Source organism: Heterocephalus glaber, unplaced genomic scaffold (assembly GCF_053883595.1).
Source record: "Heterocephalus glaber isolate CG9 unplaced genomic scaffold, H.glaber_assembly_v1.0 deba00001497, whole genome shotgun sequence".
Lineage (NCBI taxonomy): Eukaryota > Metazoa > Chordata > Mammalia > Rodentia > Bathyergidae > Heterocephalus > Heterocephalus glaber.
The window spans coordinates 18,089,891-18,229,262 of record NW_028258320.1 but is presented as its reverse complement, the minus strand read 5'-3'; the positions used below and the strand labels follow the sequence as shown (position 1 = coordinate 18,229,262).

The following is a 139,372-nucleotide window of genomic DNA, read 5'->3' as shown; positions in this document are numbered from 1 at the left end:
GCACTGGACAGCACTGTGGTCACCTGGTCACCAGGAGCGGTGCCAGGCAATGATGAATTTCACCTGGACCAGGTGACAGGAGGACAAAAAGGACAATGTTGTGAGGTTTTATTCAGCTCTTTGAATCTGGTTTAAAGAATCATCCTTCATGCTGAGACCATGCCCTTCCGGTGTTTTTGGTTAAAAATGTCTTTTCTTTCATTTGATAATAGTGATAGCATGTAAGGAACCAGAAAAGGGGATGTAACCAGAACTCCTGCATGGGTCCTGGTCTCCTGTGAGCCACAACAGCATGAGGTGAATTAAAGAATAACGACAGGAAATGAGATTTAGAGAAGCTGGGTTCTAGGCCAGATCAATGCTGCTCTGGGCAGCAAAGATGAAGGCACCCTGAGCTTGCCACTATTTATTGGGTTCATGGGGAGCAACAGATGACTCAGAAGGCAATGATAATCCTAAATTTACGGGCTGGGGATTTAGCTCAGTGGTTCCATCGAATGCCTTGCAAGTGCAAGGACTGAGTTCCATCCCCAGTACAAAAAAAAAAAAAAAAAGGCAGCCTAAATTTACAAGGATCTTACAATTGGAGGAAGTATCAGATGTCTTGGTGGGTGGTGGTAATCTTATGAACATGAGGATCTTATGCTGATCAGGATCTTAGGTTGTTGAGAAGCTTATGTTGATTAGGACTGTAAGATGAGCAAAGACTTCTTAGAACAGTAGGAGGGATGAGTTAAGCTGATAAGGAATCTGTCCCTCCCCAGGTGAAACCTTTCTCTCTTATTTATTTATTTATTTATTTATTTTTGAGTCAGAGTCTTGTTAAACCTTTCTCTTAATATTCACTTCTCAAGGAACCTAGATGTCTTCAGCTGATGTAATCTTGCCCTTGAGTGTCACAGCATCACAGGACCATTGAGGTCTCAGCTATGACTGGAGGCAAAAATGGAGTTATGTTTTCACATGGCATAGTTGGCCTATAGGCAAAAAGGCAAGACCTAATCATAATTTAATTGTGAAATGAATTTTCCCCAAAATTATGTAGAATGGCTTCTGAAAATGACAGATAGTGGATGTGACCTTGGTTTTGCTTTTTCTCTCAAATCTTTATTCAGTGGGATAAAAGTTGATCTACATGCTTCCCTCAATTAGGGTTTTTTGTTTGTTTGTTTGTTTTTGTTTTTGGTACCGGGATTGAACTAGGGTCCTTGCATTTTCGAGGTAGCAGGTGGAACCACTGAGCTAAATCCCTGGCCCAAATTATTATTATCACTTTTTTTAGTGGGGATCGAACTTGGGACCTTGTGCTTGTAAGGCAGGCACCAGAGCCACTGAGCTAAATCCCCAGCTCCCCCAATTAGGTTTTGATACCTTGTTGGGTTCATGGAATTCTAAGACCTGGAGCCCTGGTCTGGTCTTCATTTAGAGCAGAGTTTCAAGTGTCCCTGGAGGGGCAGAGCTTTTCAGGGTCCCATATCCAGTGAGGTGGAGCCCCCATCTCTGATCACGTTCCTCTGTCCTCTGCTGGTCTGTCGGACTGCTCCCCTTGGAAGCCCACCAAGGCCACCTCTGTGGTCACTTCCCTGTCACACGGAAGAGGGACTCCTCAGGGCCCAGACTGTCTTGTATCTAGTGTCTATGAGGGTGATTCACAAAATGTGTTGTCCATAAGTGTTGATTGAATAACATTAATGAGTAACATTTAAAATATGACTCAAGGGTGATGGGTGAGGAATTGTAGGTATATAATATATATTATTTATCTATATCTAGATAACATAGATTTGGAGGTGGTTATATGTTTGACAGTCTTAAACTACCAGGAATAGCACTAATGGTGGAATCTTAGGTAAATTTGGGCAGGGCACTATGTATAATGCTTGGCACATTGGCACATAGTAGATAATCAGTAAATGTCAGGTAAATAAATGAATAACAAATGATGAGTAAAGTTTAAAATATTGCCATGGGTGTGTGTGGGGGGTTCAAAGGAATGTTGTTCTCACCCTCATAGGATCTGTGCAAGCCCGACAGGTGCTAGAAGAGGATGTCGAGGCCCCCTAGCATTCCTGGAATTACACTCACTGGTAGCCCCCTTTGTCTATAAACCACAGGCTCCCTTGGAAGGGTCGAGCTCTGTGCCCCTGGCCCAGGCATCAGTGGCCCAGGTTTTGGGCTTTAGCTGGGAGATGGAGAGCCAGCCTCTGCCAAGAGCACAGGCTGCTGTTGACATCTTCTTTAAACACCGGGAGTGTGCTGGGCAGTGCCTTGCCCTGAAAGCCTAAGGTTTATTGAGCTGGGAAAGAGAGGCTCGAGTGTTTATATCTGCTGTGGTCCTGTGTACACAGAGCTCAGAGGCTCTTAACACGAAGCGTGCCTTTCTCAACAGCAGACTCCAGCAAATCTGCCCATCTATGGCCTGCGGGGGAGGAAGTGGGTAAAGCACCATGGCACCACTTTGCTGGGTGAGTCATAGGGGGTCTTTCGGGAGCCAGTCTGGATACCACAGAGAGGGGGCCCTGGCATCACAGTCAGAGTGTCAGCCAATTTGGCATCAAGCGCTGTGGCCTTGCTGGGGAGAGAAAAAGGGGTTGCCAGAGTCACTCCTCTTCCAAGCACCTCCAGCCCTGGGCGTTGTGGCAGGTCACTCATTGACCAGGTTCGGGGATGAGCAGCACAGAGCTAGGAGAAAGGGTCACATCTCTATTTTCATGAAGCCCCCAACCAGGAAGGGAAACCAAGTCCCAGCACCATAGAGAGCAATTTCCACATCCTCCTGTCCAGTGGGCCGCACCATGAGGAGGGCAGAGGAGGCCTCTGAGGTGGTGGGACTAAGGTGGGGGCTGGCACAGAGTGGGCCCTGGAGGTAATAGAGGAGGGGACATGGGGACAAGCCCTGGCCCTGGGACAGATCGGAGTAGCCTACTGGAGCATAGTTCCTACCCTTGGGGTGCAACAAAGGTCCCATGCCCCGTGCTCTAAAAGTTGACTTCATCCTGACTCTGAGTGCCCACCTTGTTAAACCTGCAGGGAATCCAACCTCATTACCCCTGGGCTCCCACTGCCCCCTCCTGGGGCTGCCTGCAGTGTTAAGGCTTCTGGGGTGGGGCCTTTTTGGTCTTTGAGGAGATCCCTTGTCTCTCTGTTCCTGCAGGTTCTAGAGGTCTAGGGAGAGTTGCTTCTGACACACACTTGGGGTTTGGGAACTTGGGGTTCAGAGGGAGCGTGGATCCTGGGTGCCTACCTTTCCAGAACCCTGGCCCCTGCCTGACTGTGGCCATTGCTTCCAGAGCCCTGGAGGGAGAGGGGACTGAATGCTCACTTCTGGCCCCACATCCTCTCTCTTTCTCGTCCTCTCAAAAAGTCTTGCTTGCCTGGAAATCCCAGCCTTCCTCCCAACTCATCATCCTTCCTACTTTTTTATGGTATTCTAATAAGACCCAGAACACAGACAACTAAAAAAAAAAAGTCTGCTTTCTTCAAGGGCATGGAGATCTTTAATCTTCAGAACTTCTTAGGAAGTTAAAAAAAAGTTTGCATTCCATCCTTTGAGTGTGTCACAGAAAAGCAGCAAAAACTAAATCTAAGTTTCCATATTAAAGCAATCAGAATATCCATCTTCTCCCCAGAGATTTGGTGTGTGTGAGTGGATGGGAGAACTTCAAATAATTTTTCTGCAACGTTTTATTTTTTTGGTACTGGGGATCGAACTTGGGACCTTGCACTTGCTAGGCAGGTGATGGAACCACTGAGCTAAATCTGGCCCCTGCAATGTTTTATTTGAAGTCACCCTACTGGTCCTTCAAGGACCCTCAAATGCCACCTCCTGCAGGATACGCCAGCGTATGACCTTGGACCAAATGGCCTTCTTGACCACTAAGAGTGACCTTAGGGTAGTCTATTCAATGTTATTTCTAAACTCATTTTCCCTACTCATGTCATAGTAGGAGTGCAGAGTCTGACCTCATTATAGGGTGGGCCCCACTGGAAATTGTAGTGGGTCTGGCTCTCACAATATATATTTGGGTTACATAAGTTTAGTTCCCGTAAAATGACATCATGAAGCTGGGAGATTCAGAAGAAATCCTGACCAGTGGAAAACAGGGATGAATGAAGGTGTTATGTGTCTTCAACTCATGCTGGAATCCTATCTGGTCCTTGTTGTAAGTTCTCACTTGGCAAAACAAACAAACAAACAAACAAACACCAACCAAACAAAAAAAACCCCACCTGGATATGTGGGCCCTTCTAGCTGTTCCCACCCAGTCCTAATCTCCATTATCAGTAGATTTGCCAAATAGTCTCCTCACCTCCTCTTATATTATTTCCTCCGCAGTACTCCCTCCTACACAGCTATCACAGTGATCTTTTTTTTTTTTGGTACTGGGGATTGAACTTGGGTCCTTGCACTTGTACAGGAGGCAGCAAAACCACTGAGCTAAATCCCCAGTCCCACAGTGATCATTTTTAAAGTACAAATCTGACTGGTACTTCCTGCTTAAATCCTTTCAGTGACTCCTCATTGCTCTCAGGGTTAAGAGGAAAATATTCCCAATCTTTTACCAATTGCAACTGCTACTGTCTCTCAGGAAACCACTTTCCTCTTAGAAATAGAACTTCTCCGAGTGTCAGCTGTCCCCTGGCTGACCAGCTAAAAATTGCATTCCCAAGACTCTTCCAAACTAGATAAGGTCACATGACTAAGATCTGCCCAATAAGATATGGGCAAATGTGTACATTCAATATCTCATCTGAAAGAGGGAAATACTGTCCATCTCTTCCACCCACTCCACTTTCTCCACAGCTGGTCAATGGTGACAACAGGAGCTGCCATCTTGAATCTACAGAGGAAGCCATTTTGAGGGTGGCAGAGCCTGGGCAGAATATGAAAAAGGGGGCTGGTCCTGCCGGGCATTTAGCTCAGTGGTTCTACCGCCTGCCCTGCAAGCTCAGGGACCTGAGTTTGATCCCTGGTACCAAAAAAAAGAAAAAGGGGGCTGTTACGTGAAAAAAAGAAACAAAACTTCTCTTACTTATTTGAGCTACTGTATTCTGAGGTCTCTTTATTATTACATCTAACCATAAATAATCATCACCCTTCAAGAACTTCTCAGATGTTTACCAAGGTTAACTACCCATTCTGCATTCAAGTAGCATTCCTGTGCTTTCCTTCTGCTTAACATCTTGATCCATCATACCTATTCAAAGCGTGTTTCCCCTATCAAACAGAAATCTACAGAGCCAGAATTATGTCTCTCTAGATTGTGGTCATTTCCTGCATCATCCCTTATTCCACTGTGATTGGCATGTAGTCTGTATTCAGTGATATTTGCTCATTAAATAAATGAATTTTGGGGCAAATGAATAAACACACTGAAACATGTGTGTGATATTAGGAATACTTTTTCTGTAATAATTATGTACCAATAAATGTTGTGCTATTAAAAAATCTAAAAACAAAGCAAAACAAATAGGAGCATATTGTTCTCACATAACGAAGTCTGGAAGTAGGTGATTCCATGTGACACATGGGTCAGCTCAATATTATCAAAAGATCTTTGGGAACTTGGATGTTTCTTGGTCTTCCTCTCATGGCTGCAAAGTGGTTGTAACAACTCCAATTATCATGTCCTGTATGTCAGCATTCCTATCCAGGAAGGAAAAGACTCTATTTCCAGGCCTTCCTCTATCCTTAGGGAAGAAACCTTCAAGGATCCTCCCAGTACATGCTCCTTGCATCTCATTGGCCAGAACTAGGTCACATGACTCCCTAGCTTCAGGGGAAGTTGGGAAAGAGAACTTCTTACTTCATCCTTCTTCAGGATCCAATTGGATTGTTTTTTTTGGTTTTTTTTTTGGTACCGGGGATTGAAATTGGGACCTTGCGCTTGCAAGGCAGGCACCAGAAGCAGTGAGCTAAATCCCCAGCCAACGCCAACTGGGTTTTGTCAGTGAGGATGGTGGGAAGAAACTACTTCTAAGAGCCTTTGCCCCTCCTTGCCCAGATGATTCCATTTGGTAAGCACCAGGAATAATGAGGTGTATGATGTGGTCACAAACAAATGGTCCTCAGTCGTGCTTGATGTGTTCTGGAGAATGTCACTTTCCATCTCTTGAAATGTTCTCCCTGACTGCCCATGAGCTCACCTGTTTCAGCACAGTCAGTGACTGCCATCTCTGTGGTCACAGCAGCAGCCACTATTTGCTGAATGTCGGCCATGTTCCTGGTGACTGGATAAGTTACACAACCTCCCCGTGCTTCCTTTTCCTTATCTGTAAAGTGGAACCATTTATTCTACAGCATAGGATGGCTGTGAGGATTAAATTAGTTAATGCAAAGTGCTCAGGGCAGTATGTGGCAGACGTACGTGCTGTTGCTGCTGTAACATAGCCACATTTCACAGATGGGAACACAAGTTTAGAAGAGTTAAATACATTGTCCAAGTCACCAATTGGAGCCAAAGTCTGGTCTGTGACTCAAATCCCCTTTCTGCTCTTCCCGCTGGCTTCTCTGTGACTGTAAATTCTCTTGATTATCCTGAGGGTGGAAGGTCTTGCCACACACACTAATTTATTAAGTCAGGAATCCTCTTGGGCCCTGGTGGATCCCCGCCTCCTCCTGGAGGCCTCCCAGGCCGCTTGCTCTCTGCCACTCACTGGCACTTGCAGACCCCTCTGGAGAACGCAGAGCTGCCTCTGTCTATTCTGTGTGGGCGACAGGATGTCAGAGAGATGCCCTCGGTCGCAGTCATCTGCAAAGATGCAAAGTCCGGAGACTCCCAAGCTGGGGAAGACACGCGGCCGGAGAGCGCAGAGTACACAGAGACGACGCTAGAGGGCAGCCTCACTGCTTACAGCAAAGCCGCTTCGTGCTAAGCAGAGGCGTCATCTCCAATCCCTGCATTCCGCATTCTCTGGCAGGGCTCGAAATCTCCGAAAATGGGCCACACCCACCCGCTGCCCAAGCTCGACACCGGGCACCGCCACTATCGCCTTCCTCCCGCCCTCTACACACCATCACCCACTTGTGTCCCGTTCACAGCCTACATCAGTGATGGGGAACCTTTTAGAGACCTAGGGCCCAAACTGCAACCCCAAATCACTTCCAGTGTTTATCACAAAGTGCCCGCACTGTGCTGTTATTCGATGCTTTGCTGCTGGGGCGATGCTGGGGCCACTTGGCGCGCGTGCCCGCTGTGGCACCCATGGCGTAGGTTCGCCACCCCTGGCCCACCTCTTGGCCCACCGTCTTCTCCCTTCCCACTGTTGGCCCTGTCGCTGTCTCCCCACTCTGTTTCCCAGGAGCCACAGTGGTTTCTGAACTTTGCTGGGCAAGAGAATGACCTGGAAACTATGACAGCTCCAGATGCCCATGCCACACTTCAGACTCACGAAGTCTGGGAGTCTGGGGTGGGAGCTGGGCACCGGGACTTTTTATTTTTAGTACCCCCAAGTGTGGGACTGTATGATTCAAAATTCAATTATTCCCCTAGTCTCTCTTGTGTTTAAAATTTAATGGTTAGAATGTGCTTGTTAGTCTTGAGATAGTAGATAAAATCTGTAACAAAGCAAAGTTCCTAAGTAAATCATTCAACCCCTTGTTTGTCCGGAGAACGAAAATTCCCAGACCCACTATCGGTAGAACAATCCATCACTGTGTCTGCTGATCATCAGTACGTGACGGTCGTGACCATATGGTCGTGACCATTACTGTGTGTCTGCTGACCGTTAGTACGTGACAGTTGACCACCAACCTTTGTTCCTTTTTTTCCGTAAATCTACATGTTAACCTCCCCCTCAACCCCCTATAAAAACAGCCTCGGACTCTGAGCCAGTTGCCTCTCTTAGCCACTTTGCTTTGGGAGTGCCGTCTGGCCAGACTAATAAAGGTCTGCTTTATTTTCCAACTTGTCCGGTGTGTTCCTTCCCGGATGTTCGTCGCTGCAGTCAGCTCCTTGGAGCATTTGGTAAGGCCCTCGGTCTTACACAAGCGGTTCTGGTTTGCAGCTAAGTTTAGGCACCGCTTAGCCCCTGATCCCAGACCCTCTTCCATGCCCTTTCTCCTGGGCCACTCTCCCTACTCCAGCCAGACTTTAATACCCCTGCCTTTGCCGGACCCCACAGAGCCCATTGCCACTCCTAACCCACCCCACGGTACTGTTGCTGCTGTGGTCTGCCTCCCTCCTTTACTATTTGGGTGTGAAAATAGGCACCTGCAAGTTTTACAACCCTAAGGGAACTTTTCTTTTTCCTAACAATGTTGGTATTTCCTCCAGGTTTTTATTTCCGAAGTTCATCTGTTCACAGGGTTTAATGCATGAGAGACCCGCTTTCTCTCCCCAGACGGATCTAGACACAAAGGCACTGTTTTTAATACTCTCAAAGCCAGTTCCTTCTGTTTGCTACTTAAAATTCCCAAGCCGTGGCTCACACCAGTACAGGAACCTTGAGACTATGGAAAATACCCTAACTGCTTATGGTTTGTGGAAAAACAAAAACAAAACAAATCTTAACCAGGAAGTGAGAGCAGCGAGGAGAGGGGGAGAACAGGCCTGAGTTAATCTCCAAGTGTCAGTGGGGCTGGGGAGATGGGGGTCCAGCCTGTGGGGGCTGGGGGTGCTGAGCTGGCACCTGGCTTGTCTCAGAGCCTGGAGCCTGGTCCCCTCCTGGTGATGGTTAAGTGAGTTTACAAAGGAAGGAGCCCAGACATGGATACGAAATGAATCGCTGGAAATCCTATCACTGACAAGCAGTGGAGGGAAAATTTAAACACTTAGACTTCTCTGACTAGCTGTATTTTGGCCTCTGTATCAAGATGAGTCAAGGTTCCCTAGGTACGTTCTCTTCACTCTTTAAAAAAAAAAAGTAAATGTAGCTTGGCACAGTGGCTCACACTTGTAATGCCAGTTACTCAGGAGGCTGAAGCAGGAAGATCACGAGTTTGAGGCCAGGCAGTGTCAAAATTTAAAAAGCTGTGACGTAGCTCAGTGATGGAATGTTTGCCTAGCATGTGCAAGGCCCTGGATTCAATCCTCAGTACTGAAAACAACAACAGCAGCAACAACAACAACAACAACAACAAAAGTTATAGTACTATGTAGTTTAAGAAGTCAGATTAAAAAAAAAAAAAGAAGTCAGATAATACCGTAAGACTAATAATGTTAAAAAGGGGTTCCCTATAGTAGTTCCCTAATCTTAATTCCAGTCCTCCAGAGGCAACTGATTTCAATTCTTTTAGTTATTATTTTCTGGAAATTATGTTCATGTGCCCAACAATACACTAGAATGTCTTGATTGGTAAGTTTAAATTGTTACCTTCTTACATATTTTGGATGAGGGATATAGTTGGATTATCTTTTTATCAATTTCTACAATTGAATGAAATCATACATGTTTGGTCTTCTGTTGTAAATAAAAAATGTAAGACCATTACATCTCCTTTGAGAACAGCTATACATTTTAGCTATATTCTTTTTTTTTTTTTTTTGGTACCGGGAATCGAACTCGGGTCCTTGCACTTGCACAGCAGGCCACGAAACCACTGAGCTAAATCCTCAGCCCTTAGCTATATTTTTTACTTCAATCCTTTCTAGAAAATCTGTTATTTTACTTGCAATTTTTCCATTGCTGTGGCAATTATTTTAAAAGAAGATTTCATCATTTTCAAACAGTTGAAGAAGTTTGTGGTCTAAGTTTTCCTTGTTGATTGCTAGTTATATTAGCTTATGACCAGCTAATCCTGCTGGTGAAATCTCTACTTTTCAGAATTTATTAAAGTTTCCACTATGGCCAAGTACATGACACTTTTGGCAATCTTTTTCTGGACATAAGAAAAGGTTGTATATATATATATATTTGTGGTGTTAAAAATTCTAAACGTATCTATTAAATTGAGCTTTATGCTTATATTACTCAATCATCTATATATGATTACTTACTTTCCCATCAAGTTTTGAAACAAGATATTAAAATGTCAAACTATATCTTTTAATTAACATGTAAGTACATCTAAGAAATTTTATCTTACATATTTGGCTACTATATTATCTGGTACACAAAAGTTTGAAGCTTCTTCATAGTTTTTTTTTTTTTGGTACTGGGGATTGGACTTGGGACCTTGAAGTTGCGAGGCAGGTAGTGGAACCACTGAGCTAAATCCCCAGCCCTTCTCCATAGATTTTTAAGTAACAATGTATTTTGTACTGTTTCATGCTTTCAGTTCTATGTGTTACCTTGATATTAATATGTTTCGAATTTCTTTTTGTTTGCATTTGCTTTGGATATATATATATATATATATATATATATATTTTTTTTTTTTTTTTTTTTTTTTTTTTTTTGGTACTGGAGATCGAACTTGGGACTTGGCCCTTGCGCAGCAGGTGCCAGAACCACTGAGCTAAATCCCAGGCTGCTTAGTATCTTTTTGTCCATTTCTTTATTTCCAACTTTTCTTTCTCACTTTATCTTTGGTATGTTTCACATTAAAAACACATAGCTTGAGGTGTGTCTGACCTATGCCTGGCCTTGCCCCTCCCATTTTTTTACAGTATAATAAAAATATTTTAAAAAGGAAATTCTGTTACTTTATATACATTAACTGTGTTTCATACTTTATATGCAGCAAGATGATTCTTTGTTACTCAAAAAAGAGGATGAAAAAATAAAATAAATGTGGACCAATGCAACTGATCTGCTTTTTGAGAGCAGTATAAAGCTATTGACATTTGATTTGTAACTGAAGTGTTTTATTCCATTATATTTCACACTTTCACTTTTATTTTGTGCAATGTGGTCCTTTCCTCCCTCCTTCCTTCCTTCTTTCTGTTTCTCTTCTTTGTCAAATTCTAGAATACTTGGTATAGGGTTTCCTTTTTGTGTTTTTGAGGCAGGCTGGTCCTTAACTCATTCTGCAGCCATGCTAGCCTTGAACTTGTGGCAATTTTCTTGCCTCAGCCTCCTGAATGCTGGAATTTCAGCACTCCTGGTGCTTGCCATGGGGTTTCTAACCATCTTAATTAAACCTTTAGTTTTCTATTAATACATTAAAATTAAAAACTACATTTCCCCCAATAAGGATTTTTACTTATCCTTCTTCATTTTCTTCTCTACTGGGTTTTGCTGATATCACTTAACTTCTTTAGTCCTGGGTTAATTCTATTTAAGTATGAATCTTTTCTTCCAAGTGCGTGTGTGTGAAATGTATAAAATTTTATATACGCATATATAGCTACATATTATGTTCCTAAATACATATGTGTATATATCCATATATATCATACCCAATCAGAGTTTTTAAAATAAATTTTGTTGTGTATATTTAGGATATGTACCAAGATATTATGGGATACATACATGAATGGTAAAAGGTTAATATAGCCGGGCATGATGGTGCATGCCTGGGATCCCAGCACTTGGGAGGCTGAGGCAGGAGGGTTGCCATGAGTTTGAGGCCAGCCTGAACTACACTGTGAGATCCTGTCTCAAAAAACAAAAGTTAATATAGTGAATCAAACTTACATATCCAATATTCTCATAGATACCTTTTTGGTTTTTTGGTCAAAAGCAGATAAAATCTCCTTTGGCATGAATACTACATATGATACTTTTATTACCCATAGTCCTCATGTTGTACTTCGATCTCTAGTCTTTATTCATCCTATGTACCTGCTGCTTTGTGTCCTGTGACCAATATCTCCTCATTTCCTCTTCTCCGTCATGATTTTGTTCTCTATCTCTGCATATCTGAATTTTACTTTAAGAGCCCATAGATGTTTTAAGAGTGAGATCATGTAATGTTCTTCTTTTTGTGTCTGGCTTATTTTACTTAGCATAATGTTCTTGGGGCAGACTTATCCATGTTGTGGCAAATGATAAGATCTCATTTTTAAGGGCTGAATAATATTCCATAGTGTATATCTACCTCCGTTTATTTATCTGCTCATCTTTTGACAGACATACAAGTTGTTTTCAGATCTTGGCTATTGTGGATAATGCTGTAATGAACATGGGAGTGGAGCTGTATTTATGAGAAGATTATTTCATTTCCTTTGGTTAGATGCCCAGAAGAGGGATTGCTGGGTCATAAAGTAGCATCAATTTAGGTTTACTTATATAAATTATACTGTTTTCTCTTTGCCTTCCCCCATATTAAGATCCTGCTCTGATTTAAATTGCCTTGTGGTTAGAGTATTTTTTGAGGTGCTTTATTTAGGTATAATAGGTACTTGTTTAGTATTCACTCTGAGATCTGCTGTGCCCAAAATATAGTATACTTTTTGGTCCTTCAAATGAATGGAATCTTGGCAAGAGGTAGATTCTTAGATCATTCTTATTTCTTCTCAAAAATCCATTGATGTTATTTCCTGTCTTCAAGAGTCAAGAGTTAAAAAATGAAAAATCTAAGCTTGTCTGGTGCTCCTTTTTTAGGAAATCTGTTCTTTCTGCTGGAAGACTGCAGGTTTTTCTCTTTTATGTCTTTCATCTTGAGAATTCAGGGATGTACCGATTTCTACCGTGGGTGTAAGAAAGTTATGTTTTATTTAAATATGCCTGGTACTCAGTGAGTTCTTTTCTTTTTTCAAAAGGCAAATTTTATTTGTACTTAAAAATAATATTGCTCCTTTTCACAGAGCTCTTGCGTCTCTCAGGCCACTGAGATCTTGCGAGACTTGCTAGTCTACTCCTCTATCCCTCCCCTGCGCTCCTGCAGAGATCTCTTCAAAGCAGAAGGCTGAGCTTGGAGGAAGTGGCTGCGTGGGTCCCGTGACCTAGGCTCCCAAGTTCTTTCAATTTGAAAACTTAAGCTTTTCTTTACCATAGAGAATCTTTTATCACTTCTTTAATTATTACTTCTCATTTAGTTGAAAATACTTGCAGATACAAGTGATACAAAATTTGAGTGAAGAATGACTTGAACAAATAGGTGCTTATTTTCTTTACTTAACAAAAACCAGAGAAGTAGGCAGTTGTTGGCTTTGGTTCAGTTGTTTGTTCTACAATGGTAGTGTTTGGATTGGCATCTTCTTTATTTCTTGGTGTCTCCCTTGTGGTCATGGGATGACTACATTCAAGTCAGGAAGAAAGGAGGAAAAAGTACTGCAATTGTATATGCATCTTATACCAGAATAAACAACAATCTTTCTGGCTAGAAATTGTGTCATAAGCAAGGGAAGCTGGTAATAAGTGTATTTCACTCTTCTAGACTTTATCATGGAGTCAGAAATGGGAGAAGGCAGTGTAAAGGAGTTGACAGCATCCATTACATTTCTTTAACTTGGGTTTGACATCAACAACTCTTATCGTTCCCTTCTGATTTTCACCTCTTTGCGCTTTTACTTGTATTGTGAGAGCATCTCTCTTACTAGACCACAGACTGAATTCTCAGCATTAACTGTCCTATATTGAATGTTGTCTTGGAAGCCATGCTTTTTAGTTTGCAAAGATCTTTTTGTGTGTGTTTTCTTATTGAATCTTCAGAGTTCCCATAGCTGCCCCTGCCGCTTTGAATTCCTCTTCTCATTCCTGCTAGTTCCCCTAGGCTTCCTCCTTCCTGTTACTTAGTTCTCCTAATCAGGTAGGGCTTTGCTTTACTTGTTCATGGTTTCCCTCAGGCTCCCATGGAGACCAGGCTGCTGGTGCTTCTAGAGCAGAGCCAAGCTAGGCAGTGCTGGGAGAGCCTTTACTCTCTTTGCTCTTGGGCTGGTGGCAAGGGGCCTGGCAATAACTCTTGCTTCTCTCTGTATCCCAAATGTGCCAGTTGCTGGCTGGCCAGTGAGGGCCACTAACCCTCAAGGGCAGTTCCACTGTGGTCCAGGTGGTCATGGGGGGGGGGCAGGACCCAGGGACCACGCAGCCCTGCAGCCAGGAACAGCTAGGGTTCCTTCCACTGATGGATCACCTCCAGAAATCCCCTTCTCGATGCCTTTTTTTCTTCCCACTGGTCCTTTGGTTCTGGCTCTGGAAACTGGACCCAAACCTGCTGTTGGCCTTGGAGGGGAAGGGGCTCTCCTCAGCCTCCTGTACTTCCTATCCATGTTCCCCAGAGAGTTAGTGAACTGGCAGGGGATACAGGAAAGGGGTACAAGCAATACATGTTCATTCATGGAAACTTCCAGGTTTATTTAAGCCAAATATATAAAGGTTTTATTTTTATCATTTTACCTAGATATTTTCTGTACAAACAGACACTGTAAATCCAAGTGTGATGTCCATGTGTGCTAAAATTGGCCCAGTAAGACTTTTGGGGGGGGGTCCCTCAACAGTTTGAATTAGATATGGTTTCAAACAGCAAGTTGTGACCGGAGTTAAAAGCAAAGGGAGAAGGTGGGAATGGTGGGGCACACATGCAACCCCAGCACTCAGGAGGCTGAGGCAGGAGGATCACCACAAGTTTGAGACCAGCCTGGGGTACATAGTGAGTTCAAAGCTAGCCTGGACTACATAGTGAGACCTTGTCTCAAAAAACAAACAAAAACCCTAAGAAGATTACTAAAGATCTAAAAATGTATCTCATGGTAAGGGTAAGTTTGTTTCATGCGAATTTTGCTCAGTTGTGTTTTGTTACAGTCATGCACCATGTAATGACATTGAGTCAGTGATAAGCCATGTGCACAAAGGCGGTCCCAAATGATTACATCGCCTGTGATGCTGAGCCATCTCACTTTGCATAAGTACACTGGGTGATCTTTGCACAGAGACAAAAATTACCTAATACCACCTTTCTCAGAATATATCACCATCAGTGACAAATGAGCGAACATTGGGCAGTAGCACGTCATGCTTTCCTGAGCAATGTTAAAGATGCATGAGCAATGCTAAATTAGAGGACATTCTTGATTTGGCCTTAGAAGAGAGTAAAAATGGAAGAAGTTTAGGTCCTTTACTAAAGGAATTCCAGGATGCCCTCCACCCCCAGATGACTTTATTTTTTTTATTTTTATTTTTAAATTTTTTTTAGTACCGGGAATCGAACTCTGGTCCTTGCGCTTTCAAGGCAGGCAGTGGCACCACTGAGCTAAATCTCCAGCCCTCCAGATGACTTTAATTAGCAGATACCCCATGGCAGTCTCTGTGCACTATAACAACTGCTAAATGGCAGGCTAACTGCACACTCACCTGCACGCTTTCCCAGCTGCTACTGTCACTCTCCAGGACTTGGCTGGTCCTCAGAGTCCTCCCAAAATGCTCAGGGCCATCTACTTGGCAAAGACACTGCTCTGGAGCTTGGAGGGAACATTGAGGAGGCTATGGGTTCCTAAAGAGCTGTGGCTTTGGGCGCACATTCTGAGTAAAACAGGGAGAATCCTCCCTGTCTTGATGATGACCAGGAGAAAGAAAACCAACAGTTGAACCAATACCTGTTGGGAGCATAAATTTCTATTTTGCCCACAGAGGGCACTTGGTTTTTCCGAGCCAGGAGGGATTTGGGTATGTGAGGCAGAGCCTAGTAGCTGCACTGGAGGAAAGAGGAAGCTGAAATGCGCCAAGGGAGAACAGGAAGTAGCAGAACAGAGCCAGGACGTCTGGGAGCAGGGGACTGACCCCCCCCCCCCCCCGCCCAGGGGTCATTTTCATCATATGCACAGGGGCCTGGATTTCTGCTGGAAGCCCAGGGAGGGATACAGCCATGCAGTCTGTGTGGGACTGCAGCAGAATCAGCCCACATGGTCCAGAGGTGGCTCATGGGAACCATTCACATTTAATGAGCGTCTACCTGTGCCCAGCACCCCACCAGGAGTACAGACCTCATGGTGCATCTGGTGGTAAGATGATCTTTCCCACCTCATCATTCCCCAGCCCAACAGGAAAGGGAACACTGTACAGTACAAGCAAATGTAGGAATGGCCAGTGCCCTAATATGTGGAAGGAAAGTGCTTTGTCAACTGTCAACGGTGAGGCCCACCCTTAAGGGTTGCTGGGGCACCACAGTACCCAGCACACAGCAGCACTCTGGCTTGTTACCTTCCTGGCCTGGGGCCAGCAGACTCCTGTGCTTCCTGTGTGAAAGGCTCCTGTTGCTTCTACCTGCTGTCCTCTGTAGCACAGGAGAAAGTCCTGGTCTTCTGTGTCCTCAGTCTTGGCACCTGCTACTGTTTGACTGTTTCCCAGAATTTATGCTTTGGAAATTTACTCCTCACACTCTTAGGTTACTGGTATTTGAAGTCTGGCCTTTTGGGGATAATTAAGATTAGATGAGGTCATGAAGGTGGAGCTCTCATCATGGCATTAGTGCTTTATAAGAAGTCTCAGAATGTGATGCTGTCTGCTGTGTTTGCTGCAACACAAAGGCTCTCTCCGGATGTGGCACCATGCTCCTGGACTCCCAGCCTCCAGATCTGTGAGCTAAATTAACTTCAGGTCTTTATAAATTAGCAGGTCTCAGGCATTTTGTTAGAGCAACGGAAAACAGACTAAGCAAGACCTCCAACTGCTCTGGGAGCCCAGCCAGCTTGTCTAATAATGTTCCCCTTCCTCAGCAGCACCCAGCCTGTCCCAAAGCAGCTGTCCTGCCCTCCAGAGTGACAGGTGGAGCTTCCTCAGCACCCAGTCACTCCCAGTGTGAGTCACACAGCCTGGCCCAACATCCATGCTGTCAGTCAGGGCCACCAGGCCTGCTTTCCCAGAATTCCTGGCGGAACCCTGACAAGGCCAACTTCGCTGGCAGCTGATGGTGAGACTGTCTTCTGCCAGAGACCAGCTGGTGTCTCCTCAGCTGAATGGTCCCTCTCCTGGGGCATGAGAGGGGCAAACGGCATTTCTCAGCCTGTCAGCCTTTCAAAGCCTCTGTTACTTAATTGGAAAACATGCAAAGGACAGAAACAGGAAATTTATAGACGTATAAATGGCTAATCAACAAGTTAATATAATGCAACCTCACTAATTATCAGGGAAGTGAAAATGAAAATAAGTATATTTTTCTTTAAAAAAAAATTTGAAAGTCTGGCATGGTGATGCATGCTTGTAATTCTAGCATGTAGGATACTGAAGCAGGAGGATCACCATGAGTTCAAGGCCAGCTGGGATGGCAGAGTGAGATCCTGTTTTAAAAACAAAAATGTATAAAACATTTTATTGTAAAATATAACCCCTATATAGAAAAACTCACAACAACTGGGTGCAACAGTACATGCCTAAGATCTCAGCTACACAGGAGGCTGATGCAGGAGGATTCTGACTTCAAGGCTAGCCTGGGTGATATAGTGAGACCCAATCTCAAAATAAAATTTAAAAAAGAGCTTGGAGTGTGACTTGGTGGTAGAATGTTCATCTAACATGCACAAGGCCCTGGGCTCAATCTCCAGTACTGCAGGTTGGGAGGGGGAGCATATACACACAATGTGAGCAAGAGGCCACCTCTCTTTTATTTTGTTTATTGTTGGCTTTTTGAGACAAGGTCTTTCCATATAGTTCAGGTTGGCTTTGAACACACTATGTAGCCCAGGCTGGCCTCAAACTCAAAGCAATCCTCCTGCCTCAGCCTCCTGAGTGCTGGGATTACAGGACGTATATTCCTCTTTCAGCTGGAGTCTCTGTCCTTTCACATGAGTGTTGGACACAGTGATGTCTATAGACTGCTCAGCTCTGGGACTTGAGGAAACACCTCTGAAGGTAGCCTTGGTTTACTGCTGGTTTCCTTGGTGACCTGGGGCATCACCTAGCCTCTGCTTTCCCATTTATTGGCCTTTAGTTCCTTCTAGCCTGCCTCACAGTGGTGATCCGGGGAGCAGTCACCCAGCCAGAGGACAGGCACCAAGTGCAGGGCTGGCACCTGAGCCAGCAAGGAGGCGGGGTCTGATGGACTCTGGCTCAGCCCCACTTCAGGTGCAGGGTTCCTGGTGCTGGCGCCATGGAGGCTGTTGGAAGATGTGACTCACTGCTATTATTTAGTGCCTGCTTTGTCCCAGGCACTGTGCTTGATTTCAAGTGTCTCCCTTTCCTTCTTTCTTTCTTTCTTTCTTTCTTTCTTTCTTTCTTTCTTTCTTTCTTTCTTTCTTTCTTTCTTTCTTTCTTTCTTTCTTCCTTCCTTCCTTCCTTCCTTCCTTTCTTTCTTCTTCCTTCCTTCCTTCCTTCCTTCTTCCTTCCTTCCTTCTTCCTTTCTTTCTTTCTTTCTTTCCTTCCTTCCTTCAGATGTGGTCTCACTAAATTGCCCAGGTTGATTTTTAACCTGCCTCAGCCTTCTTAGTAGCTAGGGATTATGGATGCCCATTTAGTCGCTGAAAGCCTCCATTTCATGGATGATACTGGTGTCCCAGAAAGGTAAATGGCATTCAACTGTCCTTTCTCAGCTTGTATGCATTGGAGCTGTTACATGACCCCCTCTTCCGCCTCTGAATGGAATGTTTGGCAGCGCTGTCCTGGTTCTGGGGGCTCCATTCTAGGCCTGTCCTAAGGGATCCCGAAATGAGTGTCTCCTCTTCCACACAAACCCTGTCCTGGATCTCCCTTCCTGTGTCTGTATTCTCCTTCCTATTACTAGGGTTCTGGGGTGCTGTGGGTTCCTTCCAGAGATTCTTTCCAGGTTCTTGTCCTGAACAAAGAACTGGACAAGACACACGCAAAAGGTAGTGAGGGTTTGCATTTATTAAAGTTAGGAAAAGAAGTACACCCTGCAGAGTGGGAGCAGCTGCTAAGAAAGTCACAGGGACCATGAAGTTAATGGCAGATGTCTTTTGTATCCTTTATCCCTCAGGCTGAAGTCAGATCTAGGCAGTCCCATGAAAAACTTGCTTGATCTCAGGCCAGAGGAATTGAAGATAGCATTTTCTGATTGGTCCCAGGTGCAGGGCTTGGCCTCATGTATCCTGGATCTCTGTGATTGACAGGTCACATCCACTTGCCTAGCTGCTTTGCTACACCCTAATTTCCTGCCTCACAGTGAGGGTATAGGCCTGAGCCCCTCACCATGGGCTACTTGTTCTGAGAGGCTGGAAGGATGCAATGGACCAAGGTGACCAAATTGTCCTGCTTTTGCTCCTGGTGTGGGCCTCCAAAGTCCTGTGGCCAGGAACCCCTCAGTCCCAGGCAAACTGTCACGGTGTGCTTGAGATTGTATGGTTTCAGAAATGGGAACTCCCAAGGCCCTAGAACCAGCCCTGTCCTGGGTGAACCAGTGTTGGGAGCTATGCTACATAATTTTAGGGAAGAATCCTTTGATTAGGCCTAGTTCTTCAGCCTACAGGTCAGCTATGGCATTCCAGACAGAATTCCATTTTGGCCTCCCATCACTATTGAGACCTCAGTGATCCCATGATGCTGTAATCTCCAGGACAAGACCACACCTTTGGGAGATGCCAGGGAGGAACCGAATTTTCATCTGCATAGTTCCTCATTGTTCTTAGATTTCCACTGCCTCCTAGTCTTTTTACACTTTGTTTATCCCAATGTAAAGTACTGAACTCTGCGTTTTATTTGTTACATTTGTTTCTCCTGATGTACGCGATAAAAGGTGCGGCAAGCTAGGGGGTCTTTGCCTCCCAGAGCAGCACTGATCAGACCCAAAGCTCAGCTTCTTCTCAGTCTCATTTTTCTACCTTTCTTGTAATTCGCCGTGTGCTGCCGTGGCTCACAGGAGACCAGGACTTAATGCAGAGGTTCTAGTAAAGTCCCCTTTCCCTGTTCCCCACAAACCAGGATGGTTGATCAGCCTAGAAAGAAGGGACAAAAAGAGAGGAAATAGATTTTTTTTGTTGTTTGTCTTTTGAGACAGGGTCTTGCTATGTAGTCCAGGCTGGCCTCAACCTCATGGCAATCCTCTTGCCTCAGCCTCCCTGGCGCTGGGATTACAGTAGTATGCCACCAAGCTTGGCTGAGGAAACAGAGCTTGCTGGGGCATCCACTGTTCCCCCAAGGAATCCCGAAGGTGAGTGGTCAAGGAAAAGAGAGCCCCACATTGTCAGGGTCCCAGGGAGGACAGGAGGATTCTCTCCCCGGCTGCCCTGTGGAAGGCCTGGCTGGTGGGTCGGGAGACGGTGCTTACAGTCACAGGCACCAGGGCCTCTGGGGAGCTCCCAGCACTGTGGCCGAGCTGGCCAAGCCTCACCATCTTCAGGACCAGTTGTTTGACTGCAGAGACTTGCTGAGGGGTGAAAAAGTCCCAAAGGGTGTGCAGGTGCACCTAGACCTCAGGTTGGGAGACTGAGTCTTGTAGGACAGGACTGGATTTCCTTTTTGTTGGGTTTTTAATTGAGGAGACCCCCTCTACCTTCTCAAAGCAGTCCCCCTTGCAGATAGGTGTGCCCGCAGCTCTCCACACAGAACTTACGGTTGGTTATCCTGTTCCATCTCCCCTCGCCCCAGCATGGAGGGACCCCCTAGGGTGCCCCCACCTCATGCAGTCACCCATTGCCAGGGGACTGTGGACATCCAGAGCCTGTCCCCTCCCCACAGGGCTGACAGGGCACAGCAGACAGGACTCCAGGAGGCTCAGCCACCTCTCAACCCCAGGCCTGATGCTAGGACACCTGCCTGGCGCAACCCTCTCGTGTGATTCTCTGCACTCTGGCCTGGACCCCTCTCTCCAGGTCTCCCTGATCTCTCTCTCCAAAGTTCCTCTCTAGGCACCTCTGCTCCTCCACTCATCCTGGGGATGGAGCCCCAGAAAGCCTTGCAGAAGTCTCAGAACCAGGAGAGCATGACCTAAGTCCCACCTCTACCCCAAACACACAGACAGAGCTCAATGCACAAAGAGCAGTTCCCAGGACACACAGGACCTCCCCATATTGCTCTCAATGGCTGCAGACACCATTCAATAATAGCCCCCCGGGTTGGTCAGTTAGGTTATACTCAGAGCTCCCCACTTTCCCACACCCCACAGCTGTGCCCAAGACCATCCACTGCCCTGTTGTCAGAGGACAATGGGAAGGAAGGCCTGGGCAATCTCGAAGGGCCGGAAGCATTTGTGCCGCTGGCCAGGATGATGTCCCAAGCAGGAGGCAGCAGGGACAGAACAGTGGGCCTCTAGGACAGGAAGCTCCCTGGGGCTCTTGAAGGCCAGAAACAGTCTGGGGTGGGGTGAAGAAGGGGCAGGAAGGCAGCTTGGGACGCAGGGGGAAGGGTCCCAGCAGGTAATCTTCAGTGGGCGAAGCCCCCAGGGCAGTTCTGGGACAGGACCGGAGAAGCAGGCTGCTAGCTGTGGCCCTTACGGGGTTTGCAAGGCTACAGAGTGAAGACTGGTTTGGTCCTCTGGGCAATGAGCTTCTTGCATTTCTTTGGCGTTCTTGTTCTGAATCCCAAAGTCACCAATATGTGCCCCTTGCTGTGCTATGCACTGAGGACCACTGAGATGAAGTGAGGTCTCAGATGAGTCTGGTTGTTTTGTTTAATAATCACAGGAGAAAAAGTTGTACCCTCTGGGCTAGGGCAAGCACAAAATTTAAATAATCACTGTTGTCTTTAATTTTGCTCTGAAGTACAGAGCACATAACTTTGAGGAAGTCACTTTCAACTCCAAAAGAACTAAAAACCAGTCTCATGGGGCAGCATTTCCCAAACTGCAGTTCGAGGGATGCTAGTTCCTTGAGATGTTAATAGCTGGTATCTGGGGAAATAAGGTTGTGTCCTCAAATATAGTTCAGAGAGGCCGTGCAGCCCTCTTCCCGCTTAGAGAGACAATATCTGCTTTCACTCTAACGACTATGAAAGAGAAGTTTCCAGACTTACTGAAGGATTCGTCTTTACAAATCTCTTAAAATCTCATGGAACTACTGTTCTGTGGTAATCTACAATAACTCTGTTCCTGGGCATGGTGGTGGATGCCTGTAATCCCAGCACTTGGGAGGCTGAGGCAGGAGGATCACTTGTTCAAGGTCAGCATGGGCCACAGAGTGAGACCCTGTCTCAAAAAACCAAAAGAAAAATACTACCAAATCTTCCCCCCTCCAAAACTCTATGTAAAGTTTCAACTAACCAGTATTAAACACTCAATATTTGAACTGAGTATATTGTTCCAATTTTCTTTTTAAGCCACATAGTTAAACCATTTCATTCAAATGTAGCTGGGGCAACAATCAGGTCAGAGTAAAAAGCACATTATAGGGCCTGGGATTTAGTTCAGTGGTTCCGGTGCCTGCTGCAAAAGGTCCCCAGTTCAATCCCTGGTACCCCACCCCCACCCCCAAAAGCACATTGTTTTCGGGGCCAAGGCGCACTTTAAGTTCCTCACTGAGAAAACTCAGTTTACTTCTCTGACCCTCAGTCCTGTCATTTGCAAGATGAGTTTAATAACAGCAAATTTCTTTTTTTGGTACTGGGGATCGAACTCTGGTCCTTGCGCTGGTGAGGCAGGTGGTGGAGCCACTGAGCTAAATCCCTGGCCCAATAACAACATATTTCATGGCTTGTAAGAATTAAGAAGTAACTATGTGAAAGCCCAGCTCAATGCCTGATGCTAAATAAATAACTCTTAGAGATAACATAGATCCTGGAGAGCAGAAACAGGATGGGGGGGAAGAAATGGCCAAAAATCAGAGCCAGGAAAAGCACCTTCAGGAGGCAAGGACAGCTTGGAGTGCTACTAAAGTCCCTGCTCCTGAATAAGTACACAGGCTCAAAAGGATCGTGTTTTGGGGGAAGAATTAGAGGAAGAGGAAAGAAGAGGGTATTTGATTTTTTTAAGGATCTAAGATTTTGCTGTAAGAGCAATCACCCCAGAGTTTAGTGTCTTAAAACAACAGTCAGGAGGGCTGGGGATTTAGCTCAGTGGTTTCGCCTGCCTCTCAAATGCAAGGTCCTGAGTTCGATCCCTGGTACCAAAAAACCCAAAAAACAACAGTCATGAATTAGCCCATGAGCCTCTGAATTTGCTCAGCTGGATTAACCAGAGGGTGTAGGTAGCTCTTGGGTTAAAGGCTGGTTGGGGGACAATGGCTTCACTAGTGTCTGGTACTTGGCTCTTGGAGTGGAAGCTTGGCTCCTCTGTAGGTGGTCTCTCCAGCAGACGGGCTCCCCGCGTCGTCATGGCAGCAACAGTGCAAGGGGCCCAAGCAGAAGCCCAAGGCATCCTGGTTCCAAGGCTGAGAACTCAAATAACCTCACTTGCCTCACTTGCTCTGGACAAAAGCAAGTCGGAAGGCCAGCACAGTGTGCAGCTGTGGGGAAAGCAGCCCTCCACATTGTTGGTGGGAGTTAAAGTAGTACCACCACTGCATAAATCAGTATGGACACTCCTCACAAAACCAAAATTAGAAATTCCATTCGACCCAGCTGTTCCCCTTCTAGACTCATTTATAATTCATACACACCTTGTATGCATTGCCTGGAGGTAATTTTACGTAACAATTTCAGTGTACCTGTGTTTTGACCATTACCTATCACATGAGACCAGGTGTGGAATTTTCTACTTGTGATGTCATACTGGTGATGAGAATTTTGGATTTTTGATTTTTGGATTAGGGATATTGAAAGTGGACTTCCCTATGTTATTTGTACCTGTCTCCTCCATTTCTCAGCTTTCCTTTCCACAAGCTTTTTTTTTGAGACAGGGTCTCGAAATGTATTTTAGGTTGACTTTGAACTCACTAGTCCAGGCTGGCCTCGAACTCATGGTGACCTTCCTGCCTCAGCTTTCTAAGAGCCTCCCACCTCTCATCACTGATTCTAATAAGTCTGCATCCCCCAATACTCCATCAGAAGAGCTCTTATGAAGTCACTGAAGCCCCACATCTTGCAAAGCCAGTGACTGATTCTCTCTCCTCCTGTACCCGATCTCTCAGGAGCCAGTAGAAGCCTTTGAATGCAAAGGGGAGTTCTCAGGACACTAAATCCTCTTCCACTTCTCTTCCAGCTTCTGCAAGTGTGCCTGTCACCTTGCTGGCTGAGTCTTTTCCGTCTTCTTTGCTGGCCCCTCTTCCTCTTGATGTGGGATAAGAAGGCTGCAGGCTCTGTCTGTGGCTCTTGGCTTGCTATACTTTCTCTCGAGATGATCTCACAGAGCCTGAGGCTCACAGTGATCTGATGACTCTCAAATTTATACCATCCAACCAAAGCTCATCGCTGAGGTCCCTACACAACTCCACCTAAGTTCCCCCCAAAATCTCAAAAAATAAAATAGGGTTGGGCAAGTACCTCAGTGGTAGAGCTCTTGCCTAGCATGTATGGGCCCCTGCCTGGCTTCAAGCCTCAACACCACAAAAATAAATAAATAGACAAATGCCCAAAATAATTGATTTTTTATCCTCCCCCTTCCTCCACCTCATCTTCTTCACCTTTGTAAATGACAGAAATATCTACCTATTTGTCCAATGCAAAAAAAGCTATGACCTGCACAGATTTCTCTTTTCCCATGTTTCATATCCAGTCCATCAGGAAGTCTTATTAGCTGTGCCTCTAGTCTGTACCCCAATTTAACCACCTGGCCCATTTCCAGGGCTGTACCCTTGTGCAAGCCCAAACCTCCTTGCACTGGGATGGGTGCCCCAGCCTCGTAACCAGACTTCCTCCTTTCAGCCTCAGCCCTGCTGCTCCTTCTGGGGCACAAATCAGATTCACTTCCCTGCTTAAACCCTAGCACTGAAACTGGAAATAAGCTGAACTTCTTTGTTGAAGCTACAAGGCTTCTCCCTCTGTCTGCTGGCTGCCTCCTTCTGTGGTCCCCTTGGTGCCTCCAAGGAGCCACAGGAACTTTTCCCAGGCTTTCCTGTCACATGGCCTTTGCACTTGCTGTTTCTTCCACCTAACAGCTCTTCTCTCTGGTGGTTAGCCTGCTCCAGGATCTGCAGTCACCCACGCGCGCGCGCATGCGTGTGTGTGTGTGTGTGTGTGTGTGCATCCTGTGTTGCATGTCCCTTAGTCCTGATGCCCTAATAGAATAGAACAGGAGCTCCTATCTACCTTGTTTGAAGCTGTATCCCTGAGCCTGGGCAGGACTTGACTCAGAGTAGAAGTGCAGTGTATTCTGCCGACTGACCTACTGACTGTAAGGATGACAGCTAAGATGCTCAGAGCTGGAGTAGAATCAGTCCAACCCCATTGTTTACAGATGGGGAAACAGAGGCACAGAGAGAGCCAGGTGCTTGACTGCAGGAATGAAAATGTACCCAAGTGAGCTGCCATGCATGATCCTTAGATTGTCATCAACCATGGTAGCCAGTAAAGGCAAGAGTTATTTTTCCCTAAATATCATAAGAACAGATCTCAGAACACATTCTGCTGCTCATAAAAATGTCTAGAAAACAAACTTTTATTAGCAAGCAGCCACAAAACTGGTTTGTGTTTGGTTTTATTCTGTAAAATCAATGAAGGCCTAGTTCTCTGACCTGTTAGGAGCCCTACCACCCAAAGGAAGGGTCTGCTCAAAGAAAACACAATGTTCTACAGGCAGGACTCAGCGAGACTGTTGGTCACATCTGAAGGACAGAGGCCCTGTGTGGAATTAAACCCATGCACCATCTCCAAGTAGGAACCAGCTGTTTCCCAAGAGTCTTTTACTCTCAACAAGGAATAAGTGGTGTCTACACTGTATTTTAGCCAGTCTATATATCTTGAACACTATTAATTTCACCAAAGAAGATCTCATTACTAATACTTGTAATGCTAATTAATACACAACACTTCACCAGTGCACTCACTGTGCTAATCAGCAAAGTGTAGGGTGGACTGTGGTACAGTTAGGTGTGGGATACTGATCATGCAAGGCTGTGCATGTTTCTGCCAAATTCTCAGGTTGGCTGACATCAAGTTGGTAACTTAAAGTTAGGTGATGAAATATCCACACTATGGAAATCATTAATATCCTTTCCCCACCCCAGCCAATTTTACATTCTTCTTCTTCTTCTTTTTTTTTTTTTTTTTGGTACCAGGCATTGAACTCGGGTCCTTGCGCTTGCACAGCAGGCAGCGAAACCATTGAGCGAAAACCCGGCCCCCAAGTTTTAAAATTTTCAGCATACCGGTGGAGAGCTGAGTAAATGACGTCTCTGGGGTGTGGGTTTGTGATAAAATATTGACGGACTCCCTCAGCCTCATGACTAACTGTACACAGTGATGCTTAATCCTGGCTGCAGTTTAGAAATTACCTGGGAACATGAAATTAATACTGATTTCAGGTCTCTGTTGGTGAGATTCCAACTCGACTGGGATGGTGCTTGAATACCAGGGTATATCTATTTATTTATTCATTTATTTTGAGACAGGGTCTCACTATATATTCCAGGCTGGCCTTGAACTCACTATGTAGCCTAAACTGTCCTTGAACTCTTGGCATCCTTCTGCCTCAGCCTCTTGAGTGCTGGGATTATAGGTATGCACCACTATGCTTGGATTTTTTTTTTGCAGGGGGAGTACTAAGGATTGAACACAGGAACTTCACACTGAGCTACATCTCCAGTCCTTTTTAATTTTTTTTTTTGAGACAGGGTCTTGCTAAATTGCTCCAAGTGGGCTTAAACTTAATGATCCTTCTGCTTCAATCTCCTGGGTGCTGGGATTACAGGCCTGTGCCACACACTGCTCAGGGTACATTTAAAGTTCACCAGGTGATTCTGATCTGCCGTATGTCACATTATACCACATATTCTAAGGATCCCACGAAAAGGTAATGGATTAGCAGCCCAGAGCTCCTGGACAAAGAGGGGAAAAGTGGAAAACAGGTAACCATTTCTTCTGAGGTCTCTGTGTTTGCAAATATGGCTCAGGAGAGTGCCTTGTACTTGCAGTTGCAGAGTGTGGGTGCAGAGGTACAATGAAGGAGCCCTGTGCCATCTCCTACATCAGGGGCACCTCACCCTGAGCCCTTGGGGCGCCTTAGAAGAGAATCTCTGAGAGTGCCCCTTCAGAAGCTGTGTGCCGTGGGGGATGATGGGGAAGGTGAGAGAGGGCAACAGGAAGGAAAACCTCAATGGGGAGCAGGTGGGTAGCTGGGGCTGGAGCCTAATTCAGAGAGTGGGGAAGGAGGCTAGAAGGCCCCTCTGGGAGGATACAGGGAAAAACTAGCTCTCCAGGGGATGGAGAGGACTAGTAGGGATGGGGACAGAAACCAGCACCCCAAAGTGTGAGTAATGCTAGCTGGAGGGAGGGGAGGCTCTAGCCTCCAGAGAGAGTTGAATGTTAGTCCTCCTCCTTAAAGGACAGAAATGACAACTTTCAACATGGTGATAAGATGTCCTCCTAGCTCTGGTCATTCACTTGAAGGTAACTTGCATCAGTCCCTGGTTGCCCTAGGCTACCCCATCCTAGCAGGACTTACTCTTCCTTGTACCAGGAGAAGTTTCCTTTTTTGGCCTAACAGGCAAGGCATGGCCTCCTCCATATTTCTAGTCTCACTGTCTTCCTCCTGGGGCAGAGCCTGAGGCCTCACTAGCCTGTCTCAGTTTCTCTTCTTGTCTGTGTGTGCACATGCAGGACGGCTGGGAGCCCAGGGCAGGGCACTGGAGAAGCTGTCATTCCTAGAGTCACCAGCAGGGACCCCACCCTCCACTGTTTGAACTCCTGACCTCTGGGCCATGCATTTAATTATTGAATGCCACAAACGGATGGATTGCCTGCCTCCCAAACCGAGCTAGGCCTCAGGAACAGGAAAACAACAACGAGCGAAGCTGTGACGAGCTAGTGTGGAAGACAGATTCACAGCCACCTCTGATGGCAGGGAGAACTGAGGCCAGGCCGGAAGAGACCCGTTCACAACAAGCTAAGTGGAGAGCAGGGAGCTTCCCCAGGGACAGAGGATTCCCCAGTGGAAGAAGCCCTGGGGGCAGGGCTGGCCCAGGCGCTCAAGAGGGGGACTTCCAGGATCAGTAGGGGAAAGGCCTGGTGCAGACTTGTCCCAAGAGGAGACTGAGTCTCCCTGGGAACTGCTAGGCTCTAACCTGGACTGCTACACCTTCCTTGATGCAGCACCCGCCCCTCCTCGGCCTGGCAACTTCACTTTCTTATTCCATTTACGCCTTGCACACTCATTTGCACCTTTAGTATCTGGGCGGTTAATCCCTGCCCCTTTCCGATAGTCTTTTCTCTGGAAGAGTGTAAGGCCTGCTCCTTTTCCTTTTTTCTTTCTCCCCCCCCCCCCCACCCGCCCGGGTAGTGGGGGTGGAGCCCAGGGTCTTAGGCAAGAGCGGCACCACCGAGCTACAGCCCTAGTCCCCCCAAAGCCTGCTCTCCCAGAACCCCGATCAGGCACGCGCGCTCTCTCTTCCAGCCCAAGTCTGCTCCGCGTTCTTCCACGCCTCCCTCCGCGCCAGGAGCGCGGGAGGTTTCAGGGTTTCAGCGAGAGCTGGCTAGTAAAACTCGCCCCTTCCCCTGGCTCGGTCGACTCTTGGGTCCGAAACGGCAGCCCCGCCCCTCCCCGCCCCCTTTCAGAGACTGGGCCGCTGCCTCACTCCCATTGGCCGACAGGATGCGGGCTCGGGGGGCGGGGCCGTGATTGCTGCTCGCCGGGAACAGTCGGGGCGAGGGCTCTGGTGGCGGGGCGCGCCGCTGGCAGCCGCAGGTAGGACCTTGAGCCAGGATGCCCCGCGGGGACTCGGAGCAGGTGCGCTACTGCGCGCGCTTCTCCTACCTCTGGCTCAAGTTCTCGCTCATCATCTACTCCACAGTGTTCTGGGTGAGTGACCCCAGTGGGGCCTGAGAACAGGGGTGAGGAGTGGGATACGGTCGGATCGCTCCCACACCCGGACCGGGGCTGGTTCAGACGCTCTCTGGAGGACGCGGGGAGCGCGCCCTGCTCTCCCTGGGAAATCCTGGCGGTCCCAGCTCAGCTCGAATTCCACCTGTCTCGTCGGGAGGGCTGAGTCCAGTGCCGACCTAGGGCCACGTAGCTCACCTGTGTGGAGCTCGCGGGGTGCGGGGTGGTCCTTGCGCTTGGGCTGGCGGACTGGGCAGGAGGTGGTTACGGTGCTGGCCGCGCCCCAGCCCCTACAAGTTGTTGCTGTTTGCTTCCCTGCCAACCTGCAACGAAGCGGCCTGGCTTTGTGATGGGGACTGCCTGGTTCCGGGTCTGGTCCCGCTACTGGGCAAGATGCTCCCTCTGCGTCTTGGTTTCCTCTGTCGTGGTGGAAGAAGGATGCCTGTGCTTTCTCTGTAGGGTGGAGGACTCCACTAGACCATGTCTCTGGCCACTCCTAGGTGTCCAGTTACTATTTCCGCTGTTACTGGATTGTCCTCTCCTCCCACGTTGAGGAGTGAGTTGCTAGTAGTTGGACCTGGATGCACTAAGCTTTGAATCTTGCGGCTACCACTTTCTCACTGAGGGATCTTGGGGAAGGTCTTTCATGTTTCCTGGCTGTAGTTTCCTCAACTGAAAATGGAGACAAAAATTATTTTCACCTTTTAGGGCACAAGTGGAGATTAAATGATTAGGCCGAGTACAGTGCTTAGCATAGGGACCAGCGAAGACCTCGAGAAATTTGACCCAGTATTATGGGTGGGTAATCCAGAACCATGTAGGATAAGCTGCCCCAAGAGTCTCTGTTTCTATAAGGGCATTTTAGACTCTCTGGCCTTAGTCTAGGAATAAGGACATCTTTCTGCAGGCCAGCTCCACCCCGTCCCTACAGAATAGCCCTCTGTGCCGGTGTGCCACAAAGGTGGACTTTCAGAGGCTCCCAGGGTGTCACTGATACCCTGTGTCCCCTGAAACACACACTCCATCCCGGTTTCCTCCTCAGCCCCTCGATGGATCTCTTCTGGTGTCTGGAGCAGCTGCATTTCCCAAGGGACTGGCCTCAGACAATCCCTTTGTGGGTGTGACCCCAGCTGGTGGTCAGGAAATCCTGATTCGCTGGGTTACTGATCCACTGGGTTATCTTAGCCAAGTCACGCCTCTGTTTTGGGCCTCAGAACTGTTAAGTGACTTTTCCACCTAGAAGACTCTTAACAGGCTTCCAGTCCAACTCTCTGCCTCCAGGTAATGTGGAGTAAGAAATGAGCAAGCAGTCCATTTGGAGGCTGGAGGATGGCACAGGGACCCCTGGTGGAGGCTGCAGGAAGGCCAAAGGTTGTACTGTGTATGGGACTGGGATGGGTGCCGGGAGCTATAATTCAGTGCTTCTCATGGACAGTTGCATCAGAATCAGAGAGTTTTAAAAAACACTACACATTCCTGTACCCTGCCCTAAGTATTTATTCAAATTTACTTAAGCTTCCCAGGTAATTCTAGTGTGCAATCAGAATTGAAAACTGCTGCGCTAGATGGTCTCATTGGTCCTTTTAGTTCCCAGGGTTTCTTTGCCTGCCCTATCTAGCCTGTGATGACCTCTCTCAGATGTCAGAGTTGAAAGGAAAGGCCGAGGCTTCTGGGTGGGCAGCTGGGGGTTCCACTTCAGGCTTCACCTCTTCCCTTGGTGTGTAAGCACTGGCTGATCTCTACTTCCCCACACCTCCATTTCCTCATCTGCAAAAATGGTTACACTGCCCTGAACCTCACTAGAGTGTTTTTTAGGATTAATACCATGGCGAGAGAATGAATGAGAAGAGTTTTATACACAGGTTAATTATGCAGTTAAATAAAACCAAACTCAAATTTCCAAAGGCCTGTGCTGTCACTGTCTTTTGCAGGACCCAGAGAAGCCTGCCTCTTGGCCCTTGCTTTGCTTCTTTGAGGGCAGAGCAGGACTCAGAACTTGGAATCCTTCCTCTGATTTAGCCTTACTCCCATCCCTGGAAGCATTTCTGCTTAAACATCTCCCCACCCATGCCAAGAACTCAGCCAGTGCTGCCAGGGAAGCTCAGGTGCCAGAGTTTGGCTGCAGGGCAGAGGCTCTGTGTGAGTTAAGTAATTTGTTCTGGACCAGGTGTGCTGTTAACTGGAAACCGTTTACAGGAAAGCTCTTTATAAAAAGCCCTTTATACTCAGGCAAGAGGAGGGGTAGGGACAAGGGCTACTTGTTTTATAAGCCCAGAGTGCTAACACTTTCATCTCTGCCTCTGTGTTTGGAGGGGCTGGAAGATTTACCATACCCAGGTACCTTCTCTAAGGCTTTGCCTGCAAAATTGTTATTGATAGGAAATGGATGCACATAGCACATGATTTAGAAGTGGAAAAGGGTCAGAGATGACCCCTCACCTCCACTTGCCAAGCCCAGAGGGTCAGAGGACCCAGTTTCTTGTGATCCTTTCCTGAGATACCCTCGGCCAGGGATGCCCTAGGCACAAACATATATGTATGGTATATATATATTTTTTTCACTTAAAGTAGCACACTGTGCACACATATGTCTATCCCCATTTTCACTTAAATCCTTGTAAAATTTGGAAATGTGCCAGGGGATGCCTCATCTGGTTTGATGACTGCATAGACTTCATTCTAATTTTTTTTTTTTTTGGTACCGGGGATCAAATTCGGGACCTTCTGCTTTTGAGGCAGGCAGTGAAACCACTGAGCTAAATCCCCAGCCCTCCTTCTTTCTAGACTGTGTCAAAATTTATTTAATCTGGCTCCAGTTGGGGAATTCTGAGGTTGTTTCTGATCTTTTGCTACTGCAGGTGATGCAGTGGGTTTCTTTATGTCATTTTGCATATGTGTGTATGTCTGTAGGTAAGTTGTGGAGGTGGAATTGTTGGGTTAAAGGCTGTATGAATATATAACTAATACAGGAACACACCTAACAAAGGCATGTATGGCTCCGTGAGTTTTCAAAAAGGGAGTACAGTGCACAATCAGCCCCCAGGTCACACAGTGGAAACCAAAAATCTCCTCCTGCACTCTTTAGTCCTTTCCCCTTCCCAGTGGGGACAATGTCATGGGAACATCCAGCAGCATAGAATAGTGTTGCTTATTTTTGCATAGGCATTGTATTTTTTTTGTTACCGGGGATTGAACTCAGGTCCTTGCGCTTGCGAAGCAGATGGTGAAACCACTGAGCTAAACCCCTGGCCCGGCATTGTATTTTTTAATTTTATTATGTGGTGCCGGGGGTTGAACCCAGGGCCTCATGTATATTAGGCACATGTTCTGCCACTGAGCTACATCTCCAGTCCTAAAGTTTTGATGTTAAATCACTCTATATAGAGGTAATACCAATTTTAATGTTATTTGCTTTCTTTCTTTTTATTTTTGGCTGAGGTTGGCCTTGAACTATGTTACCCATACTGGCCTCAAACTTGCAGTGATCCTCCTGCCTCAGCCTCTTAAGTGCTGGGATTACAAGCATGCAGCACCATGCCTGGCCAATTTAATATATTTCTTAATCTGATATAATTCTCAAATTTAGGTTGATTTTTAAAAGGAGATGTTCTATCATTACTACCAATGGGAAGACAGTACCTCTAATCACAGACAGCAGATGACCGTTAAAGTAATATAGTACAGGGAAGATGAGACAACATTAGGATTCCTATTGAGGGCCAGGGATTTAGCTCAGCAGTTCCGCCACCTGCCTCAAAAGTGCAAGGTCCTGAGTTCAATCTCCGGTACCAAAAAACAAAACAAAACAATTTCTAACAAGATATGGGTGCAGGGTTTGTGACCCCAGTGCCCACCCTCTGCTTAAGAGTCAAACTGGCATGAAGACAGACTCTCTCCTTCATGCCATCAGAGAGTCAGAAGGGAATCGAACAAGGGAGTGAATAGGAATAATATGAATAAGACACTCAGGCCACTCAGCATCCTGGCCTGGGCACCCTGGTCTCCTTCTCCTCACTGCAGTACTCCTGGCTCCTGCCTGCACATCCTTGAGCTGTCTCCATGAGAACTCAGCCCCCCCCCCCCCCGTGGGTAAAACCTCTCACACGAGTGACCTCACCCTGCTGGGCACACACCTCTAATTTTAGCACTGCCCAGGGCATCCTAGAGATCCATTTACACAGCTACTTTTTCCTACTGGCCTGTGTGCTCCTGGAGGTCAGGGTGCAGCTCATTTGTGTTTTTCTGATTGCTGGGCTTGGGGCTGGGGACATAGATGCTTGGGGAGGACCTGTTTCAGGAGGGTGATCGAATCTTGGTGAGATCCAGCCCTGTGGTCAGGTTTGACGAGGCCTTGAATTTGCACAGTGATCTGGGCTGGTCTCGAGGCTAGTAACTCTTTAGAAAGCATGGAGTCCACATTGTGCCAAAGGGGAAGGGTTACCAGTTGGGTAAGGGAGTCACGGCTGGAGATACTGACTAATCAGGAGGAAAAGGACCTGCTTAGTTGGGGCGGGGGAGGTAACGAATGCCAGAGAAGTATGAACTCTTTCTTGTCTTCTCTGAGCAGGGACCTGGTTATCAGAGCTTGGCTTTTGCATCTTTGTATTTCCATGTAGCTTACTGGTTCGAATGTGGACTCTGTATCAAGCTGCCTGTGTTCAAATCCTGACTGTAGCACTCAGAGGCTAAGTGACTTAGCACTGACTTCCATGTGATGCCCTTGGCTTATCTTTGGAATGGATATTAGGGCCCGCCTGCCAGTTACTCAGAAGGTTAAGTGGATTAATAAGTAAAGGAGCTCAGTGAAGTGCCTGGCACTTACCAATACTTATGGCTCACAAACACTCCACTCCTTACAGCTCACCCATTCTTCTACCTTTCTCTCCACACCAGATGCTCAGGAGCCATAGATGGAGAATGAGAAGGGCCCTTAAAGATTTCTCAAGGAAGGCAAGCACTGGCACATCCCAGTACTCTGTGAGGCTGAGGCAGGAGGATTGCAAGTTCCAGTCCAGGCTGGGCAACTTATTGACTTAGTGAGATTTTGTCTCAAAATAAAAATATAAATAAAGGGCTGGGGATGTAGCTCAGTGCAAAGGCCCTGGGTTCCATGCCCAGGACTTGAGGCCTCTTTGTTTTACCAAGAAGCAAAGGGGAGGTGGTGGAAGCCGTCAGCTAGCCCCCAGCCAGTTAGCGACAGATGGAGACTGGGACTTAGGTGCCTGCCTGGTGACCTCCCAACCATCCAGCTCTTCCTCCCAGGCACAGATTGAGGGTGGGACGTGGCCTTTCTGGAAGGAGCCAGGTGCCCAGCCTCCCAGTGCAGCTAGGTCACCCCAGGCAGCAAAAAGAGTGGATTTGGTTTCTGGCAGACTTTTATTTTTGAAAAAGAGGCTTATTGTTTTATTGTGAAAATAATACGAGCAACTGGTTAAAAAAGAATTCAAGCAATTTAGGAAAGCATAGTAAAGACAATAAAAGAATCTTCAATTCTACCACTGGAAGGAACCACCGTTACTGGTTGGTAACATCCATCTGGACATCTCTTTGTACTTATATGGAGAGATTTTATTTCTTACAGGTGTTTTTTTTTTTTTTTTTTTTTTTGGCTTGGTCCATTGGGTTCTTGTGAGGCAGGCGCTTCAAAATGCAACTCAGAAGTGCTTTGGCCTTCATGTTGGAGAAGCCCAGGCTCAGCTCTGCGTACAGGGCTGGTGGAGATGGCCTACTGCCTGGGGCTTCGGCACAGAGACAGACAGTAGCCCTGGAGGGGGCTATAGACCCCTCCATGCCCCCATTTTACAGAAGAGCAAAAAAGGCCTGAGAAAGTCCCTCACTTGCAGTGGAGACTTCTGTGACTGATCCCTGTCCTTCCTGGAAGGGAGCAGGTGATCACCTTAACTTGCAGGATGGACCCCAAGGCTTGTGGATCTTGCTTCCAGGAGGAACAGGCATAGCCACCCACTTACCCTCTCCACCTCTTCCCTGTAAATGACTCATGGGGCCACTGTGGGGTGAGGCGCCCAGAGACCAGTTAAGGGACGGATCAGTGGTTTCTGTGCCAGCCAGCTCCGCCCACCGGGAGAGAAGTCACCTGGGTGAGGCAGGACAGAGGGCACTGGGGCAGCTTCTCCCAGGAACTCAGATGTGAGGGGGTTAGAACAGACATCTAACCCACAGGGGAGGCAGGAGGCCCCAGTCCAGACCTGCCATTCTTTTTGAGATGGGTAGGGTGATTCAGTTGCTTGTTCATTCAGTCAACAAATAGTTATTTCAGACCTTTTAGATGCCAGGCTCAGTGAAAGGTGGGGGTCACAACTGTGAACAAGACAGGCTTCCAGACAAACCAGAAAATAAAAACCCTTGCTTCAGAGGGAATAGGGAGTAGGTGGAGAGCTTGGAGTTCCTGCTTTAGATGGTGAGGTCAGGGAAGGGCTTCATTAGGAACCTGCTCTCTCTCCCTCTCTCTTTCTTTTCGTTTTTTTGAGCCAAGGTCTTGATTTGTAGTTTAGGCTGTCCTTGAACTCACTCTGTAGCCCGGGCTGGCCTTAATTCGTAGTGATCCTCTTGCCTCAGCCCAGGAGCTGATGTTTCAGCTAAAGCTCAGAGTGTGAAGGAGCTAGCCCTAGAAAAAGGCCTGTAGAGAACATCCCAGGAGGAGGGGGCAGTAAGTGCAAAGGCCCCGAGGCAGGTACACAAGCAAGGCTGGAGCAGATAAAAAAGCCTAAGAGGGGCCAGGATGTGGGTATAGAGGGTGGCAGGGGCCTGGTTGTATGAGGAGTTTGGGATCTGAGTGACGGGGAGGGTTGTTTTAATTGTCAAATCTGGTGACAGGGCCATCTGGAGATCTAGATCCTCTGTGTGACCCTGAGTAAGGGTTCACCACTCTGAGCCTCTTGGACCCCTTGAGTGTGGACAGCCTAGAAGCTGTGGGGGCGCTCCTGGCAGATGAGAGACAGGTGTGCTCTAGGCCCTGTACCTGGGGAGGATGGCGACATTCTTGGGGCACCTTGTGTCAGTCGGGGGAAGTAGACACATGAGATGAGGCTCCTTTCCGGGGTCCCCTCCCTGCCCGAGCAGATGGTGTGGCTGGGCCCTCGAGCTGAGAGGTCTGACCCCTTGGGCTGCACGTGGCCTTTTTCAGCCCTGGTGACCACGGTGTTCCAGCTGTGGCCATGGCCACACGCTGGGGATGCAGGCCTGGGCAGGTCCTCTGGGATGGATGTCTCAAAGCCCAGAAAGCTGGTCCTGGCACCCAGAGAAGCGGGGCAGGAGGAGCACTTCTGGGAGCCCAGGGGATGGCTGCCTCAGTGCGGGAGCCAGACAGGTGACCACCAATACCCCAGGCTAAGGCCTTGTCTGTTATAGGGGCAGACACTGTGCCCTAGCAGAGGGGCGGCAGGGTTGGAGGGATGCCTCCCGAGCTCTCGGCCAAGGGTCTCATGACCTGTCGCCCATCTTGTCCTACTTGCCTTCACCTCTTGGGATCCTTGAAGCAGCTCCGAGAGCTGGGCAATACAGTGGCTGCTGTCCCACATTACAGACATGGAAACTGAGGTACCGAGAGGGGAAATGACTTCTTCAAGGCCTTCATGTGCATCCGTCTCTGAGACAAGAGCCATTTCATTCCAAAGACAGCGCCTGTCTTATTCATTAAATTTTTTTCAAAAGAGACTTTCTTGCCAAGGGAGGCGTTTGCATCTTGCCCTGCAGGGAAGCAAATATTTGCCTGGAGAGGGGAAGGAAAACAGCTTTGGCTGAATCTGGGCTTGTTTTGTTGTTGTGCAGAGCCCTCTTGCTTGCTTCCTGCCTGGCCCAGCTACACCCCAGGGCAGCCGGAAGCCCCTCCCAGGGTGGCCGCACAGCCTCAGTAGGCTGTTCCCTGACCCCAACAGAGGTTCGTCTGTGCCCAGCCTCTCCTTCTGTGGCACCACTCTTGGCCATCATTGTTATTTCTAAATGTGCACTTGCTGGGAGCCGGTGCTGTCCAGGGCACTAGGGGCAGGGCTGCGAGCAGTGTCGCTGGCAGTGGGCAGAAGCCAGTCCCCAGCCTACCTTGTCATGGATGGAACAGTCTCCTAGGTGCTGGGGGTAAGTGGGGTGCTGGCTTCCTGTGCCGAGCCTGGCACAGGATCCCAAGGCAGGTCACTTCCCGAGGTCAGAAGACAGACCTTTGAGGCTGGTGGGACTAAAGTCCATGGCTGGAGGCTCCCTCTGCTGGGTGGGTCTCACAAGCACACAGGTCCACATCCAGCCCTCAGAGCAGCTGATGGGGCAGGTCTGGGTGCGGCAGCACCTGCTGTGGTTCAGCTCACCCAGGTGATGTTACTGTGCAGCTGGCGTGAAACCGCAGCTCCTGGCGCATGCATGGGGAAGCTTGGATGGGACTGGCCGCTGTCCAGGCTGGCTGTCTCTGTAGCCGTGTCCCGAGGGCTGTGCTGTGAGGAAGCTTTCTCATCCTCGATGGTCCAGGCCATCTCTCTGGGCTTTGGAGCGTTCACATACTTGGTTGGGAGAGGCCCAGAAAGGGAGAGGATCCAGCCAGGGGTGGAGAAGAGGGGTACAGGAGGGGTTGGGGGGCTCTGTCCAGACAAGGAAAGGCTGGGGAAGTGTGGAGACCCCCAGCCCGGGATGTGGGGGACTCTGGGACTCTGGGCTTCTTTTCCAAGGGACCTGGATGTGTCTCGGAGGAGGGAGGGGAGTCTGTGGGTTCTAGAATTTTGCTTTCCTTTGGTTATCCTTTTTCTGCTCTAATGGCAATATTTCTCTGCAGTTTGTAGCTGGAAAATTTTTCTTTGTTTTGGAAAATTTTTCAGTAGAATCAGATTTGAGTTAAAACTTTGGGGGTGATCTGTGATCATGTTTCTCCTTACACCTGCAAGTCTCACCCCCAGGAGAGGTGTGGCAGGGGGTGGTCTAACCCCACTTTCCAGACGAGGAGAGAGTGCTAGGCAGATGGGCTAAGTGGGTAATGTGTTGAGCTAGGGGCTGGTTAGTGGGAGGCTGAGGACTTGATTTCTGGCTGGCTGCTAAGCTCTCTAGTAGGTTAAATGGTGGCTCCACCAAAAAGTGTGCCCATGTCCCAGAACCTGTGAATGTGAACTTACTGGAAAAAGTGTCTTAAGCTGGGTGTGGTGGCACACATCTGTAATCTCACCACTCAGGAGGCTGAAGCAGGAGGATGGCTGTGAATTCTAGGCCACCTGGGCTACATGATTAGTTCAGGGCCAGCCTGCATTACATAGCAATACCTTGTTCCCAAAAAACCAAAAAAAAAGAAAGGAAGATAGAGTAAAGCTATTGTTTTAAACCACCCAGGCAACCCTAATATGAGCCCTTACCCTTCACCAGTTGCCTCACTGTGGGGAGGGGACAATGGAGCAGGGCTCTAAACATTCTTTTGCCTTCCTGGCCTGCCTTGAACACCGGAGTAGGGAGAGGGGCTGAGCTGAGAAGAGAAGAATTGGGAGAGGAGCAAGGCTGGCAGGAGTGAGCCCTGTAGCCCCACCCATGGCCCACAGTCCCACCCACACACATGTCTTAAGACCCCTTCCTAGGCCATGGAGTAGAACAGGTTTGTAGGGGCTTGCACTCTGCAAGGAGCATGAGGTGGAAAGAGGTACACATGGGAAGGAAATGTAGCTCCCAGGAAGGACTTCCTAAAAAGCAATTAAACCAAACTGCTTGCCACGCAGGGCTGTAAAGGATCAGGGATTCCGTTCACAGCAGCAGTGGTGCCCATCATGGGGCAGTTAGGATGTGGCCTGGACTCCCAGTGGGACTGAACAGCCGGCTGTGGTGGGCATCTGATCTGCCCCTGCTGCACAGAGAGCAGGACCCCAGGCCCCAGGCCACACAGCAAGTGCTCCTGGCCCTAGGACTGAGGCCAGTGGATACCCTCAGTGGTGCCCTCCAGTAGCTCCTCTCCAGCTGGGCTGTGGTGTCCACACTGTGTCTGGTGACAGAGGGCCGATGTGTGACTTCTCATGGAAGGGGAAGAATGTTACCCGCAGGGTCCAGGTAGTAGAACCCAGCTCACACCTCTGCTTAGTTCTGCTCAGCCTCTGACATGGGTAGCTACTATTGCTTGGCCCCGTGATGGACAGCTCCGTCCTTGTCCCTTGAGAAGCTGCCGTTCAGAGTCCCAGCAGCTGCAGACTTAGGTGACCTGGGCAGGGTGGGCAGATGGGCCTGGTGAGCAGCTACAGGGGGCCCTGGCGGGGATACTTAGCGTTTGGCTCAGGGTTCACACAGGGGTGGCAGTGGCCTCTTGACTCCACCCCGAGGCAAGGAGGGAGCTGGACTTACATTCAGAGTGGACAGAGATAGGGCAGGAGTTGTGTAGGGCCCCACAGACCCTGAGATGGGCTGGGGCCTGTCTGGTCTGTTGCTGTCTTCCTTCTCCACTCAGGCCTCTTGCATGCCGAGGCCTCACCTGGAATTGAATTTGAAATCCCTCCATGGTGCCCTCTATTTGCCTGTGCCTCGCACCTTCCCCTGTTGTCTTTGTAAAGCTGACAGTGAGTGAGTCCCTTCCTCTGGCTCTGGTGGGCTCTCGGCTGAGTTGTTTTCTGGCCATCCTAGCTGCCTTGCTCCTGTTTTTGTAAGGAAAGAAGCCCAGAGGGTGTGACTTGCTAGTGCATGCTGCAGGTGGAGGGGTTTGTTGCATGGGGGATCTCTCAGAGGCGGACTCTTTGGGGATGGGTTGTATGCTCATTGGTGTGGTTGTTTAGTCACTCATCAAACATTTCCTTGGCATCTAGGAGCCTGGAGAAGCAAGGGTGCTGGAGCGAGGCCAGCTCCAAGGGGCAGGGGCCAGGACTCTCCAGAAAAGAGGGCTGAGAGCTGCTCAGTGTAGGAAAGGAGGGAGCAGTGGACCAGAAGTGTCAGAAGTCTCCCAGTTCAGGTCCCATCTGGCTCTCTGAGCTGCCCCACTGTCCTTCTGAAAAAAAAAAGATTCTTTTTCTGTTTCTTAGAGAGGATGTGCCAGGGCGTGAGATCTCTTGTTCCCCATGAGGGAGTGCAGAGCATTGCCCTGGGAGCCCGGAGAACTGGGTCATAGCTGTGACTGATAGCTAATTTGCTGTGTGACCTGGTGGGAGTGACAGCCCCTCTCTGGGCCTCAGATTCCCTTCTGCAAAATAAGCAGGAGGCGAGAGTGTTTGGCCAGGCAAGCCTCGATCTGCTTGCTTCTGGTGATCCACAAGGGGATGTAGGTGACCCATAGGGGACCATTTATACATTTTAATATGCAAATGTTAAGTGTAATGTGTGTTAAAGAAAATAGTACCTCACATCTGTGCTTTTATAGACACTGATTGGGTTAGACTTTGTTATCAGAAGAAAAGTCACTTGGTTTAAAGAAAAAATCAGAGCCAGGAGAGATGGCGCAGGTCTGTAATCCCACCACTCAGGAGACTGAGGCAGGAGGATCACTGCAAGGTTGAGGCCAACCTGGGTTACATAATGAGACCCTGTCTCAAAAACCAAAATCAAAACATCAGTTCAATAATAGTGCAAGTCAGCAGCCAAGAGAAGGGCTGGAGCTTGGAAGACTTGGAAGTTTCCATGCTGCTCCCTGCTCCTTTCTGGGGACTTCAGCACTGTGCCACCTCTGCTCAGAGCACAGCCCATGCTCTGCTGATATTGAAAGGAGGAATCAGGCACTTCACAGTTTACAGAGGAGCTTGGCCACTGTGGGTTGTGTAAGTGACTGTTCCTTTCTGTTTGCAGTGGAGCAGAGCAGGGCTCAGAGAGGGGCGTGCAGTGTGTCCAGCTGGCTGGTCCAGCAGCCCGGCTGCAGGGAGGGCTCAGTGTCCTATAGGTCTGCTTGTCCTCCCTTTCTTAAAGCAGAGGAGAGAGATTGAAAGTGCCGAGCTGTGCTCTCCCTGGCCCTGCAGGACTCTTCTGCTGGCTGTTGAGGAGCAGGTTCAAAGCCCTCGGCGTCCTGTCTCCTGTAGGTTTGTCTGGGTGGCTAATAGGTGGGTTCTGGCTGTAGCCTGTATTTAGCTCTGGTTAGCAGTCAGTGAAATACCAGGTTTGGGCATTCATTCCGGGAGGAGGAGACCACCCCATCTCAGACGTCTCGCTGTGACCCCGAGGCTCCCCCGCCCGCTGCTGGTGTGTTCTGGGCACAGGCAAGGGGTGTCACAGGGCTGCAAGTAGAACTCCTCTCGGACAACATGGGCTTGGGGTTCTCTTGCTCAGCATTTTACTGTGAAGCAATTCAAACTCATGAAAAAGGTAAAATACGATGCAGTGAGCACATACTTGGCCATTACAGGGAAACATGTAGACTTCACAACAGTTCACCCCCAGTGGTTCAGTATGTGTTTCCTGAAAAAAAATTTGGGGGGGATATAACCACCCCATTTTCATGACTATGAAAATGCCAAGTTTAAGCAGGGCATGGTAGCACATATCTTTAATACCAGCACTCAGTAGGCTGAGGCAGGAGGATCGCAGTGAACTCAAGGTCAGCCTGAACTGCATACTGAGGCCCTGTCTCAAAAAAACAAAACAGTAGAAAATACCAAGTTCATGTAAAAAGTACTCCAACTGCCTCTAAGATATCTTTACATTAAAACAAAAATTAGTAGCCAGCATCCCCATCCATGCGATATGATGGCTTTCTTTTTGACAAAAGGCTCCCTGTGCCCCTAAAACAGAGGTCCCTGTGACCCCTGTGGCCCTGAATGTCACAGACTCTGATTTCTGGGAGGACTGTCACACGTTACTATGTTGTGCCAGATCTGCCAAGATCTGCTGGGCCCAGGCCTCTCCTTGCTCAGGGAAGATAGAGAAAGCATGTGAGAAGCTAGATATACGGTGGGCTATAATCCCAGCACTTGGGAGGCTGAGACAGGAGGATCACTGTAAGCTCGAGGTCAGTCTGGGCTACACAGTGAGTTCAAGACCAGCCTGAACTACATAGCCAGATCCCGTCTCAAAAAACAAAAACAAACAAAAGAAAGAGGCAAGGAAAGATTTACTTACTGGGTCTAGAAAGCTGTGTGGAAATTGGACCTCCCTGCAAATCTTTCCTTACGTAAATGACTGCCCCTGTTCTGTTAGAAGGGTCACTGCCGGGTGGCCGGAGGGCAGGCCTGTGGCTCCCTGGGTGCCCGTCTTTAATCACTCTTGCCAGGCGCTGGGAGAAGCCGTGACCAGAGGCCACCAGACCAGGACACTGCCCCGCAGGCCTGGGAACCCAGTAGCTGGAGTGCTCAGGTCCTGGCCTGGGGGGTCAGCGTGCCCCTGGTGTGCAGAGTGGTTGCTCTTTTTCCCTACTCTGACCTGGGGTGGCACTGGGGAGGCTTCTTCCTCTCAGACAGAGAGCTCCACCAGTCTGCCACAGACGCCCTCAAATGGTGCATCTTAAATTGAGTGCTTTCTCAATGAGGCTGTGATGGGGGAAACTTTGCCATTATTATTATTTTTTTGAAAATTAAACCCCAAGAAAAAACTTAAAAGAAGGGTTCAAAGAATACCGGGATGCCTTTGAGTTACCAGTTGTCTTGCCTTAACATCTCTCTAAATATACCATTCCTTTTCTGCCATTCCCATTAAAAGACAGCTACTGTCACCCTGGGCTCAGCTTTCCAAGTACTTCCTGAGTACACCACCATTGTCTGAAAAAAATCACCATGAAATGAAACATCATCTGATATTTAGCTCATATTCAAATTTTCCCATGTTATTATAAGAACTATATTGTCCCTCAGAATCTGAGGGGGCTGCTGTCAGTCCATCCCCCTATCAAGATCTGAGGTCACTCAAATCCCTCATATAAAGTGGTATAGTTTTGGCCAAGTGTGGCCAGAAGTGGCCAGGTTTTGGCACACTTCTAATCCCAGCGCTCAGGTGGCAGAGGCAAGAGGATCGCCACAAGTTCAAGGCCAGCCTGGGGTACCTAGTGAGTTCAAGTGCAGCCTGAACTCTACATAGGGAGACCCTGTCTCAGAAAACAAACAAAAACAAAATAAGACAAAAGAGGTGTTACTTTGTAGATAACCTACATACACATCCTCCCCTATATTCTGAATCATCTCTAGATTACTTATAATACCTAACACAGCACCAGCGCCACATAAATCATTGTTATACTGTGTTGTTTAGGGAACAATGACAAGAAAGCGAAGTCTTTATGCATTCCATATTGACATAAGTTTGGGGGAATATTTACAATCCACATAGCAATCCAAACCCAAAAGTCGCACCTTGGTTGGAGCTCACATTCTAGCTGCCTCTGTGTGTGTGTGTGTAAGAAAAATACAGTGTGTTATTATAAGTGCTCTGGAGAAAAATCAAACAGGAGAGAGGGCTCAGGAAGCTGGAAAAGGGTTTAGTGTGGCCCAGGAAGGTGACATTTGGCCAAGAGAGGGTCCAAGCCTCACTGCTAAGGTGGCTGCACTTACAGACCTTGGCAAGTGCTGTGAGTTCAAGGAACAGCAAGGGTGGGGCTGCTGGAGAGGGAGCGTGTGTGTGTGTGTGTGTGTGTGTGTGTGTGTGTGTGAGAGAGAGAGAGAGGGAGAGAGAGGGAGAGAGGCCAGTTGGAAGCTTCCTCCACAGTCACCCATTCACGAGGTGATGGTGGCCTGAGCTGTGGTGGGCACATGGAGATGGCAAGAAGCAGGCAGACCCAACAGAAAAAGGAAATCACTAAAATAAAGAAGTGGGGAGTCACATACTCAGATTAACTTTGAAGAATGCTGTTGCCTGCAGAATATTACACAGCCCCAGTGTCACCCAGAGCCAGGGTCCATTACTCTGGGGGAAGGTGCCATACACGGAGAGGACGGATGTTCAGGTTGCGATGGCTGGGCTGCACCTCCTGCCGCCGGCCTGGGAAACACTCCCGCTGGAAACATGCAGCCGGAGCCAAATTTCCAAGAAACCACGAAGCGAGTCCAGACGTTCTGTGGGTCAGCAGGCCTGGAGGCTTCTGAGGGCTCACAATCACTGTGCGGGTTCCTGATGTGGGAGATTCAAGACACACAGCAACCATCAGTATTGCCCAGGCCTCCAGCAGCCTGGGTCTGGCCAAGCATCAGCCTCGAAGGAGATGCAGGGAAGAGGTGCCTTCCAACACCACAGCTGTGTCTCAGCTGGGAGCTCAGTTCTGCACACACGGCTCTCACTGTGGGCCTAGGTAGCCTGGGGTCCCCTCTCAGGGGCCGCATGAAGCCCAAGCCACTTCCGTCAGGATCCTGAGACTCCTCACCCTCCTTCTTTCTAGGTACCTGGCGGAGCATTTCAGGGGCATGCAGATTGAGTGGGGAGCAATAGATGTGGCAGTAGATCGAATGGGGCGCAGGTCTGAGAATCGCCTCCCCTAGTCAGCTAGACGTGAGTGTTTGCAAAAATGCAAAGCCTGCACCATTCTTCTCACTGGCTTTTTTTTCCTGGAAAATTTTATTTACTGAAACATGCTATTTATGTTAATGGGTAAACTTATTATTTCTGAATGAATTAATAAGTATTTGAAATATGTTTCAAGTTTAATTTATGATAAATTGATGAATGGCATTCATGAAAATAAAAGCTCTAGAATCCTAGGGCTGAGGATTTAGCTCAGTGGTTCCAGCGCCTGCCTCGTAAGCTCAAGGTCCTGAGTTTGATCCCCGGTACCAAAAAAAAAAGCTTCAGAATCCTGAAGAATTTTTGAGTGAAAAGGAGTTTGGGAACCAAACACAGAACCACCAGCTTACAACCACGTGTAACGGGCACTCAGTAAACAGCTGTTGAATGTGTGAATTCACTTCTTGGCTTCACCCATGAGACCTGGCTTTGGTGTGAGCCTCCCTGGTCCCATCCTCTGTTGTCATCCTCTGCATGTCCTTCACATGCACTGGGAACTCCTTGTCCTTCTTGTCTACCTTAGAAATTCATGCTTGGCCAGTAAATTGACTCAGTCCAAACATCACCTCCTCCTGGGAGCTTTCCCTGATCCTGCCTGTCTGATTTACCTGCTGCTCTGCTCTGGTCCTCTGCACACTGAATCCCTTCTGCCCTAGAGGTTCCCCAGCTCTGCCACCTTTGTTGTGCTGGTGTGTTACCCACTAGATGGGCTGCATGCAAGCAGGAACCAGGCCCTACCTGTTCATTCCCACTGCCTGGTACCTACGTAGTCAGAGCATGATGAATCAGTGTGTTCTGCCTTGGAATTCGGAATAAGATTCTTTCCATTCCCTCCAATTAACCTTGAACCAAACTGGCTCTAAAGGGGAAATGGTTTCTGGCATCTGGTTCAGGTCTTGAAATATCTGAATTACAACAGCACAACCTGCTTATGGGGAAGAAATAACATTAACCGAGCACCTGCTGGGGGCCCGGAACGTCTGCACAGCATCTTGTTTCAGAGGCACTGTGGTTTCTTTGGTCAGTACAAACTAGCTGGGCTCGCTACTTTCTAGTTGGCTTCTGTGGCAAGACCATGGTCTGGAGCTAAGCCACCAAGTTCCTGTAAGCTCCTGGGACATCCTGATACACGCACAGTGTGTGCCAAGTGTGAAGTCGTTGAGGTCAGAGTTGGGCTGTGTGTTGCTGGACCCTGCTGTCACACTCTGCATGTAGTAGGTAACAAACACCTTGAACAATCTGTTCAGTGGCATAGTTAACACTGGAACTATCGCTACCAGAGAGGAGTTCCCATTACTGGTTTCATAGGGGTTGAGAAGCAGAGGGAGATCCATAATGCTGGGGTGATCCAGCAAGCCTTCCTGGGGTGGGGGAGAGGCTCTGGTTGAGCTTTGGAGGCTGGGTATTAGCCCTCTTTGTCTTTATTGTTTTCAAAAAACAGTCAATCTTTTTCCTGAGGCTGCTGTGGGAGGCAGTGCTGGGGGCTGAGGGAGCCTGAGCATCTCTGTCCCCCATAGGGCTTTGCCCGAGCACGAGTGTGACATCCCTGGGGGATGCTGAAGCAGGAGTGGACCCACAAAAGACTTGGCAGCCTGTGGACAATGAGAGGACTTTGCACTGCCATAGTGTGCTGATGTGCGGGACTCTGGGAGAAGCGGACTGGGCATGAGTTTCCATGGACTCCTGGGAGAGTAGAGGGGCTCCAGGGGGTGGTAATGGCCAATGGGGAAATGAGGCCCAGAGGGGGGAAGGGACTTGCCGAATGTTGCACAGGAACTGGTGGCAGAGCCAGGGTTAGGGTCTAGGACCTTCATGTTCCAGCATGGTGCTCCCTGTGCCCTTGACCTGTTTGGAGTCAGCAGCCCTTTACGGGCACTTTATAAAGTGGGCACTTTATAGTCTTTAAGGGCATGCCCATGCCAGGCACTGATACTTATGATCCAGTCACCTCTCCCACCTTCCAAATCAAGTGACAAAGAGGCGAAGGCCTGAAGGTGGTGTGGGATTTTGTGCCAAGCAGGGAGGAAAAAACCAAGGGCCACATCTATAACAAAGCTGTTTGCGTCATTTTTTCCCTAGATATAAAACTAAGCCTAACATTAAAAGCAACAACCATGAAGTGCCTAGTAAGCCCTGCAATTGCTGCAGTTGGGAGAGACAGCCCTTAGCTTAGAGGTGTCCTCTTCCTGGGCTGAGGCCACAGCCCTGGGCACTCTGCTGGAATTTCCATCTCTTCCGTCCTCCCCTCAACTCACCTGTCCCCCACACCTGCCTATACCTTCTCAGGTGGCTCCCTCTGCTTTTATGGCTTCTCTCCTCTCAGCAGCCCAGAGGGGTCGGGAGGCGAGCTCACAGGGGGCCCCTCCTTTTCTTCACTCCTTCACCCTCACTCTGGGTCCTGCAGAATGAACTCCCAGGCCAGCAGGAGAACAGGGGATGCCTGGAGCAGTTTCTGATGGCCAGCTGTGGGCCCTGAAAGGCTGCTGGGACCTGCACTGAGGCCACTGTACAGGACAAACATCACCTCATAACCTCTGTGAGCCGGTGTCTCCTTTTAAAGAGTCTGAGAGGAAGAGACCCAGGCCTACTTAGCCACCCCTGCCAGTGGCCTACTCCATTGAGTGGCAAGGCCTCAGCATACTGGCTTACTCAGCATATTCAGCTCAGTACTTTAGGGAAGGCAGGGCTGGAGGAAGAAGAGCCTGCAGAGGTTTGGCCCCGGGCACACCCCCGTGTACTCACCCCGGCAGGGAGCACCCCCACCCTCCATGGCTCTTCCTCCCTAGGGTCCCCAAGACCATCTCCCAGCCCCCAGCCCCCATTCCCATTCCTGTCCTCAGCTAGAGCTCTGCCCCTAGGCCTAGGGTGCTGCCTGAGCTGGGGGACTTTCTGTCCTCAAGGCCAGGACCAGAGATCCAGGGTGCACCTGGGGAACATTATCTTCAGCTCCAGTTGGGCTCAGTTAATGAGTCTGCCAGGCCTGGAGCCCACCAGGGCTGAGGTGGAGAGGACATGGCAGACACCATGACACCATTACCAGTGACTGTGGGGACACATCCCTGGGAGGCAAGCTCTAAGCCTCACAGCTCAGACTCATAGGTGGCAAGAGACATGTCAGAGAGGGAGGTGTGTGTGTGGGGAGGTGGATTTGTTCTTGACGCCCCTTCCTCCCATGGCTGTTTCCATGGTTTCTATACTCAACATGAATCACCCTTGTCCTTAAGCCTCCAGGGCTCTGTTTCAGACTGGGATCACCAGAGTTCCTTCTTTGGGCTTAGTGGCATCTGAAGCAATATCATTTCTCAGAATTTGTTCCTCCAGCAGATATATTAGGCATGGAGGGCCCAGGTGCATGTAGCCAAACTCCTGCATCCTTTAGGGCCGACTCAAAGGTCCCTCTGGTTTCCCAGGAGGAAGTAGCTACTCTTGTGTCCTCAGAATGTCCCGGTCCTATTCATCGCCTGCCCAGATGCCCTGCTCTAGAGGGGCCCGGCTGGGTCAGCATCCGGCTCCCACGCGTCCTATGTTGTTCCTGATTGGAAATTCCACTTTGCCTGGCTGGATTGGATAACTGGAGCTTGTGAACCTCCCAGCCTTGTTCCTTCACAGCCTGGAATGTGCTGAGTGTGTGTGGGAGTCTTTTAAATCAAGTATCTGCCGACAGGAGGGCAGCATAACAGACTGGCATGCCCATGCTGCCTCCTAGACAGGCTTGTTTTCCAAAGGTCATGGTTCCCATTGTGGGCCTGGCTGGATGGCCTTCCCAGGCATGCTGTGAAATACTGCCATGGTCTTCCCTGGCTCTGCCAGCCGGTGCAGGAAAGCTGGAAAGAGGTGGAGAGCAGTGTTGCTGAGAACAAACAATAAAGAGGAAAGATATAAGGAAGGGGGAAACCCGTGCTCATGGGCAGGGAGACCTGATAGAATAAAAATGACAGTTGTCCCCAAGGGGATCTGTTGATTCAGTGTGGTCCCAGTCAAATCTCAGTGTTTTTATTCTCCTCCCATGGAGGTGGATGATTCTAAAATGTATATGGAAAAATCCAGATCCATGAATATCCAGGGCACTTACTGAAGAAGATAAGAAAGAGGAACTTGGCCTACCAGATGCCAACATGTATTATAAAGCTATAGTCACTATAATAGGGAGGTGTTTAGGGACAGATAGAATGACCAGGGGAAGATAGGGAAAGCCATCAGTAGATCCAGGGTCATGTGTAACCTTGGGGTGTGACATGGGGGTCACAGCAGATTGGTGGGGACAGGAGGACTGGTTAATAATGGGTACCATGTGACTCTACCTCTGAGCCTGCTCTGAGGAGTGAGGTTGGTCTTGGTTATGGGAGGAGCTGTGGAGATGCAGGGAGATGACGTGGAGCAGCACTTGGCAGGCTAATGGCTCAGAATACTTGCTCTGTTGATGACAGAGCTTCACTATTTCACAGGTGAACAATGAGGCCCAGAGAGGGGACATGATATGGCCAGGGGCACTGAGCTAATGGGTGGAATCCAGAGTGCTAGCTCTCCCATCTTTTAGTTTGCCTCTTGCAGCACCCTGATCTGTGCAGAAGAGGCTGGGACAAAAGTGTGCTGAGCTAGGGTGGGCTTGGTCCAGGGTCAGGTGGGATTGGTCTCAGGGTTGATGAAGGGGAAGTTCGGGGTTTCACCTGGCCAGAACCAGGGCCATGCCAGCCCTGCTTTATTTTAAATCCCCCCCAGGGCTTGGGGATGGGCTGTTTATTCCCCATCTACTTGCAAGCTAGGAGCTCTGAAAAGTGCTTTGTTTGGGCCCAGCAGAGAGCTCTGAGGCCTGGAGTGCTCCGTGAGTGGTTCTAGAATGAAGCAGGTCCTAGGGCTTCCTAGGAGACCCATCCAGTTCTGACATCTTCCTCTCACTTTCGTTCCAATTCCAGAGCGCTGTGTACCTCTCCATGGCAGGAAATAAATCTTGCTTTTCACAGACCAGGAGTTTTTCACTTTTTGTACCAGAGGCCCCTTTGGCTCTCTGGGGGAGTCTGTGAACCCCTCTTCAGAACAAGATATTTAAATACATGAAAATAAATGTACAGGCTTACAAAAGAAACCAAACCAACTATATTGAAATAAAATTATTAAAATATAGTAAAACTGAATTTATGATACAGTAACAATGTGATTCTTTACCACTGCATTAAATCACAAGATCTAGCATTGAGTCTAGTACTGCTGTAATGCTGAATGAGGAATGTTAGTGACATTTTAAGGCTCATGCAATAACTGTAATGTGATTTCTATTGGAGACAAAGTCACAGGTACTGTTAACTACCTTGGTTTGTTCCCCACATTCAAAATGGAAGGAATGTTTCAGTTAAAGATTGTTAGTCAGCTTTCTGTTACTGTGAGAAATAGCCAAGATGATCAAATTAAGAAGAGAAAAAGTACAGGACACACATGTGTAAATACCAAATAGTTTCTCTAGTGTGAGAAACTGAAAGTGTAAATAAGGACTAAAAGGTATAATAGATAATGTGAAATAGGAAGAAAAGGGGCAAAGGGGAAGGGGAAGCGGGAGGGGTAGGGGAAAGGAAAGAAGGGAATGGAATTAATATGAGAAAATGAAAAAATGGAAACAAAGTCTTTGTAAATAGGGAGAGATGGAGGGGTTGAAGGGAGGGCAGGGGAAGGGGGAAAAAATAAGAACCAAGAGAGTATGTAAAGGTGCAAATTTCCAATGACAAATGTCATTATATTGTGTACTTAAAATGTACCAATAAAAGGATATACAAAAAAAATTTTAAAAAAAAGAAGAGAAAAGGTTTATCTTGGCTCACAGTTTTGGAGTTTTCAATTCATGCTCTATTGGTGATTTTGCTGACATTCCTTTACTCCCCAATTCATGATCTATTGCTTTTGGGCTGTGGCAAGGTAGCACCACGTAGGACAGCATGAAGCAGAGTGAAACTTCTCACCTTGTGGACAGGGAAGCAAAAAAGAGGAGGAAGGGGCTAGGGTCCCATCGTCCCCTTTAAGGGAAGCCTTGAAGACCTCTCACCAGGCCCCACCTTTAAATGCCTCCAGTGCCTCCCTACAGTGCCACCCAGGGGAGCAAACCTTTTACCACATGAGCCCTTGGGAGTCATTCAAGAGCCAGACAACAGCAGAGGTGAATGAAATGAAAGGGTTGACCTTTTCCTCCAGCCCAGTTCAAAGACTCCCTGAGTTCCGTCTATAAGACTATCATTTCTGGGCTCTCTCCCTCTCCCTCCCCCCATAGCTAGTCTTCTGATTCTCCCGATTTCTCTGGAGCCTGACACAGACCCTGGAACACAGTTGGAGCCCAGTTGATGGCTTTTGGGGTGAAAAGAGACCTTTAAGCATAATCTTGCCCCAGCCGGGGGTCAGCCACCCGAGACTGATGATCAGATGCTTCCTGAAGGTCACACAGGCGCCGGAGAGCTTCCCAGCAGCTGCACAGAGCTGGGCCTGCCCTGCACAGGAGGAAGCTGAGCTCCAGGCTGCTCGGCTCAGAAGGGACCCGAGACATCGTGAGTGACAGGCCTCCTCTGCAGCCTGTGGAGGGTGCTCCCTGATTACAAAGCCCTATGGGCTGCCAGCAACACGCTCTTTCTCTCTGTGGCCCCAAATGGGCATGCTATGCTCCCCCAGCCCTGGTCTTGTTTAGCTGAAACTGTCCTGCTTGACAAATAGGCCATTTGCTTCCTGCACCGGGGCTGGAGTGGCTGGCTGCCTGGAAAGGGCTATAATTAGTGGAGAGGAGGAGTTGGGATTGCATGCTGGCATTGACAGATACTTTTATACTCAGATGGATAAACTGATGTCATTAGAGATGTAAATATCATTTGGAAATTTCAAAGTTCCTGGGAAGGTTCATGCCAGCCTCTCCCCATTCCCAGTGCCCCTCGGAACACTTGGACAGGGAGCCCGGATGGGTCTGGGTTGTTTAGGGAGCCACACAAGCTTGGCCTGGCCTATCAGAAATGGGGCCTATGAGCACTCGGCGCATGGTGGCAGGGGAGTCGAGAGGCCCGTGTTTGCATTGGCCATGTGCTTTTCCCATGGCTTTTGTGGTCTGGAAATGTCACAAAGCCAACCAGCAAGGAAGTGGCAGTGCTTTCTAATAGGGGAATGAGATCAGACCCAGGGAAGTTTTGTTTTCTACCAGCAAAGCTTTTCTGGAGTGATGCTGGGGCTCTGGGGAGCCTGTAAAAATAGGAGCCACTGACTGCCTTTCTTCAGGAGGCTGAGGCCGGCCCTGCCCCAGAATTGGGGTCAATGACAGTTCTGGGATTTGGGGTACAGTTTCCAAAGCTGAGCACCTGAACACAGATGCACAGGCTGAGGCAGCAAGGAGGAACGGGGACAGGCTGGGGATGGGGGAGACGGCAGGGTCACCGTGCTCATCCTGCTGGAGAAGAGGAGCCTTCTGTACAACAAGAAACAGAACTCGAGAGTGTAGGGAATCAACGTGGAACATATTAGGATGGCATAGTCATGTGAGTTCAGTGAGAGTGAGGATTATACTTTTCATTACAGTAGAAGATAAAATCTTGCTGCCGCCCTCAAGAACACAGGGTCCTTGAATATTTGCTTTGTTCCATGCCGGGGCCCTGAATACTTCACTGTGCCTTGCGGTTCTTATTGAATCCTGATCCTCAGCTCCTGCGTGCAGAGGCTCCTGGGTCTTCGTCTCATTCAGGTCAGGGTGTAGTGAGGGATCCTCCCAGGGGGAGTCATGCAGAAGGTGGGAATTGGCTTGGTGTTATTCTCACAGGGCCCACAGGCTGAGGTTGGCGCTGAACAGTTATTTTACCATGTTTGGGGTTTGGGAGTGTGACTGACCTGAGAGCTTCTGGCTAATCTTTCTCAGTGGTAGATTCTAGATTCCATTTCTGTGTCACCGTTTGCCTGTGGAGTGTGCCTGGGTGATTTTGCTGGTATCCCTTCACTCCTAAATTTCCTGATGTGACCATGTTGTTAATAGGTGGCTGGAGGCCACTTCGTCCTGACATGTGTGTGTTAGAGACATTCCTTCCGCACTGAGGAAGTGGGTCCTGGTGCAGCTAGGGGAATTATCTCTTCAAACCAGGGCTCTTAGCCTTGGAATACAGGAGGGTGCTGGGCTCAGGAGAGCCGGTCCTGGTCATCCGCTGCCAAGGCTGCTTCTGTGTTGTAAGCTCTGTTTGTGTGACCTCTGGGATCCCCGTCACTTGTCAAAGCTGAGGAGGAAGCAGCCACTTCCCTTTACTCAGGATGGCCTTGGCACCCTGTAGAAGGCCAAGAGGATATCCTGGAAGGCATGATGAAGAAGGAGCCCGTTGTGGCCACTTGAAGCCTGGGGTAGATGTACGTAAGTGAAAGGTGGCCTCTCCACGTTCCGGATGGTGACTGGACGGCCATGCGCCAGGTGGATCCTGCTGCTACCCCCTTGACTGTATTTTTCTCCACTTCCTCTTGGGCCTGAGCTGACAGCACACAGCTTCCATTTGCTCTCCGAGATCTCTTGGACTCAGTGGGGAAGACCCAGTGACTTTGCCCAGCCTTCTGGAATGAGTGGCCCAGAAGGATGGTCAGGATCTTTGGACAGGCAGGAGGCTGGTAAATAGCGACTGACTCAGGATCAGGAGGTGGGGGTGAGGGGTCTGTGGGAAAGTCTGGCTCACGTTTGTTCATGCACATCGATTATAAACATCTGTTGTACTTCCCCAGTGTGGGTACTGTCAGTGGGCTGCAGATGCCCAAAACAATCCCAAAAAAATCCCTCCTGGCAAGGGGATTATGTTCCGGCAGAGAAGACAAACAATTAAAAAAGTAAAAGAAATGATGTAGTATGTTAAATGTTGGTGAATACAAAGGAGGAAAATAAAACAGGAAAAAGCTGTGAAGAATTTTATGGGGAGGGACTCTCCACTTTTAAATAAGGTAGCTCCCAGAAGGCTTCACTGAGCAGGTGACAATTGAACAAAGAAGGAAGCAGGGAGTGAGTTATGTATCAGGAGGATTTCCTTTCAAGTGGTGCAAAAAGCCTGTGCAAAGGCCCTGGGGTGAATGCATTGGGTATGTTTGACAGCAGTGAGGAGCCTGGGTTTTTCTGATGGAAAGTTAGTGTGTACAGTGTTTCCACTGTCAGAAATGTTGATAATGAGGAATTTTAATGAAAATCCTCTCAAAATTCCCCACTCCAACTTTTGACTTTCCTTATGGTCATCCTGAAAGTAAATTCCATATTTATGTTATTGTATGAAAAGTCTGCTCCCCTGAGCAGTCCCAAAATGTCCCTTGGGTCCCCTGTCTGTCTAATAGACATCTTGGTGGCTCTGTGCTCTCAGGTTTAGAGTGTCCACCTTTGTTATTTTGGCTACAGCCTTGCAAAGAGCCTTGGGTGAGCAGGGCCACAGTGAATGTGTTATACCTATTTTTCAGATGGGAACACAGACACAGTGGTCGATGTCTGGGATTAGTAATTGGCAGAACTGGACTTGAACTCATGTTCTCTGACCCCACCAGTGCCCCCACTGCAGCTCTCCTCTAAGGTAGCATCTCCATGCATGGTCCCTATTAGTCTCTGACGGCTGCCATCCAAGTGCCACAGACTGAGTGGCTTACACCCTAGACTCCAATGAGCTCACAGTTTTGGGTATTGGAAGCCCAAGAGTCAGGTGTGACCGGGTTGGTTTCTTCCTGGGCCTCTCTCGGGCTGGTAGATGGCCCTCTTTTCCTGGTCTTCATGTGGTCTTTCTCTGTGTCCTAATCTCTTCTTCTTAAAAGGACATTGGTCCTCTCGGATCAGGGCCACCCTGGTGACTTCATTTTAACTTAATTACCACTTTAAAGGCCCTATCTCCAAATATAGTCACGTCCTGAGGAACTGGGGTCTAGGATTTCAGCAGAGGGCTTTTTTGGGGAACAGTTCAGCCCATATCAGGGTCCCTCATGTGTGGTCCCTCTGCGGGACCCCCCCAATGCCAGGGTCACAGCCCTAGGCAGGCTCTTTGTTGGAAGCTCAGAGGCCACCTGGAGCCCTCCTGCTTCCTCACTGCCACCTCCTGCTGCAGCTGATCGGGGCCCTGGTGCTGTCCGTGGGGATCTATGCGGAGGTGGAGCGTCAGAAGTACAAAACCCTGGAAAGTGCCTTCCTGGCCCCGGCCATCATCCTCATCCTCCTGGGGGTCGTCATGTTCATCGTCTCCTTCATTGGTGTGCTGGCCTCCCTCCGGGACAACCTGTGCCTTCTTCAAGCAGTGAGTTGGCGCCCCCAACCCTCATCCCGGTGGTGGTGGTGGTGGTATGACCATGGGGGGCTCCTTGGGTCTCCACAAAAGTCCAGGACCCTGGCCCTGGGCCCCTGGGCAACTCAGTTTCTTTAGCTCCTCAGAGGGTTTCTGAGGTCTGCCCATGGACCGGGGCTCAGGAGGGACCCAGGCCACCCCACACCTGCATATAGAAGCAGACTTGAGTACTGTTGCTGCTTATGGAACTCTGTGTCCCTCCGGAGCCTCAGTTGCAATGGGAGAAGCCAAACTTGAATGAGAGCAAGCACAGATGGACAAAAGGAGGTGTGGTGAGTCATCAGCTCACCCGACAGCCTGGATAGTCACCTCCCAGGGAGACTGTTCCCATCTAGTGTCATCCTCAGGCCTCCTGTGTGGTGGGCACCAGCAGCCTCAGGCTGGCAGAGTTCTGATAGCTTCTGATCCCAGAGAATCCTTCCTGGTTACTCTGGCCAGAGTCTCAGGATCCTGGTGGGCCCAGCTGGGGTCATGTACCCATCCTGAGGTCACAGCTATTGTCAACCCTTCCTGCATCCCCAAACTGTGGTGAGGGTTGGCTCCCGAAAGCTGGGGTACCAGGGAGGCAGATCCATACACTCCACACTCACATGTGTGTCTCATCATCTTCCCGCCTACGGGAACCCTTGTGATCCCATAGAAACAGGATCTTGGTGTTGCCTGAGGCCGGAAGTTGCTGGAGTCTGTTGGGATCATGCCTGATTTCTAATAAAAGGATGGGGTGTGTATCTTCTAAACTTCAAGCACCTCTCTTCCCCACTTTTGAGAAGTAGTTGGTGGGGGCTAGAAGCAATGCCCCAGCCTTCCCTGTAAGCCAGGTCTGTCCTCTGGGGCTGGCTATACTGGGGTGAGGCGGAGCTCTTCCCTTGGGTGAATGGGATGGGGAAGCTTGTCCACCAAGACCCCATTAAGGACCCCTGGGACAAACATTGGTAATGATCATCCGCCTGGGGCAGCTTGGGTGCAGCTGTCCACATCCTATCCTCCCACATAGGTTGGGAGGACAGAAGGCCCAGGAGCTGAGAGCTGCTTACTGTGCTTGATCTCAGAGCAGATGACATTTCCTTTTGCCCTGTCTCCATCCTCTGCGCCCCCCCCCCCACCTCAGGTGAATCTCTGAATTTTGCTTTCCAGTTTATGTACATCCTTGGGATCTGCCTCATAATGGAGCTCATTGGTGGTGTGGTGGCCTTGATCTTCCGGAACCAGGTGGGCCTGAGGGTTCATTTATGGATGCTGTGCATACTGAGTGCCTGCTATGTGGGCCCTGGGCTGCAAAGTGGGGTGCTACAGTGAGCAGGGTGGACAAGTCCCAGAGAGTTTTCTCTGTGCTGCAGGAGGCAGTGGGCCTGGCCAAGATGGCAGGATTTGGTGTATGTTTTGGAGGCAGCACTGATGTGGCTCAAGAGTGAAGGAAGGAGACAGGTTTCCAGGGCAGCGTCTGGGCATCCCACTCCCAGCAGGGTTTGCAGAGTTAGGGGCTCACGGAGCTGGAAAGGTATTCATGGCTCCTGGCCTTCAAATCTTCATCCCAGTCTACACATGTGCCCTTCATACTAGCTATGTGACCTTGGGCATCACGTGACCTCTTGGATCCTTAGGGGGTCACGATTCTTAGCGCACAGAGTTTGCGGTGAGGATTGGAAGAAAGAAGGAGTATGAAGAACCCGACCTGTTTTAGGCACAGCTCCTCTTGTCCAAGACCCCGCAGGAAGTGAGTGGTGGGTAGGGCTCACTTCTAACCCAGAGCTCTATCTTTTCTCCCTGAGCCTCCTTCCTTTGTCCTCGTCCTGCTTTGGCATTGTGGTCAGGGCTCGAGGTGCAGGGCACATTTGTAGAAGCCCAGGTCTCTCTGTCCACTTCCTGCCTGCACCCCAGCCTGTAACACAGCTTGGCTCCTGGCGTTCCAGTTGCTGTTGGAAGGGTGGATTAGAGCTCCAGCTGAAGCATCATTCTCACCAGAAATTGAACCCAAGCCAGCAGACACTGTCCCAAAGCCAGAGCCTCAACCAGTGCAGTGTCTGACCCCTGCCACACTCTTCCTGGGTGTGGCTTGTGTCCCAGCCCTGTGGGAAAGGGACCATGTCTGCTCTGCCCAGGCCTCCTATAGTGGAACCTAACTCCAGGCAAGTCGACACCCCTGGAATCCAAGGGTGATCCCCAGAATAGAGGAAGGGCAGTTTTCATCATACCTGTAGAGTCATCAAGACTCAGAGAGGTTAAGGAGCCCTTCCAAGAGCACACAGCAAGGCGGAGACAGCTCAGAGCTGCTTTCCAATCCCGTCTCACTCTCTGCTCCTCTCTTTTCCTCTTTTCTACTTTGCTGGTCCTCTGCTCTGAGTCAGTAGATCCAGGATACTAGCTCATTTCCCAGCAGCTTGAGGGGAGGGAGATGTTTGTTCATTTGCACTTAAGGATGCTATTCTGTGCAGCGCTTAGGGCTCCTGGCCAGCCTGTGCCTTCCAGGGTTGGGGGTAGTGCTTTCCTGGCAGGAGCCCAGGGAGAGTTTGTGATTAGCAGCTTTCACAGCCTTAGTAAACAGCCTGCTCCTGATTGAGCAACAGGCCTAGTCCCAGCATGCTTTTGCCAAGGCTGTTGGATTTGCCGTTTTCCAGGCTCCATAGGTCAATGAGGGCCAAGACATGAAGGTCTTTCAAGTGAGGGAGTGGGCTGAGGCCTTGGAAGTCCCCTGGGCCTTTCAGTCCTTGTAGTTCAGGGAGCCGTGGGCCTGTGGTCAGGGGTGAGTTTCCATTTGTCTCCACACTCTGCAGGTGCCATGGCCTGTGAAGTGTGTCCCTCTCCCTTGGGTGGGGTGACCTTTGTGGCAGTCTTGGTGGGCAGCTGTGAGAGGGCTCTCAGCTCTGTGGAGTGGGCCATGGTGTTTGTTGAAAAGAACAAATGCAAACTCAGTTTCTCTTCCTGCATGCTGACGGCCCAGGTCACTTCTGTGGTCCCCGGATGTGGGACTTTTCTCATGTGCCGAGCTAGCCCTCAGTCCTACAGCAGATGCCAGCAAAGTGTCCTTTTAGTCAGCTCAGTGCTGATGCTGTCCACCTGGAGATGGCGTTGGGTCCATGGGCTGGGTGCTCAGACCCTAAGACTGTCCCCTTTGGTGCCACTTCCAAGCCCCAGGTGGCTTTACCTGTGCTTCTGACCACTAGGCTATAAATGGGGACTCCTATAACCCTCTTCTGGCGTTCAGTTAATTAGCTCATGCAGGCCTAAGAACTCGGGGAAGCACTGAGTCCTGTTTATTATGAAGGATTTTTATTACCCTTTTACTATCAGTTTATTAGAAAGGATATTTCAAAGGACACAGAAAGGCGAGGCTTGGGAGGAGGAGTGCAGAGCCTTTGCGTGTTGAGCTATCAGGAAGCTCCCCGAACCCTGTCCTTTGGGGTTTCTGCCCACTTCATTGCACAGGACAACCATGAATGGGCTGGGTGGGGATACCCAGCAAGGCCTTTCTGTTCAGGTTCTTCACTATTCTTCCCTCATGGGTGCTGGGCAGCATCTGTGCAGTGAGGAAGGTCTGTGAACAATTGTCACACAAGGGTACGTCAGAGCGTGTCTTTATGGTGACGATGAAGGCTGGAGTCTCTATGACCCACCTCTGAAAAACCTGGTGGCCTTTGATGTTTGCTTACTGTTGGCTTCGGTTAGCCATGCCCATGTGACACCAAGGCCCTGCTGGCACGTGATGAGAGGCCCTTTCTAGTCCTCGCTGGGGCTGCCCCTGCTGCCGTGACCTGGTATAGAGCTGGGCATGGGGACACTGGTGTCCCTGGCCTCTGAGAGCTGCAGTGGAAACCTCTTTCATGCCTGCTCCTGCAGGCCATGTCCTCTGACTGGCTTTGGAGTCCCTCAGAACACTACTGGAGCTGCCGACATTAGCAAGCACTTTACAGTTAACAAACTGCAACCTGTCCCCTTATGAGACTTCCTTGCCACCCTTCCGAGTGGCCACAGCCCAGGAAGCCCTTGGTGACCTGCCTGTCCTCCTGTGCTCACATGCACACACGTGCACACGCACACACCCACACACGCATATGCACAGAAGCACAGAAGCAGACACACTTGCAAAAGCCAGCATGACCCAAAGATCTCTCTCCCGTGGGAGCTGGGGCAGCGGCTGTCCGTGGGCCCAGGGCCTTCTGCTCTTCAGGCCCATTTCCCTCCCTTTCCTTTGCTTGACTCTCACCAAGGCCTGGCACAGAGTCTGCACCCTCAAATATGCTCATATGCTCATAGCCTCCCCCTGCCCTTTCTGCCTCCCTGGGCCAGGCCTTCCGCCCTCATTCCACTCTGTCACTAGCTCTGAGGGTGTCCATAGGGCACAGTGACCCAATGGGAGGCCGGGAGTGGGACAGACTTGGCACAGAGGGCCAGAGTGGGCCACGGCTATGGCTGCAGTGCCCTCAATGTGGAGGAAAGCAGCCCAACAAGGCGTGGCTCAAGGTGTGACTCTGAGACTGGTGCCACCCCAGTGCCCAGCAGCTGTGAGCTGTGAGCTCATTCCCTGGCCCACCTTGGGTGGCAGACTGACCCCACACACCTCCCGTGCCCCAGCCAGCTGGCCTGTCCCTTCTCCACCCAGAGGAGCAGGCATGGAAGGCCAGAGAGGCTCCCTGTCCTGGGCCTGAGGCCTGGCAGGTCCTTGCTGTGCCCAGGCCATGTGGCTGCAGGGAGCTGGTCCATCCAGTATACAGGTCAGACTGATGAGGGCTGTGGCCCATGAGTTTTGAGCCTCTTGCAGAGCCCGGTGCCCTCTTTCCTTCTGGGCTCCTTGTCACCTTGGCTCTGAGCAGTGTGGTCTCGGGGAGGAGGTGGCCCTGGCCTTTGTTCCTCTCTTCCGGTACTGGAGATGGTTTGGAGAGATGACCTCAAATCTGAACCATGAGGTCTTCACTTGGTACCCTAAAAGGTGTCAGGCTGGGAGTTTGGCACCCTGGTCTCAGCAGCTCTCTGCTAGTGGCCACTGGGTGATCTTGGGCAAGTGACATCACTCTCCGGGCTGCAGGATGTCTGTGAAGGTGGCCCCACCACCCTCACCCAGAGGCTGGCTATATTGCAGGAGGTCTTCGGATGAGAGTTGGGGACTCAGTTTCCCCTTGGAATCCCCATTTCCCACTCAGGACATGGTGGGGCTGAGGCGGTACCCTGAGGTGTCTGTCTTCTGGAAAACTAGTGGAAAGTTTATAATACCAGGACCTACTGTGTTCCTGGCATCCTGCTTAACACTTCCGTAGCTTTAGTACAGTTTAATCACAGCATCCCTGTGAGGTAGAGGTGGTTGCCTCCCAATTTTGCAGGTGAGAAAGGAAGGCTTGGAAGTTAACAGATGTGACTGCAGGGACCATATCTTTGACAGGGAGGCTGGACAGCCCCTCTCAGCTTCGTCTTTGGCCCTCAGATCTGGATCATGTCTTACAGAGAGGCATAGGGGCTTGGCTCACAGTGGGAAACTGAGGCCCAGAGAGGGGAAATGAACTGTGAGGGGGCCTGGAACCTGGCCCCTAATGTCTCTGTGTATCTCAGGATGCCACCCCCAGGAATTGTCTGGCTCCTCTTTGGCAATAGAGCCAAGAATGCTCCTTTGTCCCTGTCTCTGCTGATGTTCTGCCTCAGTGCTCTGAAAGCTCTGATTGTTGCAGCCTGCATGGAGCTGGGCAGCCCACACTCCGCCCCCACCCTTGCTTGATGTGGGCCCCTTTGTGCCCCGGATCTCGGCACAACAGCTGGGCTGTTGATCCAGAAAGCCCAGCGTGACTGGGAGAGGGCAATGTGCCAGCACTCTTCTCTGTGGGGCCTGTCCCTGCCCAGGCTGGGAGGGGACTGCTAGGTCTGTGGGCCCCAGCACCACAGTGATGGAGAGAGAGGCCCATGGAAGTCAGAAAACTCGAATTCCAGCCCCAACCAGGCCCAAACCAGCCTGCTCTGTGACCCCCCTCACTGGTCCCCTTCCCATGGGGCCTCAGTCTCCTCTTCTGTAAAGCTTGAGGCTGGATGGTGGAAGTGTGGAGAGGGGCTGTAGAGGTGATGTAGTAGAGGCCCTCAGGCATCTGGGGGCGGGGAGGGCATGTGGTAGGGAGTTATGGAATCTGGTGGGAAATGGAGGGGACCCTCCTTGCTGGTGCCACAGATGCTGCCGGGAATCAAATGGTGCCCTCACCAAGCCTGACTTCCAAAACTTCTAGGGTCAGTCTCTGCGCATGGTTCTTTTCCTTTGTGATGTCTCCTTCTCTATAATAGACCATTGACTTTCTGAATAACAACATTCGAAGAGGAATTGAGAACTACTATGACGACCTAGACTTCAAAAACATCATGGACTTTGTTCAGAAGCAGGTGAGCCCCCAGGGCTTTGTCCCCATCTGGGACCTTGTTCAGCAGTCAGTGCCAGCCCCTGTCCTTGGTGCTTTTCGGCATCCCTCTCCTTTAGTGCCGAGGCTCCAGTCCCTGCCCGTGGCATTGCTGTGAGGATGACCTTGACTTCTTGCAGAAGTGCTTAGAAGAAGCTGGATGTGGGGGTGCACGCCTATGACCCCAGCACTCTGCAAGGGTGAGGCAGGAGGAGAGAAAGTTCAAGCCTAGCCTGGGCAACTTGGTGACTTAGTAAGACCCTGGCTCAAAAAAATTGAAAAGGGTTTGGGATGTAGGTCTTTGTGCAGACCCTGGGCTCAATGCCCAGTACTGGAGAGAGGAAAAGAAAAAAGAAAAAGGAAGAAAGAGCTTAGAATAGGCCAGGCTCTCGGTGATAAGGCCCTGGTAAGCGTAGCCGCAGGGTCATCCTTATGCTCCTGGATGGGGACAGCCACTGGCACACTCTGCCAGGCATTTCCTCCTGGGACATGACCTTGGGAGCTCAGCTGCTCTGGTCACTGCACCAGCCCTTGGTTCAAACCAGCCTCTCACCACGCCCAGCGCCCTGGCTCCAAGCCCTCTGTAGTCAGAACAGGTGCAGCCTCCTCCGGGAGGCCTTTTCTGCCAGTGCTGTGCTGCCAGCTCGGGTGGGGACAGCCAAGTCACATGTACTCACACTCGGGTAGGGCGAGATGTTTCTATTGGAAGCAGCCTTCAGCTGGGTGGGGACTTCATGCCTCTGGGTGGGGTGGGAGTGACTAACGCCCACCAGGCACCTGCTTGGTGCTGCCCTGGCAGAGTGCTTTACGCACAGCCCCTTTGGTGGTCACACACTAGGATCTAAGGCCCCGAGAGGCTGATGAGCTTGCTTGCAGCCGCACCTGGGATGGTAGTGTGAGGATTTGAATGGAGGCTTTGTCTGGTTGCAAAGCAAATGCCCTTTGAACTCTACCTTAGACAGGCACTTCCAAACCTTGAAATCTGGTGGTCTAAAGGACACTGGGGACTCAGGAGAGTCTCTGGCTTGTGCTGCTTCCAGGACCTCCTAGCACAGCACTCCTTGCATGGCCTCGCACTGCTCCCAGCATACAATCCCAGCTTTGCACCATCTTCTCTGCCTCACCCTGCCTCTCTCGCTCACTCTGTTCCAGACCCATTGGCCTTTGTACCTGCCACTGAAACAGGCTCATTTCTGTGCGGGGCCTTTGCATGTGTTGACTGCCTTTTTTTTTCTTCATGGTTCAGATAAAATGACCTTTCCTCAGAGGGGCCTTTCCCGACACCCAACCTAAAGTCACCCCATCCTGCTCCTTACCCGTTTGTCCCCATGTCTGGGGACCATGGCTCTCATTCCTGCCCTGTGTAGCACTCACTCTGACTCCCTCCCCTGGTTTTGCTTGACCTGTCTGTCCAGAGTCCAGACTATGCCCAGCACATGCCAGTGCCTCCAGAGAGCTGCTGGCTGCTGCCCTTGGGAGTGGGTGCTGGTGCAGGGTGTAGTGGCCGGACAGCGAAATTCAGGGAAGAGCCTGAGGCTGCTGCCTGTGCTCTGAGGACAGCAGAGAAGGGACTGCCTCAGGACCATGGTCTCGGGGACCATAAAGGCCTTCTTCTCTACCCTGACACCAGGGACATGAAGATGAAGAAGGGGTAGTTCAATGTTCAAGGAGGGATTTTCCTTCCGGCATCCAGTCACCACCCTGATATCTACCCCAAGGCAGCCCTTGGCTTACCTGTCTTGACAGGATGGTGCTACTTCCTGGATGGCCATGCCACTCCTGGGTAGTTCTGACCTCACAGCATACAGCCTTGTCATGTACCTGCTGTCATTCTCCCACCAGGGTGACCCATGTAACAAACTGCACCGGCTCCTGGGGCCCCTTCCAGGCCTCTGACCGGAAACTCCTCTTTTCTGTTTGCCGTCTTTCTCAGTTCAAGTGCTGTGGCGGAGAAGACTACCAAGACTGGAGCAAAAACCAGTACCATGACTGCAGTGCCCCCGGGCCGCTGGCCTGTGGGGTGCCCTACACCTGCTGCCTCAGGAACAAGGTAGTGCTCTCTGACCCTGCGGGGTGGGTGGGGACACAAGGCCACCCTGCTGATCAGGTGCTGCTGAGGCTAGGGACCTGGGTGGTGAGGGTCAGGGACAGGCAGGCAGGAGGTAGCAGCCAGAGCTGAGGCTTCCTGAGCCTTGGGGGCTCTTTTGAGGAGGGCCCAAGGGGGTGGTGTGGAGGTCTTGTCTTTATGAGTGGGGCCAGTCAGCATCGATCGAGCTCCTGCGGGTCTGCTCCAGGCTTTTTGGTTTTAGTAACTAACTCAGACCCTACAGTGACATGGGAGGTAGCTGCTATTAATTCACCCACTTTACAGATTAGGAGATCGTGGAAATGTTAGGTGTCTCGCCTGAGGGTGGCAGGGCAGGGATGAAGCGCAGGTGGCTGTTGCAGCCCTGTGCTCCGCAGGAGAGGCAGGGAGCAGCAACCTCCAGGCCCGGAGCTCAGTGGGGTCCACTGCTCTGCAGTATTGCCTCAGGCAGAGCGGGGCCTGCACTTTAGGTGTCTCCTGTGACCCCCCCAGCAACACAGCACCCAGGAGGAGTTTGTGATGGAAATGTCAGCCTCTGCCTCCCACCAGCTTGGCTTTTGCTGTCGCCTGCTTAGTCACTTGGGCTGCTGCTGTCTTGTGCAGTCACTACTCCGTCAATCCTTGTGTATAACTCACAACCAGAAACTGCCTGGTTACTGGACTGGAATGAAGCAGAAAGCCATGCAGTTACTCACTCCCCAGCAGTCATGGAAAGTTTCTGTGCTGACATCTCTGCCACTTGGTGCCCACTGCCTGAGTCTGTAAACCCAGCAGCTGCAGTGGGGCCTCGCCCAGGAGGTGGGCGCAGTGCCAAGTGCACTCGCCCTAAAAAGGCTGGGCTGGAGCGAACTTGTCTGGAAGCTTGAGCTGCCATTTTAGGGTAGGTCTCTGGGCCAGAGTGCTGTGCAGGAGCTCGGGGTTTCAGGGGGCTGCAGCAGTTGTCCTGAACTTCCTCGCTCAGGGGAACAGCACTGAGTGTCAGGCTGAGATATGGAAGCCCAACTTGTAGTCATTCATTCATTCCTTAGATACTGGTGGAGGATCTATTATGTGCCAGGCACATTTCCAGGTTGCGGGGTACAGCAGGCACACAAAGTCTCTGCCCACATGGAAATGATATGGTGGGGAAAACTGGCAAAGAAGAAAAAGAGGGTACATAAGAAGTGGATAAATGCTAAGGAGAGAAAGCAGAGGCACAGAGCATTGCTATTTTCCATAGGAGGGTTCCGAAGGCAGTGAGGGAGGGAACCACTCAGGTGTCTGGGGCCAGGGTATTCCGGCAGAGAGAATGGCAAGTGCAAAGGACCTGGGGTGAGAATTGCCCTGGCCTGGTTGAGAAACAGCACAGCATCCAGTGTGGCTGAAGCAGACTGAGCTTGAGGAGGTCCATGGGCATCAGGGGGAGGTGTAGAGGGAGGTCATGGGTGTCCTGCAGGCCGTGGGTGAGACTCTTGTGTTCCCTTGAATGGCAGGGGGTGCTGACTCTGAGATGCTGGCTAGTGAGCAGAAGGGTTATTGGGCGGGCAGAGCTGGAAGCCAGGCAGCAGGGGGAAACGTTGAGCAACCAACAGTGCAGCTTCCACGAAGTTGGCTGGGGCCTCAGCTGAAGCGATGAGGTGATCCCTCCGCACTGTCCTGTACTGGGGTGAAGGAGCTGTGCCTTCGTGGTCCTGCATCCAGGGCTGCCTGGTGAAGCTGCTCTTACCATGTCTCTGTTCGGTGTCATTTACTTCTGTGTTATGTTCATGTCTCTTCTTCCAGACTGGGAGTTTCCCGAGGGCAGGGAATTTGTTCTTCTGTATTCCAAGTCCCTAGAAGTGTGGCTACCACACCATAGTTCAATGCACGGATGAATGAATGGAGGATGTGGAAGCCCTGTGCCCATCATTCCCTCCCGCACCTGCTCCCAGACCTGACCCTGTCCAGAGGGCCATGTTTATGGCCTGGAAGGGTCACAAACACCGATGGACCTGGTGCCCCCTGGACACTGGGTGTCGCTGAGTCTGAGGGCACCTGTGGGGAGGTCTTGGAGGAGGAACCATTTAGAGTGACCTGGATGGCATCTGAGGCCCAACTCCTCCTTGCCTTCCCAAGGACTGAGGTCATGAACAGTGTCACCCCAGCCAGTGCCTTTCCTTGCGCCTGGCCCTGAGAAAGTATGCTGCATGCACATCTCACTTGGTATCCCAAACAGCCCATGAGGTGGGTTCACTGACTGTCCCGGGACTCTAAGGAAGAGTCTGTTCACTCAGTCCCTCCACAGCTGCTTATCAGGGGTCCCTGTGTGTTGCTGCCTTGGTGGCTGACTGAGGTTAGTGCAGGGATCTTGAGTGGCAGAGCTGGACCTGGATGCAGGAGGTGTGATGCCAGAGGCCACAGTGGCCTCTCAGCTGTTGCTATCCTGTGCCATGAGAGATGCCTGTGGCCCCCAAGCCCCACAGAGCATTCACTTAGATGGGGAGGGACACGCTGGCAGGGTCATGGGTTGGACCCAGGGATGTACCTCTTTCACCTTATGGAGAGGGGTGGAGACCACCTGGGGATGGGCGGTGACACAGAGTGGCCCTGCCGGCCTGTGCCGCGGGGCCTGCCTGGGAAGGCATTTGACGGGGTTTGGGTCTGGGCCCCCAGCTTTCCCTGGTCCTAAATTAAACGGCAGCTGGGGGTCCTGGAAAGCAGTTCCCTTCCCAGGAAGGAACTTCCCACCTCTAGTGAGGCCAGTGTCTCAGGGGACAGGGAAGTGTGGCCAGCTCTGCCCTCAGCTGGCGGGGCTCTCGTCCCAGGTGTTCCTTCGTAAGATGCAATATTGTAGGAAGTGTGACCATGGGAGCAAAACAGTGGCTTGCGACTGGACCCCACTGGGGACCCAGGGCAGCTTGCTTTTCTCTGGGTTTCTGGGCTGCTGCTGGAGGAGGGGAAGCGAAGACACACGGTGTATTAGCTGTTATGTTTCTATTTCAGACAGATGTCATCAACACCATGTGTGGCTACAAAACTATCGACAAGGAGGTAATGCCTTTGAAATCCTCTCCCCCCAGAAACATTGGTGTTCCTGTCCCAACCCCCTGGAAGGGGCACGGGGGGCTTTTGAGGTGACTGCCCTGGGGGCAGGACTGCTGGCACAGGAGGGCTTGGGGAGCTTGGAGAGGCCACCTGCCATGCCCTGCTGAGTGCCTCCTCCGGGCTTGTCCATGTGAAGCCACTGTGGCCCCTGCCAGCATGCTGTGTGCCCGGCCTGACTCAGCCCCAGGTGGCCTCTGGTGACCTTGGGGTCACCACTTGGCAGACAGCTCACCTGCTTCCCTCCACCTGGGACCCAGGAGTTCCTGGGGAATGGCAGGCTCTCTGTGCAGCCAGCCTGGCTTAGGGGAGAAGCTGGGCCATGCTGGGAAAGGAGTAAAAATGAAGGTGGCCTGAGAGGCCTCAGCACTGGCTTACAAAGTGGGGTCCCTCCACCAGCCTTATAGCACCCACAGGAACACATTAGAAGTGCACACTAGCACACATTCAATTCGAGATCTGCGACCAGCAGTGTGCTCAGCCCTCCAGAGCTGATGGCTGGCTTGTATAACAGCGCTTCGTAATGCCCTATTTATTATTCCCAAATGAAACCTATAGACACTGTACTATAATCTGCCTACATATCCAGTTTCTAAAGGGTTAGCATCATGATCTAACCATGACAATGGAGAAATAAAATAATGCAATGTGCAGCTCCACGACAGATTTTATTTTATATTTATTTATTTATTTATTTATTTATTTTGGTACCGGGGATCGAACTCAGGTCCTTGCGCTTGTGCAGCAGGAGGCGAAACTACTGAGCTAAATCCCTGGCCCCTCCATGACAGATTTTAACACATAAGAGCTCAGGCTATTGTTAGATGCGGCAGAAGACAGTGAAACAGTTTGCGCAGAGCGGGAGATCCCCGAGACTGACACCACTGAGGCCCCGGATACAGGGGGGCTGTCTTGGTGACTATCTATCACAGGGATCCTTTTTGTCATTGACATGGTCTTTTTTTTTTCCCATTTAGTTTATTGGTACATTTTAGGTATACAACACAGTTCCATTCATCATTGGGATCTTGCACCTGTATCTTGGTTCTTATTTTGTCCCCATTCCCCTGCCCTCCCTTCACCCCTTCCACCCTTCCCTATTTGCAGACTTTGTTTTCATTTTTTTCCTTTTCTCATATTTTTTCCTTTCCCTTCTTTCCTTTCCCCTACCCCTCCCACTTCCCCTATTCCTTTAGACATTTTCTTCTTATTTCACAATATCAATTACACATTTTGATTATTTACACTTTTAGTTTTTCACACCAGAGAAACTATTCGGTATTTACACATGTGTGTCCTACTTAAGAGTATGGCCTCAATGTGCATCCACTTAGCTATAAATGTCTCTAGTTTCTCATTCTTTATGGCTGAGTAGTACTCCATTTTATAAAAAAAAAATCCATATCTTTATCCAGTCTCCAGTTGATGGGCACTTGGGCTGTTTCCAAGCTTTAGCTATTACAAACTGTGCCACTATAAACATGGGTGCGCATATATGGCTGTGGTATGATTCTTTTTTTTTTTTTTTTTTGGTACCAGGGATCGAACTAGTGTCCTTGAGCTTGTGAAGCAGGTGGCGGAACCACTGAGCTAAATAACCAGCCCCCAATTTATTTTTTGGTACCGGGGATAGAACTTGGGATCTTGCACTTGTGTAGCAGGCATCGGCACCACTGAGCTAAATCCTGGGCCCCTGATTCTTTAATTCTTTGGGAAGATACCCAGGAGGGGAATAGCTGGGTCAAATGGGACCTCTAGTCCTAGTTCTTTGAGGTATCTCCATACTGATTTCCACAGTGGTTGTACCAGTCTGCACTCCCACCAGCAGTGGAGAAGGGTTCCTTTCTCCCCACACCCCCACCAGCGTTTGTTATTGGTTGATTTCTTGATAGCAGCCATTCTTACTGGGGTGAGGTGGAATCTCAGTGTTGTTTTCATCTGCATCTCTCGAATGATCAGTGATGTTGAACATTTTTTCATATATTTATTTGCTGCTTTTACTTCTTTGAGAAATGTCTGTACATTTCAGATGCCCATATTTGGATTGGGTCTTTATATTTGGGAGGTCTGATTTTTTTGAGTTCTCTCTCTATTATATATATATATATATATATATATATATATATATATATATATTGTCTGAGGAACAGCTGGTAAAATTTTTTTCCCACATTGTAGGTTATTTTTTAGCTCTGTTGGTGGTTTCTCTTGAAGTGCAGAAGCTTTTTAATAAGATGAGATCCCAGTTGTTGATTCTTTGTGGAATAACTTTTGTTTGTTTTGGTTATTTTTGGTACTGGGGATTGAGCTCAGGTCCTTGCGCTTGTGGTGTTGATTCTTTGTGCTAGTTCCCGAGCTACTGAGGATTTGTTTATAAAGTCCTTTCCTATGCCAGTGTTTTTGAGCGTTCTGCCTAACTTGTCTTCCAGCAAGTTTAGTATTTCTGTTTTAATATTTAGATCTTTAATCCACTTCAATTTTAGTTTAGTGCATGGTGAAAGATAAGGGTCTAGTTTTAATCTTTGGCAAGTTGAAATCCAGTTTTTCCAACACCATTTATTAAAAAGGATATCTTTCCTCTAGTGAGGATGGTTGGCTCTTTTGTCAAAGTTGAGGTAGCTGAGTATGTCTGGAGTTGTTTCTGCATCTTCTAATCTATTCCACTGATCCTGAGGTCTGTTTCTTTGCCAGTACCACGCTGTTTTTATCACAGTAGCTTTGTAGTACAGTTTCAAGTTGGGAATTGTGATACCCCCTGCCATGACTCTGTTGCTTAGATTTTTTTGCTTTTGCTATTCTAGGTCTCTTCTGGTTCCAGATGAACTTTTGGATTGTTTTCTGTAGATCTGTGAAATACGCTGTTGGGATTTCAATCAGGATTGCACTGAATCTGTATAGCAGTTTTGGAAGTATGGCCATTTTCACTATATTGGTTCTTCCTACCCAGGAACAGGGGATGTCTTTCCATTTTCTTATATCCTCTTTGATCTCTTTTTGTTAGTGTGCTGTAGTTCTCAATGTAGAGGTCTTTTGCTTCCTTCGTTAGACTGATTCCTAGATATTTCATGTTTTTGTACGCTATTGTGAAAGGGATTGTTTCCCTAATTTCTCTTTCAGTGAGTTTGTTATTTGTGTATGAGAAGGCTATTGATTTTTGAGTGTTGACCTTGTATCCAGCTACTCTACTGAATCTGTCAATTAAGTGTAGAAGTCTTCTGGCAGAGTTTTTTGGGTCTTCTATGTAAAGTATCATATCGTCAGCAAATGACAGGTTAACTTCTTCCTTTCCTGTCTTTATTCCTTTTATTTCTTTCTCTTGTCTAATTATTGTGGCTGATGTTTCCAAAATTATATTGAACAGAAGTGGTTATAGTGGACATCCTTATCTTGCTCCTGATTTTAGTGTGAAGGTTTTCAGTTTTTGACCATTTAGTATGATGTTGGCTGTTGGTTTTTCATAGATAGCCTTTATCAAGTTGAGATAAAGACCCCGTATTCCAATTTTCTGCAGGGTTTTTATCATGAATGGGTGTTGAATTTTATCGAATGAATTTTCTGCATCTATTGAGATGATCATATGGTTTTTGTCCTTGACTCTGTTAATATAGTGTATTACATTTATTGATTTACATATGTTGAACCATCCTTGCATCCCTGGGATAAATCCAACTTGGTCAGAGTGTATGATCATCTTGATGACCCTCTGTATTCTGTTTGCCAGTATCTTATTGAGGATTTTTGCATCTATGTTCATTAGGGAGATTGGCCTGTAGTTCTCTTTTTGGGTTGGGTCTTTCCCTGGTTTTGGAATCAAAATAATACTTGCTTCCAGGAATGAATTTGGAAGTATTGCTTCCCTTTCAATTTCTTTGATGACTTTAAAGAGTAATGGCGACAGTTCTTCTCTAAATATCTTGTAGAATTCAGCAGTGAAGCCATCAGGACCTGGGCTTTTCTTTGTTGGTAAATTTTTAATTATGTTTTTAATTTCACTGACTGTAGTTGGGGTATTTAGTTTTGATGTGGTCTTTTTAAAGTGGTAAACAAGAGCCAAATATAGTCCCAACCACTTGGGAGGCTGAGGCAGGAGGATCACTTGAGCCCAGGAATGTGAGAGCCTGTATCAGTCAGTCAGCCAGTGAATAAAAAGTATGACCAATTCTTGATAAAGGTCTGAACAGAATACAGATTGCATCTCCCATACCTGAAATATATGGGACCAAAGAGTTTTGGATTTCAGATATTTTTTGGTGAGGATTCTAGAATATTTGCTCATTAATAATAAAATATCTTGGGAATAAGACCAAAGTCAGAACATAAAATTCATTTATGTTTCATATGCACCTTCTAATGCACGATTTTCATACACAATTTTTAATCATTTTGTGCATGAAACACATTTCATGATGTGGAATTTTCTACTTATAGCATCGCAGCAGGGCTGAAAAGCTTTCAGATTTTGAAGCATTTCAGATTTTGGGTTAGGGGTACTCAGCCTATATGATTATTCCTTCATTTACATAGTAGTGGGTCTGGAAAGTTTATTGTGTATTAAAGCAGTGTAGGGCCGGGTATTTAGCTCAGTGGTTTCGCCACCTGCTGCACATGCGCAAGGACCTGAGTTCGATCCCAGGTTCCAAAATAAATAAATAAATAAATAAATAAATAAAGCAATGTAGAAGACACTTAATTTTTACCTTGCCTGGAGATAGTTACACTTTCAGCTCAGGAGATTATGGACCAGTTTTTCACCCACACCAGTGCCTGTAGGCTAGACAGTTGTTTGTGGGCTGGCACTGCCTCGAGCCATTGCAGGTCCTCAGTACCTAGCGCCAATCATTCAGACACCCCAAGTGCCACCATAATGTTTCCAGCGCTCCCGATGCTGGACAATGAGCGGCTCGGGTCACCCTCCCATGTCGTGTGTGAGTGCGGCCCGAGTCCAGCTCCAGCTGACCCGCCCCTTCCGTGCAGCGCCTCAGCGTGCAGAACGTCATCTACGTCCGGGGCTGCACCAACGCCGTGCTCATCTGGTTTATGGACAACTACACCATCATGGCGGGGCTCCTGCTGGGCATTCTGCTCCCCCAGGTGGGCACCTGGCAAGGGTGGGTGGAGTCGGCTGGGGTGGGCACTGGAGGGAGGGGGTGAGTGACAGTAACCATGGTTACCGAGATCACCCCCGGTGCTCCCTGGGCACCGTCTCCTCTGACGCTGTGAGGGAGATGTGATTTTCATGCCCGTTTCCCAGAGGAGACTGAGCCTCGGCAGGGTGGAGCAGCTTGCCCTAGGTCCCTGTCATAAGGTGGCAGGGCTGGGGAGGAGGCTGGTGGAACCCGGGAGGTCCCCAGGATTTACAGGGAGGTGCAGGCTGGGCTGCCTGGGCAGTGGGGGTGCTGTGCTGTGGGGGTTTCCCAGGCCACCCCGTGCCAGGAGGGCTTCAGCCTGGCTGCTTGCATTTCTGGGGCCTGGGAACTTCAGGAGGGCTGCCCTGATGCACACAGGCACTCACCAGCGCTGCCCTGATTTTGCAGTTCTTGGGGGTGCTGCTAACGCTCCTGTATATCACCCGAGTGGAGGACATCATCACAGAGCATTCTGTCACCGACGGGCTCCTGGGACCTGGCACCCAGCCCAGAGTGGAGGCGGTGGGCACAGGGTGCTGCTTGTGCTACCCCAGTTAGGGCCCTGCCTGGGACAGTGGCTCCAACAGGACTGTGCCAGGTGGTAGCACTTGGTCTGCTCAGGCGGGACAGGGCTGCACTGTGGCCCCTCTGCCCTTGCGGCCGTGTGCCTGTGAGTGGCACCCGTGGTCACTGGCCCCAGGGGTGGCCTGAGCCTCTCCTAAGAGGCTTCTCCAGTGCTTCGTGCTCTGGATGCTGTCCCCACACTGCAGGGCCTGTGTACCCTGGCATCCACGCTCCAGGCCTGGGCTGTGGGGTGAAGGGGAGCTGAGTGCCTGTTCCAGCAGTGCCTTTGTCGTGGTCGTTGTGGCCCACTGGAGGGCAGTTTTGCAGTGATTTGTAAGCGGAGAGAGAAGAGTGTGACTCCATGGGGCAGGAGGAGCAGCGTGCAGCCCGGTCCCTGTGCCCTGGCCACGCCCCAGGCACCTGGGCGGGCCATTTCTCTTGTGCCTTGAGCCCCTTGCAAGGGCGCTGCTCTGCTGACCCATTTTATACATGACTTTTGTAACATTTGTGTTTTGTATATGGTTAACAGGAGTTTCTGACTACCCAAAGCCAGATGTTCCCCCACACGCCCCTCTTGCCCCACCAGTCAGTTCATTAATCAAACAATAAAGTCATGATTTTTTTTTTATTTTGGCTTTTTGAGTGCGCCATTTTGGTGAGGAGTGGGTGAGCAAGGCCTCCACGTGGACTTGGAAGCCCCTTGGTGCAAGGATTGAAGGAGGACCACTCTGAGGTGAAGGTTTGGGGCAGTTTGGAACACAGGGCCAGGGAACACCTCAGCAGGAGGCAGAGGGATAACCCCTCTTTCACAGACTGGGAAACTGAGGCTGAGTGTTGTATGGCCTGAGGCCCCATGATGGGGAAGCAGGACAGCCAAGGCTCTGGGAAGGAGCAGTGTCCCAAAACCCGCCTGCGTGACGGCAATGTAAGTCACTTGCAGGGCCCCCAGGACTGGCGCCAAGCAAAGCTTGGTGCTGATCGCCCCCTGCTGGAGGTGGCAGGACTTGCGTGGACCAGTCCTCCAAGCTGCATAGCCCCAGACATGGTTTATAGATTTTCTTAGAAGGTAGGATAATAGAAATAAAACAGCAAGAGTCCCAGACCTGAAGAACTCAACACTAGGATGGGAATAGCCCTGAACATCCAGAAATGAAGTGGTTGAGTGCTTGATCAGCCCAACTATTTTTGGTCATTCTTGTTATCTCCATTTTGCTGATGGGGAAACTGAGGCACGGGGTGGTTAAGTAACTCACTAAGGCATATGGCCAGTCATGCAGCCCCTTTGCTCCATGGCCTCTGTTGCCTCGTGTACATGTGCTACTAAGTGTGCAAAGCCTGGGGTGGTTGGTGCAGTGCTTCCCAAGGGACACCATCGAAGCCACTGATGCGACACCAGGTCAGGTTGGGCTGTGGACTCGTGGCCTCCTGGCTCTGGGGCTCTGACTGTTCTCTGAGGAATCTCTGTGTGCCCAGAGGGGAGAACACAGCTGCCTTTAGGAGCAGCAGAACAGCAGAAGGAGTGAGGGGGCCTGGGACGCTCAGACTCTGCTTGTAAAGGTCATGTTACTCTGGAATCTGGGGACCGGGTCACCTTGCCTTGCCCTCTTTCTGCTGCTGCTTGCTGACGCCCCTCCAGTGCTGCATCTGTGCGCCAGGGCTCAGTGGGTGCCCACTCCCGATGGCTGAGCAAATGCATCTCCTCTCTTCCTTCCAAACTGCAGTCACTCACCTCTCAGGGGCGAGAGACGGGGCCGGTGGGGAGGCTTTGCCAGCCCTGTGACTGTGGACTCCCCTGAGACTGTGCCCTTTTGTGCTCTGATGCCAGTGACAGCACGGTGCCATCTTGTCTTACGAGGATGGCAGCGTGGTCCTCAAATGAGTCCTTTTCCCACACCATAACACACTTATGAAATGGCAATATTTGTTCCACCCACAATATTTGTAAACCAGAGATTTGTGGGGTTCAGTTTTGAATTTTTTGTTGTATAATTATAAGGGAAAATACATTAAGGAAGGTTGGCTTTGTACATAAATTACAAAAATAATATGCTCAAAACTTATAACATTATTGGCATATACTCAATGGAAACCACACTTTTTTTGTATTAAATTCTTTTATTGGTACATTGTAGGTATACAACACAATTACATTTCTCATTGGGAATTGTACCTTTACATAATGCATCTTGGTTCTTATTTTTTCCCCATTCCTAGCCCTCCCTTCACACCCTCCACCCTTCCCTATTTACAAAGACTTTATTTCCATTTTTTCCATTTCTCATCATTTTTCCTTTCCCTTCTTTCCTTTCCCCTGCCCCTCCCACTACCCCTACCCCTTTGGACCTTTTCTTCCTATTTTACATTATCGCTTATTCATTCTAATCATTGAAACCACACATATTTAAACTGACAAATGTAGATGTCAGTGAAACCATCAACACAATCAAGAAGATGAAGGGGCCGGGGATTTAGCTTGGTGTCACCATGACTGCCTTGAAAGCACAAGGTCCTGAGTTCGATCCCCGGTACCGTGGGAAAAAAATGATGACCAGCCATCACCCTGAAAAATGTTGTCCTATACCTTTACAGTCTCTTCATTATAGCCCTCAGCCCAGCACTGTCTGCTCCACCCCCATTCATCTACCATCTGCCTTCTGTCGCCATGAGTTACTTTTATTCTCTGAAATTTTACAAAAATGAATTCATACAATACGGACTCCTTTTTTTTTTGAGGGGGGAGTCTGGCTTCTTTAATTTGACAAATATTTTGAGATTCATTCATTTTGTAGCACATATCAGTTAAATCCTTTTATGGCTGAGTAGTACTCCCTTGTATGGATATACTGTATCATGGTTAATTTATCCATTCACATGTTGATGGACATTTGTGTTGTTCAGAGTTTTATTATTATTATAAATAAAGCAGCTACAAACAGTTGTGTTTGTATCTTTATAAAAAACTTCTATTTCTGTTGGACATCTAGGAGTAGAATGGCTGGATCACATGGTAAGTGTATGTTTGTTTAAGAAACTGCTGAACTGTTTTCCAGTGTGGTCATACAATTTTATATTCCTACCAGCAATGTGCGAGAGTTCCAGCATTTGGTATGGTCAGTCACAACTGTGGTCATTCTACTGGGTGTGGCGCTATTTCAGTGGCTTTTTGAGTTGCATTTCCTTAATGATCATATTGAGTGTTGTTTCATGGGCTTATTTGCCATCCACATACTTTTTTGGTAAAGTATCAGTTGAAATCTTTTTTTATTGCCTTTTTTCATATTACCCAATTTGGAGTACTCTTTATATATTCTGGATAGAAGCTCCTTATCAGAAATTCATGATTTGCAAATATTTTCTCCCAGTTTCTCTGAGTGATTTAAAAAATAAAATCAAAAGTTTTAAACTTAAGTCCAATTTATCAAGGTTTTCTTTTGTGCATCTTGCTTTTGGTGTCATAGCTAGGAATCTTTGCCTAGCTCAAGGTCACAAAGGTTTTCTTCTACATTTTATTTATTTATTTTTCTATTAAGTTTATTGGTACATTTTAGGTATAAAATACAGTTACATTCACCATTGGGATCTTGTACCTTTACATGAGTATCTTGGTTATTTTTTTCCCCTTTCCCTGCCCACCCTTCCCTATTTGCAAAGACTTTGTTTCCATTTTTTTTCCTTTTCTCGTATTTTTTCTTTTTCCTTCTTTCCTTTCCCCTACCCCTCCAACTTCCCCTACTCCTTTAGACCTTCTCTTCCTATTACAGAATATCAATTATACATTTTTAAAAATTATAATATCAAGATCTAGAAGACAAGACCACAGATTTTACAGAATTTAAAAGGATGTAGAAAGCATATTACAAAAATCTTTTTTGAAATAAATTGGACAACTTCTAAGAAGTACCTTGGAAGATAAATTAATGAACCTGACTCTGGAGGAAATACAAAATTTGAATAGAACCTATTAAAATACATTCCTGGCTTGAAAACCTACCTATATGACAACAACAGGCCCATATACATTTTAACTGATAAATTATATCAAACATTTAAAGCAGGAAGAAAAAGCCATATGATCCTGTCAGTAGTTGGAGAAAAAGTATTGGACTAAATTCCACAGCTGTTCATGGTAAAAGCTATCAGGAGACTAGAAGTAGAACAGAACCTTCTCAACAGATAAAAGACATGTACTCCATACTTCCAGCAAAAACGCCTTATATGAATGGAGAAGATATAATGCTTTCTCCCTAAGGTGGGGAACAAGGGCAGCTATGCCTACTCTTCATCTGTCCATTAAACTTTGAAACATAGACCCAAACCAAAATAGTCTGGCAATAAAATGACACAATTAAGATAGGATTGGCAAGGTAGAAGTAAAATCTTTATATGTAGGTGAAATGATCACCTACAGAGAAAATACTAAGAAATCTCAGGGCCGGGGATTTAGCTCAGTGGTTTCACCGCCTGCTGTGAAAGCACAAGGACCCGAGTTCAATCCCCGGCACCAAAAAAAAAAAAAAAAAACCCAAAAAGAAATCTCTAGGAGCCCCTAGAACTTGTATTTGAATTTAGCAGGATTAGAAAACACAAGGTATATATAAAAATTCAGGTCTATGTATATGTGCTATAAATGAAGAATTGGATATTGAAATTTAAAAGCTATGTAGGAGTACAAAGGACCTAGAAAAGTAAAAAGAAAAAGAAAGCAGTGTTGGAAGACATTTAGTACCTAATTTTAAGACTTCCTCTGAAGCTACAGTAATCAAGGCAGTGTTGGTGTAGGGAAAGGCATACAGATCGTTGGAATAAAACAGAGAATCTAGAAATAGAACCACACATTTATGGTCCACTGAGTTTTGAAAGATTATTTAACATTAACTTTATAGAACATAAACTCAATTCAAGAGCAGAGGAAAAGATAGTGTTTTCAGCAAATGACACTAGAATACCTGGTATCCATATGTAAAAAATTAACCCCAACCCTTTATTTCCATACATAAAAATAACTTGAAAGGATCTATGAACCTAAATATGAAAGACTAAAACTATAAAACTTTAAGAAGAAATTATAAGGGAAGGGCTGGGGATTTAGCTCAGTGGTTTTGCTGCCTGCTGTGCAGGTGCAAGGATCCGAGTTCAATCCCTGGTACCAAAAAAAACCAAAAAAAAAAGGAGCAAAAAAGAAGAAGAAGAAGGAAGAAGAAGAAGAAGAAGAAGAAGAAGAAGAAGAAGAAGAAGAAGAAGAAGAAGAAGAAGAAGAAGAAGAAGAAGAAGAAATTATAAAGGAAAATGTTTATGAATTTAGGGTAGACAAGAATTTCCTAGGACATAAAAAACATGATGTATAAAAGAAAAAAATTGAAAAATGAGATTCCATCAAAATTTAGAACTTTAAATGACATCGTTAAGAAAATGAAAAGTAGTCCTTAAAGAGACCATATTTATAATGCATATAACCTATGACTAGAATATATAAAGAACTCTTACAGCTCATTAATAGACAACCCAATTAAAAAGTAGACACAAGAAGATGATAAATAGCCAGTACAGCACAAGGAAAGGTGTGCAACACTAGAATCAGAAAAATACTAATCAGTACAATAACAAGATTGAATTATACACTCATTAGGGAGCTGGAGTTCATGACTTTTTCTTTTTGTTGGATTCTCCTCCTTTGCAATTAATTTCTTGTTGTGCCTGATGGATTCATTCTGCTGTGCATCCTGGGGTTGTGATCCTCATTGTCTGTTCCTAGGATATTATCTAAACTTTTTGGAGTGCTGGTTTGGTATTCATGAAGTTCCTAAGGTGCTTTTTGTCATGAAAGTATCTTATTTCTCCATCAATTTGAAAGATAATTTTGCATGGTACATCAATATGGGTTGGAGGCTGTTTTCCTTTAGGGCTTGAAATAGGTCACTCCAAGCTCTTCTTGCCTTGAGGGTTTGCATTGAGAAGTCTGCTGTGATCCTGATGGGCTTTCCTTTGTATGTGATTTGTTTCTTTTCTCTAACTGCTTGTAGAACTTTGTTCTTTTGTTGGGTTTCTGGAATCTTAACAATTATATTCCTATGTGTAGGTTTTTTTTTTTATCAAGGCCATTTGGAGTCCTATATGCTTCACTTATCTGTATGTCAAGTTCTTTCCCCCTGCTTGGGAAGTTTTCTGCCATCACTTCTGTGAACGGTTTTTTTTTTTTTATATCTCATCTGCACTCTCTCTTGTTTCTTCGTTGACTCCAATCAGTCTTTTTTAAAAAAAAATTAATTAATTTATTTATTTTGACTCCAATCAGTCTTGTGTTATTCTTCTTTGCATCGTTTAGCAAATTGCTGGATTAATTTCTCATGGTTCCTTACAATTTTGAAGCAATTTTTCTTTTCCTGGCCACTAATTGCAATCTTATCTTCTATATCTGAAATTCTGTCCTCACATTGGCTTGTTCTGGTGTGTAGACTTTCAATGGGGTTTTTAATTTCCTGGAAATCTGTTTGTATCTGTTTTATGGATTCCATTTGTTTCCTATGCTGGGATTCCATCATGTTCCTCAGCTCCTCTTATTTTTTTATCTGTGTCCTCTCTAGATTTATTAATCATGCCTTGTACTATGGGCACAATCTCTGCTGTTATCAGAGAAATTATTTCTGATTTCATTTTTTCCAGATCCTCTTTTGTTGCTAGTTCATAGAGTCCAGATGGTTGAGTATCAGATTGTTCCATCTCATTTCCCTTTGGGTTTGCTGTAGGTGATCTGGAAGTCTGGTTTTGAGACTTATTTACATGTCTTCTCATTTTATGGTGGGGGAGGGGGTTGTGCTGTTGGTGCCCATGCGACTCACCTCCTCTGGGCTGGGAGCGGTGGAACAGTGGGCTGGAAGCCCCTTCCTCTGGGCTGCTTCTCCTACATTTTATTTTATTAATTTATTTATTTATTTTGGTACTGAGGATCGAACTTGGGTTCTTGTGCTTGCACAGCAGACAGCAAAACCACTGAGCTAAATCCCTGGCCCTTCTCCTACATTTTAAAAGAAGTTTTATCTGGGCTGGGGATTTAGCTCAGTGGTTTTGCTGCCTGCTGCGCAAGCGCAAGGACCCGAGTTCGATCCCCGGTACTAAAAAAAAAAAGTTTTATTATAATTATATAAATCCATTACATTTCAGTCAGTGGTCCATTTTGAGTTAATTTTTTCATATAATACGAAGTATAGACCCAAATTAATTTATTTTGTGTATGAGTAGCCAGTTGCTTCAGCAGCATCTATTAGAAGATCTTTCCCATTAACTTGCCTTTGTACCTTTGTTGAAAATCAATTGTTCATATGTGAGTGAGCTTATTTCTGGATTTTCCATCCTTTTTCATTCAATGTTGAATAGCAAGTGTGTGAGCAGACATCTTTGTCTTGTTTGTGATCTTAAGGGAAAGTGTTCCATCTTTCATCATGAAGTATAATGGTAGGTGTAGGATTTTAATTGATGCCTTTTATCAATCTCCTTGTATTTCTAGTTTATTGAGAATTTTTATTGACTGGATGTTGGATTTTGTCAGATATTTTTTCTGCATCTCTTAAAATATGTTAATAGGGTGAGTTGCGTTGATTGATTTTGAATGTTAAGTCAACCTTGTATTCCTGGGATGAGCTCCAGGGTGGAAGTCAGTGGTGGTGCGTTGCCCTGTTATGATACTGCTGGATTTGATTGATAAAATTTTGTATGCATTTTTTGCACCTATGTTCAGGAGGGTAGTTTTCTTGTCATATCTTGGTCTGTTGTTTTGCAGAGTATTGCTGGCTTCATAGAATTAGTTGGGAAGTTTTCCTTCCTTTTCAGTTTTCTGAGTTTGTATAGATTGGAGTTATTTCTTCCTTAAAAGTTTGACGAAATTCACTAATGAAACTACCTGGGCTGAAGTTTTCTTTGAAGAAAGATTTTAAAGTATTAATCCAATTTCTTTTCTTTTTTCTCTTTCCTTCCTACCTTTCTTCTTCCCTCCCTGTCCCTCCTTTCCACTCTCCTCCCTCCTCCCTCTACCCTGTCTTTGTGACCTTCTTCCTCTCTCTCTGCCTCTCCCTCTCCCTTGCCCTTTCTTCTGGGGATTGAACAAGACCATTGCACTGAGCTACATCCTCAGCATTTTTTTTTTGAGACAGGGTCTCACTAAGTTACCCAGGCTGGGCTTGTGATCCTCCTACCTCTGCTCCCCAGAGTGCTGGAATTACAGACATGCACTACTGTGTCTACTTAATCCAGTTCCTGTAATGGATATAATAAATTTATTAAAATTATTTATCTTTTTCTTGAGAGCTTCAGTGCTTTAGTCTTTTAAGGAATTTGTTCATTTCTAAATTGTCAAATTGAAGGGCATAAAGTTGTCCATAATTTTAAAAAAATCAAAAAAGTTGTTCATAACATTTCTTTTTTATTGTAGATACTGTGGTGATTTCATTTCACTTATTCCTTTTATTGGGAATTTGTCTTTTTTCCTCTTTTCTCCAATTAGTCTTGATAGCACTTTATCAATTTTATTGATCTTCTCAAAGAACCAGCTGACTGACTCTCATGAACATCTAAAGAAGCTGGCATTATTCCCACCTTAAAACAAGCAAAGATCTCTCAGTCTTCCCTCTCCAGCCACCCCCTCCTCCCTTTCCCAGTGGCCACTTTGAACAAGTGTCTCATCTCTGCCCCCGCTCCCCACCTGTTCACTCCTGAACCTCCCTAATTAGACTCTTGTTCCCATGCTGTTGCCCAAATTGCTCTTACCAAGATCACCAGTGGCTGCTGCATTGCTAAGCCCACTGTCCTCCTGGCCTTCCTCATCTTGATTTGTTGGCAGCAGCATTGGCCTGCTGACCACTCACTCTGTCCTTGAAATGCTTTCTTGTTGTCTCCAAGACACCAGCCACCTTGCCTGATTTTCTTCTTACTTCTGTGGTGGCTCCTTCTGAGCCTCATTGTCAGTGCCTCTACCCCAGCCTCTTAGCATCTTAAGGCCTCCTCTGCCTTTGCACTCACCCTGGTAACCTCATCCAGCCTTGAGGTTCTGAAGACCATGCCTAAACATGTGACTCCCCAAATGGCCCATCTCCTGTGGACTCATATATTCAACTGACAACTCAACATCTGGCCAGTGTCACCTTTCAGAGACTATCCTTGGCCACCCTCAGTAACATGCAGTCTCCCTCCCTAATTCCTTGTGCCCTTCCCAGCTACTCAGGAGATAGAGACAGGAAGATCCTTTGAGCACAGGAGTTTGGGGCCAGCCTGGGGAACGTAGTGAGGGTCATCTCTTAAAGAGAAAAAGGGTGGGAGAGAGTAAAGAAAATGGTGCAGTAGTGATCAGCACAAAATTCAGCCTCTTTGAGATCCAGAATCCAGATACTTGGAAAATAACAACTTGGCAAAGAGAAAAACAGAAGTAGATTGCTGAGTAGATTGCTGGGAACTGGGGAGGAATTGGCAGGAAAGTTAGAAGCTACAGAGAAATTGGAAAAATGGATCACAAGGCTGGGGATTTAGCTCAGTGTTTCCATGGCATGCCTTGCAAGGACCCAAGTTCTATCTCTGGTACACACACAAAAAAAAGGGGGCCACAATCCTGAGAAAAAAGTGAAGTAGTATGGACACTCTGTGAAGGAGAAGCTGCCTCCACAGATGCAGAGTAAATGCCCAGGGCCAACAGATAAAGAGGTGACTCCATCTACACAACAGGCAACAGCCCGAGAGGGAATCCAGGGCAGCACCCACCATATTACCACAGTACTTAATCAGACACTGTTTTAGGAAGGGGTTGATTATTTAAGACTGGAACTCAGGACAACTAAAAAACAATATCACTTCAAGGTTCCCAGTATAACTTTCCCACAGTGACTAGGTGAGAGACAGCCATGGACAGGGAGCAGACTAGAGAACCCTTGTGAAATTTAAGCTCAGGCTGGGAAGGACATGGGCACTGCCCTCTGTGATGAGAAGCCAGACTAGGAATGGGATGCATTCAGAACTGGCTGGGTCTGAAGGTGCCAGCATTAAGTACCTGAACCCAAACTGCTGCCTACTACATCCAGCACACATCAAAGGTCTGATTGCCTCTCCCATCTACCAACATAAGCAAGAACACACCTTGGCTTGAACAGTTACCACAGCCCAGGGCAAACCGTAGGGCCTCTGGAACAGAGGAGCACTGCACAAGCCCACAGACCATAAAGCTAGATGGAAAAAACTGTGATGTGCTGGATCCCAAAACTGTAGATACTGGAAAGAAACTACTCATTCAAAAATATAGAGAAATTTTTTGTGTGTGTATTAAATTCTTTTATTGGTACATTGTAGGTATACAACACAATTACATTTCTCATTGGGAATTGTACCTTTACATAATGCACCTTGGTTTTTATTTTTTCCCCATTCCTAGCCCTCCCTTCACGCCCTCCACCCTTCCCTATTTACAAAGACTTTGTTTCCATTTTTTCCATTTCATCATTTTTCCTTTCCCTTCTTTCCTTTCCCCTGCCCCTCCCACTACCCCTACCCCTTTGGACCTTTTCTTCCTATTTTACATTATCGATTATTCATTCTAATCATTGGTACATTTTAGGTATACAATATAATGACATTCATCATTGGAAATTTACACCTTTACATAGTCTCTCTTGGTTCTTATTTTTCACCCTTGCCCAGCCCTCCCTTCTACCCCTCCAGTCCTCCCTATTTACAAAGATTTTGTTCCTATTTTTCCATTTTTTCTCATATTAATCCCATTCCCTTCTATCCTTTCCCCTAGCCCTCCCACTTCCTTCCCCTTTGCCCCTTTTCTTCCTAGAGAAATTTTTTTTCTTCTACTTTTGGACTCATTTTCTTTTTTTGCCTCCTCTTCTTCACAGGTTTATTGGGGTTTCAGAAATTTTTCTTCTTCCCTTTTCCTTTCTCCCTCTTCTTTCTTTCTTGTTTGCTTTTAATTTTCTCCCATTAATTTGTCTTTTTTATTCTTTGTATTTTTCTTTTTTTTTCTTTTATCTTTTTCTTGTTTGTTCTTGTCACCTTTATCTAATTCTGTAAATATCCATCTACTCCTTAATAGCAGACTTTGTCTGACTTTTCTCTCCTCCTTCTCATCTCCTATTGTTTAATTTTTCTTCTTTATTTCTCCCATTCCTGACCCCTGGGTGGTGGCAAGCCTGTGTCACATGTGCTGCACCTGGCTGTTTGTTATCACTGAAAGCTCTAATAGTTTCACCATCACTGCACTATATCTTTATTAGTATCACTGTTAAGCTTTATTGATCTTTAAATAGTTAACTATATGTTATTACTACTGAATTCTTTTCTATTGTTATTGGAGGTATAGTTGTCACATTTAGTAGATATTTATGGTGTGTCAATATTTGGTTTGTCTTAGTGTTTAAACTATAATTATAGATATATTTTCTATGGTGGAGGGTGGTACATTATTAGTTCTTATAGTAGTATATCAGTATCCAGTTTGTCTTGAATAATGTTATTGTTGCTGATTTACTTGTTATTGCAAGGGTCATGTAGTTGTTGCTATCAATAGGTTTTCTCTGTATGCCAACATCTGGATTACCTTTGTGCCTTTAACAATACTGTGGCCCATTCCCAGAGAACTGGGTGCTGGACCAATTACACTGCATCCTTCCCTCCCAAAATAAGGGAGATAGTCAGATCTTAGAACAGAGGTGAAGGGCTATAGTTAGCTATGCCTAGAGCACATCACTGAAAAGCAGGCACTAACTAAAAAGGTCTCCATATTAGCAAAGTCTTTCAACTATAAGTTCCCACAAACTTCACCACCATATAAAACAAAAAAGTAGAAACACGAGAAGGCAAGGCAATGAAATGCCTCCCCAAACTCCCAACTCCCCCAAAGTTGATCCTTGGGGCATAGAGGGAGAAAAGTAAAAGACACACAACTGAGTTATTCAAAAGGATAATGAGAGATTAAAAACATTAAAAAGGTGCTCATTGGGGTCACAGAAGATATGATGGAACAGATAATGGATGTAATAAAACAATCAGGGAGCTTACAGAAGACACTAATACAAAGAATGCCGAGTTAAACAAAATGATAAAACATGAATGACCAGAAAAATGAGACAAAACATGAATGACCAGTTTAGCAAAGAATTAGAATCCATGAAAAGATTTCAAACAAATTCAGAAGATTAAAAATTATATTGAAAGTATGGGCAGCAGAAGGGACTAATGTAAGGACAGAGTATCAGAATTAGAATATAGAGCTGCAGTCAGAGACCAATTATTCAGAGATGCCTTAAAAACAACAAGAGAACATGAAAAGTAGATCCAACAGTTGCTTAATGGTGCAAAGAAGACTAATCCAAGATTAATTGGAATAAGAGAAAAATCAGAAGACAGCACAAATGTTTACAAAAATAATAGCAGAAAAATGTCCAAATATAGGTAAAGAATTAGACATACAGATAAGTGAGGCATATAGAACCCCAAATAGCTACAATTAAAAGAGAGCCTTTCCAAGAGACACCATAGTCAAAGTCCCAGAACCAACATAGGGACAGAATCATAAAAGCTGTTAGATAAAAACAAATAACTTATAACAGGAAAGCCATTAGAATTACAGCAGACTTCTCAACACAAACCTTAAAAGCCAGGACAACTTGGAGTGCAGTGTTTCAAGTCTTAAAAGAAAACAACTTCTGAACCAGACCTAAATATCCTGCAAAACTATCATTCAAAATTCATGGAGAAATTGAAGGTATATCCATGACAAAAGACCTCAAGAAATTCTTAACTACCAAACCAGCACTAGAAAAAATCCTCAAGGATATCCTAAAAAGAGACAATGAAGCTAACAATGCCAATAAGTCAAGTAGAATGAATACACCAGGCAAGTTGAGCAATTGAGCAGAAGTGAGAGGAGGAAATTTGCAACAGGAAAATAATGCAATGACAAGAAGAAGTCAGTTTCTTCTGGTAATAACTCTCAATGTGAATAGACTCAGTTCCCCAGTCAAAAGACACATTGGCAGAATGGATCAAAAAACAAAGTTCAGTGATGTGCTATATAAAAAAACATTTAATCCAAAAAGAAACTCACAAATTACAAATTAAAGGATGGAAAGTAATTCTATGTAATAGTAACCCAGAGAAAAGCAAGAGTGGTTATCTTAATTTCAGACAAAGTAGATTTCAAGCCAAAACTTATCAGAAGAGGCAAAGAAGATCACTACATGTGGTTTGATGGAACAACTCAACAGGTAGAGGTAACAGTTATAAACATATATGCACCAAATACTGGTGCACCCAACTTTATAAAAGAAACACTACTGGACATAAAAATCAGATAAACACCAACGCAGTTATAAAAGGGGACCTCAATACCTCAGTGTTACAAAAAAAAAAATCAACTAAGCAAAAAAAAAAAAATCAGAGTTGAACCAAACCTTTAAACAAATGAACTTAATAGATACCTATAGAGTGTTGTGTACAACAACAGAATACACTTTCTTCTCAGCAGCACATGGGGCTTTCTCCAAAATAGACCACATGCTATCCCATAAAGCATACTTAAGTAAATGCAAATCAGATCATAGTGAAATTAAACTAGAAATCAATTACAAAAGTAGCTACAGAAATTATGCAAACATGGAAAATAAAAGATACCCTCTCGAATAATTAGTGGGTCATAGAAATCAAGAAGGAAATTAGACAATTCCTAAAATCAAATGATAATGCCAGTACATCATACAAGAGCCTATGGGATACAAGGAAAGCAGTCCTATGAGGGAATTTTATCTGTAATGCTCACATCAGAAAAACAGAGTGAGTTGAAACAAATAACCTAATGATGAACTTTAAGATCCTAGGAAAACAAGAATAATCCAAATCCAAAGCTAGTACAAGGAAGGAAATTATAAAGATCAGAGCAGAAATTAGTAAAGTCAGACTAAAAAACTGCAACGAATCAGTGAATCAAAGAGCTGGTTCTTGGAAAGAATAAGCAAAGTAGACAAACCCCTATCCAATCTTAGCAAAAAAAAAAAAAAAAAAAAAAAAGACAAAAATTTGTGCAATTAAAAATGAAAAAGGTGAAATCACAATGAACATTACTGAAATCCAGAAGATTATTAGTAACTACTTTGAGAACCTGTATTCTAATAAAATGGAGAATTCAGAAGAAATAGATGGATTTCTAGATACATATGAATTACCAAAGCTGAACCAAAAAGATATAAATACCCCCAAACAATCCAATAATATGCAATGAAATTGAAGAAGTAATAATAATTTTTTTTAAAAAACCATCATCTAAGAAAGGGCCAGGTCACAGTAGATTCACTGCCAGATTCTACAAGAACTTTAGGGAAAATCTAACACCAGTACTCTTCAAGTTTTTTAATGAAATTGAAAGGGAGGGAGTACTCTTAAAGCCATTCTTGGAAGCTAGCATTACTCTGATTCCAAAACCAGAGAGACCCAACCGAGAAAGGGGGAGAGAGAGAGAGAGAGAGAGAGAGAGAGAGAGAGAGAGAGAGAGAGAGAGAGAGAGAGAGAGAGGACTATAAGCCCTATCTCTTTAATGAACATAGAGGCAAAAATCCTCAACAAGATATTGGCAAGCAAAATGCAGCAGGTACAGGGATTTAGCTCAGTGGCTCTGTGCCTGCCTAGCAAGTGCAAGGTCCTGAGTTTGATTCCTGATATAAAAAACAAACAAACACCCCCCCCCCAACAACAAAACAAAAACAAAAACACAGAATGCAGCAAATCATAAAAAAAAAATCATAATCATGACCAACTAGGATTTATCCCAGGGATGCAGGGATGGTTCAACATATACAAATCAGTAAACGTAATGCATCACATTAACAGAAGTAAGGACAAAAATCACAGTTGATGCAGAAAGAGCCGTTGACAAATTCCAACAGCCATTCATGATAAAACCATGAAGAAAATAGACCCTTATCTCAATCTGACAAAAGCCATTTATGACAAACCAATGACAACATCAGAGTAAACGGAGAGAAGCTGAAAGCTTTCCCTCTAAAATAAGGATGTCTGCTATCACCACTCCTGTTCAATATATTTCTCAAAACATTAGCCAAAACAATCAGGCAAAGGAAAGAAATAAAATGAATATGGATAGGAAAGGAGGAAGTTGATTATCATCATTTGCAGACAACATGATCTCCATAGAAGAACCAAAAAAATTCCACCAAAAGACTTCTAGAACTAATAACTAAATTCAGTAGCATAGCAGGATATAATAATAAACTCACCAAGAAATTAGAGAAACAATACCGTTCACAATAGCATCAAGAAAAATTAGATACTTAGGAATTTCCTAATGAAGGAAGGGAAAAACCTCTAAGTGTACTATAGTACTCTGAAGGAGATTGAAGACATCAGAAAATGGAAAGACGACCAGTGTTTCTGGATAGGTAGAACCAACGTAGTAAAAATGCCCATACTTCTAAAAACAAATACACAGATTTAATGCAACTCTCATCAAAATACCAATAGCATTCCTCACAGAACTAGGGAAAACAATCATAGAATTCATATGGAACCAGAAGAGACTTAGAATGCAAAAGCAATTCTGGGCAACAAAAGCAAAGCAAGAAACATCACAATCTTGGACTTCAAGTGATGCTACAAAGCTACAGTGATAAAAACCGAATAGTATTGGCACAAAAACAGACATGTAGATCAATGAAAGAGAATGGAGAATGAATAAGCAACTCCAAGCACATTCAGCTACTTATTCTCTGACAAAAATCTTACCTGTGGAGGAAAGACTGCCTCTTTAACAAATGGTGCTGTGTACCAGACATTCCTGCCTAGTACTAGTGGGCTATGAGTGGCACCTACTTCTTGCTTTCCATAATTTGGTTGTATTGTTTTATATCAGGAGTCAGACCGAAGCCCTATATGACTCAAATGGGCATGTCATACGGTAAACTGGGCAATATAGCCCCTCCCCCAGTGGCTGCCATGGAAACCTAGCCCCTGGTTTGTGAAGTGGCAGGGCTCTGCTGAGTTATGTGCAGCTGAGGTCAGTGTGACCCCAATTAAAATCTTTTCCCCTGAATTATGGCTTCTCACTGACCTGATGGATTGCTTGCTAATTGCACCCAGTCCCAGTACTGGTTTGTTTTATCTAAGCAAGATAAACAGTGCTCACTCCCTAACAGCCCTGCCTAGTGCCATTATGCCAGGTGTTCAGCAGTATTTCACTAGATGACTTCAAAGCATACCCAGCTCTCTATTCCTTCCCATGATTGTGTTCAATAAATACTAGATGTGCTTGGGGGCTATTGTCTTTGCTGCCATCAGCATCCCTGATCATGCCCCATGACCCAGCTTCTTCACTCTAAATCTAGTTTCCATCTTTATTCTTTAATTTGCCTTGTGCTGTAGTGGCTCACAGGAGGCCAGGACCCACATCAGAGGTTCTGACAATGTCCCCTTCCCTGTTCCCTATAGTACTGTATTATGGGTTATATCTGGATGTCCCCACAAAGCCTCAGGTGCTCATAGGTGGAGCCTTTGGGAGTGACTGGATCATGGGTGTTTGATACTAGATCAGTCCACTGATTGGTTTAGCACAGTTCGGGGTATGGATGATGGATTTACTGAAGAGAGTAGACCTACCCTGGGTGTGGGTGGCACTAACCAGTAGGCTTGCACCCTGGATTGAATAAAAAGGGAAAGAAGAAGAAGGCTTCAATGCTTCCTGCCTGCCTTGCCATGGACTGTTTCTCCTCTGTGTTGCCCCTCTGCCATGCCACCCTGCCTTGGAGCCAGCTGACTGTGGACTGAAACTTCTACAAACTGTGAGCAAAAATAAATCTTTTCTTCTTTAAATTGTGAGTGTCATATATTGTGTCCTAGCAATGAGAAAGCAACTAAGACATGTTGGGAAAACTGGTTATCCAGGGCCAGGGATTTAGCTCAGTGATTTCACTGCCTACTGCACAAGTGCAAGGACCCGAGTCTGATCCCTGGTACCAAAACAAAACAAAACAAAAAACACAAACAAACTGGTTATCCACACGGAGATTAAATCTAGACCCATGTCTCTCATCATGCACTAAACTAAAGTCAAATGGATCAAAATATTAAAAACAGCAACACTTAATCTTCGGAAAAATAAAATAGGTAAAACTCTTGAAGACATAGGCCCAGGCAAGGATTTTCTGAACAGAACCTAATTACACAAAAAAGAATACCAGGAATCGACAATAGGATCATATGAAATTAAAAACCTGCACAGCAAGGAAAACAACCAACAGAATGAAGCGACAACTTGCAGCAGTGGTGGCGAACCTATGGCACGTGTAGTGCACTGGACTATTTGTATCATTGAAAGCTCTAAAAGTTTCACCATCATTGATCTACAGAATGGGAAAAAAATTTTTGCCAGCTCTTCCTCAGACAGAGGACTAATGGGTAGAGTTCATAAAGAACTCAAGAAAATTTGACCCTCCCCAAAATAAAAGACCCAATCAAAAAGTGTGCAACTGAAATGAACAGACACTTCTGAGATGAAGAAATACAAAAATACTGGCCCTTAGAGAAATTCAAATTAAAATAATACTGAGTTTTCATCTGAAAGAATGACAATCATCAAGAAATCAAATAATAATAAATACTGGTGAGGCTGTGGAAAAAAATGAAACCTTCACTATTGGTGGGAATGTAGACTAATACAATCATTATGGAAATCAGTGTGGTGACTCATCAAAAAACTAAAACTAGAAATTCCATTTGATCCAAATATTTCCTTTCTATGTATCTTCCTAAAAGATATAAGGCATCATTTGACTCAGCTGTTCCCCTTCTATGTCTCTTCCCAAAAGGTAAGAGGATATAGTGCATCATATGAACATGCATACATATGTTTACAGCAGCATAATTCACAATAGCTATATCTTAAAAGTGGCCTACATATCCATCAATAAATGAATGGATTAAGAAATTGTGGCATTTTTAGAGTACTACTCAGCTGCAAAGAAGGATATATTGGAGTCATTTGTAGGAAAATGGATGCACCTTGGGACAGTAATGTTAAATGAAATAAATCATGGGCTGGGGATTTAGCTCAGTGGTTCCAGCACCTGCCTCCAAAGCACAATGTCCTGAGTTCGATCCCTGGTACCAAAAAAGAAAGAAAAAAAGAAAGAAAGAAAGAAAGAAAGAAAGAAAGAAAGAAAGAAAGAAAGAAAGAAAGAAAGAAAGAAAAAGAGAGAGAAAGAAATCAGATGCACAAGCTTCAATATTGCATGATTTCTCTTATATGAGAAACCTAAAATATAGATAGAGCAAAATAAACATAGATAATGGAAAACAAGAAGTAGATCTTTTGCAAATGGGAAAGGGACCAAGAAAAAAAGGAGAGGGGAAGGGGATAAAATATTAAGATATGTTGAGTACACGTACCAACGTGTACACGAGGACTGATTATTCTGTACTAGAGACACATACTAATAAAAAAAAATCAAAAAAAGGAAAAAAAAAAAGAAAGAAAGAGTGGCTCCTAGTCATGAGCTCCCTTGTGCTTTGGGTGGCGCTGCCTGAGTACTGATCTGGTTTCTGTGGCAGGAAGTGAGAGGTGTGGGGGAAGCTGACGGAGAGGCACCCCCAGCCCTGCTCGGAGCTGGATCCTGAGTCCTGGATACAGTACAAGAGGGGCGGAGAGAGTTCAGGATGGAGCCTAAAGGTGTCTGAGCCCCACTGTGACCCCACACCTCACCCAGAGCCTGACACATAGTAGCAGATCAGAACAGAAGGCAAAGGGTAAAGGAGGGACAGGCACAGTCCTGCACGCCTGTAATCCCAGCAGTTGGAGCTGAGGCAGGAGGACTGCACCTGAGTCCAGTCTGAGCTACACAGCAGCTTAGTGAAACCCTGTGTCAAAATAAAAAATAAGAAGGGCTGGGGATGTAGCTCAGTGCAAAGGTCTTGGGTTCAATTCCAAGTAGTGGAAAAGAAAGAAAGGAAGAAAGGAAGAAAAAGAAAGAAAGAGAGAGAGAGAGGGAAGGAAGGAAGGAAGGAGAGAGAAGGAAAGAGAAAGAGAGAGAGAAAGATAGATAGATGAAGGGCTGGGGAGGTACACCTCCCGGGAGACAGACCCCAAGTGACCCCTGACAGCCCAGCCAGCCCCTGCCTTTGTCCCAGACTGAGGGGACTGGTGATGGGTGAGGCAAACTATCTGGCTTTCCTGTGGCATGGGGGCCTCAGGATGCCCATGAACTGTGCCCTCCTCATCTGTGCACCAACAGCCTATACTTTGGTGACCCCCTCTACTGCCCATGGCCAGTCAGGTAACACCTGCCCCTTTCATCTTGCTGTGCGCTGCCTCATCACCCACAGTAGTCCAGAGGCACTGTGTTCCAGAGAAGGGGCGTGGGGTCAAATAGGGTAGGAATTGTGCCTAGGGTGCCCATCCAGTGCGCTTCCGCTTCTGTCTGTGGGGTTCTGGACTGACCCAGGTCATTCTCAGCTCAGAGACCCTGCCCCCAACCCTTCCACACCCCCTCCCCATTTTCTGGGAGCTGCACTCCAGCTCTCTGTATGGAGAGACTTATTGTAGGATCACCCATTCTGCAGATGAGGGAAGCTGACGCAGGAGGATTGCGAGTTTGAGCCCCATCTGGGCAGCTTAGCAATACTTTATCCAAAGGTAAAAAAAACACAAAGGGCTGAGGATGTAGCTTAGTGTGAAGGCCCTGAGTTGAATCCTTGGGGGGGAGGGGGGGTGTCCCAGAGCCTGGATCTTTTCAAGCCTCTGCCTTGACCACCACTCTTTTGGTTCTGTCCAATAGCTTTTGCCATGGGATCTAGTTTCTTACAGCCACGACCCGTGGGTCCTTTGAAGGGGTCCCCAGTTACAATCCTGAGAGTCTCAAAAAGAAGGCTGGAGAAAATGAACAAAGATGACATGGCAGCATGTGTCCACCAGGTGGCGCTGTCCGCCTCTGATCAGAGCCCCTCGCTAGCCATTTCGTTCCCGACCGTCCTCCGCTAATCCCAAAGAGCAGACCACAAAACAAGGACTAAAACTATTATATACATGTACATAGCAGGCATTTAATAAGTATCTGTTGAATGAATGCACGTCAACTCTGTGAGGCAGACAAATGAAACAGTCGTATAGACTGAGAAGCGGAGGCTGGGTGTGAACAATATGTAGTAACCATTGGCCTCTCGGCTAATAAGGCCCTCTGTGCTGGACCCTGTGCTTAGCATATTTTAGTTTTCATCGATTTATCCACTAGGGGCCATGAAGCACATGCTTTATTCCCTCTTTGCGGGACGTGACCCACTCTGCCTGCACCCTGGCGACCCAGGATCAAGGCCACCTGATGGTCCAGCGTCAGCTCCCCCGTAACGGCCCCAGGTACGGTCTCCGGTCGCCAGCACGGCCTTAGCACCAGGTATCGGGTGACCACCAGGGGGAGGCTTCGGCCTTTGGACAGCCGTGAGCCAATGTGGAGGCGGAGGAGGGTGACAGTGAGACTGTCCCTACCTGGCTGGGTCCCCCTGAGGACCACATGAGACAGTGCATGGAAGGTCCGTGGCCCCTGAAGGGGCTTGGCACCCTCTCTCTGCCCCTCACGCTGCGGCACCACGGCCCCAGTCAGCAGTGATACGGCAAGGATTGCCGAGCTGCTGTGCTGGGGCAAGGATCTGAGCAGCTATGAGCTCTGCTGTCTCCTGAGCTTAGACAGTGACACCTGGGCCATGGCAGGTGCTCACTAGGCAGCCCTGGCTGAGGGACGGCTGGCGGCCTGGAGCACATGGCACCTGTGTGGCTGGGCCCTGGGACGTGCTGGCCCTCTGTGTCCCATCCCTGGTCCCCAGGAGGCTGGGCGCACGCTATGGCTTCTATCATTTCCACTCTATGTGAGGATTCCAGACGCGGTGGCCCAGGGGTGGCCGTGCCAGATGACAGGATGCCCTTTAGTGCTCCTGTCATCCTGTATTTCCCTCTTCTCCTGTTCCTGTGTCTTCCCCCACATCTGCCAAAGTTAGCATTCGATGGCCACAATATCCAGTGAACACCCCAGAGAAATCCCAAAACCTAACATCTGTGCCAGCTTAGGCAGCTAAGCCTGTGCTGGAGGCAGATCTTGTCGCAGCTTCTGACAAAGACACGACTGAGACACCATTAGCGAGGGCCTAGGGCCCTTCTGCTGGGCCTTGGCTGTGCTCCTGGTATGGACTTAGGCTTGGCTGGGAAGCTCTGGAGCTTCTGAAGCCTTTGTATTGTGCAGGCAGGCAGCCAGAGCGGGACTTAGAAACAACTCTGATGAGAAGAGCCGCCTGGTCAGGGAGAGTGCTAGAGGCAGGGACATATCCCAGCAGACCAGCAGAGGCACCTGGGCCATGTCACCTGGAGCATTGGAATGGGTCTCACATCCAAAAGGGACATCAGCAGGTGGAGAACATCTGCTGGGGACAGGGCTCAGCTGGACCTACATTCCCCTCAGACCATCCGAGATCCAGATTGCATCTTATTACCACCACAGCTCTGGTGCCCCACAAGACACATAGTAGATGCTCAATAAAGATGCAACAAATATGTGACTCCAAGTACAGCCTTCCTTAGCAATAGTGTTTACTGGCAAAATTAAAATATTTGTACTTCAGGCCCCCTTATAACATAGGAGAGAATACTGCTTTGTTAAATAATGACGACTCATGGCAGGAGAGAGTGGTCAATGAAAAATATAGTAGCTGAATTAAAATTTTGGTATTGGAGGCAATGAATAGTAGACCTGAAAGTATAGAAATCAAATGCAAGATACGAAGGACTAGATGGGAAAACATCCCCAGGATGCAAAGGGAAAGGATATAAGGACACAGTGTCTCTGAGAACATGCAAGGACAAGGGGGCCACAGGAGTCTCCAAGCGCTCCAGCAGGTGCCTTCCCCTGTAATAAAGAGATCAGAAGCAATAGCCAAAGTTACAAAGAAGGAAAAACTTTTCTTTTGTGGTGCTAGGGACTGAACTGCACATGCTGGGCAAACACTTTGCCACTGAGCTACATCTTCAGCCCTGAACTATTCACTGGGAAAAAGGAAAAAAAAAAGACCCAGGAAAGTTAAAAATGTGCAAATCTGATGGTGGTTCTCCCCAACTTCCTCCAGTGCTTATAAATAAGATGATGATATCTAGAGCTCCCTGGGTAAAGAGAGGAGGCTTCCAGGGCCCTGGGCTTAAGGGCCCTGGGAGATGGTCATGAGAATCTATTGCAGCACTGCTTGCAAAAGTGAAAAATGGGAGCATCCTACATGTTAGCCAGAAGAGGAGCGAGAAGCTATAGTGGGTTGTTCCTTCAGGGCAGTGTTACACACTGCTTTAAACGCTGAGAGGAAAAGCCAATGCAAAATGATGAGAACCAGAGAACAGGATGTCATATATTTAAATCTGAAAGTGGTACATCACTATAGATGTCTGTAGAAGAAAGAGAAGCACAAAACTAAGGACTAGAAGGAAAGATATAAAATTCATGAGGCTGAAGTGAAAAAGAAGAATGGGACCTGATGAGAATTGACTTTGACAATTAATTTACCTTTACAATTTTCTTCAAAAATTGGAAATGGACATGTTCAGCTGTGAATGTTTGTCCCTGCAGGGTATCCTTAGATGAGAATTTCTGTCATGCTCAGTAGCTTTCTATACTTTTTGGGGGTTTTTTCTTGCAAATTTTCTTTTTGTGGTAAAATATATGAATATAAATTTAATCATTTTAATCATTTTTAGGTGTATGAACCAGTGGCATTAAGTACAATCAAAATGGGGTGAAACCATCATCATTTTTAGAACTTTTTCATCATCCTCAATAGAAGCTCTTTTGCTCCCCACCTCCAACTCCCGTAACCACTATGCTATGAATTTGACTATATACCTCTGATAAATTCAATTGTACAATGGTTGACCTTTTGTATCTAGTCTGTTTCAATTAGCATAATATTTTCAAGGTTCATCCACATTGTGGCATGTATTAAAATTTCATTATTTTTAAGACTGAATATTATTTCATTGTATGGCTAAACCACATTGTGTTTATTCATTTACTCACTGATAGTCACCTAGGTTGCTTCTAGATTTCAGGTATGTGAATAGTGCTACTATAGATATTGGGGTACAAGTATCTATTTGACTCCCTTCTTTCAACTCTTCTGGGCACAAACCCAGAAGGGGAATTGCCGGATCATGTGCTATCCCTATGTTTAGCTTTTTGAAGAACTGCCGAATTATTTTTCACAGTGAATCTACCATTGTACTTCTCACTAGCAATGCACAGAGTTCTAATTTCTCCACATCTTCAACAACCCTTGTTATTTGGGATAATAGCTATCCTAAAATGCATGAAATCTTGTCTGACAGTTTTGATTTGCCTTCTAATCACTAGTGATACTGAGAAGCTTTTCCTGCCTCATTGGACATTTGTATATCTTCTTTTTTTGATTTGAGTCATTTGCCCACTTTTGAATCAGGTTGTTTTGTTGTTGTTATTGGTATTATTGAGTTATAGGAATTCTTTATATATTCTGGATATTAATTCCTCATCTGAGATATTATTTGCAAATATTTATTTTTTCCTTTGAGTAGATTGTCTTTTCATTCATTTGGAATTTGTCATTTTTGTTTTGTTTTGTTTTTTTCCGGTACCAAGGATCGAACTCAGGACCTTGCACTTGGAAGGTAGGTGCGACACCACTGAGATAAATTCCTGGCCCTGAAGTTTGTCATTTTGATAAAGACCATATCGTCTGTTTTTTTCTTTTGTTGCCTGTGCGTTTGGTGCCATATTCAAGAAACCAAATCCAATGTCATAAAGCTTTCCCTGTTGTCTTAGAGTTTCATAGATTAAGCTTTTACATTAAGATTGTTGAGCCATTTTGAGTTAATTTTTGTACATGGCATAAGGTAAGGGTTTAACTTCATTCTTTTGCATATGGATATCCAACTTTTCCAACACCATTTGTTGGAAAGAGTGTCCTTTCTTCATGGAGTGGTTTTGGTACCCTTGTGGAAAATCAATGGGCCACATACCAAGGTTTTATCACTGGGTTTTCTATTGAATCACATGTCCTTCTTTATGCTGGTACCACACCATTTAGATTATTATAGGCTTATATTAAGTTTTGATATTGGAAAGTGTGAGTTCTTCAAACTTGTTCTTCTTTTTCAAATTCCACTGGTCACTTGGGTTCCCTTTTAGGTACTCTTTAACCTGCCAAAAGACAGGGGTGGAGCTGCTGTGCAGACTCGGGGCTCAATCTATAGAAAGCCAAATTTTAAGAAGGAAATTCCTAAGTAGATATGTCCTGGTGGATGTCTTCAGCACCAAAGATAAAGAATTCAAGCAGAAAAAAATAAAAGTTATCCACAAATTAACAAAATCAGGGTGGTCTCAAACTAGATGGCTCAATATTAGAAGTTTCAGTTATGTTGTATTAATTGGTCAAATTCAATACTGAGTTCTAGAAGAAAAATTCTTTCTTCATGAAGAACAGAAAACAAGGGCAAACAATGACCTCCAACCCTTCCCCTGGGCTCCGCCTCTGAAGCCTTCGACATTTCCCAATTGTGTCTTCTAGAAACAAAGCCTTTTACTCACGTACTTTTGGGGGCATTCACAATCCAAACTATAGCCATAGTCATAAACGTTTGTGTGCCACACTGTGCTACATAGTTAAATAAGCCTAGCGAAAACTTTTAAAAATATAAATAGAACTTTTTGTTTTTGGTACCGGGGATCAAACTTGGGTCCTTGCACTTGCCCAGCAGGCGGTGGAACCACTGAGCTAAATCCCTGGTCCATAAATAGAACTTTTAAGAAAAAAACTTTTAAAAAAGAAAAGAAAAGCACAATTATAGTGGGTGACTACATAGAAGGCTTTCAGAATTTGACACTTTAGTAAACAAAGAGTAGATAAGGAAATGGAGGATTTGAATAATTAAAATTAAAGATCATATAAAAATAAATAAATAAATAAATAAATAATAGTTTATTTTGTTCCATACAGAACTGTGAAAAACTAACAGAAGTTTACTGTGTACTTGGTCACAAAGATAACCTAAATTAATATAAGAATATATATATAAAAAAGTAGAGATTTTCTAGGCTACACTCTACCTTAGTTCATTGAAATGACTATTCAATAATGAAAAGACTATTTTTAAAAGGTTATAACTAACTGAAAAGATAATAAACACCTTTCAAATAGCCAATGTATCAGAGAGGAAATCTAAACTGAAATTGAAATTATTAACAAAAGAGGAATGGTTCCATAAAATTTAGAAGATATATTTAAAACTATTTTTCTTTTGTTTCAGCCTTATGCATGTGAGGTAAATCCTCTACCACTGAAAAAAATTATAAACGACATGATGTGGAGCTCTGAAGAAACTAGAGAAATGGATAATTTTCTAGAAGAGTATAAATTAACAAAACTAATCCGAAATGAAAAAGTAAACTTGAACAGGCCCATGACTGTATGTAAGAGTAATGTGTGATTAAAAATCTATGACTGGGCCGGGGATTTAGCTGTGGTTTCACTGCCTGCTGTGCAAGCACAAGGACCCGAGTTCGATTCCCGGTACCAAAAAAAAAAAAAAAATCTATGACTTTGCTGGGAGCAGTGACATACATTTGTAATTCCAGCCAATTGGAAGGCTCAGGCAAGAAGGGCACAAATTCAAGGCCAGCCTGGGCAACTTACCAAGACTCTGTCTCAAGATTGTAAAAATGAAATAAAAATGGCTGGGCATGTAGCTCAGCAGCACCGTGCTTGCCTAGCATATGTGACGTTCTGGGTTCAATCCCTAGTACTGCAAGCAAACAAACAAGACACTCTGACTTAGTTAACTCGGTAATAAAAAGACAACCCAGGGCTGGGGATTTAGCTCAGTGGTTACGCTCTCTGCCTTGCAAGCCTAAGGTCCGGAGTTCAATCCCCAGTACCAAAAAAAAAAAAAAAAAGACAACCCAAACTGAAAAATGGACAAAGAATCTGAACAGACATTTCTCCAAGGAAGATGTATAAATACTCCATAATCATGTGAAAAGATAGTTGATATCATTGGTTACTAATGAAATGCCAGTAAGAAGCATGATGAAGATGGCATTTCATACTCAATAGGGTAAGAAGAATGAAAAAAATCGATAATAATGAGTGCTGGCAAGCACACAAAGAAACTGAAACCTTCAAACATTGCTGTGGACACAGAAGATGGCACAGTCACTTTGGAAAACAGTCTAGCAGTTCCTCACATGATTAAACTTAGAGTTATCATGAGGCCTGGCCATTGTGTTCCTAGGTATACAATCAAGAGTTATGAAAACATATGTCCACACAAAAATTTAAACCTGAGTATTTATGATAGCATTATTCATAATACCTGAAAAGTGGAAACAACCCATCAATGAACGAATGGTTAAATAAAATGTAATATATCCACACAATGGAATATTATTTGGCCATAAAAAGTAATGAAATTCTGAAACATGCCCTAACATAGATGAACCTTTAAAACATTGTACTAAATGAAAGAAGCCAGTCCCCAAAGACCACCTAGTTATGTGATTTGATTCACATGAAATGTTCAGAATAGGAAAGTCCATTAATAAAGAGTAAATGGTGGCCACTTAGGACTTGGGGTAGAGGTAGAGGAGTTGGGAGGTAGACAGCTAAAGGGTAAGGGCCTTCTTCTCCTTTTTTTGGTACCTGGGATTGAACTTGGGACCTTGCACTTTGGAGGCAGGTGGCATCACCACTGAGCTAAATCCCTGGCAAGGGGGCTTCTTTTTTGAGTTGATGAAAATGTTTTAAGTAGACCAATTATAGCTATATTTATCTATGAATGGGCTAAAATCATTGCATTGTACTCTTCATTGGGTAGATTGTGATACATGAATTATATCAATAAAACTATTAGAAAACTATGATAAAGGTATCCATGACTTAGTTGCTTACAGTTGACAGAATTGACATGGGAATAGTAGCTGCTGTGACTTCCTCCTATCTTAGTTACTTTCTCATTGTTGGGACACAACACCAGACACTTACAAATTAAAGGAAGACAGGTTTATTTTGGCTCATAGTTTGTGGAGGTTTCAGTCCATAGTCAGCTGGCTCCAAGGCAGGGCAGCATAGGACTGGGGCATTGCAGAGAAGGTTTAGTTATGGCATGGTGGCAGGAAGCAGAGGGATCAAAGGAGGAGGAGGAGGAAGAAAGACCCTTCCAGGCCACACCTCCAGTGACCCTTCTACCAGGTTTCACCTCTCAACATCACATTTAGCTATAAACTCATCAATGGGCTAATCCACTGGTGAGTATTGCATATCCATGATCCAGTCACCTCCCAAAAGCCCTACCTATGAGCACATGAGGCTTTGGGGGACATCTAGATATAATCCATAACAGCTCCTTATATTTTAGGGACTTAACACAATAGAAATTTATCTCTTACTCATGGAGAGGCCAAGGCAGTTGGGCCTCACTGATGGGCACCTGCTTCCCGATGGTAATTCCAGGATCCATGTTGTTTCCATCTTGTATCTTCATCATCTTTCCCAGGTAGCTGTCCAGTTCATTGCAGAAGTTCACTGTAGAAGAATGAAGTGCAGAAGGATGGGAAATCAGAGGTTCTTGTGACCTATGCCTGGAAGGGCTCTGCTTCTGTCCCATTCCATCAGCTATAATACAGCACATAGCCTAACAAGTGAGTCTCAGAAGGATATTCTTGGATGGTTCCAGGAAGAAGAAATGTTGACTTCTAACCAAGTTTTAAAGAATAAAAACTTCTGGCGGAGCTGCCTAGAGCCATCAGGCTGCACCACCCCTTATGGGCCTCCCAGCCAGGGGTGCAACAGTGAGGAGTGGAGCCGCGAGGGCACCTGTAGCACCACCACTCCACCCCTCCCTCTGGCCTCCTGGATCCACACCCCAGAGACACAGGGGGTCATAAAGGCCATTGGCCTGAGCTCTAGAAGATAGAGCAGAAGTGAACAACAGAAAGAGGGCCTCTCTCAGGCTCCTTGATGAAAATTGAAGCCCACTGAAAAAGTGAAGATAATCTCTGCAATAAAGGGCACACCAGACCACTGTACTTGGTAAGTTGGAGGGATAGCCTCCTCCCATTGGAACCTGGACAATCTTCAGGGGAAGGGCAGCTGGAAAGGGCAGTAGAACCTTGTAGAGTTCAACCCTGCAGGAAGACTGGGAGCTCAACTTGGGACTTGCAGCCAGAAATCAGCCTGAATCTCAGGGGTCTGCTGCTGGCTTGCCGAGACTAATTGACTTAGATCTGCACACTGCTGTCCATGTTTTCTATTGTGACAGCAGAGACATACCCTGAAGGAGGCCCTTCGTTTTTATTTTTTATTTTAAAAATTATTTTTTTCTGGGCCGGGGATTTCACTCAGTGGTTTCGCTGCCTGCTGTGCAAGCACAAGGACCTGAGTTCGATCCCTGGTACCAAAACCAAAAAAAATTATTTTTGCTCTTATTTTTAATTTTAGTTATTTTTTTCTATTCTTTAAAAAAAATTTCTTCTTTTTCTTTTCTTTCTCTCACTCTCTCGCTCTCCCACATTGTTCTTCATCTCCCTTCTTGTTCTCATTCCTGCCCTAATTCGGATTTCTTCTTTCTTTTTCTTTCTCCCAATTGTCATTAGTTTCAGAGGAAAGTCAATACAGTTTCTAGCTTCCCTATTGCAGATAGATTGTTCTGTTCTTGTCTTTGTTCTTTCATTCTGTCTTTTCCTCTTGTCTTCAACAGTTCCCTAGAGTTTTCATGATCTTCCTGTGTCCTCTGGCCTCACTTCTAACCTTTCCCTATCCTTCTACCTATCTATCCCTCCCTCCCCAAATTCTTCTAAGACCCTTTCCCAAAGGGTAAAGTTGCTATATTGAAGAGTTTATTCACTATAAACATATGTTGGGCTGGTCCTCGATTTTGATTTAATTCACGTTGTTAAAGGTGATACATTAATAACTACCACACATTGTCATTTTCTAAGCTGAACTTTATACTATTGTTGTTGCTGATTGTATCATTTGGGCTAAGGTGTTGTGATCAATCTAATCAGTTATCCTTCTGGTATAATGAAAATGAGATTGCCCCAGAGTCATTAGAGACTCAAACTTTAAGACCAGCTATATCTGGAAGACACCTCTGAGAAGCAATCATTCTATAAGGGTTCTAAATACAAGCAACAAAGATACCTACAATAAGCAATATTGAAGTATCAACCCAGGAACTAAACCAAGGATAGTACCAACAACAAAAATAGAAATGAGAAGACATTTAAGCAAGGCACAATCACAGATTTCCAGCTCACCAAGGTCAAACTCTGGGGGTAACAAGGTGGAAAAGTCTGATAATCAACCACCTGGACACCCTGAACTGATATCATAGGAAGTAACAAAAGAGATGAATGAGGCTCTAGAAAAATTCAAAACAGAAATAATTTCCCAGATAACTACAGAGATGGTGAGCAGAATGAAAGACATGATTAGAGACTCTAGAACAGAAACAGATAAAAAAAAAAATAGATGAGTTCAGGACCATGATGGAAGCCATGAATGTCCAGCGTAGGAAAGAAATGAAAATTATGAACACCCAACATAGGAAAGAAATGGAATCCATGAAACAGAGTCAAAGAGATATCCAGGTGATTAAGAACTCTATTGAAGGTATACACAGCAGACTGAGCCAATCTGAAGACAGAATGTCAGATATAGAAGACAGGATGGAGATCAGTGACCATGAAAAGAGAGATCTCTTAAAACTAGTAAGGGACCATGAGAAATCAATCCAACAGCTCCTAGATGACTCAAAGAAAAATAATATAAGACTGATAGGAGACCACAAAAAAGCAGGAGAAAGTACAAATGACATAAAAAAAAACTGTTCACAGAATTAATGACCGAAAACTTCCCAAACAGAGCAAAACAATTTGACATACAGATAAGGGAGGCATATAGGACTCCAACTAGCCATGATAAAAAAAAAAAAAAATCTACACCTAGACATATAATAATCAAGATCCCAGAAACCCAACAGAAGAACAAAAAAATTCAAGCAGTCAGAGAAAAGAAACAAATCACATGCAAAGGAAAGCTTATCAGAATCTCAGCAGACTTTTCAACACAAACCATCAAATCAAGGAGAGCCTGGGGTGAGGTATTTCAAACCTAAAACAAGCTCCAACCTAGACTCATGTGTCCTGCAAAAGTATCTTTCAAAATTGATGGGGAAATAAGATACTTTCATGACAAAGAACACCTGAGAAACTTCATGAATACCAAACCAGCACTCCAAACAATTCTAAAAATATTCTAGAAAAAGACAATGAAGGTCACAACTCCATGAGGCCAAACAGAGCAAATCCATTAGGCAAGGCAAGAAACTAAAATGAGAGGGGGGAAAAAAAATAAAAAAGAGCCAACAACAGGAAAATAACATGACAATGATAAGTCAATACATATCAGATTCAATGTTAATAACCATCAATGTTAATGGCCTCAACTCACGAATCAAAAGAAACAGACTGGCAGAATGGATTAAGAAGCAAAATCCAACAATATGCTATATACAAGAAACACACCTAGTTCAAAAAGAAACTCATAGACTGAAAGTAAAAGGATGGAAAACAGTTTTCCATGTGACAGAAACCCGGAAAAAAGCAGGGGTTGCTATCTTATTTGCAAAGTAAATTTCAAACCAAAACTAATTAAGAGAGACAAAGAAGGTCACTACATCCTTGTAAAGGGAACAATCCAAGAGGAGGAGATGATAATCATAAATACATATGCATCAAATACTAATGCCCCCAACTATACAAAACAAATATTAAGGGACATGGAAAACGAAATAAGCACTAATACAATTGTAGTGAGGGATCTCAATACCCCGCTGTCACAAACAGACAGATCATCCAGACAAAAATTAACAACAAAATACTAGCACTGAGCCAAGCTTTTGAACAAATGGACTTAAGAGATGTCTACAGAGTGTTCCACCCCACAAAATCAGATTATACATTCTTTTCAGCTGCACACAGGCCATTCTCTAACATAGACCACAACTTGTTCATAGAACATGTTTAAGTAAATGCAAAAGAATTGAAGTTATCCCTTACATATTATCAGACCATAGTGCAATTAAACTGGAGATCAATACCATAAGAAACCACAGGAACTTCACAAACACATGGAAGTTGAATAACATTCTGCTGAACAACCAGTGGGTCACAGAGGGAATTAAAGAAGAAATTGGACAGATTTTGCAATTAAATGATAATGCCAGTACAACATACAGGAATCTATGGGACACAATGAAAGCAGTTCTATGAGGGAAATTCATAGCAGTGAATCCCCACACTAGGAAAACAGAGTGAGCTCAAATAAACAATCTAATGCTGAATCTTAAGCTCCTAGAAAAAGAAGAGCACAACAAACCCAAAGCTCATACAAGGGAGGAAATTATACAGATCAGAGCAGAAATCAATGCAATGGAGACTAAGAGAACAAAACAAAAAATCAACAAATGAAAGAATTGGTTTTTCGAAAGAATAAATAAAATAGATAAACCCTTACCCAACCTTATACCAAAAAACCAGGAAAGGCTCAAATCCATGCAATTAGGAATGAAAGGGGTGAAGTCACAACAGATCCAGCAGAAATCCGGAGGATCATCAATACCTATTTCAAGAGCCTGTACTCTAATAAAATGGAAAACACAGAAGAAATGGACAGATTTTGAGATAAATATGAATTTCCAAAGTTGAACGAAGAAGATATAAAAATTCTAAACACCCCAATTACAATCAGTGAAAATTGAAAACGTAATTAAAAATTTACCAACAAAGAAAAACCCAGGTCCTTATGGCTTCACTGCTGAATTCTACAAGACATTTAGAGAAGAACTATTGCCACTACTATTTTTTTTGGTACCAGGGATCAAACTCGGGACCTTGCACTTGCGAGGCAGGCGGCGGAACCACTGAGCTAAATCCCCAGCCTATTTTTTTTTTTTTTTGCCACTACTCTTTAAACTTTTCAATGAAATTGAAAGGGAAGCAATACTTCCAAATTAATTCCTGGAAGCAAGTATTTTTGATTCCAAAACCAGGAAAAGACCCAACCAAAAAAGAGAACTACATGTTCATCAGTGTTCATTGCTGAATGGGCTATTAGGAGGTAGGGCTCACTTGGAGGAAAGCATCACTTTGAAGGTCAGATCTTGTCCCAGTTCCCTTATTCTTTCTCTGGCTTTATCCTTCTCTCTCTGGTCACTGGTTGTGGGGAGGTGAGCAGATTTTCTCCACCACTACCTCCATAGGTCCAGAAATCATGAAGCCAGATCACCATAGACTAACACCTCTGCAACTGTAAGCCAAATAAATCTTTCCTCCTTTAGATTTCTTATCTTAGGTACTTTGTCACAGCAACTAAAAGCTGACTAACACAAGCTAGGAGAGGAAAAAAATTGCTCATGACAGGAACAATAGAGATGAAGTAAAGAGATGATCTAGCTAGGTGTGGTAGCACAGCCCGTAATCTCAGCACACAGGAGACTGAGGCAAGAGGCTGGCCACAAGTTTGAGGCCGGCATGGGGTACATAATGAGTTCAAGGTTAGCTAGAACCACATAGCAAAACCCAGTCTCAAAAAAAACCCTAATCCAACTTTAACCCTAACCCTCTAACTCTACCCTGCCCCTAAGATCCATTGGATGGATCATGGAAGTTCTTGAAGAAGAAACTCCAAAGAAAGGCATAGAACAAACTCTAAGAGCTATTATTTGAGAAAGGTGTTGTTTCTGACATAGGGTCTCACTATGGGTCCAGGCTGGCCTTGAACTGTGTTCCTCCTGCCTCTGCCTGGGATTACAGGCAGACACCACCATACCTGGCAAAAAAAACTTTCTTGGAATAAAACAATTAGAAGCTATGCATGGGAAAGAGTACAACATATACCTGAAAATACAACCCAGAATGAATACCACAAAACACTCTAGGAAAATTACTGGACTATGAAGAAAAAGAAAAAAAAAAGTTGATATAAGAAAAAAATAATCAAGTGATTTAAAAGGGAAATAAAATTTGATTATCATTAGACTTTTAGGCAGTGCTACTTCATGCCAGAAGGAAGTGAAGTAAATGTTGAAGATACTCAAGGGAAAAAATCATGAGCCAGGGGTTTGACACCCTGTAACTCTCCCCACAATCCATGGAGCCCTGGTGAACCTGTACCTTTGGGGTTTTTTTGTTTGTTTTTTACCGGGGATCGAACTCAGGACCTTGCGCTTGCGAGGCAGGTGCCAGAACCACTGAGCTAAATCCCCAGCCCCTCTGTACCTTTGGTAAAACTCAGACTGGGGAGTGTTCAGGTATGGCCAAAAACCTCAGAACTTGCCTACGTGGTGAGAAAGGTCAGAGCTGTGGAGTCTACCCACTGCTCCAGTCCATGTACACACTTGAGGAAGCCGCCTTCTTGGGAAAGAGAAAGGTCTAACATGCTGTCCCCAAGCACTAGGCCAAAGGGACTCATTAAACAGGTTTCACTGGACACTTGTGTGCAGCCTGCCCTCCCTGACTCCAGCCCCAGACCAACTGCAACCTCAACTGGAAGTGCTCTTGCCTTTGACCAAATGGGGACATGTGACTATTTCCATGTGGACCTAACAAAACTCTGGTCCAGTAGCTGGCTGGTATTATACTGTCATGTAAGAATCACTAGGATTCACTGACTATTGATTCAGATAATATTTGGTGACATCTACTATGTTCCAGAATCTATGCTGGGCACGGAGAGACAGAGGGGTAACAAAATAGTTTCTGAACCCAGGGATCTCATACTTTAATAGGACAAAGATTGTACAGTGGGTGGTTAGTCAGGTTGGGCTGCTATAACAAAATACCATAGAGTAGGCAGTTCAAACAACAGGCATTTATTTCTCACACTTCTGGAGGCTGGATGTCCAGGATTGGGATGCCAGTGTGGTTGAGTTCTGAGGGTCCTCCTGGCTTGCAGATGGCTGCCTTCTTGCTCTGTCCTCCCATGGTGAGGAGAAAAGGCCCCACTGTCTCTTCTTTTGATGACACTAATCCCTTCTTAGGGGCCCCACTTTTGTGACCTCACCTAAACCCAGTCACCTCCCAAAGGCCCTACCTCCTGATTCCATTGCGCTGGGGTTAGGGCTTCAGTGTATGAATTTATGGGAGACACAAAAGTTCGGTCCCTAACAGGAGAGGATTTGAAAGCTGGTGGAGTGAAGATGCCAGAATGTGGGCTAGAGGAAGTGATAAGAGGTGAGGATCCTGTCTCCCAGGGCCTGGCTTTTCTGAAGGCTGCATGGTGGCACCTTGGACGTGCCAAGGTCTGGGACACAGGCAGGAGAGGTCTGTCTGGGGATGCTGGGTGCTGTCCAGCACAGGCTCCAGGGCCAGACGCCACTTACTGGCTATAGTGACTTGGGTGGGTCTCTCATCTTCTCTACATCTCCGAGCAAGTGATAGTACCTAGGTCACATGAGCATGATGGCTCATGTCAAGTGCCTCAGCCAGCCTGACAAGCATTCAGTAACATCTGTCCTGGTGGAGAAGGAGGAAGAGGAGGAAGAGGATGAGGGAGGAGGAAGAAGTAGAGGAGGGGAAGAAGGAAAGGAGAGGAGGGGAGCTGGAAGAAATAATTAGTGAAGGCAGCTGGGATATAAAAAGAATTCCAGTCTGGGAGAGAGTGACCATTCTGAGACTTCTGTTCCCACCTCTCATAAAACCTTCCCGGTGTCATGCGGCTGCCATGGCCTGGTGTCCCAGCTCTGCCCACAGCCTTCCCAAACAACCAGAGGCACTCGCCTGTGGCAGTGCTCAGAATGAGGAGAAGAAGCGAGCCAGCATGGAGCTGGGTGCTACTCTCTCCTGATCACACTCCTTCCCCTTGGAGCTGAAGTCCACAGCCTGAACAGCTGGAACCATGTGCCTCAATCCCTCGATGCCATCTCTGAGAACCCCACTCCGGGGCAGACCTGCCTTCCAGCTTGTGAAGGTGACAGAGATGGCCTGGATGTGTCCTGAGTTCAGAAAGGAGCCCCTGAGGCGGGGGTCCAGCAGCTGGCAGTGGACTCTGGCATTTACAGCCTCAGAGTGGGATGGTTCTGGGTGGATGGTGCCAAGCTCCAGGGCAAGCATGGCTGCGTGAAGCAAAGGGAACATCCTGGGCAGAGAAGGAGAGGTGCCAGGAGAATTGTCAGTAGGATGCTGAAGCTCTCCAGGAGGATAGCAGCACTGGAGGGGAAGAAGCAGGGTCTAGGTGCTGCTGCCCTTGTACATATGGGGTCATCAGAATGTTGCTCGCATGGTGACCAGGACTGGCTTGGCTCATGATGGGAAACTGTATGCAGGGGCTGATGTTGGAGGGTCAGTGGTAGGACCATAAATTAGGGTAGAGGGAGGGTAGACCAAGGCATAGGCCGAGTGGAGGGAGAGCTTGCAGTTATGGTCTGGTGATGAGAGGCCCTGGAAGTGTGATTAGCTGGTTCCACATGGCACCTTGGATGAAGAGGTTTTGAATCTCAGCATTGTCTCCCCAACTCCACTCAGAGCCCCTGTTTCCAACTAAAAAGATCCAACACACTCCATCTTTCTCAGAAATGTCTTCCTTAGGCTGAGTCCCCCCGCTCCCACTCCCGTCTCCTGGTAACTTCCCATGCTAGTCCTGAGACCCTGCGGGACTGAATGCCACTTGCTCCCCAGTGGCCTATAGCTGTCCATGGGCAGGGAGGGAGTTTCTCTGAGTGCTCTCTTGCAGTGACATGGATTTGTGTCCTTGTTCTTCAACTTGGCTGTGACCAGAACAAAGAGGTGTGGAGACCCCATTGTCCCTCATTTTGGATGTTGGTGTCATCCAGAATTGCACTTGCTTTTTAAGTAGTAAATCTAACAATGAAGAGGTTTGAGAATGAGGTGCACTTGGATTTGAAATTTTCTTGGCCACGTAGCGGCTGCGCAGTTTTGAGTCAGTGTTTAACATGTCTGAACCTCAGTTTCCACACTGGGTACTGGACATAGGGCTAGGGGATTTAGTTCTCTCCCTTCAGGGGAGCCTTTTAAGATGAGAGATCTACACCACTGCTTTCTATTCCATTTTCCTCATTTTTACAGGGAAGGACTCTGACAGATGTCTCAGTACACTGTGAGCCATTTTTCTGATAGCTTTGTATCTAGAAACCCTGAAGCCAAGAAGAACATGCTGAGCTGGGTTCAAGCTGAGCCTGCGTTGTGCCCAGGTGGCTTCTGACTTGGAAGCCTCCAACACAACACTGATTTCGAAAGCAGTGGATAAGGTACCCATCCTTCTGCCTCAGCATCTGTCCTTTACTATCTCTCATCTGCTCCTCAAGTGCTCCCAGTGGCATCTTGGAACTTCCATGGAACTTCCCTCCGTGACCATGGTGGAAGATCCCTTTCCTCCCCTCCTGTCCTCTTCCCACGTGCCCGCATTTGGATAGAGTCTCTTAAAATCACATTCCTCCAGTACCAACTTGCTGTAGGTGGGTGGAGTAACAGCAAGCCAGAGTGGCTGCTGGCAGCTCCAGAATCCAGCCACCTAGGCTCCCAGGGTGGGCACACTAGTAGGCAGGAGGAGAAGAGGAGGGAGCATTGTTAGGGAAGACCAGCCGCAGCTGCCCCCGTGGGAGGCTGGGAGGCCTGAATAGCTTCACAGCTCCAGCTTGGCTGAAAGGGGCTTGGCCCCTCCCTGGCGGTGTCCTGGAATAGATGACATTTTCATTGCAAGCTAACAAGGGGAGAAATCCAATTACCTCACAAAGGGGCTCCTGAAGGGGCCTTGCTGCCGGGAGAGAGAAGGGGTGAGGGGAGAAGGAACTCTGTGTGTGTGTGTACACACTGTCTTGTGCTGGACCGGAACAAAGCCCTCAGCCCTCTGGGTAACAGGGCTGTATGCAGTAGGGAGATGGACTATTTGGATTCTGCCAGGGGTCTGCCTGGGAGTCCTGGGAGCTCCAGCCCACCGAGGGCAACCCCCTACCGAGCTACCTGAGTGATGTGGGGAGGCCCCAGCTGCTGCTGGACCAGTCCCAGTGTCTCTGAGCCACACTCTCCACCCCAGAGACCTGGCTTCCTGCACCTTCCCCAGCAGGGAGTAACCGATCCACACATTTTGCTTCTGCCATATCCACCTAAAGATTACTTCTTTTTCTCCACACTGATTTAAAGTATATTACATAAACTTCATATTTGAAAAGAAAAGTTTATATCCTAACTGCAAATAGAACAAGTGGAAGCTAATTCCATGAAGAAATATATATACTTCAGTAACCTGGTGTTGGGGAGGCCGAGGGCTGTGGAGTGGAGCTTGGGGCTCTCTGGGGTGGGCTGATGGATAGGGAGCAATCAGCCAGGGTTTGCAACCCAGGTTTTTCTTGGGCCTCATCTCGGAGGGTGCAGAGAATGACTAGGGAACACTTGGCTCACCAGAGGTTCCAACAGCTGCACCAGGCAAGGCTGTGCCCCTAGGCTCCAAGGTCTGGCTATCTCACCCTGGTTGTCCAATGCTTAGCTCGTCTGTCTCTCCTGCAAAACAGAGACCAGGTGAGGATCTACTGGATCCTTAGAGGGGCCTACTTTGTGTTTTGTGGTGTGGTTGCAGGGTCCCAGAAGGAGTTCAAGGTTTAGGGCAGTGGTCGAGTGGTGTTATTGTGTTTTTCTTTTAAGGCAAAAAATGTTAATGTAGAGTTGTTTTTTTCTAAACTAAAACTTCAGTATTCAGGTTTAAGGGCAGTGTTGGCACTTTGTGATAAATAAGTGGGTTTTAGGTTGCAGTTTGGCACTCGGTCTCTAAAAGGTTTGTCACTGCTAGTCTAGGGTGAGTGGAGGATGAAGGCTCCTGGGACCTGCAAGTTGGGCCTCTGCTCTCCCTGCCTTCGGGACCTGGAGCAGGGGCCCAGACTCAGTCTCAGAGGAAATTAGCATCAGCTTCCTAAATCTGCCTTCAAAGGCTGGCCTGCCTGGAGGCCACACAGTGTGCTGCTTTGTACCTCGTTCCCTGTGCCCTCTGCACCCTCCCCGGGCTAAATGAACTCTTCTTTAGCCCAGAGGAGAGCGAATGGGCGGCTCAGAAAGCGAAGGACTGGGGGCTTTGCAGGGGCGCTGTGCAGGAATGTCTGATACGCCCCTCCAGGGCCAAGGCCTTCTCCAAACAGCCTTGTTGCCTGCTACGCCAGTCCCACCGAGACTTTTTAGGGAGCTTTGGGCCCAAAGGTATTCAGGTTGCAAGATGGGACCTATGCTCTCTTCCACCTTCCAGGCAATTCAGGCCATGGGGAAGGCTGGGCTTGCTAGGGGGCGTGGCTCAGGCTAAGCCACACCCATTCAACCCTAGAGACCCCTAGGGTTTAGGGACTTCCTACCTCACCTGCTTTCACAATAGTAAGGAATAGCGGTCTAACTGAGACATCTAGGGGTAGTTTAGAGGTGGGGCTCACCAGCATGATGCTTGGGGAGAGGAGAGGATGGTCTGCATGGCCTGAAGCTGTCCAAGAAGCTTGCAGAAAAGCTTGGTGAAAAGAGAATAATCATAAGAAATAAAGCAGCAACCAAGGTGCCCTCTACTCTTAAGGATCAATGCCTTTAACTTCCCTCCTCCCTCGCTCCAGGAGCTGGTGGAGGCTGGGTAAGTTGCTCAAGAGTACCAGGCATCTTGGCTGAGCCCACCCTGTCTTTCCTTGACGTCTGCCCGTTCCCAGCTTCTCTTCTTCCTTGTTGTCTTGTGACTTTAGACTCTGTTGAAAGCAGTTGTTGAGAGTCAGCTTTCTTCGCTTCCAGGACACCACTCTCTGCCTGGCCTCTTCCTACCTCTCTGCATTTCCTGATTCCCGATTCCTGTGTGATTCTTCCTATGGCCCCAGTGGGATCTCTGCTTCAGGGCTGTGTACACAGAGGGACCCAGCTGTCTCAGGCTGTGGGCTCCCTCTAGTTTGGGATTATTTGACAGGATTGGTCCCACCCCTTGAATGTACCTGGGCTTCATTCTTTGGCTTCCCCATCTGTTCCCAGACTCGTTTTAGTATTTTCTCTTCCCCAATGGCTCCCCAATGTGTATCTCCTTCCCTGACAACTCTCATGGCCCAGTGGACATCCATCCATCTGGAGGTCTCAGCTCAAAAACACAGAGGCCATCAACTGAAGGCAGGCTGCCTCTGAACTTTCTCACTGTGAGCTTTTCTTTCTTAGGCCCTCAAAGTGGAAGCTCTTGGGTTCTCATTGGTTCACTTCTGTGTTACAACTCTCATCCCCTTTCTGACCCAAACTCCCCCACCACACTGGCACATCACCCCACACCCAGTCACCAAGGCGACTGTGTCTCTGGATCGCCCTCATATCAGCAGCCCCTCGCTCCCTTGTCTCTGTCATTTCATATTTGACTGCTGATGTAGACTCCTGACAAAGGTCACTGCTCAGTCTGTCCCACACCCAAAGCGAGGCCTCGAAACCCAAGTCTGAGCACAAGAATCTCCCTGCTTGCCAAAACGCACATCACTTGTTCTTAATCCTCCACATCATCCCCTACACCTCACTACAGGCACTCACCTAAACACTTCTGGTCTTTTCATATTCATTCATTCATTTATCCAGTAAGTATTGATTGGATTGGTGGTGGGTGGGTGAAAATGAACCTGACCCTGGTCCTGCCCTGACTTTGGATGGATTCACGTCTTCAGGTGTTTGCCTGTGCTCACTTGCCATTCTGATAGGCCTGGCTCCATCTGGGAAATGCCTATTCATGAACAGAAGGGCTTATATTTTCTTCCCACAAACAAGTAAATCATCATGCACATATACACCTTGCAGCGGGGCTCTTTGAAGACATATGGACTAAGACTCAGAAACAGAAAACAAATAGTAAGATTGTTTTGAGTGAAAGTGACAGAAAATCAACTCAAACCAGTCGGAAATGGGAATTGTTGGTTCACATACGCAGACAGTACGAGGTGGAGCTGGCCTCAGGGACTCCAAGGATGTCACTCATGTTGTCAGCTTCCTCTGCTGTTCTGTCCTGATCTCCTCTACTGCAGAGAAAGGGGGAGAGGAGGATGTGGCTGCAGAAAGCTGGAGGCTCCATCAGTCGAGCTTGGCAATGCCCGGGAAAGACTTTCTGTCCTAGGACTCCAGGTAAAAACCCTAAGAAAGGGTTGTGACTGGGCCAATTTGGATCCTGTACTCATCCCTGAACCAATAGCTGAGCCAGGGGGATGAAGAGTCCTGATTGGCTGGACGTGAATCACGTACCCATCCTTATGGCCTGGAAGGCAGGGCATCACAATGGGCAGCCCAAGCCAAACCCTGTGGAATTGGGGATGAGCTGTTTTCCAAAGGAAGGAGGGTGCTGAAACTGAGAGAGATGGGAAAGGAAGTGGGGCAGATAAAAACAAAGACATTGCAGACAAGGCATTGCAGAATTTGATCTCTGATCCTTGATTCTTTCAGAGTACCATAGAGCCTTGTTGCTAGATGATCAAAGAGACGTCTCGCAGAGCATAAGGATGCTCCATGTAACCCTCCATGGTCCAGGTCCTCATTGTTGTACAGAAGCTGTTGGTGGAGCATTTCCTCACTTTGGGTGTCTCACTGACTTCTGCTTCCAACTGTAAGAGAAACTCCAAACTGAGACAGACTGGCATCCTGCCATCAACAGCTTGTCCATCAACAGGACAAAATACATGACTTGACAATTCTCAGACAACAGACAACAGCACAGGAGAGCAATCTTGAGAGAACAGAAACAAATGAGATGAGCCTGAGAGTACCAGCTTTGGGCCAGAAGGTGGTTTCCATCCTGAGGTAGAGGGATGGAGCCCAAACAGAGCTCAGTGCTACTGAGTAATGGAGAGGAGAGATCTCAGCAGAGAAAGTTTCAGGAATATGCATACAACTCTTGAGTCTTTAGATACAAATCTGTGCATGTAGTAAGTGAAACTCCAGACTGATAAATGCAAACAAACCACTACCCTTCTAGAGTAAGAGCAGCTCCTGGGGAGAATAAGATTAAACAATTTTTTTCCAAGCCCAAATGTGGAAATCATAAGAGGCCCTACTAGCTAGAGTAGAGAGATATGACTGAGTATATGAGACATCCATATATGTGATGAGAGATTCCAGAAAGGCAGTATTTAGGGCTGGGGATTTAGCTCAGTGGCACCGTGCCTGCCTGGCAAGCACAAGGTCCAGAGGTACCAAAGGGGGAAAACCCCCAGAAAGGCAATATTTCAATAGTGAGGATAAACTAGCTCTAGCGTTAAGGATAGTCCTACTTTTCAGAAAAGGTTTAAAAACAAGCCTTACAAAGATCATGCTGGCCTTTTGATGGTCTGCCAGAACAAAGTGCAACCCTTCTTTAATGAAAAATAACAAAATCCATCACCCAGCAACATGAATTTACACTACCCAGCATCTAATCAAGAATGGTTAGGAAAAAAAAGATGGTTAGAAATATAAGCAGAAAAATGGTACCCATAACCAGGAGAGAAATTGACCAATGGAAATATGTCCAGAAATAAAGGAGATGATGGAATTAGTACTCAAGGATATTAAAATAGCTCTTACAAATAATACTCATCTTTAATGATTTAGAGGAAAACATGATTTTGATGAAAAAAGAAATTGAAGATTAAAAGACCCAAATGGAACACCTAAGAGATGAAAACTCCAGTATTTGAAATAAAAAGCTCACTGGGTGGAATGTGATAGTATTATTTCATGGTAGACTAATGATTTAAGCAAGACCAGTTTAAGCCCACAGCAATACCAAGAGAATAACAAAGAGGTACAGCTATGAAGTCAGTAGTACAGACAAAATTGAATCTTGAAGCTGTGTAGCGAGCCTTATTAGTAGGATGCAACTGGCCTGTCAGCTCTCTCCTCATTTGGCTCCTGGGAATGTTGAGTGACCTCTCTGGCTGGTGAGTTTCGCAGAAGCCATCAGCCCTTCTCTGGGTACAAGTGACAGCTGGGGACGGGCATTTCTGCTGTGCCCTGGTGAGTGGAGGAGACTGTGTGATGGGGCTGCATTGCTGTGACTTGTGAGTAAGTTAGCCTGATTCTAGCTTTCCATGTTACGAAGTCTACCCACCCACAGCCAAGAGCCATGTTCTTCTAATCTGTGTCAATGCTCATAAATGGGATATCTGGTCTCCTTCTGCCTTGCTTCTTTATTTAATTTCTTGGTTGGCTGTAAAAGTCAGTATTAAGAAGATACTCCTCCCACCCACCCACCGCACACAGAGAGGGTGGCTTGTCTGTCAGAGTCCAGATGGAAAAGGGTACGAATGGGCCATTCCCACTGGCCTGGGGCAGCTGTGAGCCTCAGGTCCTGGAATGGGGAAGGAAGGATGGTGGCGAAGGGGAAGAGAGGAGCACAGGAGCTCTGTGCAGAAATGTGCCAGCCACTGGGCTCCTGGAGGACTGGAGGTGCCTTGGATTGGCCCAGCTCCGGGGGAGGGATTCAACGTGCTGCCCTTCCTCCCAGCTCAGCATTTCCCTGAGTCCCAAGGACCCACTCAGCCAGGCAAGTTACAATGAAGTCACAAGCCGGGTGGGAGACCTGGATTCCTGGCCCAGCGAGGCCACTAACTCACTGTGTGGCCATAACCAAGTTATACTTCTCTTCCCTCCCACATTTTGGCCTCAGTTTCCCCACCTACAACAAGAGGATTATGTTAGATAAGGCCTAGTCATGATTCCTTCTGCCCTTTATATTTTCTGCATCTCTAGCCTAAGACTCCAGCCTAAGGCTACCTTCAGATGGATTTTGGCCTAAACTGATTTAATCATTTTTTCCCAATAAGTTACAACATCAGGAAGGAAGATTTCACCTACAAATTGGAATTTCCAGCTTCTCTTGAAAAATTCTAAGTTCTCATTCCATGGAAATAATAAACTGGCCTGAAGAAGCAGGTGACCTCCCCAAGTGGCCACTACATTCATGCAGTACACCGAGAGCAGAGAAGCTACAATAGAGACCCAGGGCCCTGGATTTCCAGACAGTGTCGCTTCTGCTGTATTCTGTCCCCCAGGTGGGGCAGGAGAGAGGAATGACAGTGTTTCAGAGCTGTCTGTGTTTACACCAAAGGAAGCTGACAAAGACTGTGAAAGGGAGAGACAGAGGACTTCATGGGTTTCGTGGGTCCCTGGTATTGGACAGGAAGCACAGCAGAACCCCAAGGTTGCCTGGCCTCTCCCTGGCTTCTCTTCCTCCTGCCCCCACTAGTAGCTGAGCAACAGGCTGGGCTGAAGCCTTCCCCTACAGGTCCCTCCCCACCCCCAGCCAGGTTAAATCATTGTCAGAGGAGCAAGGTCAGCCACCAGCTGGCTGCCCCCTGCAGCGAGGCCAGTGGAGGTGTAAGGGCATGGGGGGCCTTGGGGAGGGTCCTGCCTTCCACTGCCACAGCCTCAGACTCCACCCTCCACAGCCCTGGGGCTCCCACCCCCACCAGGCTCCTTGCTGGACTGTGGTGCTGAGGAATAATCTCTCCTCTGCTGACAACCTGGCCCAGAGAGCTCTCTGGCCAGTGTCAACCAAAGTAAATTATTGAGTGCCCAAAGCCTCTGCTTTCTCACCTGTCAAGTGGGATGAATAATAACTCCTACCTTGAAGAGGCACACTGAGGATAGGAGGACAGGAGCAGCCTGGTGGGAGTCGCTATGGTAGGTCAGCTCAGTGATCGTCCATTTTCTTCCCTCCCCTTGTGCCCTAGGGTCTGCTTCTGGGGTTCTCCACTAAGCTGCTGGGTCCCAGTGTCCTATAGGTTGGCAGGATAGTCTAGAAGTGAGAACACCAAAATAGAATATCCTTTAGCTTTTAGGGTAGTGATTAGTAGGTAGTTTCTGCTTTTTTTGCCAAATGCTCACTCCATGCAACACTCTCTGTGCCCACAGCTGTGTGTAACAGGGAATAACCATCCTCCCCACTCGCAGATGGGGAAGCGCGCGTCCAGCGCAGTCCGAGTGTTGTTCAAGATCACAGAGCTCATGAGCAGGGGAGCCTTCCTTCTCACCTGAACCTCCCAGTTCAGGTCTGGCCATGGGCAAGGCTTTGCCTGTTGAAGGCTCATCTACCTTGAGTTGGGGGAAGGGTGCCATGGCTAAGGGCAGATTCTCTCCCCTCCATCTTTCCTCTCCTCCAAACTGTGAGCACCTCTTGCCCAGATGGGTCACTCAGTGGTTCATCCTCCTCTCCTTGCAAAGCTAGCAGAAATATCACTGCGTCTGAGAAGTCTGTCTGACTTCATCTCCCTGGAGATGTTTTCCTTCTCCATCCCGACTTCTGGGTTGCTCTGTAGCTCTGGGGACTCATCTCTCAAGTGCAGGTCCCTTACCTCCCTGCCCAGCGCTCTCTGTCCCTGAGTGGAAGGCTGGATGGCAAAGACGAGGAAGGTGATATCTATCCTCCACAGGCCTCCATCCCAGCCTCTGTTCCCAGGAATGCCTCTTTCTCCTGCCCCTCTTCACTCTGGTCCAGGAAGGACAGTCTATTGGCATGGGCAGCAATGTGTATCAAAGTCTTCCAGAGCACATAACTCTGACCACAGTTCCAGTTTGAGGAGAGTTTCACAAAGAAATAATGAAGTGATGTACAGTTGGCCCTTGGTAGCTATGAGCTCCACATCTGAGGATTCAGTAACTCATGGGGTCAAGAAGTTCAAAGAATAAATCATATGTGTGCTAAACATATATTGATTCTCTTTCTTTGTCATTCTCGAAACAATGCAGTGTAACAATTATTTACATACACTTACATTGTATTAAGTATTTGAAGTATCTAAAGATGACTTAAAGTTTATAGAAGGCTCAGACTGACTGAGACAGAAATAGGGCAAACAATTCCTTTCACAATAGCATCTAAAAAACTGAAATATCTAGGAATCAACCTAACAAAAGAAATCAAAGACCTCTTCTCTGAAAACTATAGCACTCTGAAAAGAGAGATTGAAGATGATATCAGAAAATGGACAGACATCCCCTGCTCCTGGGTAGGAAGGATCAATATAGTGAAAATGACCATACTTCCAAAACTGCTATATAGATTCAATGTAATCCCAATTGAAATTCCAGCAGCATACTTCAGGAACTTTGAGAAAACAATCCAAAAATTCATTTGGAACAAGAAGAGACCCAGAATAGCAAAAGCATTTCTAGGTAACAGAGACATGGCAGGGGGTATCACAATCCCCAACTTGAAACTATACTACAAAGCTACTGTGATAAAACCAGCATGGTACTGGCAAAGAAACAGACCTGAGGACCAGTGGAACAGATTAGAAGATGCAGAAACAACTCCAGACACACTCAGCCATCTCATCATTTTTTTAATCTCATCTTTGATAAAGGAGCCAAACACCATTACTAAGGGTGTTTATTAAGCCCATTTAATAAATGGTGCTGGAAAAATTGGGTTTCAACTTGTCAAAGATTAAAACTAGACCTATATCTCTCACCATGCACTAAACTAAAATCAAAATGGATTAAAGATCCAAATATTAAAATAGGAAAGGCTAAATCAGCTGAAACAGAGGTTAGGTAGAACTCTTGAAAACATTGGTGTAGGAAAAGATTTTATGAACAAAACCTCAGTTGCCCATGAACTAGCACAATCAACAGGTGGGATCTCTTCTTATTAAAAGGCTTCTGCACAGCAAGAGAAACCACCAGGAGAGTGGAGAGACAACCCACAATGTGGGAAAAAATCTTCACTTGCTCTTCCTCAGACAAAGGTCTACTATCTCGAATCTATAAAGAACTTAAAAAAATCAGACCCCCCAAATTTAAAGACCCAATCTGAAAATGGGCATCTGCAATGAAGAGACATTTCTCAGACAAAGAAGTAGAAATCGCAAATAAACATATGAAAAAATGTTCAACATCACTGGTCATTCGAGAGATGCAAATGAAAACAATGGTGAGATTCCACCTCACTCCAGAAAGAATGGCTGCTATCATGAAATCAACCAATAACAAATGCTGGTGGGGCTGTGGGGAAAAAGGAACCCTATTCTGCTGTTGGTGGGAGTGTGGACTGGTGCAAGCACTGTGGAAATCAGTGTGGAGATACCGCAAAGAACTAGGACTCGAAGTCTCATTTAACCTAGCTATTCCTCTGCTGGGTATCTTCCCCCAAAGAATTAAAAGAATCATACCACAGTGATACATATGCACCCATGCTCATAGCAGCACAATTTTTAATAGCTAAAACTTGGAAGCAGCCAAATTGCCCATGAGCTGGAGACTGGATAAAGAAAATGTGTCTTTTTTATAAAATGGAGTACTACTCAGCCATCAAAAATGAGAAATTAGAGACATTTGTAGCTAAATGGATGCAGATTGAGGCCATACTCTTAAGTGAAATAAATAGGACACACATGTGTAAATACCAAATAATTTCTCTAGTGTGAGAAACTGAAAGTGTAAATAAGGACTAAAAGGTATAATAGAGAATGTGAAATAGGAAGAAAAGGGGCAAAGGGGAAGGGGAAGTGGGAGGGGTAGGGAAAAGGAAAGAAGGGGATGGAATTAATATGAGAAAATGAAAAAATGGAAACAAAGTCTTTGTAAATAGGGAGGGATGGAGGGGTTGAAGGGATGGCAGGGGAAGGGGGAAAAGTAAGAACCAAGAGAAATTATGTAAAGGTGCAAATTTCTAATGATGAATGTCATTATATTGTATACCTGAAATGTACCAATAAAACAATATTAAAAAAAGTTTATGGGGACCGGGGATTTAGCTCAGTGGTTCTGCTGCCTGCCTTGCAAGCCGAAGGACCTGAGTTCAATCCCCGGTACCAAAAAAAAAAAAAAATTTATGGAAGACTATGTATAGGTTATCTGCAAATGCTGTGCTGTTTTGTACTAGGACTTAAGTAGTCAAGAATTTTGGTATTTGCTGTGGGTTTTGGAACAAATCCCTTGTGGATACTGTACCTATATAAATGTTCGTGTCATGTGGTGGTGCACACTTGTAATCCAAGCACTCTGGGAGGCTGAGCCAGGAGGATTGCAAATTTAAAAACAACTTAGTGACTTAAGAAAACTGTTTTTAAGTAAAGGGGGGTGTGTGTTGGAGATGTAGTTCAGTGCCAAGGCACTGGGTTCAATCCCCAGTACCCCCAAAAGAAAATAAATTCTTTTAGTATTATATATAAACTGCAAAAACTGGACACAATTAAACTATAACAGGAGGTTTTGGGTGAATTATAATATTGGACCTCATTACACAGAATATATGTATCAATTAAAATTGTAAAAATTTGTGTTTTATTAGCTATGAAAGGTATTCATAATATATTAAGTGTAAAAAGACTACAAGGCAAAAAGTGTAGAGTGCTTGCTGCATGTGTGAGGACAGATAGGGAGCTAGGTAATACTTACCAAATATGGACAGTGGCAGGTGCTCTATACTTTTCTGCAGTGAGCTACTGGGGAAATTGAAGAAACAGGAAAGGCATTTATTTCAAAGCTAGATCCTGTAAGTGGGGCTCCAAAGGCTTCTATAGCCCTCCACCCTGAGGGAGAGACAGTGAGGCCAGGGGAGGCCAGGGGAGGGGAGGAAAGGAGAGGGGCGGGTGAGCAGCAGAGGCGCGTAGCTGGTTTCAGCTCACCCCTGGCCAAACTGAGGCCCATGCTGGATGGCAGCAGGCCTAATTCTCCATGAATGACCTTGTCAGGCCAGGTGATTGTCGCACCCCCACCTGCACCTGCTCCATTAATCTTCTCTGTCCCGACCAGGAGGACAAAGCCCCTTCGATCTGTTGACCTAAGTGTGTGTGAGGGGTGCGAGGCCAGGGAGGAGCTCTGCTCGGTACCTGCTGGTGCTCAGCAGCTGGGGCCTGAGCCCTTGGCGGGGGCGGCTGTGTCAGTGCTGATGGATGAGGTGCGCAGGCTGGCTGCTCTCCTCTGCCACTGTCTCCCCAACCTTCCAGATCCAGGCAGGTCCTGCCGCATTCATCCCTTAGGCAAGGTGGCTAACAGGGAGCCCTATCCTTTGTGCAAATATCCCCGAACCCCGTCCCAAAACATGCCTACAGTAACATAATTTTGCTCACTTTGTTTTTTGGTATGGGGGATCAAACTCAAGTTTGCTTACTTTAATCTCCTCTAACCCGACAACATAGGATACAGCCTAGACAGTCATCTCTGGTAGGGTCCAGGACTTGCTTTGGGTGCTGAAATTTGAGGATCTGCAAATCCCTTAAATAAAATGCCACCATACTTGTATGTAACCTATACCATCTTCTCATGCCTTTTAAATAACCCCTAGATTACCTGTGATACCTAACACAATGTAAATGCTCTTTAAACAGGTGTTACACCATATTGTTTAAGGAATAGCAGCAAGAAAAGTCAGCGCATGTTTAGAACAAATGAAGTTTTTTTTTTTTTTAGTGTTTTTGATCTACATTTGCTTGAATCCTTGAGTAACAAAGGCTTTTTTTTTTTTTTTTAGTACTGGGGATGGAACTTGGGTCCTTGGGCTTGTGCAGCAGGCGATGAAACCACTGAGCTAAATCCCCGGCCCTCAAAGCCTATTTTTTAAGATGAGAAAATGAATGCAGTTAATGTAGCAATTAAAAATGACAAGGAAGATCTATGGTTTATTGAGACTGAAAGATGTTCATATATACTAAGAGAAATATACACAATATGGCAAAGATATAGTGTAGCATGATTTTTTTCATATATGTATATAAAAGTTTGGAAGGATAGTCAAGAAATGTTGACTGAACTTGGATTTGCCCAAGCCTTTGAGCTCAAATCCTGTGCTCATTTTACTGTCATTGCCTCTCTGTCCTGGAGGTCTTCTCTCCTTTAAAGTTTATCTCACCCAGGTCCTCGTGAGGAATTTGTCCCTTGACTTTGCTTGGGTCACTTCAGTCATTCTAGAAAACTTCTCCTCTCAAAAGATCTGATTCCAGACATTGCCCAGTGCAGCCAGCTGGCACCCACTTTCAAGTCAGACTCCTGAGTCCCCAGAAGATGCTATGGGGTCCCTCCCATACCCCAGTGAGAGGAGGCCTTTGTCTTCCCATCCCCTGGTATGGTTCTGATGGAACAAGGTTCAAGACCCAGAGCTCACACACAATTTGTAGGAAAGGCCCACAGGTCCTTGTGTAGATTCCCCTTGTTTTTCCTCTGTGTACAGTGACCCCAAGCTTGGCTGACTGCCTCCTTGGGCCACAGGTGGGGAGGGGCACCAGTTACAAAGTGGCCATCAGCCACCAAAGCCAGCAACCCAGAGCAGCCACCTAGCCAGGACAGCAGAGGGAAGAGCTCTGTTACCAAGGCAGGGTGGGCCATGTGACAGATGGACTAGCACATGTCAGGAGATCCAGGAGTGCATGGTATTGGACCATGAGTGACATTTGAGGTGGCTCCCTAACCATCAAGACAGGTCAACATAGGGAGCTGACATTTGCTGAGTTTTATTGGTCACCATACACCTGCCCTACGGCATGTGCTCTGTTTCAGGAGCACAGAACAGTGCAATGCTCTTCAGAGAGCGGTTGAGTTTATTGGGGCCACCATAACCAATCACTATAAACTGGCTGGCTTAAAATGACAGGGACTTATTCTCTCACAATTCTGGAGTTCAGAGGTCTGAAACCAAGAAGTTGGCAGGGTGGCAGCCCTTCCAGAGGCTCTGGGAAAGCATCCCTCCTGTCTCTTCTGCTCCTGGTGGCTTCTGGGGCTCTGGCTGCCAAGTCCTAACCTCTACCTCTGTCTGCTCATGACCTTCTCCTGTGTGTCCTTGTGTCTCTTTCTTCTTCTCTTATATGGATTTGTGTTTTGATCTAGGACCACCCTAATCCTGGATGGTCTCCTGGATGAGATCCTAAACTTAATTACATCCACAAACACTTTTTTCAAATAAGGTGACATTTACAGTTCCTGGTAGATGTAGCTTTTGGAGGACCACTATTCAACCCGCTATAGAAAGGTTCTTATTAAAATGGTTACATTTTTAAAAGTACCACCTTAATGGTGAACCGATTAAACCACAGCTTCTGATGATGTTTTTATATAAAGGAGCTCAGTTCCTGAGTAGTCCAGGTGTTGAGATCTGTTGTGAACTTCCAGAGTCCTCACCCTATGTGTGAAAGGCTTAATCCCCAACTTGGCACTATTGGAAAATGAGGGAAACCTTTAAAAGCTAGGGATGATGGTATGACTGTAATCCAAGTATGCTGAGAGGCTGAGGCAGGAGGATTGCAAGTGCAAGTCCAGCCTGGGCAACTTAGCAAGACCCTGTCTCAAAATAAAAAATTAAGAAATGGGCTGAGGGTGTAGCTCAATGTGAAAAGGGGCTGGCTGAGTTCAATCTCCAGTACCAAAAAAAAGAAAGATGGGGCCTAATGAGAGCCTTTAAGTCATTGGGGGTGTGCCCTTAAAGGAGATCATGGAACACCAGTCTCTCTCTTTTTCAGTCTCTGACTACAAGGTGAATGGGCCTCCTCTAACATATGCCCCTGCCATGGTGCCCCGCCTTATCACAGGCCCAAATGAACCAGGCCAATTGGCCATAGACTGAATCCTCCAAAACCGAGCTCAAGTAAATCCTTCCTCTGTATAAGTGTATTATTGCAGGTACTTGTTAAAGTAATGGAAAGATGACTAACACAGTTTCCTTTATAGCCCTTCCTCCAACTCCCCATGTTACATTGGGAAACTGGAGAGAAAAATGGAAAAGTCATTGGCCTTTGAGTTGAGAGATAGGAATCCAGATCCTCCTTCTGCTTCTTACTTCTCACCTCCCTGGCCTCCAAGTACTGCACAGAGTCCTTCAGGTCCCCGAGCAGGTCAGCTTTCAGCTTACATAGGAGCTCCATCTTGATGAAGCCACTCTTGCTATCCCACTGAAGGAGTTTTCAAAAAATTGAAGTACCACTGCATTTATTAATTAAAGCTTTAAAAGAATAACATTTCCCCCAATTAGAAAATAGTACACAGTGCAAAATAACTAATACAATTTAGAAATGATAGGAAATTCTTCCATCACATTGTGTAGTTAATAAGTGTCTTTCAAGATTTTTAATACATATTTTATATAAGGGTCTTGAGCATCTTTGGATTTGGGTGTCCTTGAGGATTTAGGAATCAGTTCCCCCAGGATATAGAGAGGTGGCTGTATATTGTAAATTCTGTATTCAATCTTTATAACTGTTCTATGAGAGAAGGGCTATCATTGTGCCTATTGCACAAATGACATCAGGACTCAGAGAGGCTGCCTAAACTCACTGAGACTGTAGGTGGCAGATTTATCATCTGAACCCAGGAATTCTGATTCCAAGGCCTCTGCTCTTGACCATTACAGTCTACTAAAGAAGGAAGTGGCTTTCCTGTGCCCTTGGAAATTTCTGTGCAGCTGGGACATGAGTGGGTAACAGGTGGTTTAGGTCGTGGTGGGAGGGGGAGGTGGCAAGGGCTGCAGGCAGGGACCTTGCAATGGCTGGGTGGCAGTACGATCAAGATTTGATGGAAAGGCCAGGAGTGAGGTGGAGGTGACACCCACAGGAATACAGAAGCCGAGTCCCCAGGGCCAGGTGAGGACGGCACCAGGACCTAGCTGGGGCAGGGCACGGGCTAGTGGTACTGTTACATGGCTGCACAGGAGAGGCCAAGCTCCATGGGATGTGCTTTTAAATCTGGCCAGTGTCTCCTTCTGAGCCCCCAGGTTCAGCAGCTACCTCTCTCTTCTGTCTCTGTCACTTGCACAAGGACTGATGTATAGGTGTCACTGTCTGCAGACTGTGGAATCGGATGCTCTCTCATGCTGCCCTGTTCTTCTTCCTACCTCCCATTTCAGGTGGCCAGAGGTGGGGATTGCCACACCCACCTCAGCCCAGGAGGAGCCTGAGGATTCCTGATCTATTGGCCCTGCCCTAGAGAAAGGTGGGAGCCTGTCCCTCTTTCCCTCCCTGTGTGGGTTCTCAGAAGGAAAGTGATGGGGGCCAGGTGTGGCTGCTAAACACACATCCCCCTCACTTCTCCTCTCCTCTTCTGGACTCAGAGAGTCTTAGTCATTATTCCCTGAGCCTGGCAACAAAGCCACAGGCCCAAAAGTGACAAATAAGAGACCCAGGGAGCAGGAGCAGCCCGGCTAGCACATTCCTGCAATTCACTTTTATTAAAAACACCGTCACTACATTGGACATGATGGTATACACCTATAATGCCAGCGCTTGGGAGGCTCAGGCAGGAGGATTGTAAATTCAAGACCAGCATGGGCAACTTTGTGAGACTGCCTTGAACTAAAAAATAGAATGGGCTGGGGATGTAGCTCAGTGGGAGAGCGCCTCTGCATTCTATCCCCCACACTGTCACCAGCACCATTGGACACCTACCATATCCTAAGCATTCAAGGGACACAGCAGTGAACTGCTCATGGCCCCTGCCTCCAATCTATGACCCTTGGCACAGACTGCCAAGAGTCAGAGCAATCAATTCTGTGCAGTGGGAAGGAGGAGTAGTCATCCCTTCTGAGTTGGAAGTCCAGACTGAGAGGCTGCACGCTGGGCTCTGGGCCCTGTTCTGCCACTAACTCTGCCGTGACCGAGTGCCAGTCTCAACCCCTCCCCGGCCTTCACTTTCTATACCCGTGAAGCCAAACGTTGGGACTCAGGTCCCTGAGGCCATTGCTGGCCAAGGCACAAGGCAGTTTGCTGCTGGATCTTGCATCCTCTGTAGTGGCTGTTGGCTTTTTGCTACCACTTTTAAAAAGCAGCGAGCAGAAGAGGCAGGGGTGGGGGTAAGGGGCACAAGGCCTGTAAAGAAATTCCCAGACTGGTCTGTTGCTTTTTGTGTGCGGACAGAGGGACTGGGAAGTGCTGGGGGCGGGTGGAGAAGGACAGGGATGGAGTGAGGAGCGGGAGAGGAGGGTGTGCACAGGAGACAGAAGAATGAAATAAAGGCAAATCCAACAAAAGGAAGTGAAAAGTGAGTGACAAGTTTGAGGCTGCAGGCCCTGGGCCGACCAGGCCTTTGGGGCAAAGAAAAGACACAAACGAGCTGGATTTTCATGCTTGGTGGACAGTGAATGGAAGAGCATCTTTTAAAACCCTATCAGGAACTCTTTGGATTGTCATTAGATCTGGAGAGGGGCAAAGACAGACAGAGGGGCCTGCTGAATTTGGCCCCCTGGGCTTGAAAAGATCCTGATTCTCTACAGGCGGCTGGGGGCTCTGGGTTCGCTCCTTGCCTGAGCTGGGCACTTCTGGGCCCCTCAAAGGGTTCGGTAAAATATTTGTCATTTTGAGGGCTCTTGAAATGCAGTTGTTGGCTCTCCCTGCTCTTGGTAGGTGACCCCTCAGTGGAGTTAGGAGGAAGAAGGGAGGGTAGGGTGGGCCCTATAGGTCCAGTTCCCTGTAGGGAGCCATCTGGATTTGCCTGGGGACAGGGGACTTGCAGTGCTAACACCAGATGAATCCCAGAAAAACCAGGGTGGCTGGTCACCATACCTTCGGGTGGCCACACATGGGGACAAGAGAAGTAAATGACTCAAAGCTGGTGGCATCAAGCTCTGGTGTCAGGGCTGGTACTGCAGCCTGGGTCCTGGCAGGCAGCTGCCCTGCAGGGTGGGAGGTTCTTTGTGCATTAAAAAAGACAACTGGAGGCTTTTGTGTATGAGGAATGTATAGTAGGTCATATTGCAGAATTGTTCCTTTCCTTAGGTATAAAAATGGTTTTAAGTTTGTGTTCTTAAAAATGTTCTTATCCTTTAAAAATGGACACTAAGGTACCAGTAGGATAGTGGACTTGTTGGGGGAGGGGGCTGCAAGCAGATGAACCAGTTGAACAAGGTTATCCATGAATTGAGAGACAATGGATGAGACTTTCTTTACAGTCCTGTGTCCTTCACACCAGCCTCTGTCTTCGCATATGTTACTTTCAAAATGTAGGAGCTGCAAGGTAGTGCATGAAGTCACAGCATTTTATTTTCTCTTCTCTGAAAATCTTCAGAATCAAAACTTTAAGAAAGGAAAAGGAGAGCACGTTGGCACGGTGAAGAGCACCGGCCCTAGGTCAAGAAAGCCTGGCTTCAGGTCCAGCACCACCCCTCACTGGGAAACTGGCAACGTATCATTTAACTGCTCTCTGCCTCAGTTTCATCATTTGCAAATGGGAATGATAACTCTAATTTCATAGATTAATAAATGGAAAGCACTAGGGCTGTGCTTAAATATAGAAACACTCAATAGCAATTAGTTTCTAGGAAAAAAAAGGGTGGGCAATTTGGGGGAAGGACATGCCCTGTCAGCCAGAACCCCTCAGAGAGTTGTGCCTGGAGGTATGGGTGATTTCCTGGAATAAACTTCTCCTGCAGAGCAGGCGAGCTACTGGCACTCAGGCCTCACCTAAACAATGATCCCAAATGGCAGCCTCCCTTGCACACCTGCAGCCCACGCAGGGCCCCCGACAGCCCCTCCTTTCCATTCTCAACCACCTGTGCTGGAGCGTTCTTTCCCCACCTCGCCCAGGGAGTCTTATGCTATACCGATGTCTTCTCAACCTCATCTGCCAGTTTTCCTCTGGTCTCTGTCAGTTAACCAGGAGCTGGAAGAGATCAGGTCTTAGTCTCCTTGGAGTCTCCCGGGCAGGTTGAGCACACAGAAACTCCAGAGGGTCCTGGTTCCCGTGTTGGAGCAGCATGCACACAGGAGCAAGTGAGCATGTGTGTGCGCACCAATCTGCTCACAGAGAGCCTGAGGTGCAAGAAGAGGAGGGAGACCTGGTGTTGCCATCAAGGGGCTCATGGTACAGAGTTAAGCAAGGCTGCAAGAGTGAGGCTGAGGGCTATTGGTAACTGGATCAGGCTCCCTGCTAGGTTCCTGTTCTCAGAATCCAGTGCCAGCGGTAGGGTAGTGATGAGGAGCCTCCACTCCAGGAGACTGTGTGGGACACCTGGACACTGGAGGCCGAAAACCGACCCTCTGCCAGGACCACAGCCCTTGAGAGTGATGCAGTCATCACAAGAATGGAAATCAGAAAAGCCACCATTTACTCTGCACAGGTGCTGGCCATTGCTCCCTGCGGTTTCATTCAAGCCTGACAATTACCCTGGGAAACAGGTAACATTGTATCCTTTTATAATGGAGGAAAAAAAAACCCCTGAGGATGACGCAGGAGGATTGCTGTGAATTCGAGGCCAGCCCGGGCTACATAGTGAGCTCAAGGATAGCCTGAACTGCAAAGTGAGACCCTATCTCAAAAATAAATAAATAAATAAATTAAAAAAATTTAAAAACCTGAAGATCAGAGTCTGAATGTCATACAACTAGGAAAGAGCAGTGGTTGGACTTGAAGCCCAAGCTGTGTAAATTCACAGTCAAAACTCTCAGCTCTATTATGCAACTTATGTTGAACAAAAAGAGAGTCTGAGGAAGGATTTACTATTGCAATTGTGCGACATCTGGAATTTGCTTCAAATTATCCATGAAAGAAGTGCTAGGGGAAGTAGATAGGGAGGTGTGTGGAATATGATTTGTGCTGAATTGATGTTTCCTGAATCTGGGTGACAGATGCATGAGAATCATTGTGCTTTTTTCTCTGGTTTTGACATGTTCCATAAGAAATCTGAGGGTAGGGCCAGGGATTTAGATCAGTGGTTCCACCGCCTGCCTCGAAAGCACATGGACCTGAGTTCAATCCCTGGTACAAAAAAAAAAAAAAAAGAAAGAAAGAAATCTGAAGGTCTTGGTCCTTGCCCTGGTTGTACCATCCCTGGGTGACCTTGAACAAGTTACTGAGCCTTTATATGTCTTCATGTCCACACTGGTCCTTGTCCTATCTGTCCCTGACTCATTGCAGGATTCCATCGCTGCTCAGTCTGTGCCTGGAGGACAGAGGGTTTAACACTTGATCTTCCAGGACACACTGGTCCCTTTATTTCTAAGGGCAGTGGCAAATCCTTCATACTTGAAGGTCATTTTTTTTGCTTTCCATTCCCCCCAAAGAAAAAGCCTAGCAGAGCTGCCCATATATTTTGGTCTGTGTTCAGGTTTCTGGAATAAAAAATGTGTGTGTGTGTGTGTGTGTGTGTGTGTGTGTATGTGCAGTGCACTGCTCACCCCACCTGTGTGAGTCTCTTCTCCTTTTCCAAGTCGCCACCTGTTCATTCCTCGTTCAAAAGGGGCCCAGGGGCCCCATGCAGAAGGGTGGTGCCCAGATCCTGGGGGAGGCAAATGAGGCTCTGGGCCTCCCAAACACTGCGGATGATAAATGGGGTCCGAGTCTTTCAGGCTTCATTATAGAGTCGCCATGGGTTTGCCCAAACCATGGCAACCGATTCAAGCAATGATTAACCTAATAAAGCGAAGGCAAAGGGGAAAAAGATGCATTCAAGACCCCAAGTCAGGCCCTGGTTCTCTAGAGGCAGTAAATTTCCTTCAGTGGGTGCCGTGTCCAGGCCCCAGACATCCTAAATCTCTGCCTAGGGAGTGGGGGTGGGGAGGCCTGTGAAAGCAATAAATGGACGTCAGAGATCAGCTAGGGGGCTCAAATGCACATGGGTGAGTCCCTCCTGGATCTTTCTTGGAAGCCAGTCCCTGCACTGGCGACAAGGAGACATCTGCTTTAGTCTCAGGAATCATACCTGGAATTTCTTGTTTTGAACTCTGGTATATTTGGCCCTGAGGAGATTGTGTGTGTGTGTGTGTATGTGTGTGCACTCATGTATTGCATGTGTGTGTTACGATGTCTGTCTGTCTGCCTGTCTTTGGGGTGTGAAGAGCAGGTAACAAAGGTTTTGGTCAGTGTCAATGTGACAGGCAGCCTGTGGGATGGCCCCCAGTGATCTCTGCTTCCCGGTATTTGTTCCCTTGTATAATCCCTACCTCTTGGCTGTGAGCGAATGATTTTTTTCTAGAGAATAGAGTGTGGTAGAGATAGGTTGTCACTTTTAAGATTCATTTATAAGACTGTGACATCTGTGTCCCCCCCCAATCTTGTTTGCTCACATGGAGGGAAGCCTGTTGCTGTGCTGTGAGCATCCTGATGACAAGGAGCAAGGAAGGCTATGCCCAGAGGCCCTCATTACAACTGAGGCCCTCATTACAACAGCCCCAAGGAACTGAATCCTGCTGACACCCATGGGAATGAGTTTGGAAGTGGCTCCTCCCTCAGTCAAGGCATCAGATGAGACCACATTCCTGGCTAACATTGCCCAAAACCTCATGAGACACTTTGAGCCAGAGGTACCCATCTAAGCTCCATCTAGACCCACGGAGCTACAGAAGGCCCTCATGATAAATGTTTTTTGTTTAGGTTTTGAGCACTTGGTCATGCAGCAGTAGATGATTATTACAATAGAGTCAGTATAGCTGATGGTGATGTTAGCTCAGCAGGGTCCTTGGTTTGTCTCCATAACTAACCGTTTGGGTGTTTGGGGGAGCCACATCACTCTTCCCTGGTTCATGTGCAAAAGTGTTGGCCCATGTCTTCTTTGGTAGTCATTTGTAGGAATAAGATGGAGATGAAATGGGTGCTTGAATGACTTCTGCCTCAAATTGTTGGCAGGTACATGGGGTGTACATCTCATCTGAGCCGGATGTACATGGGTCATCTCATCTGAATCCTTGTCAAATCCTATGAGGTAGATGTGATTTCTCTGCTAGAGAAAGTGAGGCTTGGAGAAGCTAAGTAATTGCCAAAGGTGATAGAATTATGAAATACTGGAGTTGAGATAGATTCCAAGCTCTTTGGGCTTTCCACCGACTCACTTGTACTATCTCAGGAGGTTCTGCTCAGTGAAGACATAAAGATGAGCTCACAGATAAATGGAGGGTGCAGATGAACAAACATAATTACAGTATTACCTGGAAAGTACTAGGTATTTAATACCCACTTGATACTATGGAAGCAGGAAGCAAGGAGGGAAAAATAGTGGAGAAACCTCCTAGGAAGAGGTGATCTCCATGTTGGAGGTTTGTCGATCACTTTTTTTTTGTAGTACTGGGAATTGAACTTGGGACCTTGTGCTTGCGAGGCAGGTGTCAGAACCACTGAGCTTAATCCCCGGCCATGTTGGGGGTTTGGGAGGAGAAAAAGGAGAAAGCATTTGGATAGACAGGATAGTGTGGGAAAAGGATAGAATGGAACCTGAGTGTATATAAAGTGAACACTTCAAGTGGATTAATATTTCTGGAGGGTAAATGTCAAGGTAAAAAAGCACTGTGAGAAAGAGGCTGGTGCCTCTGGGTTCTGGTCAAAGCATACATGATTGGTGATGATAAAGCCAAATAATATGTGTAATTCAATTTAATCCTGGCCACAGTCCAGTAGTAGACTGCTCATTGCCTACCAGGATCTAGCCTTCAATTCTTCCTAGGTACACAGCCTCTCATCCAATTAGGTGAAGTTGTGGGACTACATTCTCCCCATGGGATGAGAGCAGAAGTGATGTGTGCTTTTACTGAGCCTAAGCTTTAAGACTGGGTGTGCCTGCTCTGGGCTTTATTTTTCTTTCGCACTGGCTGGGATTCATACAATGCAGCCTCATCCTTTTGTTTGGCAAGGCCTTACAAGCTGGTAGGAGGAGATGGAAGGAATCAGAGTCTACCAATGATGGCAGGGAGCAGGTGTGCTCACATCAAACTGAAATCTGGGTGAGTCTTGCTACAGCAACCTAGCTTCATCCTCACCTGCACTGAAAAAGTAATATTACTATCCCTGCTTTATGGATGGCAAAACTGAAAGTTTAAGGCACTGCCTGAGGTCATACTGGTGATGGACTAATTGGAAAGTGTCAGATCATAGATTCCGTTACACCATCCTTCCCTGTGAGAACATGAGCTTTACCCTATGGGTGACTGGAAGTCGCTTGAAGATCATAAACAAGAGAGTGACAAGGTTATATTTGCATTTGAATGGGAGCTCTGGCTGTGGAGGGAAGATACCGTAGAGTTTCAAGATTAGAGTTTGGGACATGAATTAGGTGGTTTCTCCAGATAAAGAGTAAGAGTTAAACTAAGGTAGTGGTCATAAGGAGACAAAAGAGGGGCCACATTTAAGAAAAAGTGAGAAGGAAAAATCAGCAGGGCTTGAAGGTCAATTACATAATAGTAGTGAGAGGTAAAAGTCCACGTGAAGCCCAGACTTGCAAAATGGATGAATAAGTGAGATTAGGAATAAAAGGTAATAGTAATTTTGGGGGTAGGAGAGAGGAATTCTATTTTGGATATCTCTTTTGGAGTACTTAAGAGATAGCTAGGCATACAATTCTGGTGCTCAGGGTTAGCAGGATGAGAGGCGTGGCCTTTGGCCTTTATGCCAGTGGACAACACACAGGAATGCAGAGTAAATTCAAATTCTTACAAAAGTCCTCCCTCAATGGGGGGACAGAATAGGAGAAGAATTTGCGACAAAGGATGATGCTAATAATAATAAGTACCATTTAAAGAGGCTTCGAATCCTAAGCAAGTATATTTATCCAGTACAACAGCTTTATTAAGTGGCTACCATTTATTGTCCGAACTTCACAATGAGGGAAATAGACCTTAGAGAGACAAAAGGGCTTTAACTGAAAACCACTGCTTAGTGACAACTAAGCAGGATCTGAACTGATGTGTGTGATTCTAAAGTAGCTGCTTTTAACTACTGTCCTCTTCTATGTATACATCTGGAAGACTTTTTTTGGCCTTTGTTCTTGGAGTTACTAAAACTTCATTGTAGCTCAAAGAATGAAATCCCTTTTGAGGGCAAACTTTCAAACCAGTTTTCCTAGCTAGGGCTGCCCCAGCCCAAATTTCTAGTGTCATTTGGTCTCTGACCTTTACAAGGGAGGGAAAGAGAGAGGGAGAGTCACCCAGTCAGCGAGTAGCCCATGATCTTTGGGTCTTCATGTCCAAGGGGCCTCCAGTCTGCAATCCGGAACAGAAGGCACAGAGGTTTTCCTTCTCGAGGACTGCAAGTTCCCAGGCCCGTCCTTCGGCCGAAACGCCGCGGCCGTTTCAGCACCATGGTCAGGGGCGCGCGGGGCAGCCCTTGGAAAAAACCTCAGGACTTGGGAGACTGAGTTTGTGGGGAAGATGCCCGCTCAGTCGGCCTTGGCTCATTGATCCCAGAAGCACAGGCAGTGGAGGCTGGAGGTTAGCCAGGAGTCTCCTCACCCCGAGGGTGTGGCTAAAGCGCCAGGAGAACTTCTTGGCTTTACCGGAATGCAGAGGACCTAGCTCCAGCCAAAGCGGACACAAACTACAGCCTGACGCGCTCCCCAGCACCCCCGCCCACGCCCACTATAGGCACAAAGTAAAGAGCACTAAACCGCCAATTAGAACGAGGGTCCCAGTCGCAGTTGGCTTCAATAACTCTCCGAGTGACTGAGGGTTTTGGGAAAGTCACTTGCCCTAGGACTTTGAGCCCTGTTTTCATGAATGTAGCCACTCTGCCTCCACCACATCACTCACTGGCTATAGGAGGGCACCTGAGCTATGGAGTGTCTGGCCTCACGTTGCCACTGCACCTTGCTCCTTGAAGATGGGGCGGGCGAGCTACCGAAAGACACCCTCCCAGCCCTTGAGCTCTGGTCTAGAGATTTTAAAAGGGGAGAAGGGGAAAGGTACACAATCAAGAATATTAATTACATGAATGCAAAGATGTAATTACATTGACCCAGCCCTAACTTTGCACTCCGTTCTCAGTCGCCTTCTCCCACCCTATTCCCAATGCCAGGAACCACAGGCCCGTCCTCCATCACTTCCAGTTGTGAGGGGCTTTGACTTCACTCACTGCAAGCAAGACCTTCCTGGAGGGACCCAAAAACTCAGTGAAAGAGTTTTAGGAACTCCTTCCAACTTCTCTGGTGAATTTGCTGGGGCTTGGAGACTTGTCCAAGGTCACACAGCCCAGCAGCCCATGGGGGAAGGGTTGGCCCAGGCCTCGCTAGCCTTTGTGCCAGCCCAGCGGCCTGGCTCCCAGACATTAGCATTCCAATGGCCCCGGGATGCTTTGTCCTCCGACGGAGGCCTGCTAGGGGGTGGGGTGGGATGGGGGCAGGGCACCATAAATCTACCTGCTTGTGTGTGAGGACCGGGCGAGGGTGGTGGTGGTGCTGGGAGGCACAAGATTCATGTGCTGTTTTCCTGGAAGCTAGGCTTTGACTCAGACAAAGACACAAGAAAGGGAAGAGCCTTTCAACCCAAGAGTCTTTCCTATCCCTGCTTGGGATGCTATCTGGGTTTCAGGGAGCTGGGGTTTGGATGGCTATCTCAGACTACAGGGAGCTCCTCAGCCAAGGCAGTGCAGGCAGAGGGAGCCTGAGAGAGCTCAAGGCTGCAGTGGTTTCAAAAGTCTCTGAAAGTAAAATGCTTGCTGAGCTGGTTGGACATGCCTCTCACGGAACTGTTCCGAGCCCTGCTTACTGACAGGCTCTTTGGAAAGAGGGAGGGAAGGCGTTCCTTGCCTCAGTGCAATTTCACATATTTCCACACGCTTTGATGGAGCTCACCCCCAGCATCCAGCCCTAAGTTCTGCAGTGATTAAACCGAACCCTTCCCCTACCTCTGGTTTCTCCTGACTTGGAGAGTAGGGTGGACAGTTTGTGCTCAATTCAAGGTAGCAGCTGAGTTAGTTAAATGGTATGTGTGTTTTAATTCGTGGGGCGGAGGACAAGTCCGTGTGCGCTGGGTGACTAATGGCTCCTTAATGAGCGCCCTAGAAAGCAGGAGAGGGGCTGATGGGGCACTGGGTGTCTTAGCTTCTGGGCTTGCAGCCTTGGAGACTGCAGAGCCTACAGATGCTCACCCAGCTTCAGAGGGTCCTCCAGCCTAGTTGAATGCTGTTTCCCACAGCCTTGCACTGGAAGAAGGACCTTCTCCAAAGAATTCTTCTCCAAACTTTAATCCTGGCCTAAAGACCACCCCGTCGGGCTAGTTTCCCGTAATCCAGACCCAGGTGATTTATGGGTTGGTGGCTCCTACTTCCATTGAACACCACTATTTCTTTGGTCTTAAATAATTTCGTATTCATGCCACCGTCTTGCTTTTTCCGTCTGTCTACACCCTTCCCCCAGTGCTCAGCCGGCAGCAGGCGTTTGCTTGGTCTGTGCAACACAGAGCTGTCCACCCCAGCCCCAGGCAGTGTCCCAGGTGGAGAGCTGTTTGTTGCAGAGTCACCAATAACCCATTAATCTCCTCCTCCCAGACTAAAGCCTTGAAATGAAACTTCCCTCTGTCCATTCATTTGCTTGCTGTGTGTCCCCCTTCTTGCCCCCAAGTCCTGCCCCTGATAACTAACACATAGCTCCTGCAAGCTACCTTTAGGGGCTTGGGAATTGAGGAAAGGGAAAGTTGAGTTTGAAGGGTGGGGGGAGGGAGGAGAGGAGAGGGAGAGGGGGAATAAGCTTAACTCTTGAGAAGCCACAACAAGCACTCTGGTGTACCGGACTTCGACCTTGCTCCCGGCCCCTGATGGAGTTTCCTGAGGCCCTAGAGGTCCCCCGTGCCAAGCAGGGGCACTCCACTAACCCCCTCAGGATAGGTTTCAGTGCCTATGGGGAACCAGCCCGGTTCCTCCTTGGGAGTAAGAGCAATCACATAGCTGGAGGCTCAGAACACTTCCCTGATAAATTTTCAATCAAGGCTGCTAATGTTTGCATTTAAGGCTCTGGGCTGGGCCTCTAAGCACTTCAGGAAAATTCTGGGAATCCCAGGATGCTAGGACTCTGACTCTATGACCAATTACTCCCTCCCCTTAGTACAGGCTGATAGAGTAGGGGAAAGACAGCAGTTGGAGTTCTTTCTTCTAAATCATTGTTTGGAATAAGGCAAGTTGCTACACTATAATGAAAATAAAAGGGCCGGACCACACAAGAGACTTCCACTCTCAGAATCCAATCTGGCACCCCCCAGCTCGGCACCCAAGGGATGGGACAAGACCCCCCCCCCCCAGTCTCATCCGTTTCCTTGAACAGAGGTGCTCCCTCCTCAACTGGAGCGGCTGCAACCTTCTGCTGCACAATTGAGTCACCTTAGTGATGATTCTTAAGGATCTATCTTTTATTGGCTCAAAAATCTCATTCACCAGTCCCCAATAATCTTATGTACAAAATATAGACTTTTCCTGCCATGAAATCTCATCAATAAATACAAACGTGTAAAACAGGGGAGGGGGCATATAATTTACCATAACAAAATTCATTTAAAGAGATATTAGATAGTTCACACAAGCTGATTATTTTTAAATGAAGCGCGCGGAGCTCTAGCCACCTGCCACTACAGCTCACGTTTCTGCGGAAGGGCGCAGGGAAGCTGGGGAGGTCTGCTAGGGCTTTCGCAGTGCACAGCCTGCTCATCCGTTCCCGTGAGGGCAAAGGCTCCTAAAAGTGCAGGCGGAGAAGGCAGGAGATTGCCTTCGTGGATTAAGGCAGAATGGAGCGGCCCAGAACCCGGACTTGACAGGAAGTCAGCGGCGTCTTTACAGCAGGGCAAGGGAGCAAGTGCGAAGAAACCAAACGTTAGGGTTAACTCACACTGAGGGAGGGGTGGTAAAAGATGGCGAGGCAGACGGACAGGCTTGAGTGAGGGTTGGGAGACCGAAGACCGAGACCGGCCTTCTCTGGTTGTCTAGTGCTACCGTTTCTCGTCTTCTTTGAACAAGGTTTTGGAGTGGCCAAAGATATGAGACCGAAAATACGGGTAACCTGCCATGGCCACTCCCCGAGGGCAGCGCCAAAGGTCGCGGAGGGCAGGACCTGCAAGGGTCAGCCAGTGAGAGGCAGGAAGAGCCGCCCACCTCCGACAGCTCCGGCTCCCTCCCCCGCTTCTTCACCCAAGACCCAGAGACTGGCTGCCCCCTTCACAGGCAGTCTGCGAACGCCAGGGCGCCGGAGTGCAGGCAGGCTGGAGAGGTAGGCGCCCGCAGCCCGGGACGCTCCTCTAGAGAGGCGGCGGGGCTCAGGCTGCCAGCGTGGGAAACCGGGGAGTAGAGGGAGCCCCAGTCCCCAGGGGAGCCGCCCTCTGGACTGCCCAGCTCCGCGCAGGACGCCGCGGGCGCTTCCGGTCGATAGAAGATGTGGTCCGCTAAGCGCAGCGTCTGAGTCAGCGCCCAGATGTAGTTGTGTGCGAAGCGTAGAGTCTCGATCTTGGTGAGCTTCGCTTCGTCGGGGAAGGTGGGCAGGACACCGCGCAGCGCGTCGAGTGCAGAGTTGAGGTTGTGCATCCGATTGCGCTCGCGGTCGTTGGCCTTCTTGCGACGACTCCGTCTCTGCTTGCTCAGCGCCAACTCGCTCTTGGGCCGGCTGCGCCCTCCGCGCCGCGCGCGCAGCTTCCTTGCAGCCCCTTGGCAGCCTCCTGCTTCTGGCTCCGCACGGTCCCGTGGAGTGAGCGTGGGGCTGGGTGGGGCAGACGCGGCGCTGAGTATTTCGTTGTCTGAGGCTCCAGGGAAGGGCTGCTCGGTCTCGCGGGTCACTCGGATAGAGGGCGCACCCAAGGGCTGAGGCGCCATCCTGAGGCGGGGTAAAAAAGAAGGGTAAGCGTGGATCAGTTAACCCGAACTGTCCGCAATTCTGAGGCCGGGTGGAAAAAAATACATATCGAGGAAGAAATCCTACCCCTCAAGACCCTTTTCCCTTGCCCGCCCCTTAGGGCTGCCAATTGTTACCTATTAATCCAGGCTCAAAAGAATGGAGCGGTGCGGCTCAGAGTGCAGAGCGGAGCTGAGTCGCTCTGGCTCACAATTTATACGGAGCCGCAAGTCCTCCTGCTTGGAAGTTGCCCCAGATCCAGAGGAGAAGAGCGGCTCAAAGGAGTCCTGGGCCTCTGTAGCTCTCTCCGCCCGGGGCTGAGGCCGCAGGGATTTCCAGAGCCACAAGTCGTGTGCCCCTTGGCACGCTTTATCTGCTCTCCCTGGGCCAGGAGCGTGCCTGCCCGGCTGCTGCCCGCGCCACTGGCCAATCAGCGCCAAGGCCTCGGGGCCTCGCCACGCGAGCCTGCTCCTCCCCCCGCGAGGCACAGCTGGATTCCGGACAAAGGGCTGGGGTCCGGGGAGGGGAGCTCCACTCTGTTTGCTCAGTCCCCTGGGCTTGGTCCCAGCAACTCTCGGTTCTTCAAAGAGCCTCGCCCAGGAAGAAGAGCCCCGGCTGGCGCGCGTCTGGCCTCCCTGGACTTCTTTGCTCCTTCTCATCTTTCCTGGGCACCGTCCAGACCTCTCGGTACCCTGGAGGGGGCTTTGAGGAGCCTGTAGGGGTCAAGTCCTGAGTGTTACACTCCGGAAATGTAGGCTTTCTGAGAATGCAGCTCGCCCCAAAGCAGCAGGCAAGACTGGCAGAGACAGAACAAGGAGCCAGGTCCTGACTAGCAGCTTGGAGAAGCAAGCACTAAATCTAAATGCAATGGGTCAAGTTACATGGGGTCCTGTTTCACTGACTCCATTCTGGAAGGGAGGTGAGGTTGACCTCCGAAAGAGGTTCTGCCAATGTCCCTTCCATTCAGAGACTTTCGCCCCCCGGGTGTCCAAGTCCCTCTTGAGACGCTTTCTCGATCCCCAGACACTGAGAACCCCCACTCCATCCCTACTCGAAACCTGAGACATTTGAGCCTGCAGAGGCCAGGGTGGCTGTCGTGGGACTCCAGAGAATACATTCTACCCCTGCCACTCACGGACAGCTTCCTAGTGTTCAGGCCAGGGCCTAGGTGGGGAGTGCTCAGGGAAGTCTGAGGGGTCAACAGGGGGCCAGGAGTTCACAGTGAGCCCTTCTGTCTTTTGAATGCCCACAAGAAGCCAGCAGATCAACTCTTTCTCTCCTCTGTTCTCTTGTCCAATCACAGGAGAGAAAGGGCTGTCAGACTTCACCTGGGCCAGCCCCCTGCCTCAGCACCATTTGGATGGGGGGCACAGCACAAGGCTGGCATCCTTCAAGGCCCCACTTTGTCTCTCTTAACACTGGCTGGAGATCTTTCCAAGTGATTCTGAAGGCACCATCCCCCCTGACTTTCCCTGCCCCTTCCTCTTATCAAGCCTCAGACACTCCCTGGTCTTCTGCTTCTGGTCGCTCAGGGTGAGGGCTTGTGCTTCTGCCCATCCCTCTTAGGGTGATGTGCCTGGGGGAGGAAGCAGAGCCCAGGGTTAAGCCTCCATAGGCAGCAAAATTTGCTTTTTAACAGTTCCAGATACTTCTACCCTCCCAGCAACTGCAGGAGGGGCCAGACCCAGCTGGGAGACTAAGGAGATGGAGTGAGGGGGCCAGATAGGTCTGTGATTCTGTCTTGGAGATGGGCTCTCATTGCAAATTCTGCTTGGGGGCTGAAATTTCCTCCTAGGCAGAGGATGAGATATTTGGGCATCAGTGGGTGGAGCCTCTAGGACTGAATTAGGGTGCTGTTCTGTGGATCTCAGTTGGTAGCTGTGAGCAGAGGGTCCTTTCTTGGCTGCCTGGAAATGAACTCTGGGGTCAAGGTCAGGACTGACAAACACCTCGTTCACGTGATTCTTGGGTCCCATATTTTGTTGCAGCTCTTCCCTTATGTCAAGAAAGTGTGAACTGCCTGCCCTTTTTACAGATGGAAAAGTCAGGGCCCAGAGAGGGAAAGTGATTTGTCCAAGGTTGCATTGCCAGTGCTATCATGGAATGCAGATCCTAAGACTCCTAGGTCTAGGTTTTCACATGCACCTGCTGCCAGCCATGGATTTCTGTCCCAAATTTGGAAAACAGAGGAAGTCCTGAATCTGTGAGGAATGACAAGGTCAGATTAGAAGAGGAGTAATGGTCCAGAACCCCAGGCAAGGGGAGCTGCCTCCACTCACACTCTTATCGTTCTACTTTTCTGCCCCACATTAAAGCCTTGCTTCATTTATACCCCTGCACAGTAGGAATAGGGAGAGGAATCTCAAAGCATGCTCTCCTAGGGGCCTGGGATCCTTCCAGGCTCTGTTGAGAGAGCCTTGGCTAAGAGACTCTAGCACCCCTCTGGTATCCTGGGTACCTGGAAAGAGGCCCACCGTGGTGACCCCCATCTGGCTGTGAACCTCCAGTGGCGGCGGGGCTTGCCTTGGTTGGGGTCTGCCCTGAGAAACTGGTGAGTACTGGCCAGGGCGCAGAGCCAGCTTCCTGCGCCTGGGAAAAATCTGGGAATTCTTGCAAAAATTTCTTGATTGGTAGCGAATTCCGGGACCCGCTTGGCATTGTTATCCAGACTCCCCATCCTTGCGCCGGCTCAGAGCCCTCCAGGGCTCTCAGGCCGCCGACACCTGCTTTGCGCAAAAAGCAGTCAGGGCGAGGAGCGCGCAGCGGAGAAGCTGCCCTTGCCATACGCAAAGGATTTTCCGAGTCTCCACTTCTGGCCCAAAGACCCGGACCCGATGTTCAGGAGTCTCAGAGGTTTAGGGACGGAGAACCCATACCCGGTATCTCAGCTGCAGCGCAGGCACAGACCCCTCTCCAAAGTTAATCCTGTGCTTTAGCAGCGGAGGCGCAGGCGTTGGTCGCGCAGGACGCGCTAGTTGTGTTTGTGAAACTGCTCTTCCCGCCGGGATCAGAGCCTATTCCTACAGCCCCGAGTAATTCACTGCCTCGAAGGTCCCTGGTATTCCCGTGTCCCTGGGCCTTCTGGGACCAACCCTAGCCTGAAGGCTGAGGGGGTCCAGGAGCGAGGCGACAGAGAGACGCCTGGAGACCGGGGGCAGATTGGAAGAGAAGGAAGGCAAAGGCTGGCCCTGCCGCTTTCCTGTGGGCGGGGGGAATCTCAGCATCGCCTGGGGGCTCTTTGAGAATCGACACAGGAGGGGGGGTCAGGGGAAGCTGAATAGCTAATGGCTTGCCAGAGGAGGGGGCTTCTTTCTCTCGCCTTCGCTTCGGCACTGAAAGAGGGGAAGACAAAAATCTGGCGAGCGAGCTGCCCGGGCCGAGACTGGCCACTTCAAACAGCCCTTCAAACAAAAGGAGAGGACGAAAAGAAAGCC

The 139,372-nt window shown here is 47.2% G+C and overlaps 2 protein-coding genes and 1 long non-coding RNA gene across 6 annotated transcripts; 1 reads left to right on the top strand and 2 right to left on the bottom strand.

The window, feature by feature from the left end:
* Positions 1-18,564: 18,564 nt before the first annotated feature.
* LOC110349563 (uncharacterized) lies at positions 18,565-29,968 on the bottom strand. Its single transcript, XR_002395570.2, has 2 exons — positions 28,754-29,968; positions 18,565-19,646 (listed from the first exon to the last, which is right to left on the bottom strand). It is a non-coding gene; the product is annotated as an uncharacterized LOC110349563 (long non-coding RNA).
* Positions 28,360-113,623, top strand: Tspan15 (tetraspanin 15). Of its 4 annotated transcripts, XM_013072931.3 has the most exons (9): positions 28,362-28,534; positions 53,968-54,153; positions 55,336-55,410; positions 60,454-60,549; positions 62,497-62,613; positions 65,611-65,658; positions 70,684-70,800; positions 95,075-95,103; positions 96,742-113,623. In XM_013072931.3, exons 1-9 carry the CDS (start codon positions 28,439-28,441, stop codon positions 96,758-96,760), a joined length of 783 nt encoding a protein of 260 aa, XP_012928385.1. In that variant the 5' UTR covers positions 28,362-28,438; the 3' UTR covers positions 96,761-113,623. The 4 variants fall into 4 exon arrangements, with proteins under 4 accessions (XP_021115169.1, XP_012928385.1, XP_021115166.1 ...); XM_004846186.4 differs by lacking the exons at positions 95,075-95,103; positions 96,742-113,623 and adding an exon at positions 71,244-72,027 and having other exon boundaries at positions 28,363-28,534; XM_021259507.2 differs by lacking the exons at positions 55,336-55,410; positions 95,075-95,103; positions 96,742-113,623 and adding an exon at positions 71,244-72,027.
* Positions 113,624-134,451: 20,828 nt separating this feature from the next.
* Positions 134,452-136,281, bottom strand: Neurog3 (neurogenin 3). The gene is made up of 2 exons (XM_004847130.2): positions 136,076-136,281; positions 134,452-135,920 (listed from the first exon to the last, which is right to left on the bottom strand). The coding sequence occupies exon 2, from the start codon at positions 135,917-135,919 to the stop codon at positions 135,272-135,274; it is 648 nt and encodes a 215-aa protein (XP_004847187.1). The 5' UTR covers position 135,920; positions 136,076-136,281; the 3' UTR covers positions 134,452-135,271.
* Positions 136,282-139,372: the final 3,091 nt, after the last annotated feature.

What these genes read in the sequence shown, in the direction of transcription:
- Neurog3 (XM_004847130.2), bottom strand. Translation starts at nt 135,919, where the DNA reads ATGGCGCCTCAGCCCTTGGGTGCGCCCTCTATCCGAGTGACCCGCGAG.
- Tspan15 (XM_004846186.4), top strand. Translation starts at nt 28,439, where the DNA reads ATGCCCCGCGGGGACTCGGAGCAGGTGCGCTACTGCGCGCGCTTCTCC. An exon ending in TCTACTCCACAGTGTTCTGG is followed by an intron (nt 28,535 to 53,967) that starts GTGAGTGACCCC and finishes CTCCTGCTGCAG; the next exon opens with CTGATCGGGGCCCTGGTGCT. An exon ending in TGGACTTTGTTCAGAAGCAG is followed by an intron (nt 60,550 to 62,496) that starts GTGAGCCCCCAG and finishes CGTCTTTCTCAG; the next exon opens with TTCAAGTGCTGTGGCGGAGA.